The 144,179-nt window shown below is 42.9% G+C and overlaps 3 protein-coding genes across 3 annotated transcripts; all 3 read left to right on the forward strand.

Moving 5' to 3' along the window:
* Window positions 1–5,914: 5,914 nt before the first annotated feature.
* Window positions 5,915–84,536, forward strand: Baz1a (bromodomain adjacent to zinc finger domain 1A). The gene is made up of 27 exons (XM_057782902.1): window positions 5,915–5,972; window positions 6,334–6,476; window positions 18,837–19,115; window positions 32,317–32,460; window positions 38,950–39,051; window positions 43,418–43,505; window positions 46,278–46,412; window positions 49,284–49,383; window positions 49,999–50,165; window positions 50,736–50,831; window positions 51,979–52,117; window positions 53,260–53,406; window positions 58,674–58,769; window positions 58,891–59,115; window positions 59,491–59,656; window positions 59,839–59,946; window positions 62,509–62,642; window positions 63,939–64,538; window positions 66,778–66,941; window positions 68,430–68,581; window positions 69,203–69,339; window positions 75,067–75,314; window positions 75,394–75,611; window positions 77,977–78,443; window positions 80,177–80,319; window positions 83,090–83,177; window positions 83,593–84,536. The coding sequence occupies exons 2-27, from the start codon at window positions 6,364–6,366 to the stop codon at window positions 83,787–83,789; spliced, it is 4,653 nt and encodes a 1,550-aa protein (XP_057638885.1). The 5' UTR covers window positions 5,915–5,972; window positions 6,334–6,363; the 3' UTR covers window positions 83,790–84,536.
* Window positions 84,537–91,811: 7,275 nt separating this feature from the next.
* Window positions 91,812–92,295, forward strand: LOC130883037 (splicing factor 3B subunit 6-like). Its single transcript, XM_057783213.1, has one exon. The coding sequence runs from the start codon at window positions 91,887–91,889 to the stop codon at window positions 92,262–92,264; it is 378 nt and encodes a 125-aa protein (XP_057639196.1). The 5' UTR covers window positions 91,812–91,886; the 3' UTR covers window positions 92,265–92,295.
* A 5,915-nt stretch (window positions 92,296–98,210) lies between these two features.
* Window positions 98,211–102,296, forward strand: Cfl2 (cofilin 2). Its single transcript, XM_057783381.1, has 4 exons — window positions 98,211–98,362; window positions 99,271–99,578; window positions 99,690–99,766; window positions 99,857–102,296. The coding sequence occupies exons 1-4, from the start codon at window positions 98,360–98,362 to the stop codon at window positions 99,967–99,969; spliced, it is 501 nt and encodes a 166-aa protein (XP_057639364.1). The 5' UTR covers window positions 98,211–98,359; the 3' UTR covers window positions 99,970–102,296.
* Window positions 102,297–144,179: the final 41,883 nt, after the last annotated feature.

Genomic DNA, 144,179 nt, shown 5'->3' on the forward strand with positions numbered 1-144,179 from the left:
AACTCCAGCTCCAGGGGACCTGACACCTTCATTCAGACATACATGCAAGCAAAACACCAATGCACATAAAATAAGAATAAATAAATCTTTTTTTTTAAAGAAATACTATTTTAACTCTAAGTCCTTTCAGAAATGTGTTAGAAGACAGTATTCTGCCACGGTGGGTTTGAGTACCTGCTACGTTCCAGGCACTGTGCTGAATATTTTTTATTTAGAACTTCTTAAATAAATAACAAATGAGTAGTAAGACTTTAAATGGCCCCTGCTGGTATGCTGTCGCCTGAGCATAAGGGGAAAATAGAAGAGGAACAGATACATCCTGGTATTTTCTACTCCAGTAGCAAATTAGTGAGCAAATGACATGTCAGAGACCAGTGAAACTTTAGAAAGGTAGTTTTGCCGTTGATAAAAGGGAACCCTGTAATTCATGTTTTAAAACCACTGATTTATTCCGTGTGTGTCTGAGTCTTTAAAAGAACAATAGATGTTCTTTGGCTGAACACGGTCATTTGTCCTATGAGCTAGAATCAGCACGGGCATTCTAGGTGGGTTTGGGATCTGAATTCTATTTCCACATTAAGATGAAAACAGTTGTTCCTCTATTTATATCACTATAATGAAATTAAATTTCTGTTTTGTACACCTGTGTGTCTAACCACTGACCCAACCGACAAATAAGTGTCCGACTCTTGTGCCAGAGAGGTATCTTTCTCCACCTGCATTCCATCTTTCTGTGTGTATTCCTCTCTCTGCACTAAGGCTACCCTGCACCTCTGCTTACCGCCTCTTATCTTCCCGGAGGCACCAGCATGCTTTCTTGAGAATTCTTCCAGATGTATTTTATCTTTTTCAGGTTTATTTTGTGTGTGTGAGTGTTTCGTCTGAGTGTATGTATGTGTATCGTGTGAGCGCCCATGAAGGTCAGAAGAAGACATCAGGTCCCCTGGAACTATAGGTACGGATAGTTGTGGGTCACAATGTGGGTACTGAAGACTGAACCCGAGTCCCCCTCTATAAGAGCAGCAGATGCCGTCTCTCTAGCCCTGAGATATATTTTAATATCAAGCAAATATATAAGACTACTAAGCCACTCCACATACATTTTTACGTACCTTTTGTTCTTTGACTTCCTCGTTTTTCTAGTGTGTGAATACCAGCCATTGTACCGATAGAGCACAATTTATGCAATTGTCGACATTTTCATTGAGTTTAATATGCTATTCCTAACATTACCAAAGTAAATATTCATACTGAGAGGCCTGTGGGGTGTCGTCCTACACACAGAATTTCTGGCATGTGTGTAATCTCTTTGTCTCTCGTCCTCTGTAGAAGCATGCTGGTTTCTCTACAGTCTTATCAACATGGTGGTGAGCTTTGCTAACACGGAAGATGAACACTGCTGGCTCAGTGGAGTCACAACCTGCGTTTAAAAAGTCAGTTGTATTTCTCTTCTGTTTTTCTCAGGCAATTGTGATTAGGAGAATTCTTCATCTATCAGAGAAATTAGTTTTTGTTCACAAGTCGCAAGTATTTTTTTCCAAATTTGACTTTGTGGTAGCTGCTGCCGTGCAGAATTTTGAATTTTACTTTATGGAAATATATTGTGAATTCCGTGCTTTTTGTTTGGCTTTTTTTCATTTTTTTAGATTTATTTTATGTATATATGTTCTTGTCTACATGTACATCTGCACACCAGAAAGAGGGCATTGGATCTCATGACAGTTATGAGATGGTTGTGAGCCACCATGTGGGTGCTGGGAATTGAACTCAGGATCTCTGGAAGAGCAGCCTGTTCTTTTAACCACTGAGCCATCTCTCCAGCCCTTTTTTGTTTTGTTTTGCTTTTAAGACAGGGTTTCTCTGTGTAGCCCTGGGTGTCCTAGAACTCACACTGTGGACCAGGCTGACCTTGAACTCACAGAGCTCTACCTGCCCTTGCTTCCCTAGTGCTGGAACCAAAGGCATGCACCACCATTGGGCTGAATAACAACTCTTAAGTACGCGATAGGAGTAGGGATCGAGGTTTTGGAGTTAAGAACAGAATCGTGGCTTTTATATTTCCAGATTCACATAGTGGTGTCCTGCTTACATAATCCCTCTGTGCCTCATGGCTTCACGGGTAAAATCTAAAAGACAAACTGTACTGAGTTTGAGATGAAAATTGCATGATTCGTTTAAAGCCTACAGGGCAAGCATTCACTAAATGAGAACTATTACTGTGTTGCTGGTGGCTATAGACAGTTCTCCAGCTTTTACTCACATCCCACGCTTCCTAGTTCCAAGCAGAAGGAACTGGGTAACAACAAGGACCAGTATGTCTCATACACCTCACGGGCAGCTCTAACCGGCCTCGGAGGTCTAGAGCCACTGCTCCCACACCAGACCAAGGACCTCAGACCGGAGAAAAGAGCAGTGTGGAGCATGGCATAATCTATGGGTCACGTATTATGAATTTGTCAGAAAGCCATTAAAGCAAGGATGGGGGAGCATCGAGAGGCCAGAGATGGGGAGGAAATCAGCTACAGTGGTGAACGTGTTTCTTATGTTTATGAGGAGCTGTACACCCATGTAACCTTGCTAAGGTAAAGGGCACCATGGTCCTACGTTAGTCAGGGATGTTGATGGACTGTGGAGACAGGACCGAGGCAGCTGTTTATTATTCCACATTGCCTCCTTCTCATAGCTCCATCTGTCTCTTTTTCTGTGTGTGTACTGCGGGGTTGAAATCCTCAATAACTCTCAAAATCAATTATTATTTCTGAAAATCAGCAAGAAAGCTCTATGCATTTTTGTAGTTTTTGTAGTTTAGGGATTTTTGAAGTTCTGAAGATTTGTAACAGTATTTTAAAGGAAGTATAGCTGGGCAGTGGTGATGCATGCCTTTAATCCCAGCACTCAAGAGGCAGAGGTAAAGGAGAATCTTTGTGAGTTCGAGGCCAGCCTGGTCTGGTCTACAGTGCAAGTTCCAGGACAGACAAGGCAAAAAAACAAAACAAAACAAAAAAAGTAGACAAGAAAGTTAGATATTATCATTACCAAATCTCACTGAAAATCTGTGGTTTAAAAAGACTGTCCAGGGCCTAGACCCTACTCCATGAAAATCTGAAGATTCCAATGGGGTTTTTTTTATAGTTAATAAGTTTCTCACAAAACTACTTTTAATTAGATATGACAGTCATCCTAGCTCCAGCTTTTAAAACTTATATTTTTGAAAGTCTTATTTTGTCATAACTTGTCTCAAGCAGCATAGCTTCTCAAAGTTGACGATTTACCAAACTACACCTTGGGAATGTTAGATTAATACATACCGGTGTTACTAGCATATTTATATCTTATACAGTAAGATGGGTAGCTAATGGAGATGGGGGTGGGGAGGGGGGCTGCATCTTGGATAAACTGGAGTATCCAAGTTCTGTGGCCTTTCAAATCACAGCCTACAGATACTTGATGAACAGAGGACCAACTAGATCCTGGCTCTTCCTTCTGCATCTTAATTTTTCTGCTCCTCTTTTTGAATTGCCCTTCTTGTGATTATTAGGACTCACATAATTCTTATTGTTGTGTTTGGATCTCTTCCTCCCAAGATCATACGTACTTTTTGGAGGTTGGAATACACTTGCTTTTCTCTTTTTTTAAAGACTTATTTTTTTTTCATTTTTTTTTATTTTTTATTTGCATTGGTGTTTTGCCTGCATGTATGTCTGTCAGATCTTGTAGTTACACAGACAGCTGTGAGCTGCCATGTGGGTGCTGGGAATTGAACCTGGGTCCTCTGGAAGCGCAGTCAGTGCTCTTAACCCCTGATCCACCTCTCCAGCCCCAAGACTTATTTTATGTGCATCAGTATTTTGCCTATATGTATGTCTGTGTGAGGGTATGAGATCCCTTGAAACTGGAGTTAGCTGGAACAGTTATGAGTTGCCATGTGGGTGCTGAGAACTGAACCCATGTCCTCTGGAAGAGCAGTGTTCTTAGCCTCTGAGCGATCTCTCTAGGCCTGGAAGACTCTTGCCTCTTACATGAGCTAGTATTTTGTCTTGGTATATGAAAGGAGCTTTAAAAATGTATAATTTAAGTATATTTAAAATGGTAATGATTTTAATTGCTTTCTTTTTTCCTGTTATTTTAGCTTTCATAGCTTATTTTACAATATCTATGAAAAATACAAAATCCCATTTCATGGTAATATATTTTGATTTCTGAATATAGTAATGAGCTTCTTACTTTCAAAAGCCAGGAATTAGTAAGTTAAAAAGCAAGGTAGTAGTCATGGTATCAAAATAAATAAATAAGTAATAATAATTAAGTAAGCTTTAGTACTAATTATGTAGAATAACTTTAAGAGAAACATTGAGCTGGGCATAGTGGCATGTGGACATAGTGGTATGTCTTAAGTATGTATTTGCCACTGGGAGCACTTCTAAGCTTCCATGACTTTGTTCATGCATACATATCACTAATTTTTTAAAATTTCTTTTGTTTTTGTTTTATCGAGACTGGGTTTCTCTGTGTAGCCCTGGCTGTGTTGGAGCTTGCTCTGTAGACCATGCTGGCCTCGAACTCAGAGATCGCCTTCCTTATTAATGATTTTTAAGTGCCCAAAGAATACATCTTTCACCAACTTTTGTTTTGCTAGCCGTATAATCAGCTAAAAGTAGCTTAAGAGAAGTTCAAAAGTGGTAACTAGCCTGGTGGTGGTGGCACAAAGTTCGAGGCTAGCCTGATCTATAGAGTGAGTACCAGGACAACCAGGACTACACAGAGCAACCCTGTCTCTAAAAATAAAAAACAAAACAAAAAACCTGGTAAGTAGACTTAAACAGATTATTTTTTCCCTCAAAGTTACAGTTATAGAAATTATAGAAGATCCCAGTTTCTGAAGTAATTTCACAGTATTAGTTAAAAAAAGAAAGTAACATTCTATTGAATAACAATTCTTCAGAACCATTTTGAGACTTCTTCTCACATGCTAATTTGCAAATAAGCAAATAGCAGAGTGGTAGCAAAAAGACTATTAAAGTTGTGAACATTTTGGATGATTTCTAATTTAAAATATTCTTTTCAATTCAAAAGCCCCAAGTCTCATAAACATTAAAATTGTTTGCATAAGTGAAAATTACTGATATGGGAAAATCGTTTTATGAGAGTTTTTCAGTAGTAAATTCAACATCGTTAAGATTCTAATTGAACTAAACATTGATCTCAAATTACTTAGAGGTGTATATATCATTTTTTAAAGTGTGTGTTTAGTTTTAAATATGTGGGGGATCCTGTGTGATGGCATTTCAAACTTTTGCCTTTTTCTGAGCTATCGAAATCTTTGAACTGTTTTAAGTATTAAGACGAACTGGTGTCAAGAAAGGTACTTTCTTCAAGATGAATGTTTACGCATGCAAAATACTTTAAGAGTTTTAGCAATTTCGTTCCTTAATTCTCTTCCTTCGCTTCTCCTCTTCAAAAAGCACTTTAAATCGGAATTGGAATCCCTTTGAAGAGCTGAGCGCTGGTAGCACACTGGCAGAGACGAGGGCTTTACTTTGTCAGCCATGTGTTTCGGGAACGCTGGCGCTTTCCCTAGATCTTCTGGCTGATAATCTCAAACATGGAGGATGCTTCTGATTCTTCACGAGGGGTTGCTCCATTAATTAATAATGTAGCTCTCCCAGGCTCTCCGCCGTCTCTTCCTGTATCAGTGACAGGCTGTAAAAGTCATCCAGTAGCCAATAAAAAGGTAGAAGCGAGAAGCGCAAAGCTCCTCCCCGCGGCTCTTCCTCCTTCGGAGCCGAAAGTAGCTCAGAAACTTCCCAGGAGCGCGGAGAGGCGGGGAAGCGCCGGCGGGACGCGATCCCCCCCGCGCCGAGCCGGCCAGTGGCAGTGCGAGCGGCGGCGGCCGGGAGAGACTCCGGGGCGGGGCGGCGGGGCCCTCGTGGCGTTCCTCGTGGGAAGGTGCGGCGGCGGGCGGGCGCTCGCAGGTGAGGGGCTCGCCGGCCGGAGTCCCGGGGACCCGGGAACAAAGCGCCGCGGCGCCCGGGGAGAATCCGTGGCCGCCCTGCTGCGGGGTCGGCGCGGCGTCTAGCACACTGCGAGTCCCGGTGCGGCGGCGGCGGCCGGGAGCGGCGCTGGGGGAGGGGGCGGCCGCCCCATTGTGAGGCGCCCGCGGGGCGCGCCGGGGCCGCCCGGCTGACTGACTGACTCGGCACCCCGGCGGCGGCCGTGTTGGTGGCGGTGGCGGCGGCTGGGAGGACCGGGGCGCGTCAGTCACACAAAAGGCAGCTCAGCTCACCCCGGCGCTCCCCACCTTACCGGCTTTCCTTTCCCTCCAATTTGCTCTAGGGACGCGGGGCGGACGCGCGCAGCCGGGAGATGCCGCTGCTCCACCGAAAGCCGTTCGTCAGGCAGAAGCCGCCGGGGGACCTGCGGCCGGACGAGGAAGTTTTCTACTGTAAAGTCACCAACGAGATCTTCCGCCACTACGAGTAAGGCCGGCGGCGGTGGCGGGGGCAGCGGGAGCGGGGCGCCGGGGCAGCGGGGACAGCCGCCCCCGCGCCCTTTTGTCTGTCTCCCTTCTCGTCTCTCCCGGGGGCTCGCGACGAGGTGACCGAGCCGCCCCTCCCCCGCGCGCCGTGACCGCGTGGGGCGGCGGGCGGCGGGGCCCGCGGAGGCCCGGGGACCGCTCGCAGTCGCCGCGTTCGCCGGACGGGCGGGCGGAAACTCCCCGGCTCGCCCCTCCCCGCCCGCCGCGCTCGGCCGGCCGCACGCGCTCGCCGGTTCCGGGATCCCCGCCGGGTCAGCCGCGCGCCGCCGCCGTCCCGCGCCGGGAGAGGGAATCCCTGACCCCAGGGCAGGAAACAGCCGGCCCCGGGGACTGGCTACTCGCGGTCGCGCGTGGCTTCTGACGTTTTTTTGGGGGGGGGGAAATGGGGGCTGCCAGGGCGAAGGTGAGGAACCGGGGCCGGAGTGGAGGCTCGCTCCGCTGAGCAGCGAGGGACTCCTCAGACGGCCGGGAGAACCGGGGCTGGGGGCGTTGGGGCCACGGGTGTCCCGAGCGGCGGCCTCGCGTCCCGCGCCGCCTAGGCCTGGGAGTGTGCGACGCGAGCCGCGCTCTGTCACCGCCTCTTCTGGGTGACTAACTCTCGTCCCCGGGGAACTCGGCGTCTCCGCCCCCGGGAGACCGGCGAGGAAGAAGTCGGGCCGAGCGTGGGGGAAAGGAGTCGGAGACAGCTGGGGACCCCGGACGCTCCTCATTTTTTGCTTTCGTGTAGGCGAGCGCGCGGCCGTGGGAGTTGTGAGGGGGGGGGTTAGACAGACAAGTTCAACTCCAGCTCCAGTCTGTCGCCTCTTTACCCCCGCCCCCCCTTCCCCGCGCCTGTGGGCCGCCTGACATGTGCCACTGCTTTTGTTTTGATAAGAACCCGAAGCTGCTGCTTGCAGACGTAGCTTCAGCTCCCGAATTTTCAGTTCGTTGCCGGGTAGAGCCAAGAGCTCCGCTCGCTCAGTGACACGAAGCCGTGAAGAAGTTGGTCTCAGCGATCCGGGTTTAAACAGAGACCCGAATTGATCAGTCACAGGAACAGCCTGATTCCTCCTCCCCCCCTTTTTCTCCTCCCTTATCCTCCACGCAGCCTCTCTTTGTGGCTTAGAAACCGTGTGTTAATAGCAACCAAATACGTGGTGTGTAGGAGGATTTCAGAGTGTGGGGGGCTAGGGGGGAAGGCTTGATCCAGGGAGGTCTTCAGGCAAACCCTGCGGCTGCCTGAGAAAGTAGAGCGATTGGGAAAAGTCAGTTCCAAGTTACACCTCCTCCCTTCAGCTCCCTAGAAGGGGTTACAGGTAAAGGTGTTATCTGGAGGACTAGATGGTACTTTTCACCAAACAGTACCTTAAGTAGGAGTGCACATCTCCCTGGGCTCCTGTACAGACTTGTTTTATTACTTTGAGTGCACTCCTGTAACTTGGTAAGTGGATTTGAGTTGGCTAACTGTACAAGGTTATGTCTTCATATTCTCTTCTAAAGTTTAAGCTAAAGTCCTTAGTAGCATTTCTGATTGTTTTTGAACTTAAGAGTACCGGGAAAACAACTAATAGACTTACATCCCAAACTCTTCTTCCCTCTGATATAAGCAGTCTTTCGAAAAGGCCCTTTATACTGTACTCAGGAGGCTGAACAGAAGGTTTGCAGGTCCAAGGCTAGCTTGGGCCACAGAGTGACTTCTGGGCCAGTCAGTCTGGGTTACAAAATTAGACCCAGACAACAAAAGAGGCTGCCCTCACTGTAGAGCAAGTGCAAGGTAAATTTGACTTTTCTCACCTGTAAATTAAGCCCTCTTGGTGTACTTTTGTTTCCCGAAATGAATTATTCTAATCACGGAGAAATCTGAAATGCTGAAATGAAAATTTTTGGTATCCCAACACAAAAAGTGAGGAATTGTATGTTTTGTAATCTTAGGATATTAAAATATTTAAAGATAGCTTAAAGCAAAGCAAACAAAAACAAAAATCTTTTCTCCTCTAGTGCTGAAGTATTTGAGGCTTTGAGAGTTACAGTTTAAGAGAGATTATTAATTTGGTAGCAGAGATACTTGATCATTTGTCCTAAACAAAATTGCATCATCTCCTTAGATATCTAATCATTATTTTTAAATTGACTGAAATAGAAAGCTGCCGTTGTGTGGTGTATGCCTTTAATCCTAGTACTCAGGAGGCAGAGGCAGGTGGATCTCTATGAGTTTGAGGCCAGCCTGGGCTACAAATCGAGTTCCAGGACAGCCAGGGTTGTTATACAGAGAAACCTAGTCTCGAAAAACCAGGAATATTTTTCAAGAAAAAAAAATCATCTTCTCATACTCTCAAATGGTAAAAAGTCACCTTTCGTGAAATTCATTTAGGTTGGATGGTATATGACCCGGAGAAACTGAAGGAAGCCTGTTTGAACTAACATCTCAGATTAGTTTGTGTGGATTTGAAGATTATCTTTTATAGTTCGAAAAAAAACGTGTATTTGTCTGAATATTTATCTATGCTCACCCAGTTCCTTCAGTTTTCTTCTTATTTCTTGAATGTAAATTTCTGCTGCACTTAGAGAGGTTTTTTTTTTTAAGAGCTTCCAGCCTTTCTCATTTCCTAACAAACGTTTTACTCGTTAGTAGCTTGTCAGAAACTTTTCATTGCTAAATAGTGTTCCACTGGGTTGTTGTAGTCCACTTCCTCTTTTCTTTCCAAACAGCTGTGGTCATCACCTCCTCCTGTATCCTGTGCTTGATTCCTTTAGTCTCCAAGACCCCATGTGTTCTCTAAGACAGACCGTGACCAGGATGGGTCGTTTACAGTATAAATTCCTCTGTTGAAGTGGTTTGAACTGCATGTTTCTGAACTAATTGCTAACTCTTGTTTGACCTGCTTTCTGGAAGCCTATTACAAATAGCACATTAACTGTAGGCAAATATACATGTTAAAGTGCAAAATTTAGTTTCAAGTCAGGTAAAGATTTATACTGTAGTTTTGATGGGAACACAATTTTTGTTTTGTGTTTTTTGTTTTTCGAGACAGGTTTTCTCTGTAGCTTTGGAGCCTGTCCTGGCACTGCTCTGTAGGCCAGGCTGACCTCGAACTCACAGAGATCCACCTGTCTCTGCCTCCCAAGTGCTGGGATTAAAGGCGGAGCCACTACCACCTGGTCAGTTGCTAAAAATAGTGAGACAGTTGAATATTAGAAATTATACATCATATAATTTCCTAATGATTTGTCTTGAACTCTTTTTTTTTGGCTGCTTAGAATTGAAAGTTTACATTTAGAATGTAAAGTTACATTTAGAATTGAAAAGTTTTACATTTAGAATATAAAGTTTACTATTCTTTTCCACCTCAAATTAATAGACAGTTCAGCTTGTTTCAGCCTGTCTTTCCAGTGGAAAGGATTTGATAGCTTATAATACGTTTTGCTTTTATTGTTCATTAATTCTTTGTTGTTAATGCAGCCCTTTTGTAAACGAGGAAAGGTGTCGGAGTATTGATTGCAATTGTAATCACATATTCAGCCACTGATGGCACCAGAATTTTAGTTCGTATTTTATGTGAGGAATTCTTGCTGTTGTCAGGGGCTGTAGACATATGCACAAAGAAGCTAGAATTACAAGCTGTGTTTCTGTAGATGGCACCACTTTCTTGTCTGTTCAGCACTGACCTTTCCTCTGCCCCTCGATTAAGCTCTTGGTAGTAGTGGGCAAATCAGAAGAAAGCTGTCTGTTTATGAATGACAAGCTGGCCAGGAACTTGAGATCCTCTTGCGCTTGTGTGCTGAGAGTACAGGCATGTGCCACCACACCTGGTGCCATCAGTTTACCGTGGGGTAAAATGCTTGTCATACCAGCCAGTTCTCACACTGATGATGGGACACGTGAAATCTAGCTGTAGTCGGTCTGGTGAGCATGCACTTTTCAAGGGAATGTGGATAATCTTTCGAGCCAGTGTCTTTAAATTAGGTGTATTTAACTCCTTTTTAGGAATATGTTGGTTACATGTCGCTGACTGTTGAGTTCACAGGTCCTTTTTTCCTAGGGTACAGCAGAGATTCCTAAATGCTTTATATTTTTTCTTACTTTTTATTTATTTTATTTTTATTTATTTTGGTTTCTCTATGTAACAGGCTTGACTGTCCTGGAACTCTCTTTGTAGACCAGACTTGGCCTCTAAAAACTCACTGAGATCTGTCAGCCTCTGTCTCCTGGAGTGCTGGGATTAAAGGTTTGTCCCACTCCTCCTGGCTCCCTGCCTCCTGGAGTGCTGGGATTAAAGGTTTGTCCCACTCCTCCTGGTTCCTCTGCCTCCTGGGGTGCTGGGATTAAAGGGCAACCCACTACTGTTTTCAGCTTTCTTTCTTATGCTTAACACGTCATGCTTTTTAATGTTAACACAGTTTTCTTCATTCAAAACATGTATATCCGTAGTACCCCAGAGCTTAATGGATTGAAATAATAATCCATTTTGTTGGTCTCACTATTGTATGGATTCTCAGTTTGGTTTTGCTAGCTTCCTTTGGGCTCGTCCACTTAACTCTGTCCAGTTAGAGACAAAACTGATCTTGAATAGAATAAGAAATGAGCGCTGACTGAGCGCTGACACAAAGTATGGTACTCTGAAGAGATGTCTTTTCTCACCTGAAGAGGGTCTTCTGAGCTGCTCCAGAACAGAGAGAGAGAGAGAGACAGACAGACAGACAGACAGACAGACCTGGGAGGAGAGGAGAGGCACTCTCAATATATTCTCTGGCAACTCCTTGAAAGCAAGCACAGGAACAACAGAAATTTTAAAAAGAAAGAGCTTAAATCACTATAGTTAAGACAAGGGCAAGCAATAAAGTATGCCCACAAGTTCTTTAGGATGAATTTTAAAAAGTTTGAGAGTGGCTGGGCTGTGGTGCCCTTTACAGAGGCAGGCGGATCTCTGGGAATTCAAGATCAGCCTGGTCTACAAGAGCTAGTACCAGGACAGACTACGGAGAAAACTTGTCTGGGGTGGGGGAGTGTGTGTGTGTGTGTGTGCGCGCACGCGTGCGCACATGCCAGTGTGTGCTATGTGTGTTGAGTATAAGTACGTGTGATGAAAACAGTGGCCACCCTGGATTCAAGGTCTGATAAAACTTAGACTCCATGTCTAAGAAAATCAGCAGTCAGTGTTGGGGCTGGAGAGATTAGCAGTTAAGAGCATTGGCTCAGGCCGGGCGGTGGTGGCGCACGCCTTTAATCCCAGCACTCGGGAGGCAGAGGCAGGCGGATCTCTGTGAGTTCGAGACCAGCCTGGTCTACAAGAGCTAGTTCCAGGACAGGCTCCAAAACCACAGAGAAACCCTGTCTCAAAAAACCAAAAAAAAAAAAAAAAAAAAAAGAGCATTGGCTCTTCTTCCAGAAGACCTGGGTGCAGTTCCCAGCACTCATGGTTGTCGGGAATCCAGTGCCCACTTTTGGCCTCTGTGAGCACCAGACACATACACAGTGCACCAGCATACATGCAAGCAAAATATCCACACACATCCTAATAAATAAAGTCATATTTCAAAGGAGGCTGAGCACCTTTAGCTTTCTTCGCAAACAAATTGGGTTTAGTATATTTATTATAATCTGATGTTATTAATCAAAATACAGTCAAAATTGGGCCAGTGCGATGGCTCAGTACTTGCAATGCAAACCAGACGACCTGAGTTGAATTTGATCCCCAGAACCCACAGTAGAAAGAACTGACCTCTGCACACACTCACTGTGACACTTGTGTGCTTACACTCTCAACACAACACACACACACACAAACTTTTACCAAAACAGGGTTTCTCCGTAGCTTTGGAATCTGTCCTGCAACTAGTTCTTGTAGACCATGCTGACATTGAACTCCCAGAGATCTGCCTGTCTCTATAAAGGCCTGCGCCACCACTGCCCAGCCACACTCAAACTTTTTGAATTCATCCTAAAGAACTTTATTGCTTGTCTTAACTATAGTGATTTCAGCTTTCTTTTTAAAATTTCTGTTCCTGTGCTTGCCTTCAAGGAGCTGCCAGGAAGAACTTCTTCAGATTCTTAAGCTAGTTAAGTCCCGTTCCTCAGTGCTGAACTTTCTTTAGGTGTTCCTCTGACTCCGTCTTTTTTGCTGTTTTGGTGAACCTCTTAGGACAGAGGTTCTCAACCTGTGGGTCACGATTGGGGTCAAACAACTGTTTCACAGGGGTAGCCTAAGACCACCAGAAAACACAGATATTTACATTACTTTATAGTAGGATTAAAATTATGAAGTTGCAATGCAAATATTTATGATTGGGGTCACTACAACATGAGGAACACATAAAAGGTCACAACATTGGTAAGGTTGAGAACCACTGATTTAGGATCTTCTTTGCACATAATAAGATCTTTGAACAATAAAAAAGTTGGGGCTGAAAGGTGCTTAAGGAAATGTCCAACATCCTTAGTCATCAGAGAAATGCAAATCAAAACAACTCTGAGATTACATCTTACACCTGTAAGAATGACCAGGACCAATAACACTGATGACAACTTATGCTGGAGAGGTTGTGGGGTAAAGGGAACACTTCTGCAATGCTGGTGGGAGTGCAAGCTGGTACAGCCCTTTGGATGTCAGTGTGGCGATTTCTCAGAAAATTAGGAAACAACTTTCCTCAAGACCCAGAAATACCACTTTTGGGTATATATTCAAAGGATGCTCAATCATGCCACAAGGACATGTGCTCAACTATGTTCACAGCAGCATTGTTTGTCATAGCCAGAACCTGGAAACAACCTAAATGTCCCTCGACTGAAGAATGGATAAGGAAAATGTAGTACATTTACACAATGGAGTACTACACAGCAGAAAAAATAGCGACATCTTGAAATTTGCAGGCAAATGGATGGAGCTAGAAAACATTATTTTGAGTGAGGTAACCCAGACCCAGAAAGACAATTATAGTATGTACTTACTCATATAAACAGTTTTTAAACGTAAAGAAAACCAGCCTACCAGTCACAATCCCAAAGAAGTAAGAGAGACATACATGGATCTAATCTACATGGGAAGTAGAAAAAGACAAGATCTCCTGAGTAAATTGGGAGCATGAGGACCATGGGAGAGGGTAGAAAGAGAGGGGAGAGGAGCAGAGAAAAATGTAGAGCTCAATGAAATCAATTAAAAAAAAAGATTGAAATGCACATATCCTATGGGCATTTGTTTAGAATTAGCTCATTTAATTTTTACCCAAACTGTTTATGAAATATACTCTCATTTTATAGAAGAGGAACCAGGTTCAAAGACGGTGTGATTTTACCCAAAGGAAAGTGATAATACTAGGGTTCAGACATCTCTTCCTCTCAAGTACGCATCTTTTCTGCCTAATTGCACATGTAAATGAATGTGGACCATTCACTGAGAGTGTCTACTTGTGACAGTTTTCTTTGGGGAGGCTTTGAAGATGCTGAGACCATTTGTCTCCCTAGTGAGAAGTGTGTAAGTCACACGTGTCTTAGGAAGCCAGCAGAGTGGAAACATCCAAGAGGAGGCTGATAAATGTTTGCTAGGAGATGGGGAAGCCCTCAAGTAGGAGAATATCTAAATTGGAGCCTGAGAGATGAAGCTCACAGGACATGAAGTGGAGCAGAAAGAGATTCTAGATAGAAGATACTGTAAAGAACACGTTTAAAGTGAGGGAAACTATTAAAAATCAACACTGAAGTATGAGTTCTGAGTTTCACTTAAAATTGGTCTTTGGTTTTTTGAGACAGGGTGTCTCTGTGTAGCCCTAGATGTCTTGGAATTAGCTCTCTAGACCAGGCTGGCCTCGAACTCACAGAGATCCGCCTGCCTCTGCCTCCCGAGTGCTGAGATTAAAGGCATATGTCACCACCTGGCTCACATCCATCATTTTAAGTAAGGACTTCGACCTCCAGCACCAGTCCGGGCATGTCTCACCTTTGTCAATTTCTCCTGAAGATTTTGATCTCTGATTTTGAAGCTTGTGGCTATTTCTCAGCCTTTGCATATCATGGTCTATTTCAGGTTAGGAATTCCATTTTTTAGTATATGGCTAATTATTTTTGTTTGGGCAAGGCAATTCTTGAGATCTTTGCTGTTATCCTGGAGCTCACCACATTTTGTATCTGGCTAGAAGACTTTCAGCCCTTAAGTAAAGTGCACTTTGTGTTCATCTGAATTGTATGTGATGTTCCCTAATTTTTAAATCCACCAGGCTTTCCGTTTTCCTAATCCCTAACAAATTAAAAGCCTGTTGCACTTTGTTTCTTAGCACATTCACCAGAGCTGTAGACTTTAGAAACAAATTTTACCTTGTAGCCCAGAATTTCTCCTTATGAAACGACGAAGAAGAAGAAAAAATATGTTTTTGTGTTTGAGCAACCAGATAATGAATATTTTAGACTGTGTTGGTCATGATGTCTCCCACACTCTAGACCAGTGAAGTGAGAAAGCAAGCGAATACCTCGGAGTGAGGATGTGATTGTGTGCCAGTAAAATCAAACCCAAGAGAAGGCTGCATTTGGCTTCTAGGCAGTAATATATCCCTATCCTAAAGAGGATTATTGAAGATTACAGTCATAAACAGATGTAATTTATGTTATACTAAATTATTCATATTAAATAATACTTTGCATTTTCTTTTTGCTCAAACTAGTAAAACATAGATGTTGAAGAGACAGTAACCCACCTTCTTAAATTTGGCATTAACAAACTTCATATTTAAATGTGTATAATGTAGAGTCAAGTATAAGCAGAATGACAAAGTGGGCTGAAGTGAAGCTGTGCTGATGTGGGATTCACCTCTGTATGCTGTGAATACAATTGGTCAGTTAATAAAGAAAACTGGCTTGGCCTGATAGGGCAAAAGAATAGAGGTAGGCAGGGAAAACTAAACTGAATGCTGGGAGAAAGAAGTGTGGAGTCAGGGAGAAGCCTGTAGCCCTACCAAAGACTGACGCCAGAACTTTAGCCGGTAAGCCACAGCCATGTGGCAATACACAGATTAATAGAAATGGGTTAAATTAATATATAAGAGCTAGCCACTAAGAAGCTAAAGCAATGGGCCAACGAGTGATTTAACTAATACAGTTTCTGTATGATTGTTTTGGTTCTGGGCAGCCGGGATGAAGAAGTGGAGAGCAGCCGGGACGACCAAGCGGCCCTCCTCCAACAGTGTGCAGTAGATGGCTCTGTGCTTTTGGGGTGATGGGCTTTTCCTCTCTCGTGATAACTTAGCCACACAAGGCTATCAGTGTAACAAGAACTATCTAGAGACCAAAAGAAATATAAGAACATGAACGTTTTTGCAGGAGATGAGGGGGACCTCATGGGAGGAGCAGGGCAGCTTGCATGGGTTCCTATTCTGTTTTGTCTCATTTTGTAGTTTATATTTCTTTATTGTTGTGTATACACACGAGCTTAGGTACCTCTGAGGAGTTTTATCAGTCACAAGGCAGCTTGTGAATTGAGTCTCTCTGTGCTATGTGGGTTCTGGGGACCAAACTTAGGTTCTCAGGGTGGTGACAGTTTGCTGAACTATCTCACTGGCATATACCCTATTTTTTCCACCTGGTAACTTGCTTGATGGCTACATATGGAACTTGTGCCATTGCTCACTGAACACTTTAGACAGTCTTCAAGTCTAGTGTCTATGGAAACCTGATTTAAACTTAACTGTCACCCTGCAGTGATTTTTACATGCCTTGTGGGCCCCAAGTACCCTGGAACTTAGCTGATATAGAAGCTGTTTCCTGGCCTTGTGAACCATTAAGCAGTTGAAATGATTTTGTGTGGGGAGTAGGCTTAATACAAAAGATTTAACATAAAAATGTAAATTGTTTTAATGTTATTTATATCCATTTTATTCTGTATGCTTGAAAAAATAACTTATCTAAATCCTTGCCTCTTAGTTAATAAATTATTATGACACAAACTTAATTGCTTATTCAAAACAGGTTCCATCCCACCACCCCTACTGGTATTCTTTAACTTTATGCCTTCTTTAAGATCTAACCCTTAATACTACTTGAAAAAAGATATTCTAGTATTTCCTACTCTGTTTTGCCTTCCTCTGAAGTCTCTTGTTTGTCTCTTTTAAAAATAACCCCTCATTGCACCAAAACACACTTCAAAAAAGGCTCTTCATATAGAGCCAGGGTCATCTGACTTGGCATATGTGTTTTCTTTCTTTCTTTTTTTAAGATTTTTATTTTTGGTTTTTTGAAATAGGGTTTCACTGTGTAGCTTGGGCTGTCCTGAAACTTGCTATGTGTAGATCACGCTGGCTTTGAACTCAGATATCCACCCGCCTTTGCCTGCTGAGTGCTGGATGTAAAGGCATGCACCACGCCTGGATTTAAGATTTCTTTTATAAATTATATGTTTGTGGGGAGGGGGTCTATGCAGGTGAGTGCAGGAACCTGAGGCATATGATTCCTGGGAGCTAGAGTTGTGAGCTGCTGACATGGGTCCTGCAAGAACAGTGAGGGCACTTAACCGCTGAGTCAGATTTCCAGCTCCTAGTATTGTCATCATATCCTTATTATTATTATAATAATTTCATTGTATTGTGATTGGTTTCTCTTGGTTTTATAGGTTTCTTTATTCTTTCTTAAAATTTTTGTTGCTCTCTTGATACACGTGCAAATGAAACGATCCTGATAAACATACCCCAAATGATCTTTGAAGATCTAGTGTCTATAGGGATAATCTGTAAGATTGACGGACTAGCCACAGGGAGTAGACACAGGGAGAGCACTTTAACTACTTTGATGGGAGAAGGGTTCAGGAAGGTGTGAGTTAAAAAATGACTTGCTCATAATAGTCACATAATTATTGAAGGTAGACCAGTGTATGTTTTTATTCTACAGAGCACAAAAGTTAACCATAGCCTCCATTTGGGTATCCATTATTAACTTTTTGTCTATTTCTAATATTTTATATTTAGAAAAGCCTCCATGTAAAATGATACATGCATACATGCTTAAATAAAAATTCAAACAATGTGGAAATGTTTTAGAATCATCCACACACAAAGTTTTCCCTTTCTTCCCAGTCTTTTGCTTAGGAACATCTGTTTATAGTATGTCCATAAAGACACATTTTTATGGTTATAATATGTGTTGGGGCTTTTGTGTATTCAGTGAGTTTTTTTCTACCCAATCTCTCTTTGAAGTTTTTCTGTTTCCTAGGTTTCTTGCACTGAAACTAGGTGGACTTTAGAAAGTAAAGATTCATACTAAGAAGTTACTGCAGTTGTAAAAGGCACTGCATTTAGGATGGCCGTTTTATCCCTGAGCCTAGCTGTTACCCTAGGCTGTTTTTTCTGTATAGGACCTCCGGTAGCTAAGGCTAGCCTGGATCCTCCTGTGTTACATTTACAAACGCATGACGGCATTCCTGGCACATTGCTTTATTTTTTAGACAGTTTTAAATTGTAGCTTATACTGAACTGGAACTCACTTGGAGGCCTTGAAATTGTCGGAAATCTCCTCCTTCAGCCTCCTGAGTGCTAGAATGACTCATGAGTGAACCCCGGGCCCGGCTTACAGCCCGATTTCTGGTTAGCATTCCAAAATCTCTGCTTTTGCAAGTTCTCCCCTCCTCGCCCTCTCTCCACCTTCCCTTCCTTTTTTCTGTATTGTTGGTGCTTTCCTTTTTCTATTTTGTTTTTCTGCAAAGGTAAATTCATTAATACTGTAAATAGGAAATAAAGGAAGGCACAGACTTGAAATAAGGTTGTTTGCCCCTATTTTTTTTTTTTTTTTTTTGGTTTTTCGAGACAGGGTTTCTCTGTGGTTTTGGAGCCTGTCCTGGAACTAGCTCTTGTAGACCAGGCTGGTCTCGAACTCACAGAGATCCGCCTGCCTCTGCCTCCCAAGTGCTGGGATTAAAGGCGTGCGCCACCACTGCCCGGCTGCCCCTATTGTTAAGAATTCTTTCACTGCGTATTGACTGACTTTTTAATCACATAATTCTCTTGTTAGGTACCTAGATTTATTAGTATTTCTACTATTAAGATCTATTAAAATATCATGACTAATTAATGTTAGTGTTGTGAGTTCTTTTAAAGAAAAAGCTTGAAAATTAAAAGGAAAAAGAAAAGTTGAATTTGCTTTTAGTTTGGTTCCAAATTTCAGAACTGGTACAGCTTGTCCCTGATAGCACATTTAAGCTGCTGTGTGAACTTAAAGACCTTTTCTTAGTCTTGTATTATTAAGTAAGTTGATGAGGTGGCATAGGGGAAAAGGTCATAATGGTGTCAATTTTAATAATGTAAAGTCTATGAAATGATAAGTAATGGGATTTTGTTTTTGTTTCTTAATCAGTGACTTTTTTGAACGAACCATTCTGTGCAACAGCCTTGTGTGGAGTTGTGCAGTGACGGGCAGACCTGGACTGACCTATCAGGAAGCACTTGAATCAGAAAAAAGAGCAAGACAGAATCTTCAGAGCTTCCCAGAGCCACTAATTATTCCAGTTTTATACTTGACCAACCTTACCCATCGCTCACGCTTACACGAGATTTGTGATGATATCTTTGCATATATCAAGGACCGATATTTTGTTGAAGAAACTGTGGAAGTCATTAGGAATAATGGTACAAGGTAAAGTACTTTTAATTTTTCATATTGATAAGCATAAATTGCTCAAAAGTTAAATTATCACCAGGTGTGATGCTACATGCCTCTAATATCAGCGTTTGGAAAGTTAAGGCAGGAATATTATGGGTCTGAGTTAGCCTGGGCAGCATAACAAGCTTGTCTTAAAAACAACTCACCCCCACAGGTGAAATATGGAAATCTTTCTTTTGCGTTCTTTAGCTACCCTGTTAGCCTATAGATAGATTGTCCTGTGATAGTTACTTTTTACATATCTTTCCATGTGTGTGCCACCAAAAATATGTGTATGTCTATGTATCTGTACAAACATACATAGACACAGTCCTCTTTTAATATAATAGGTAATATTTTTTAGGTTATATTGCTATGTAAACCACCTTCTCTTTAACTTAATATAAAGTAAACCCTATTACATGGACACTCCATATTTAAAAAGCCTAAAATAATGATATCCACCATAATCCGCATACTAAATAATAGTTTAAATATACTTGTATGTTTTGATGGTTTTCAATATTTTATTTAACAAAACTAGAAATGTGTTGTACATACTCCACTTTTTTGTATGTTTCTGTCCCTTAAAAAAAAAAATACAATTTCACATACCTTTATTGAGAACCTAGCACCCACAAAGCCCTTGGTTTGCTCCCCAACACTCCGTAACTATTTGTGGTGGTGTGAGCCTATAATCTCAGCACTCCTGTATCCTGTAAGGTAGAAGCAGGAGGGTTAGAAATCTGAAGACTGGAAAGATGACTTATAGGTTAAGAGCTTCCACGCGTCCTGAGCTCAGTTCCCAGCCACAGTGGTGGCCCACGTGCTAACAGAACACTATACATAATAAATAATTCTTTGGAGAAAACAAAAGTTCAAGGTTATTCTTTGCTAGTTTAAGCTGGAGGAGACCTTATCTCAGTATCTAAGTAGAATAGAGAGAAGCAGAGTCAGGCAGACCTCTGAGTTCAAGGATAGCCCGGATCTATAAAGAGAGTTCCAGGAGAGCCAGGGCTGTTACAAAGAGAAACTCTGTCTCAAATCCTGCTCCCTCAACTACCAAAAAAACAAACAAACAAACAAAAAAACAGGGTTGGGGGAGGCCGAGTGCCGGCCTTACAGGCATGAGGACCTGAGTTCCATCCCTTAGAACCCATGGTGGCATGGGCTTAAAGTCCCAGCCAGAAAGGGGTGTGTAACAAGCAGATTCCTGGCTTGTTGGCCAACCAGTGTAGCCTATTGGACAAGTACCAGGCCAATGGGAGACACTGTCTGAAAAAACAAAGTGGATACCATCTGAGCAATGGCAACTGAAGCTGTCCTTTGGCCTCCATCCTCATGCATGCCCACCTGTGCCCACAGGTGCAGGAGTACATATACATGAGCTTAATAAGGGCTCATGCCTGTAATTCCAGCGCTTGGAAAATGGAGGCTAGGAGGACTGCTGTGAGCCCTAGCCAGCCTGGACTGTGTTGTGAGTTCCGGGTCAGCCTGAACTGCAGACTGACTGCCTCAAAAACAAACAAACAAACAAAAAAACAGCAAAAGAGGCTAGTTGGAGAAGTGATGGAAGTCTTATTTTAACAAGCATTAGGTACGGGTTAAATAGAGAAGGGAATCTTAAGAAGCCAATGGTAGGCATATTTAAATTTTTTAATTACTATTTGTTTTATTTATTGTGCGTATGTGTGTGTATACATGTACACACCAGGTCCAAAGGCAATCTTTTGTGTTGGTTCTCTCCTTTGACTATAATATATGTCTTGAGGTTCAAACTCGGGTCCCCAGGCTTGGCAGCGGGTGCCTTTAGCCACTGAGCCATCTCCCTGTCTCTCTGTTTTTTCTTTTCTAAAAATCAACCATAGTTCTCTATGGGGTGTGAAGTAACTGCTCTACTTTATATGCATGCTGTGCTCTTTCTTTGTGCCAGATGTTGATTTGGGCTATTGATGTAGCAGTGAACAGTTCCCCCATTCACCAGGCAAACGTGTATGTTGCTTCCCGAGGTGCCAGACATGGTCCCTGCCTCGGGGCCTTTGTACTCTTTCAACCTGAAAATTTCCCCATATTATCAAAATGGTGAACTCTTTACTTTTCTCCATGTTTTTCCTCACAATCACTCTCTTATTGGAGTCTTTTCTCTTTCCTCCTGAAATTCAGCAATTCTTTGTTCCAACACTTTAGGATTTGGTCTATTGGATGCTTGCCAAACCAAATGGTAGCTCAGCATTTAACCCAATTGTGTAGATACTTTGCTCCCCCTCTGTCTTTATTTTTCTTCCCTCTCCTCCCCTCCCCTCCCCTCCCCTCCCCTCCCCTCCCCTCCCCTCCCCTCCCCTCTCCTCTCCTCTCCTCTCCTCTCCTCTCCTCTCCTCTCTTATTCTCTCCTCCTCTCTCCTTCTTTCTCTCCCCCTTTCTTTTGTTTGTTATGTTTGGAAGAGATATCTTAATTTCCAGCATGTTAAGTTCTTTGTTATATTGTTGTAAATGTGTTTGTTTCAGGTTTTGTTCATTCTTAAATGAGCCATATGGTTTCTGTCTTCTTTCTTTGAATAGGGCTACTGTTACTGTTCGAACCATTATAACTTGGAATCGGATTCCCTCTTGCATCCCTGAAAGACTTGAAAGCAGATGCTTAACCCCAGTGCAGTGAATCACAAGTCATACTCTCCTATTACTCTAAAAAAGAAAGGAAGAAATATTGTGCATTTAGGGCAGAGTCACAACTTCCTCAAATGAAGTAAAGAATGGCTGCCAGTATGGCGTGATGGGACACACTTGTAATCCCAGCCCTGAAAAGGCTGAGGCAGGATGATCAAAAGGTCAAAGCCATCCTGGGTGACTTAGTGAGTCCCTGTCTAAATAAATGAATGAAGAAATACTATAAAATTTAGACCAAACTGAGGGAAGGTGCCTAGAGTGAGCATGTACCCATGGAAATACTAACTGAAGAACAGATTTATTTAAGAATAAGTTAATAATTCCAGTCTGCTGGAAAATACTTTTTGTGTTTAAGGTAGTACTCTAGAAGAACGGACAGTCCCAATCTTTGGACCACATATGTGAACTTAGAGATAACTGAAAATCCAAGATTGGATAGAAGGTCATTGCTGGTGTTTGTCCATGTGCCTTACCTCTGACTAGAATGTACACACTAGTCAAGAACCATTGACCTAAATCTCCTGCTAAAATGAGAAGATTGGTGTTATGACCCTCTCAAATTAGAGGATCATTTTTATTTTTGGTACATGTGTGTGCACATACACATGTAGAGTTGGCATCAAGTGCTCGCCTTACTTATGTGTGTATGTGCATACTTGGGCAAGTGTGTGCTTGGTTGTATGTGTCGGTGTGAGTGAGCAGAGGTTGATGTTGGGTATCTTTCTGAAGCTTTCTGGATGGTTAGACTGGATAGCCAGGGAACTCTGGGGATTGGTAAGTATCTGCCATCCCCAGCACTAGGATTACAAATACATTGTTTTGTCTTTTCAGTGGGTGCTGAGGATCAAACTGGTAATGACTGAGTTCATTTCCCCAACATACGTTTCTTTGAGACAAGGTCATAACTCAACTGTCTACTCAAACTTGAAATATAGCTGAAGATGACTTTGAAGTTGGAATCATCCTGCCTCATCCTCTGAAGTGCTGAGAATAATAGGCATCCACCCCTCAGGGTTTTTTTGTTTTGCCTTCTTGTTGTTTAGATTTTATATATGCGAGTGTTTGCCTGCATGCATGTCAGTACTCCACTTGCATACCTGGTGCCTTTAGAAGTCAAAGGTGGTTTTGATCCCCTGGGACTGGAGTTAAGGATGGCTGTGAGCCACCATGTGGGTGCTGTGAATGAAACCTGGGTCCTCAGCAAGAGCATCAATGGCTCTTAACCATCTCTCCAACTCCTAGCTTCCAGGCTTTTGTTTGTAGGGTCTTTTTGAAGTAGATTCTTTGGGAGTTTTGTTTATTTGGTTTATAGGTTTGGGGGTATTTGTTTAGGGGTGCAGGGTCAACTTCTAGTGGCTTTTTTCCAAGATGGCCTCACACTGCCCTGCAGCGTCCTGTTAGGCTGGACTGGCTGATTACCAGCCTCCTGATCTGTCTGCAGCACTGGGATTGCGCATGACAGCAGAACTGTTTTTTTTTTTTTTTTTAAATGTTAGCATGGGCTGTGGGTCCTTATGTTTGCATGGCAGATATCCCACTGGCTGAGCTATCTCCCCAGCTCCTGAAGTTATTTTTGGTAACAGGGCTGGGTAGCTTTTGTCAATTTTTACATATAAATATTTGAATGACTGCTACAGTAAGTCTAAAGAAGATACATAAAAATAATTCCTGATTATAAGACTAGGGTTTGTGAATCACTAAAAGATACAAGCTGTTTTAAAAAAGCATGTAGTTAAGGTGTTGTGGAAGCTGAAAGAGTTCAGAGTAGATTAGAAAAAATAGATGGCAGAAGGTATATTAAAGCATGCTGACAACACCGAGAAGGGGCCGTCAGTGAGTGCCATGGGCTCACGTATTCTTCCACTGCATACACTGCCATACGAGCTGAAACTGCATTTTCTTTCAATAATGTCAGACCTTTAGCTGACTGGCAGACTTCCCAACCTGGGTAAAATAAGTAACATAGCAGATTTGGATTTGAACCAGAGTTGGATTGATATCTAGGGGTCTCTTAAATATGATCCCTATACTATTTGAGTTTTTAAGTTTTTAAAGAATTTTAAAGAGATTTTACATACATGTTTTGCTTGCATGTATGTATGTGTACTGTGTGTATGGGCCAGAAGAGAGTCAGATTCCTGGGGACTGGGCAGTTGTGAGCTGCTGTGTGGGTTCTAGGATCTGGCTCCTACATGGGCAGTGTGCACTCTCAGTTGTATCTATGGCCCCAAGGGAGTTAACTTTTAAAACAAATATTATTTAGTAAAAAAAAAAAAAGCATAAGCTGTTATATTTTAATATTGTTTTTCTAATTACCTTTGAAAATAAATAATTGTAGAATCCTTTTAACCTGGTGAGTATACTAAATTTAGTATCAAATGGTGACTTACCAGGCTTCAGTTGGTGTTGCTTGTCTGTAATTTTCATTATTTGAGAGACAGAGGTGAGGGTCACTGCAAGACAGCTTCTAGTGAGTTGTCATACTTCTTGTAGTTGAGCCCTGTCACAAACATGGAGGGACAGCAGAAGGTGAAGAGGCAGTGACGCCTGTGCTGCCTGCTTCACTTGGGCCCTTATCTTCTCTATGGTCCTGAAGACACCAGTAGACTCCACAGCATATGTGGTACCAGCATCACCCCATTTGATGTTGATTGAATCTTATTTCTGGAAGATGGAGATAGCCTTCCCATTGGTGATAGTTTCACTCTCTCAGCCCTGACAGTGCTGCAGATCATGAAGTGATGGCCAGTGAAGGGGGGGGGGGGGGTAGTTGATGGCAGCAGTATCCACGTTGCCAGAATTGAAGCGTGGGTACCCAGTTCTGTCCAGTCAGTTCACCTTGACCTTAATCTTTGTGTCTCAGGGACAAGGCTGACTCTGGAACTGGGAAGAACAGAGAGCCCCCCAATATTGGTTCTGGGGATCAAGCTCAGGTTCCTGAGTTTGTACAAGTACTTTGATAGCCTGAGTTTCTTTTTATATTATTATCTTTAATGCAAATGGTGAGTTGTCATTAAAATGTAGTCACATTGAGGAGTTATTTTGGTTTAAACACATACATGCTTAATGCCTGTTTTTGAGACAGGGTTAACTAGGTCTCAAGGAGCCCAGATTGTCCTGTCTGGGATTACAGATGTATTTACTACTCTCGGTGTTTGCAGGCATGTCTGTTGAGGGTTGTTTTGATTGTTGGTTGATACAGGAAGAAGCAGGCCATGTGGGTGGCACCATCCTGTGGTGGCCTGGGATTCTTGAACAAGACAAGCAAACTAGACCAGAAGAGCTTGCAAGCAAGGGAGGATGTTTTTCTCCTCTTTTGCTCCTGACCGTGGGTCTAATGTGACTGGCTGCCTCTCCAAAACAGTGAGCCTAACTTAAAAATTGTGAGTTAAGTGAGTCCCCTTCTCCACTCAGGTGGATTTTGGTCAGAGTGCCTGTCACAGCAACATGGGTGAACTATAGTAAAACCAACGTGACCAGTTCCTGACAGGAAACGTCCTAAGCAGCACCTAAAATCCTTTCATTCTGTTTCTTGATGACGCTAAGATAATATGCTTTTGTTTGTTTGCCTGCTTTGTTTCCTGGGTTAGACTTGAACTCATGATCCTACTACTTCTTCAGTATCTTGAGTAGCTGGGCTTAGAGGCACGTTAACAGTGCCTTATACAATATGTTTTCATTAAAAAAAAAACTACTCAGGACAGTTGTTAGTTTTTGCACATATGTACTTACTTGGGAGGGGGTATGCCTCATGGAAATCAAAGGATGACCATGGTTCTTTCCTTCCACCATGTAGATTCTGTGCATCAGACTCACATCACCAAGCTTGGTGGCAGGCGCCTGTACCTGCTGAGCCGTCCTACCATATTAGCCTTTGTTTCTGGTTTTGTTTTGTTTTGTTTTGAGATCGATTCTTGTTTATTTTGCTTAGACTGGCCTCAACTTACTTTGCAATGCAGGCAGGCCTTGACTTTGGGGTTATTCAGAAAGTAACATGCATAATGTCCATTATTTTTATCCCTTATTAATTTCTCCTATGTGAAGTAAATACTTGTAATCAGAGTTAATGTTTCTTACATTTACCATTAACATCTTAAAACTGCTGTTTTGAGATAAATACTTCACATACGTTGTAAGATAGTAAAGGTTTTCCCAATGATATTATCTTGCAAAATGCCGATAACAGTATCACATCCAGGATATTGACATTGTACTTTGGATACAGAGCATTTCTGTCCCTGTAAGCACCTGCTCCCATGCTATTCATGAACACTACGTCTGCTTCTCTCGTCCCCAGAGTGAGCAGGCGATAGACAGATCTCTAGAGGTGCAGTTCTTGGGTCATGATTGTTTAGGTAGTTTTCCATTTTCTGAAACAAATACGACTTGAAGTCTATACTGCCAATGATAATTATTTCATGATTCTCTAGCTTTGTTTGTTTGTTTTTCTTTTTTCTAGATGGGGTTTAACTGTGTAGCTCTGACTGTCCTGGCACTGCTCTGTAGACCAGGCTGGCCTCGAACTCACGGAGATCCACCTGCTTCTCTCTGCCTCCTGAGTGCTGGGATTTAGGACATGCAACACCACCACCCACCCTCTAGCTCTTTTTATACCTCAATCTTTGGATTCTTGGGAACCAAGAAATAGTCGCAATAGATTTGAAAGACAGAAGCTAAGTTTCTGAGGAATCTATTAGACTCTGATTTGGCATTTTGAGTAGCTGTCATTGAGCCCAGTGAGGCCTAGCCATGATAAGCTTGGAAAGGAGAGGTGCCTGTGGTTTGGGTGTGACACATAGCTAATAGCAGCATCGATGATGGCTAATGCAGTTGCTATAGTAAATATGTATCGCATTCTAGGCAGTGTCTCGATACTGTACAGGTTTCCTTCCCCCCAGTTACTCTGTAAGGGAATTACTTTCTTTCTTTGGTTTTAAGTAGATGAGTACCTCAAATTCTTGCCATCCATGATTCCTGTTGCAGTCAGACTCTTCCCTCTGACAACTGAAGGTTATTTTTAGACTCTGCACCATATGGACCTCGGGGCTCAGTAGACCTGGCTTTTCCTCTCATGACCATCACCATCAGTAACAGTAATGTGTGGGCTCTGCCAGTACAGAGTGTCACTGTCACAAAGTCCCCAGAAAGCTTCCTGCGTTGCCTTAGAAGACTGGGTAATGTGATTCCTGGGTATGAGATTTAAGTCTGCAAACGCGAGTGAAAGCCGGGCAGTGGTGGTGTACACCTTTAGTCCCAGCACTCAGAGGCAGGGGGATCTCTATGAGTTAGAGACCAGCCTGATCTACAGAGTGTGTTCTATAGACATGATTGTTTCACAGAGAAACCTTGTCACAAAGGGGAAAAAAAAAAGAAAGATCTGGCAATAGCTAGATCCTGCCTAAAAGAGAAAATAAATAAATAAATAAATAAATAAATAAATAAATAAATAAATAAATATCAAACCTATTTGATTACTTTCATGCCTCCAGTTTCCAGAGTCTTATCAGTAGACTACATCTACTAGACTACCTAGAAAGTTTTAATGTGACTTCCTGCAGCTTTTCCTCTTTAGAAACTTTGTCAGACAATGTGAAAATCAGCATATAGACATGAATTTATCTAAATTTAGCATTTAGGTATTTAGACAGCATTTCCATTTGCCAACAGTGTAGGTATGTTCATTGAAGACAATAACACAAGTTTCTTTTTTGTTGTGTAAAACAAACTTTACCATTTTAATCATTTTTGATTGTGAAATCCTGTGGCGTTCACAGTGTTGTATAACTATCATCACTATTTCTAGAACATTTTCATCATTCCAAACAGAAACTCTGTACTCATTAGGCAATAACTTCCCATTCTACCCTCCCCCAGCCCCTGGTAACCTTTATTCGACTTTGTCTGTATAAACTTAACTTATTCTGTATACTTCATAAAAGCAGGATCAAGTCTTTGTCCTTTTGTGACTTATCACACTGAGTATTTTCAGGGTCCATTCATATTGTAGAATTTATTGGAACATCATTCTTTCTATGTTGTAATGTTCTGTTATGTTTATATAACCACAGTTTGTTTATCCATTCATCTGTGAGTGGACATGTTGGTTGATTCCATGTTTGGTCTATTAGAAACATTGGTGTTCAAGTATCTAAATACTTGTTTTTATTTATTTTTTTAGTTTTTGGTTTTTTGAGATAGATTTTCTCAACAGCCCTGACTGTCCTGGAACTCGCTTTGTAGACCAGGCTGGCCTTGAACTCACAGAGATCTGCCTCCCTCTGCCTCCTAAGTGCTGGCATTAAAAGCCTTCGCCACCACTGCCTGGTTTGTTTTTAATTTTTTTGTTAAGAGATTTTTAAGGTGGACTTGATGGGTTATATGATAACCCTATGTTTGACTTGGTGGGGAGATGGAAATGCTGTTTCTGTAGCACTGGTTCTTATTTCTCTACAGCCTTACCAATACTGTTAGTGTCTATGATAAACCCCATCTTCCTGGATATGTCTGTTTACTACGATTTTGATTCTGTGTTTTATAGATGAGACAAGCATCATTTTTTTTTAATATTTATTTATTTATATAGTATCCTGCCTGTAGGCCAGAAGAGGGCACCCGATCTCATTGTAGGTGGTTGTGAGCCACCACATGGTTGCTGGGAATTGAGCTCAGGACCTCTGGAAGAGCAGTGCTCTTAACCGCTGAGCCGTGGTTTTTTTTTGGTTTTTCAAGACAGGGTTTTTCTGTAGTTTTGGAGCCTGTCCTGGAACTTGCTCTGTAGACCAGGCTGACCTTGAACTCAAAGAGATCCACCTGCCTCTGCCGAGTACTGGGATTAAAGTTATGTGACACCACCGCTCTACCCTACCAATACAAGCTCTTTTTATGCTCTTTGCCTTTTATATCTTCTTTGGATAAGTCTTTACTCAGCTCTTCCAGTTTTTAAAAAATGCATTGCTTTTCTTTCAATTGTAGAAATTCTTTATGCATTTACTGTATCTCAGGTTTTATAGAATGAGCTAGGAAGTATTCTCTATTCTTCAGTTTTTTAAAAAGATTTTTATGTTTATGTGTAATTTCCTGCATGTGTGCATACTGCATGCATTAGATACCCCAGGACTGGTGTTAAAAGCTATAGTGTGGGTGCTGGAAACTGAACTCCAATCCTCTGTAGGAGCAAGCAACGGCTCCTAATCATTGGCATTGTTCAGTAATTAAGACTTTAAATATTTTAAAAGAATTATGTGTGGGGTTATGTGCATATGAGTACAGGTGCCCGAGGGGACCAGAGGTGTTGGCTGTCCTTGGAACTGGAATTACTGGCAGCTGTGACCTCCTGATGTGGGTGCTGGAACTGAACTCAGGATCTCTCTGCAAGAGCAATAAGTGTTCTTAATTGCTGAGCCATCTCAGCAATTAAAATATTAAAATTAAATGCAGCAATTAAAATACAGCCATTTAAAAATATTATTTATTTATTTTAGATTTTTTTGTTACATTAAATTATGTGTGTACATGTGGGTTTGTGTACTTGACTGTGGGTGCCTGCAGAGGCCAGATGGGAGTCCACTAGAACTTGAATTACAGGCCCCTGTGAGCCATCTGATGTCAGTGCTGGGGAATGAACTTGGGTCTACCGCAACAGCAGTGTTCAATGTAACTGAACCATCTCTCCCCAAATTTTATTTATTTATTTATTTATTATTATTATTAATTGTTGTTGTTGTTATTATTATTTTGTATGTGTGGTGTTTGTTTTACACTTGTAGAGGTCAGAGGACAACTGAGTGGAATCTTCTAACTACCTTTCTGTAGGTTCCAGAGATCACACTTGGGTTGCACACACAGCAAGCACACCTTTGCTCATGAAGTGCCACGCTCATGAATAGCACAGTATCTAATGTGGGCTCACCGTTTTCTCAGATAAACCTCATTAGTAGGAATTCACATGATCAGGATATTTTAGTAAGGCCTATCTGGATTCCCTGAGTTATAGAAGAATGGTAGATGTAATCTCACCACTGCTTGCTCCTGCTTCTTAAATTACTATGTTCTGCAGGTCTAGTTTACCTGTTATTTTTTTCATTTATTTATTTTATGTGTATGGGTGTTTTGTCTGCATTTCTGTCTTTGTACCATGTTACAGCGGGTTGTGAGCAGACCTGTGTGTGCTGGGAACTGAACCCCTGGCCTTGGGAAGAAGAGTGAGTGCTCTAAACCCAAGTCCCAGCTGTTAGTCTCTTAGTAACTTGAATATATATTTCACTTGTCATAAAGTTAGTTCATTTGAAATGTGTATTGTTGTAATTTTTTTAAAGATTTATTATGTATAGTGTTCTGCCTGCATGTACACCTACTGGCCAGAAGAGGGCATTAGGTCTCATAGGTGGTTGTGAACCACATGTGGTTATTGGAAATTGAACTCAAGTCCTCTGGAAGAGCACTCAGTGCTCTTAACTTCTGAGCCATCTCTCCAGCCCCTTGTTAAATGTTTTTTTTAAATATACTGTTTTACAGCCATCACCACAGTCTAATTTTAGAAAATTTAACACCTAGAATGAAACCTGTACGCATTAGCACTCATTACCCTTTCCACGACAGCCTCCCACCAACTTTTCTGGTATCCACTTTCTCTGTGGGTTTTCTTATTCTGGAAACTAACATACATGGAGTCCTACATTGTGTTGTATTTTATGCCTGGCCTTTTAGCATAATGTTTTCAAGATTTGTCCGTACTGTATACACCAGTGTGCAGTTCCTTTTGAGACAGACTGTATGTATGGAACTCAGACTGGGATTAAACTTAAAGTTTCCTGTGCTTCTGCTTCCTAGTGATGGAATCATGGGCACACGCCTCCATGTCCACTTTGTCCCCCCTCATAATATTCCATTATATTGGATATTTAACAACAAATTTTAGTTGTTTTGCAATTGATGGACATATGAATCATTTCTATTTTTGGATATTATTAATAGTGGACATGTGTGTACAAGTGCTTCTTTTTTATTTCTTTTTTTAAGATTTTATTTATTTATTATGAATACAGTGTTCTCCCTGCAGGTAGACATGCAGGCCAGAAGAGTGCACCAGATCTCATTACAGATGGTTGTGAGCCACCATATGGTTGCTGGGAATTGAACTCAGGACCTCTGGAAGAGCAGCCAGTGCTCTTAACCACTGAGCCAACTCTCCAGCCCCTTTTTTATTTCTCATGACATTGTGTATGTGTCTGTTTATGTCCATGTGTCCATGCCACAGTGCACATGTGGGGATTAATGGACAGCTTCCAGGAGTAGATATTCCATGCTGTGTGCATGCGAGGTTGAATTCAGAAAGGGAGGACATTTCATTGAGTGAAGATATCTGACCACAAGGAAAATGGTTTGTCTTTTCTAATGTGTGTGTGGTTTGGGGCGGGGGTACATAAGTGAGCAGTGGAAAGTAGATTGATTTCAAAACTCGAAGAAATGAATTTGCAGCAAGAGGGATTTTGGAAAAAGCAAGTAAAATTGTTTTCTATCACTGTTAGTTGATACAGTTCTCCAGATGAACAAATAGAATAACTATTGGGAGGGGGCATGGAGCAGGAGGAAGAATATTTAAGAGAGCTGGCTCTCTAGGTTCTGAAGGTGAAGTTCGCGCAAATGGATCACCAGAGATCAGCACCATAGCATTGCTCGGTCCATATCTGAAGGCTTCTGAAACAGGAGCCTGGATGATGGCATAGCGCTCAGTCTTGAGCTGAATGCCTGCCTGAGAACAGTGGAGTGGGTGCTGCAGGTACCCGAACCCAGGAAATCTTTGGAGTTCTCCTCAAGGGAGAGTGGGCATCCCAGGAAGAAGGTGAATTTACCTTCTCCTGCCTTTTCTTGAGTATAATATTCGCAGAAACTAGTTGGGTTTTGCTTCCAGCATGGATGACAAACCTTCCCACCAATCCCACTGGCTCACACTTCTATCTTCTTACCCATCAAATTTAATCCCAGCACTTGGGAGGCAGAGGCAGGCGGATCTTTGTGAGTTTGAGACCAGCCTGGTCTACAAGAGCTAGTTCCAGGACAGGCTCCAAAACCACAGAGAAACCCTGTCTCGAAAAACCAAAAAAAAAAAAAAAAGAAGAAAAAATAAAACAAAAACACACCCAGAAATCATGCTTTTACTTGTTATTTGTAGTTCTGGGGGTTGAGTCCACGGGTTTGTGTATGCTGACAAGCCCTGCACCAGCTGGCCACATCCCCAGCCCAGGAATCTTATCAATTGGATTTCAAAATTAGATGGCAAGTATTGTTTTTAATTAAAATATTTAGTCAAGCCATAGTCTTCAAAAAACAGTCCCTATTGTGGTATATGAATGACATTTGGGTTATATTAATAGTAATATGTATCTCTTTTAGACTTTATTACAACATAAGCACATTACCCATCTGACATGAAATTAAATAAGTAAATACTGAGTTATTCAGAATAGCAGACTTCTGAGTGTTGTGTTATAAAATGTCAAGTGACTTGTATTTTGTGATTGTGTTCTTTTAGGCTGCAGTGTAGAATCTTGGAAGTCCTCCCTCCATTACATCAAAATGGTTTTGCTAATGGGCACATGAGCAGTGTTGATGGAGAGACTATTATCATCAGTGACAGTGATGATTCAGAAACACAAAGCAGCTCTTTTCAACAGGGGTAAGTAGTTTGTGACTTAGTGGTCAGCTTGGTGGTTGTCTGTTGCAATGTTTCTCTTTCCTGCTTCTCCTTTTATAGTCATAACGTGTATGCCATCCATAAATAATACATTTCAACAACAGATGGTAGATGTTAAAATGTAAACCTGGTTAATTCTGCTTAGCTGCTTAAGAACAGTTTACTTGCTGGGTGTGACAGTCCATGCCTTTGGGAGTCCTGGCAGTTGGGAGGCAGAGGTAGGCAGATCTCTGAGTTTGAGACCAACTTGGGCTGTGTAGTGAGTAGTCAGCCAAGGGCTACATAATGAGACCTTGTCTTGGAAAACCAAAACAAACAAAGCAGTTTGTTTCTTGTGCTGGAGATTGAACCTAAATCCTCATGAGTGCAGGCAAGCACTTTACCTACGCCTGAGATGGCTCTTCAGCAGCAGTTTCAAGTAAGCTTCATTCTTCTGTGTTCTGCTCTGTTCCTGCAACTCCAGGCAATCTCTTATTCTTCTATTGGTCCCGTTCTTTTACGCTTTCCAGAATGTCGCCTTTCCGGACTGGCTTCTTTCACTTGAGCATATGCATTCTTAACTATATCTCTTTGATAAGAGCTTGTTTCCTTTTTGCATGGATAATATTGTATTGTCTTAAATTATTAAATTTATTTATTTACTTTTTTCCTGAATTTTATGTATACACCAAAAAAGAAAAAAAAGAAAGAAATCTGATCACCACTACAGATGGTTGTGAGCCACCATGTGGGTGCTGGGAATTGAACTCAAGTCCTCTGGAAGAACAGCCAGTGCTCTTAACCACTAAGCCATCTCTCCAGCCAACATTTATTTATTATGTTTATGTGTCGGTGCCTGTGTGCTACAGCTTGCCTTTGGGGGTCATAGGATATATGGGAGCCAGGTTGTTCCCTTCCACCGTATGGGTTCTGCGTGTGGAACTCAGATCACTAGGACCTTGGGGGGTGCCTTTACCTGAGTCATCGTATCAGCTACTTGTCAGTTACCTGCTGAAGGACGTTTTGTTGCTTCTGTGTGTTGGCAATTTCAAATAAAAACTGATGTGAACATGCATGGCAGGCTTCTGTGTAGATGTAAGCTTTTTGCATATTTGGGTAAATATCAAGGAATATGAATGCTAGACCACATAAGAATGTGTTTAGGGTTTTTGTTACTTTTTTTTTTCTTAATTTTGTTTTGTAGGTACATATGGTATGCATGCATGTGTGTGCAGATGTGTATTCACATGATACTCAGAGGACAGCCCCAGGTCGCATTCCTCCTCACATGCCATCTGCCTTATTTTTGCAGACAGGATTTCTCGTTAGGACTTGGAGCTCATTGGGCTGGTTGGGCAGAAAGCCCTGGAGAGTTGCCCTGTCTTGCCTTTCCAGCACTGTGACTACAGTTGTAGGCCTTTGAGCTTGTACAGCAGCAGCTTACCCACTGAGCTAGCCCCATCTCCTGTATTTAGTTTCAACCATTTTCCAGTGCAGTTGTACCTTTTTCTTTCCACCAGCAGCGAGTGAGGGCGTCTGCTCCTCAGGACTCTCACTGACCTGGGTCCTGACTGTTCTGAAGCTGGGTGGTGGTACCTCAATGCTGTCTCTATTTTCTGTTTCCTAATCACAGCTGATATAGAACATCTTTTCACATTTTCATCTATGTGATTTCTTTTGGAGAGGTATCTGTTCAGATCTTTTGCCCATGTTTTAATTGAGTTGTATATTTTCTTTTCTTTTTTTTTTCTTTTTTTTTTTTTAAATATTTATTTATTATGTATACAATATTCTGTCTGCGTGTATGCCTGAAGGCCAGAAGAGGGCACCAGACCTCATTACAGATGGTTGTGAGCCACCATGTGGTTGCTGGGAATTGAACTCAGGACCTTTGGAAGAGCAGGCAATGCTCTTAACCTCTGAGCCATCTCTCCAGCCCCCGAGTTGTATATTTTCTTGCTGTTGAGTTTTTAAGTTTGTGTATATTTTGGCTTATGTGTCTCTTATAAATATTTTTTTTCTTTCAATACAATGTATTTGCAGTTTTAGAATTTTTTTTTTTTTGAGACAGGGCTCACACTTCTATGAGCCTTCTATGTTTATGTTCTCACTTAGCAGTTTGCAAGTGATTTTGTTGCATGTTTATCAGTCCTTAATATTTTCTCTTCTAAAATTATGCCCATCCATGTAAGTATAAAGCAATACTTGTGGTTTGATTTGAATTTCTTATTATTCTTGTTTTGTTATTTATTTTTTTTTTTTTGAGACAGGGTTTCTCTGTGTAACAGCTCTTACTGTCCTGGAACTAGCTCTTGTAAACCAGACTGGCCTCTAACTCAAAGAGATCCTCCTGCCTCTGCCACCACTGCCTGGCTAATTTGAATTTCTAATGCTGAGGCTATGAGTATCCTCTAGTGTGTTTGTTGGTCACATGCATGTCTTCTTTCTTTGGAGAAGTGTCCATTTATAGCCTCTGCCCATTTATTTACTTATTTATTTTTGTTTTTCCCTTTCCTGACACAGTTTTGGACATCTTCATATTGTTTGACTCTCTTTGTTTGATTTTTAAGACAGGATCTCTCTATGTAAGCCCTGGCTGGACAGGAACTCTCAGAGATCCTCCTGCATCTGCCGGCAAGTGCTGGAATTAAAAGTGTGTGCCTCCATGCACAGCTTATGCCATTATTCTTAAATAGCCCAAAGCTCTTACAGAATGGCTAATTTTTTTGTGCCAGAATTAGATCTTTATATAGAACAAGAAGAAGTCATATTCTTGCTCAGCTTTTGACCTTTAGACATAGCATTTTTTTAAAGACAGGATCTCATAAAATCCAGAGTGGTCTCAAATTCTATATTGAAGTCAAGGATAGCTTTGAATTATAGATCCCCCTGCCTTTACATCTGAAGTGCTGGATTTACAAATAGACATGCACCATTATGCCTAGCTCACAGCCTTTAATCGACTTATAATTAGAACAAGATGGAGATAATACTAGCCTAGGCAAGAGCTAACACCATAGGTTAGAATTATTTAAATCTTAGGTATCTGTGAGCCATTTTTATTAAAGTTAACTTCCTGGTTACTATTTATAGTACTAAATAAACATTTGAACTGTGTTTTAGAAGTGGTGAGACCAGTGTATGTAATTACTTGTTAGGCAGTGGGCCTAACCATTCTGTCAGGAGCCAAATGCTGAAGTTTTCTGTAACCACAAGCTCTCTGAAAACTGAACTAGGGAGACACTCTTGGCTAAGAGTAAGGTGTGTCAAGTATGGATGAGTTTGTTCTGTTGATTTCAAGATAGTGCTTCCTCTGTTATGGGTCACAATAGCAGACTGAGGCTTTCCTCTTCCCAGAATTCTTGTTGCCCTGCGCTTACTTCCTGCCTGGTTGCCCCCCCATACTTCCTGCCTGGCTACTGGCCAATCAGTGTTTATTTAAAATATAAGTGATGGGGTACAAGACCATTGTCCTACAGCATGTAATTTTCTTTTCTTCTCCTCCTTCTCCTCCTCCTCCTCTTGCTATGTTAGCTCAAGCTACCTCAAACTTACTAACCAGTCTGGGTCCAAAGTTGGCATCCTCCTGCCTCTGTCTCTTGAGTACTGGAGTTACAGGTATGATCTACCACACCTAACTTATTTCAAAATTTTACATTCACTGAATTCCTTTTATGTGATATAAATCTAGCTGTCATGGTAACTGGACTGTTAGTTAAGGTGATGAGGTTTTTAGAGAGAGACAGAGGGGTGTGTGTGTAAAATCGGAGGACAATTTCAGGAGTAGATTCTTTCCTTGTTCTCAGGGGCTAAAGTCAGGCTATATGAAAGTTTAATATCTAAGTTGTGGTAAACACTAAATATAATCCGTGTGTGTGTGTGTCACTGTAAGTAGGGATTGTTTATAGGTTCTCACTGCAGCAGGCTTCTAGTGAACCTAGCTTCATCTTTTTTGTTTTGTTTTGTTTTGTTTTTCAAGACAGGGTTTCTCAGTATATAGCCTTGGTTGTCTTTGAATTAGCTCTGTAGACCAGGCTGTCGAACTCACAGAAACCCACTTTTCTCTGCCTCTCTAGTGCTGGGATTAATGGTATACACCACCACTGCCTGGCTAACTTGATGATTTCTTAAAAAACAAGTTTCATATTGAAAATGCAGTACATTATTTCCAGTCTATTGAAATTTTAATTTTTCCTTTATCAACTATAAATAAATTGCTATTTGGTAGAATGTTTGTGTGTGAGAGAGAAACATTTATGCAGCGTATCTTGTTGTGAATAAATACAATAAACTTTCCCCAGTATCTGTGGAAGATTTCTTCCAGGAACTCACTACCACCCTTCTTGGCTGCACATGCTCAGCCAAACTCCTGATAGGAAGTGGCACAGTGTTGCATATACATGTATTCATTTATAGATTTCTTATCGTTTCAAATGCTTTGCAAAGTAGTCATTATGCTGTAGTGTTTGGTACAGATGAGCATCCCCCAAACCCCAAATACTTGGGTCTTTTGAGACAGGGTCTCACTATGCAGCATAGAGCGCCTTAGGTTAGATCAGGCTGACCTCGAACTTACAATGCTCCATCTCAGCCTCCCAAGTACTGGGATTGCAGGAGTGCTCCACCTCTGGCCCCAAATAGTTTGGAGTGGTTTATTGAATCCCCTGATGTAGTGGGCTGGCTAACTGGAGCAGTGATTTAACACCATAGGTATATCTGGTGTGAGTGTGTTACTGCACAAATAGAAACAGATCTGCCCTCATCAGTTCTCAGATGGTTTTCCTTGCTGGTAACGAAGTGGCAGGTCAGCAGCTGTGATGGAGATGAAGTTCAAGGAAATCTCTCCTCGGTGTAGACCTAGGCATGGAGCAGCAAGAGAGGGCAGCAATTAAAATGGACGTTAGCTCTGTATTCTCCCAGTTTGGTAGGTTAGTTCATATAATAGGAATCATTTCTGTTGGGCTTTGGAGATCATACTTCCTTAGAAAGAAGGAAGTTAAAATTTTTACCCCAAAGGAAGTTTTTTGAAAGGGCTGCAGCAAAGCTCCATTAACAATATTGCCACCTTCTCTGACTGAATGAGCTCTTTCTCCTCGTGGTCCTGCTTCTGGTGTTAAATGTGTACACTTTTACCTCAGGCTCTTCAGTTTCTTTCTTCCTCGGTTTCCCAGGAACTTGCTTCATATATACCAGGCTGGCCTCAAAGTCAGATCTGCCTACCTCTGCCTCCCAAGGGCTTAGATTAATGGTGTGGGCCACCACCTCCAGGCATATCTCCTAGCATTTTTATTTTAATAAATACTGACTTTTGTTATTACAATTAATATCTAATTACTGCAGGCTTTCAACTGCTGAGTGAACGGTGAATGAGTAGATACACCTGTAACGTTAGTGAGACATTAGTTGGAGTGAGGATTGGCTGTACTGTTTGCCATTTGTATATGTGTGCTTTAGCTAGACAAGTATTCTACCATTGACCTTTTTACTTTTATTTGGAGACAGGATTTCACTAAATTTCCCAGAATGACTTTGACTCAATTTGTAACCTTGATCGTATGCCTTAGCCTCCTGAATAGCTGGGTTCACAGACTTAAACCACCAGGCCCAAGCTTGCAACTATGAAGAAAGTTAAAAGTGATTTTAAGAAACCTGTTTTTTTCTTTTCTTTTGAAGTACCCAGGCTAGCTTGCAACTTTCTCTAGCTAAGAATGATGTTGAATTTCTGATCCTTATGCCTCCTAGTTCCCGAGTGCTGGGATTACAGACAGTGTGCCCCTATGCCCACTTTCCCTTTATTTTTCTTCATTTCTTCTCCAAGTTTTTTGACATAGAGACTGGGTATAGCTCAGTTGGTAGAATACTTACTTACTAGCATGCATGTTCAATTCCCAACCACATATAAACTGGAAATGGTGGCACATGCCTGTTCTAACACTGGGAAGGTCAAAGCAAGGCCAGGAGTTAAACGTTACTCTCAACTACGGAATGAGCTCAAAGCCAGCCCAAATCATCTGAGACCCTATCTATCTGTGTATGTATATATATATAACATTTTTTAAAAATTGGATAGCATTTCACATTGTATTAGCCAAAACACTACAAGGCATGATTGAATATTAGGTAGGCATTTTAATTATGCATTCAATAAAATTCCCTTGAGTGAATTAAGTAGCTGGAAATTAATAAGTAGTACTTATTATTAGCTAAAACAATGTGAAACGCTATCTAACTTACAAAAATGTTAGTCCAAATAAAACCACATAAGATTGTATTATAGCTGGTGTAGAGTTTATCTCCAGTCACAGTACTTGGAGGCAGAGGCAGCTTGTTCTCTGTGAGTTCAAGACCATCTAGAGTTATAGTGAGACCCTGCTTCAAAAGAAAAAAGAAAAAGAAAGATTCTATTACTACAGTGTACAAAGAAATGAAGTTTTAAGAATCTCATGTTTGGAAATGACTAACTGATTTGGGTCTGTCCCCTCTTCTTTTTAGGAAGAAAAAAGATGCAGTTGATCCCTTATTATTCAGGTACAAGGTGCAGCCCACTAAAAAGGAAATGTATGAGTCTGCTATCGTAAAAGCAACACAAATCAGGTAAAACTCAATGTTTCCTTTATAGGCATCTAAATGAGAAATAAGTAAACAAGTGGAGAATGTTGCAAATAATTGATGCTGTTTTTAAATTAAGTGTACGTTTATTTATTTATTTATTTATTTATTTATTTATTTTGGTTTTTCGAGACAGGGTTTCTCTGTGGCTTTGAAGCCTGTCCTGGAACTAGCTCTGTAGACCAGGCTGGTCTCGAACTCACAGAGATCCGCCTGCCTCTGCCTCCCGAGTGCTGGGATTAAAGGCGTGTGCCACCATCGCCCGGCTTAAGTGTACGTTTATATATTTAAAGCAGTAATAAAATGAACCTGAGCCCCTGGTTTGAAGTAGTAACTAAGTCCGAGTGCTTTCCAAGCTAATGAGTTAAGGACTTTGTTAGTAGGCTGTCTGTTACACGAAGTACGAGTATGCATCATATTCGCTGTGTTCATCTCACTGTTCTCTCTCGCTGCCCACACTGGTCCCCTTCCTCTTCCCAAATAGTCCCCTTCTACTTAAGTGGTTTCAGTAATTCATGTTCCCATCTGTTGGTATTCAGGTGTCTGTATTGGCCCGACCTTGGGGTACACGTCCTCAGCTGGAGCCACTAAGAGCACCTCCTGTGCACATTCACTATGTTTCCTTTTAAAAGGGCCCTGCCCAGCTGCCATCTCTCCCTCTTTCTGTCTGTCTGTCTCTCCCTCTTATGTTCTGCCAGTCCTGTCCTCAGAAGCCGGTCTCCCCTCTCCCCTCCCTCCCTTTTCCCGTTCACTTTTCCCCAATAAAAAGCCGCTCCACCTGAGCTCTGTCGCATGGCATTTTTCTCTCACATGCTGGTTTTTCTAAATTACACCACCGTTGATAGTATATATGGGCCTTTTCCCCCATGTTCACTAGTGTTTGTTTTGTTGGGGGGGTGTGGTGGTCTTTTTGGGTGGGAAACAGGGTCTCACTGTGTAGTTCTGGCAGGCCTGAAACTCCCTATGGAAACCAGCTTGATCTTGCACGCAAACTCGGAGATCTGCCTGCCTGTGCTTAAAGAGTGTAGCACATTCTGTTTTCAAACACTTACTTATAATTATGTGTGTGTGGGGGGTGTGCACATGACTGCGGGTGCTCATGGGTACCAGAGGTGTTAGATCACCCTGAAACTGGAATTACAGGCAGCTATGTGCCACTTGACCTGAGTACTGGGGACCAAACCTTGGCCCCAGCAAGAACAGCACATTTCCTTAACCACTGAACCCTCTCTTCTCCAGCCCATTTTGCTTTGTTTTGCTTTCTTGATGGTAGCAATATTTTCTTGGATGAATAGAACCTTGATGTAGTTTTATTTTTGTTTTTTATTTTATTTATTTATTTATTTATTTATTTATTTATTTTGGTTTTTCAAGACAGGGTTTCTCTGTGGCTTTGGAGCCTCTCCTGGAACTAGCTCTGTAGACCAGGCTGGTCTCAAACTCACAGAGATCCGCCTGCCTCTGCCTCCTGAGTGCTGGGATTAAAGGCGTGCGCCACCACCGCCCGGCTTGATATAGTTTTAATACACATTGTCATGATGGCCAAGGATGTTGGACATTTTTTTTCATGTTTATTGACCATTTGTATTTCTTCAAGAACTGTTTAATTCAGTGACTTGTGTATTGTATATTGTATTTTTTAGTTTGTGTGGGGGTGTGTACTTGTGTGTATGTGGAGGCCAGAAGTCAACTTAGGGTGTCATTCCTCAGAAGCCTTCTCTACTCTTGCTTTTAAGATTGTCATTACAGCATTTCTTCCTTCCCCCTTCTCCCCGCAACATACCTCCCATACACCACTCTCCACTGTCTTCAAATTAATGGTCTCTTTGTTCTACTAATTTTTATTCTACACATATATGTATATACCTATATATTCCTAAATATAACTTTGTTGAATCCATATAATGTTACTTGTATGTATATGTTCAGGGCTGACAATTTGGTGTGTTCTTTTCTGATTTATTCAGCTGTCAGTAGTTCTTTATTACGTGTGTGTGTGTGTGTGTGCGCGCGCGCGCGCTCGTGCTTGCTTGTGTGTGTGCTAAAGTGCTTAGGCACTGAAGACCTGCTTGGGCAGGAGGATTCATGTCCCAAAGAGGACATACGGAGTCAGTGGGGGAAGAGAGGGAGGAGACAGGATGAATTGGGATGTCTGTGAGTAGCTTTAATTGAAAAGAGACTACACTTTTTATACTGTCTAGTTAAATAGGATTAAAAGGGAGACAGACTTGTGAGCTGGTGAGGCTTGAGGTCAGTAGCTGAGGAAGCTGGCCTTGACCTTGACAAAGAAAGGGCCACAAGTTCCTCTTGCTAGAGATGAGTGGAATGACTGCCTTACCAAGCAGGAATTTTCCTCAAGCCTCCAAGGGAATGGTGACACTATCCTACAGTTTCTTAGTCTTACTATATGGACCGCTCCCAAAAGGGAAGGTCCTTATGTCTCGTTCTTTTCCCTTCTGATTTCTGTGTATTTATTAACTGAACTCTTGCCTTTAATGGCCTCAGGCTCTGGGTCTGAATTGTAGGCTTTTCATCCCTGGGATCAGATGCATCTAGTAAATCTCCAACATTCTTGTTCTTGGTGTAATTAGGAGGGTACGATGGAATTTCTGGTTCTGGTTGTTTTTTTCCTCCAAAGAATTATTTTGTTTAGAGAGGCTACCATTGTACACATTTTTTATAACTTATTTTTAATTGCATTGGTGTTTTGACTGCATGTATGTCTGTTTGAGGGTGTCAGATTTTGGAGTTATAGTTGTTAGCTGCCATATGGTCTAGAAGAGCAGTGTGCTCTTAACCCTGAGCCATCTCTCCAGCCCCCTTTGTACACATTTTTATTCATTACCAAAGTCCCCACAAAATTTCCCAAAAGGAAAAGCATTAATATTGAGAATCATTAAAAATGAAAGTGAAAAGGTGCTGGAGAAGTGTGGTCTGTGATGTCGAAATACTGGAACTTGGTCAAGCGGCACTGCTTGCCTGCGGCCTGTGCCATGCGGTTGTGGGGGGTCAGGGAGTGGTTCCTTCTACCACCGTGTTGGTTCTGGGTTGTTATGCTTGGTTTTGAGCGCTTTTACATGATCCAAAGGAAAATTAAAATTGTTTGCTTGAAACTTAATTCTCTTTAATTTTTATCTCTCTAATTATTTGACTGTTGTATGAGATTTAAATACAAAGGGCTTTAAATTTGGTTAGGATCGCTATTCAGTTTTGCTTTATCCATGTGAAATATTGATTAGTTGATGTTATGTCTTAACTAATCATTTTTGTTTTAATTTTTCTGTCAGTTTTAAATTTTTTTGTTTTATTTTTAGAGACAGGGCTTCACTGTAGTTTTGAAGCCTGTTCTGGAACTTACTCTGTAGACCAGGCTGGCCTCCAACTCAGAGATCCACCTGTCTGCCTCCCGAATGCTAGGAGTAAGGGCGTGCGCCACCATCACCCAGCTTCAATTTTATTTATTTTTTTCCTTTTCTTGTTGTTTTTTAAAGCATTTTAGTTTTTGTGCATTGATATTTTGCCTGCATGTGTGTATGAGTGTGCCAGATCCACTGGAACTGAAGTTACAGACAATTGTGTGCTGCTGTGTAGGTATTGGGAATTGAACCTAGAACCTCTGGAAGAGCAGTCAGTGCTCTTACAATCTTAATTTTTAAAATAATAAAAATTTCCTACTTTCCTGTGTTTTTTTATTTTGATTTTTGTTTTGTTTTGTTTATTTTTGGAGATGGTTTCTCTGTAGCTTTGGAGCCTGTCCTGGAACTAGCTCTTGTAGACCAAGCTGGCCTCGAACTTAAGAAATCTGCCTGCCTCTGCTACTCGAGTTCTGGGATTAAAAGCATGCTCCACCACTGCCCGGCCTTATTTGTATTTTTAAACAACAAATACATACAATGTTTTTGTAGTAGGCTTTTTACAATTGATGCGCTCATGTTTTCTAAGTTCTGGCATATTTCCTGTCTGTAGAGTTTCTAATAAGGTCTACTAAGTTCCTTTAGAGGATGAGCATTCTCCCCTGTGTAAGTCCTTTCCCGGGCTTAAACGTCGTGTTTTAACTCGAAGTAAAGATGAGTGGACTTAGGGTGAAGTGTGCGACTCCACAGTCCACACTGCAGCTTTCAGGACAAGGCTGTTCTCTTTTTTTTTTTGGGAGGGTGGGGGAAGAGGTTGCAAAGACAGAGGGCCAGTTTGAGGGACCAGGAGATACATGGGATCATGGGATCGGAATGGACGATGTGAAATCCACAAATAATCAGTAAAGGTTAAAAAAATTTTAAGCCATATTTTAAATTTGTAGTGATTATGGAGTTCTAAATCACGTGTACTAATTCTACCCTTTTTCCTCCATCAGTCGGAGAAAACACCTATTTTCTCGTGATAAACTAAAGCTTTTTCTGAAACAACACTGTGAACCACAAGATGGAATCATTAAAATTAAGGTAATGAAAATAGTGAAATTATTTATCAGGAAGAAATAAAAATAACAATTGTATAGTGCTATAAATTTGTAATATTGCCAAAATGATATTTCAAAGATGGCTAAAATAGCTCTCATTTTATCTGAGGAACTAACTTTTAGTCCCTTTTAAATGTATTTTTGTTGAATTAAGTTTTGTTTTCAGAATTTTTAGGTGGCTCAGTTACTACCACTTTTTAATTATATAGATGATCAACCAAGACAGGTGAAAACAGGTGGAGAACTTGAAAAGTTGCATCATCAGTTAACTGCTTTCTAATGGCGTGAATCTGCCTTACAGAGAAGAAATGAATTCAGAATAATGCTAACTAAATGCTGAAGAGAGCTAACCACAGGCGTCCTAGACCAATAGTAAGCCAGTGTATATTAGATTAGAGGGAAAATAAAGCTGTCTGTAACAGAGACTGGCCTTAGACTTACGACCCTCTAGCCCTCTCCTCCTAAGTGCTGTGTTACAGGTGTGTACCCGTATGTGGAGTGGGGTTTGAATTTAGGGCTTCATGTGAACTGCATCCGAAGCCCTGAAAATCAAGATTTTAGAGACCTTCTGTTGTGCATTAAATAAAAAGTCAAAAATTGTAACATGAAAGGACAGGGCCTGCTTGTTGTTGGGGTTTTTGTTCTCCCACCAGGTACCCCACAACTGGTTAGCCCCAAAGAAAATCACACATAGGTTTCCATAAATTATAAGGTGATTGGCCGGCCCATTAGCTCTAGCCTCTCACTGGCTAAACTCTCACATCTTGATTAACCCATTTTTCTGATCTATGTTAGCCATGTGGCTCACTACCTTTTTTTAGTGGGGCAGATCACATCCTTCTGCTTCGGTGGTCTGGGCAGGAGTGGGTGGTCTGGGCAGGAGTGGGAGGAATCAACTTCTTCCTTCCCAGAATTCTCTTGTTCTCATTACATCATTTCTACTTCCTGTCTGGTTTTCCCGCCTGTATTTCCTGCCTGGCCAATCAGCGTTTATTTATAACATGATTGACAGAATACAGACAATTCTCCCACACCAAAAAATGGTAAAATTGATTTTGTAATGTGAACTATTTAAATCATCCTGAATTCAAGAAGAAACCACTCTGCTGCTCATGTGGAGTCTGTGTTCTCAAAGGCAGGCAGGAGTGTCCTAGTAGAGTCCAGTGTGAAATGTATGGGCTCCTGAGTTATTAGAATGGTCAGAATCAATGGTTTTAGATGCTAAATCTTGTGTTCTAGCAATAAAATATACAAATTGTCTAGTAGAACTCTTCTGGCTTTCTTAATATCAACATTTTTGTCGCTTTGCTTTCCTGAAACTCTGTGAATGGCTATTTTCTTTGAGGTAAAAAAAAATATAATCTGTCCATTAAACCGAATTAAATCAGGCTGGAGAGATGACTCAGGTTTAGAGTTCTGACTACTCTTCCAGAGGTCCTGAGTTCAATTCCCAGCAACCACATGGTGGCTCACAACCCTCTGTAATGAGATCTGGTGCCCTCTTCTGGGGTGCACGCACACATGCAGGCAGAACACTGTATACATAATAAATAAATCTTTAAAAAAAAAAACAGCCTGGTCTACAAAGGGAGTTCCAGGACAAGCTCCAAAGCTACAGAGAAACCCTGTCTCGAAAAACCAAAAAAAAAAACAAAACTTTACACTGGGCAGTGGTGGCGTACGTCTTTAACCCCAGCACTTGGGATGCAGAGACAGAGAACTCGCTGAGTTCGAGACCAGCCTGGTCTACAGAGCAAGTTCCAAGACAGGCTCCAAAGCTACAGAAAACCCTGTCTCAAAAAATCAATACATACATACATGAATAAATAACTTAAGTCATTGTCCAGTCCTGAAAAAATAATCCAAATGTTCAGTAGTTGGAAGATGGCTGAGACAGATTTACTGTGAGCTAGGTGGAAGTAATCCTACTGAGAAGACTGATGTTTTATATGCTAAGGAAAAACAAAATACAGGGGTTTTTTAAATGTCAAGTGTATGACTTGAATATAGCCAGGAATGGTGGTGCATGCCTGTAATTTCAGCACTCGGGAGGGAGAGGCAGGCTAATGCCTGAATTCAAGACCAACCTAGTCTAAATAGCAAGTCAAGGCTAGTTAGAGGTACATAGTGAATAAAAACCAGAAAAACTGAGGCAAAGCAGATTCAAACAAAACAGTGCCCTATAGAGATGGTTCATTGTTAAGAGCTAATTACTGCTCTTGCAGAGGACCTCAGTTTTGTTCCCAGCATGCACACTGGGTATTTACAACTGCCTAACTCCAGCTCCAGGGGGGATCCAGTGAGGTACCTGCCCTAAAAGGTACACTCACACACACACCAGTATTAAAAATTAATATAAAAGCCAGATTATATTGATTATAGTTTTTAGTATTGAAAAATCTGTAGAAACTTTATTGATATTTTCTGGTATGGTGGTTTGGTTTTGTTAGACTAAGTCTCATGTAAGTGAACCTTACTCTCCTCAGCCAGGAATGACCTTGAACTGATCCTCTTGTCCTACCTTGCAAATGCTGGGATTACAGGCATGTGTCACAATATTCAGTTCGTGGTGAACTTTAGTTTCCTTTCTGGTTGGTATCTCTCTGCTGAATTATTTAAAGTAAAAGAGACTACATAAATCAGCTACGTAATGACTTAATTTTTAACAGCATTAATAGTGGTCATATGACATTTGAGCATGCTGCATACAGTCCACTGACGTGTTGTTCCTATACCCTGTGTGTTTTTAATGAAGGCATCATCTCTTTTAACATACAACATAGCAGAGCAAGATTTTTCTTATTTCTTCCCTGATGCTCCACCTACATTTATCTTCAGTCCTGCTAACAGACGAAGAGGAAGACCTCCTAAACGATTATCTCTTGGTCAGGTAGGTGAGAAAAGGCCAAACGACCCTTTAAAAGCAGCACTTACAATCAAGGACATGCTTGGTTCCTGTTACACCTATACTCTGTAAGAATGACTGTTTACTTCCTACGAGAAAATTTGAATGGATGCTTTTTTTTTTTTTTTTTTTTTTTTTTTTTTTGGGTTTTCGAGACAGGGTTTCTCTGTGGCTTTGGAGCCTGTCCAGGAACTAGCTCTTGTAGACCAGGCTGGTCTCGAACTCACAGAGATCTGCCTACCTCTGCCTCCCGAGTGCTGGGATTAAAGGTGTGCACCACCACCACCCGGCTGAATGTATGCTTTCTTTTTTTTTTTTTTTTTTTTTTTTTTTTTGGTTTTTCGAGACAGGGTTTCTCTGTAGCTTTGGAGCTGTCCTGGTACTCCCTTTGTAGACCAGGCTGGTCTCGAGATCCGCTGTATGCTTTCTTGATAACTGCTTAGCATTAAGATTTGTGAAGTTTCCAGTGTGGATTAAACATTCTCAGGAGACAGATTTTATACCAAGGTAGGAACAAGTGTACAGGCAATTACTAGGGGAAAAACAAATGGGATGAAAAACTCAGGAAATAAGCTGTAAGATTGAAGTATCCAGAGCAATTCTGACTAGAGGACTTGAAGAAAGACTTGAAGGACACAGAGGAGTTCTCCATGTGGGGTTTAGAATAAGAATGGCCCCTATAGGCTCATGTATGTGAATGTTTAGTCCTCAGGAAGTGGTGACTAAGGCTTCCAAAGCCCAGGCCAGGTCCAGTGTCTGTGCCTGTGGATCTGGACATAGCTCTCAGCTACTTCTCCAGATTCTGCCTGCTTGCTGCCATGTTTCCTGCCTAGAACAGTGACTAAGACACTCAGCATAGGGCAGAAGGGTGGGAAGGGTACTTGAGGTATGAACACAGTTATGAGAGACTCAGGGCTCTTCATTTGCAGTCTTTGTAGTTCATGTAACATGGCAGTTCTGTAAATACACAGAGAGATAAAATGGGCAGTGAGGCAGAATATGTATTTTTGAGGCTGCAATTTGTAAATAGAATGGTTCTAGTATCCTTTTTATAATAATATCCAGTTTACTTATGTAGTTACTGAAAATAGACTTTAACTAATAAGAGGTAACCTAAATCCAAGCAAATAGCAATTTAGTGCTGTCTCAAGATATGTAATGAGACCTAGAATGCAAGGTACATCTTCTCTAAGAAATTTGAGAGTGGAAAGGGAAGGTCAGTGTAAGATGAAAAATGTGTCAAAATTCTGTGCTGACTTCTCAACTTGCCTTTATTCCTTTCAGCAATAAGAATTTTCCTTTGTCAGATCACTGTCATTTCCCAACCCTGGAAGTGTCTGAGAGCGAGCAAACTAATGTGTGCAGCTCTCAGCAGTGGGAGAAACGCTCTTGGATTCTCTTGGTCCTGGGCTGCTGACTGGAGGCTGTGATGAAGTATGGTTTACCAGCCAGCTTCCGCTGCCTCTGATGCTCGTCTGAGGGACACCCTTGTCACTCTTCCCGTACTTTCTCTTTCCTTGGGGGTGAAAACTTCCTTCAGATAATCTTCAACATAGTGACCAGTTAGTTACTTTTATTTCCCAACTCTGGTTCAGTTGTAATTATCTTTCTCAGCTGTTTGCAATTTCCACTTTGGGATTTAGCCAAATTTTGAGATTTGAAAGGTGTCTCTTAGAATATTGAACTTTAGCTGTTAAAACAGTTCTCGTATTTTACTTCTTAAGATCTGACTTCCTAGATAATATATCTATGAGGAAAGGGACCAGGTCTGTCTTGTTTATCACTGTGATTTAGCACTGGCCTAGTGCATAGCAGGTACTCAAATATTAAAATGAATTGTAGGGCTGGAAAGATGGCTCAGAGGTTAAGAGCACTGGCTGCTCTTCCAGAGATCCTGAGTTCAATTCCCAGCAACCACATGGTGGCTCACAACCGTCTGTACTGAGATCTGGCGCCCTCCTCTGGCGTGCAGGCATACATCAAGGCAGAATGTTGTATACATAATAAATAAATAAATTTAAAAAAATAAAATAAAATAAAATGAATTGTATGTTTTGTTAGATTATAGTATAAAGCAATACATGCATATTAAGGAGATGGGTGTGGTGCAAGGGAGAGAGGCAGGATGATCACAGCAAGTCCAAGGCAGCTCGGCTCGTATAGAAAGTTCCAGGCCAGCAAAGGAGCTACAGAGCAAGAATCCTGTTCCAAAATGAAATAAAAATTTGGTATTGCTTAATATTGACCAATCGTTCTGATATGTCTTTCATATTTGATGTTTGTATCATCTAGTTTATAAAGTAATCTTAAGAATGTTTCTACTATATATATTTTGGCTCTTGAAATATATATTTTCAGTTATTTTTCTAATTCATGTAAGTTTTGGAATTGACTCATGTTGTAGATATTACTACGATTAGAATTATTAAATGTGCATTTATAGCAGATTCAGAACTTATTTTAGTATTTTGAAAAGGTATAACTGGCCAGGTGGTAGCAGCACACACATTTAATCCCAGCACTTGGGAGGTAGAAGCAGGTGAATCTGCGAGTTCCAGGATACTCGGGGTTGTTACACAGAAAAACCCTGTCTCAAAAAAAAAAAAAAGAAAGAAGAAAGAAAAGGTATGTTTTGTTTGTTGCTGTGCTGACCATCAATCCCAGGGTTTGGGTCGCTATGTGTTAGGCAGGACTCTACCACTGTGGTGCACCCCCAAGTCCTGGTACTTACTCTACCACTGTGGTGCACCCCCAAGTCCTGGTACTTACTCTACCACTGTGGTGCACCCCCAAGTCCTGGTGGGGGCTTTTGGGAGAACGTGTGATTTACCACTTGTTTCTTGCTTTATTTTTTAGGAAGACCACATTGTTAGTAAACAGACTATTACAGGTTGTCGGAACAAAGCCACTAAAGAAAGAGACAAGCTTTTGAAACAAGAAGAAATGAAGGCACTAGGTGAGTTTTAGCATTCTTCTAAACCCTATTTAAGGACAAGAAAGAATGTTTATTTCTCTGGGCCCAAGTGAGCAATATTTCTGAATGATATATCTATCTTTTTTTTTTTTTTTTTAGTTTTAGAATTATAAGCCTCCTCCCTCCAGATAACTGCCATTTTTTTTTCTAAATGAGACTTATCATCTCTTCAAATATACCATATTCCCAAGTAGACTGCTTAAAGCTAAGTTGAGCTAAAGTGAGTTCAGGATTTAGAAGCTGCTGGAGGTCATTATATCTGAGTTCCCTATATATAGCCTTTACAAAACTGCCTCCCATGAGAGTTCTAGATGAATCCATTGGGATTGGGAGGGGGTATGGTTCCGTATCCTAACAAGTGAATTATTTGATTGTCATTCTTTGTATGTGTTCTAGTGTCTTTGCTTTCAAAGGCAGGATACGTTTGTTCTGGTGTGGGTAGCTTATTGTTTAATCCATTATCTACTAGCTCTCTAGCTCTTCAAGAACTTGAGTCTCCACTAATTTCATTTAACCTAAAACCTAAATTAGATTAAAAAAAAAAGCCAAATGTCTGTTTTTGTCTGTATACAGTTTTAAATTTGACCTTCCCCACAGCTTTTGAAAAGGCTAAATTAAAGCGAGAAAAAGCAGACGCTTTGGAAGCAAGAAAAAAAGAAAAGGAAGATAAGGAGAAAAAGAGGGAAGAACTGAAGAAAATTGTAGAAGAAGAGCGACTAAAGAAAAAAGAAGAAAAGGAGCGACTTAAAATAGAAAGGGAAAAGGTATTCATTGGCATCTGCATAAGATGTAATTCTTACCTGTAATATAAATTTGCATATTTAAGTGCATGGCTGATTTTTTTAAATTAAATGTTTTTACCATCTTCATTCACATTTCTTCTGAGTCTGTGCATAGAACACTGATTTAAAAAATTGTTTATCTCTCTTTTGCATCAGAAAATGTAATGACTGTTTTAAGGATCACACATTCCTGTCTACTTGGCACTTCACAATCATGGCAGTTCATAAGTCATTCGCAGTCATCTGTATGTAATTACAGTTCCAGAGGATTTTGTTTGCTTGTTTTTGAGACATGTAACCTAGGCTAACCCCACATTTGCTCAGTGCCAGGGACAACCTTGAATTCCTGCCAGTACCCCCAGGTACTGGAATTACAGATATATGCCACCAAGCCTTGTTTTCTGTGGTGTTGAGGATCCAGCCCAGGATGTGTGACTACTGGGCAGCTACTAGAACTACTTCCCAGCTTCACTGTTTATTAGCTGTTCTCGGGTCCTGTTGATACTGACTTATAAATGTCTTCTAATAATTTTTATTAATCTTTTTTGTTAGGAAAGAGAGAAATTACGTGAAGAAAAGAGAAAATATATGGAGTACTTAAAGCAGTGGAGCAAACCCAGAGAAGATATGGAATGTGATGACCTTAAGGTATGAACGTGCAGTGCTGACACAGATTTGTTTAGTTTGTTCTGTGTGGCTTTACTGCCAAAATGCTTGGTTGAGCTGAGCATGGTGATGCATGCATTTAATCCAACAATGGGGAGTCAGAGGCAGTTGGGTGCATTTCTGTGATTTTGGAGCCAGCCTGGTCTACATACTGAAACACTATCTCAGAAAAAAAAATTTATATAATTTTTTAAGATTTATTTATTTATTATGTATACAGAATTCTGCCTACATATATCCTATAGGCCAGAAGAGAGCACCAGATCTCATTACAGATGGTTGTGAGCCACCATGTGGCTGCTGGGAATTAAACTCAGGACCTCTGGAAGAGCAGTCAGTGTTCTTAACCTCTGAGCCACCTCTCCAGCCCCAGAAAAAAAATTTTTGGTGGATTATTTTTTTCTTCAGTGCGATAGGTGTCACTGTGTAGTCCAGGCAGCCTGGGGCTCCCTCCGTCTGTGTCACCCCAGCGTAAGTAGACCCTCAGCTGAGACATACTCTTTCCTCATGTTTAACTGAAGTGAAACAGCCTGTTGTACAGATGCTTACTCTTAGCTTTCCAGGGTTGCTGTTTTTATAGCGTGAGTTCACGGTGGTGGCTGTTCTACTGAAACAACTGGTCAGTCCTCATGATATCTGACATACAATAGCTGCTGTAGCCAGGCATGCATTTAGGTTTATTGGGGGGTAAGAGAATAATAATTATGTTTATTTTCGGAAATAATCTAAAAGTATCTAAAGATTCTCATTCACTTCAGTTTATACAGAAGCATTCTAAGTCAGTGGGTAGTCAGTTGTCCCCTGTATTACAAGGTTCACATTGGCGATACCTGCGCAGTTAGTTTGTCTTCAGAATCTGAGCGAGATGGAAGGAAGATCTTTTTAACAGGAGACTTGGGAGGAGACACTGGCTATTTCTTTAGTAGAGGAAATGCCCTTTCTCCCAGTTCCTTCCTGTGGACTGTGGTTTAGTAAAACCGAGTTCCTAAGTAAGTGTGGTAAACACCGGGGGTGAGGGCCACTAGTGCACGCGGGACAGCTTTACTAGGTCAAGAGTGTGTTAGGCTGTGCACCCCTTTAGCTTTCTTGCACCTGGTTCGAATATTACAAGGACCGTTTAACCTTGCAGGAACTTCCGGAACCAACTCCAGTGAAAACTAGACTACCTCCTGAGATCTTTGGTGATGCGCTGATGGTTCTGGAGTTCCTTCATGCATTTGGGGAACTCTTTGATCTTCAAGATGAGTTTCCTGAGGGAGTATCCTTAGGCAAGTACTCAATCACCTGTTGCCGCACTACAGTTTACCCTGCCGTTTAGAGACTCCCATGTGATCGCAGTGAGAGTGCCTAGAAGTGGGGCCATGAAGGCTTGACTAACTAGTTGTTAAGATGCCTTGTCTGCAGACTTTGTTCATGGACCTCCCACTAGGAAACATAAACCGCTAGCTAGGCTGAGAACCGCTATAGACTGCCTAGAGCTCAAGGGCTGGAGAGTAGACCGCTTCTGAGTAAGGAATGGCATGTGAGAGTTTAAAGACAGATACTGTCTGCTTCTAATTTAGGCCTGATTTACCTGTGTGTTTAAAAGCATTGTATAAACATTTGTAATAGAGTTCAATATAAAAAGGGGGTTGAATCAAATTTTAAATTTTTATCTAATAAATTTTTCTAAGTTACATGTAGAAAGCCTCCAAGATGGAATTGCATTATCATTCTTACTTTAATAAGAGTACATTGACCAATCGGGTTTTCAGATTCTTCAGTTTCTCCTTATGGGCTAAGTTTAAGGCATGAAGCATTATGCCTTATGAATCAAGAGCATTTTAGGTAAAATAAATTAGAGAAGAAACATTTAATACCTACACGATATTAGGATTAAAACAATAATGATAATTACCTCTCCTTGCACTGTTGGGTAAACAACATCCCACATAGCTCTCATGAACAGTGGGACCAATTTGCTTTATTTATTGTTTATTTTGATTTTGAGACAGTATTACTGTATAGCTCTGGCTGGCCCAGAGCTTGCTGTGTACTCGGGTAGAACAATCTGCCTTCATCTGTAGCAGTCCTGCCCCTACCTCCAAACGTTAGCAACATATATCACCACATCCGTCGAAAAGTGTATGTTTTTAAATGTAGTTAAAGTTGTGCGTTGGCTTTAAATTAGATGTTATATTGGTCCATAAAGGCTATTTTGGGTTTCTTAGCACACCGACTTTGACTTATTTTTCTGTGTTGAAATCATAATTTATTTTGGTTTAGATAATAGGTGGATCTACTCTCATAAGCAAACACTTAGGAGAACACTTGCATAGGCTGATGTTGGTTGATTGTTTATTATTTTCCAGTGGAGCTGTTTTTCAGTCATGACAGAACTTTAAATTTCTTTTAAACGTTTTATTCGCAGAAGTGTTAGAGGAAGCTCTTGTAGGAAATGACAGTGAAGGCCCACTGTGTGAATTGCTTTTTTTCTTCCTGACTGCAATCTTCCAGGCCATGGCTGAAGAAGAGGAGGAAGTAGCCAAAGAGCAGATAACTGATGCTGACACCAAAGGTCAGAGTTCAGAATCATTGCTCATTGAACTGGTAGCGTTGTAGTAAAACTGGATTTGATGATTATTAGATCATGATTATTAGGAAATACAGGTATTCAGTTTATCTGATGCTAAGTCATATTATGCTAACAATGTATTATCAGTTGTCTCTAAAACTTAACATTGGTGCAGCCTGCCTCTGACCGCCGTTGAGGCACTTTCCCTGAGTTGTCGTCCTTCTTGCTTCGTCTCCTTCGCATTTCCCCTTGTAATTTTGAGGCATCTCACTGACTGTGTTGAGAAACCTTATACTCTCATTACTACTTTCAACTATAGCACTATTGCTAATTTTATTTATTGTAGATCTGACGCTTTTTCCACTGACATTTGGAGGAAAAGTTTTACCTTGATAGTTTGAATAGAAATTTTGTTCTTTAAACTCTATGCTTTTAAATACCCAAGGTCCATATATAGTATGTTAACATAGCAAAGCTTTCTTGTAGGAAACCTTTGGAAAACATCTAGACATGCTCAGAAGTCGTAAGTACTAGATTGGTCCGGGCTGTCTAGCCCACTTCCATTCTCAGATGCACACTTCCTTTTACTTTCTTAATAAACTGTCTCTATTTCTACCACTTAAACAGTATGTGTGGATACGATTACCTGGTCTCACACCACCTCACAGCGGGCATGGGAGAGCACACCCACAATGCCAGCACTTGGGAGGTAGGGGCAAGAGGATCAGAAGCTGCTCAGGGTCATCCTCAGCAATACACCGAACTCAATACTGATTTGTCTCCCTGAGTAATATTCTGTGGATTCTGCCACACACGAGATTATGGACTAGGAGCTTGGTTAAATAATGCTTCCGCCTGTTTTGCAAACATCTTCGTTAGGAAGTCATCCTGGGAGGTATCTCAACAGCAGAGCGTTGGTGCACAAAGATGAGACTTCCTCTAGTCCGGTAGATTTTTTGTCCCTGGATAGTTTGAGTTCTGTGCCTAGTGAATGAATCAAGAAGATATTGGTAAATACGTACTAATGTCGTCTTTATGGTATGGGTTGAACTGAAATGTATTCTCCAGCTTAAGGCTAATCACCATATGTTCCATATCAAGGTGGTTTTAGCAGTTCCATTTTCATCTTAGGTAATGAAGTCAATCAAATGAAAATAGTCAGATAGCCATTGTGTTGTATTAGCCAGTAACATTTTATAGTTGTTGGTAACACAATACATAAAGCTGTGTTTAGTCCAGCTTTTAAGAGAGCTGTTGTTTTGCCCTTTTGGAAGCTCTAGGGCAAAAATAAAAGTGGGTCTGGCACGATAGCTTAGGTAAGTTTAGCTAGCTAAGATGAGCTTGGTTAGGTGAAAAGACTTGTCGTGCAGGCCTGATGAGCAGCAATGGACTCCTAGGACCCATGGAATAACAGAATCATCATCCAAAGAAGCTTTCCTCTGACCTCTACATGCGTGCCTGCACTCTTACACACACACACACACACTTAATAATAAGTAAATTTTTTTTCAAAAAGGAAGTAGAATGATAAAAAAAATGGTATGGAAAAAAATAGAAAGCTGGTGTTTGTGTTGCCAGTTTTTTCTATTAAGGATTTGCTTGATCTGTTATATATATATTATATGAATAGACAAGAGGGAGGAATTGGGTTAGTTTGTTGTTGTTCTATTTTTATTTTATTTTATTTTATGTGCATTGGTATTTTGCCATAGGTGTCAGGTACCCTCGAACAGGAGTTACAGGCAGTTGTGAGCTGTCATGTGGGTTCTGGGAATTGAATCCTGGTCCTCTGGAAGAGCAACTAGTGCTCTTAACTGTGAGCCGTCTCTCCAACCCCTGATCTATACTTTCCTATAGCTCTCTTCCTATACAGAACAATCTCAGATATAGAAATACAATACAGAGTTGATTTTGGGGCAAATGCTTGATATAAAATAAAGGTTCCATTTGAAAATAAATGTTGGAAATTGGAAAACAGCATGGTATTTCCCCCCATCTTCCCCATTGCTGTTATTACTAGTCAAGATATATGGTTCAGCGATAGCAGCTGTCCCTCCCATCTCGATAACAGAAAAGCTTTCTACAGACTTTCTGAAAACAGTGGAATAGAATTAATTTCTACTTTGACTGATCTTACCAAGAAGGTATTTCCTGCAGGCAATACCTGAAGGTATTTCTGATAAACACGAAATTAAGCAGAAAAAAAAATAGAATCTTATATAGTGGTAAGAAAACTCAAATTCAGTAAGGTTATTTACTGCCAATCACAGATACAGTGGGTGATGCAAGTCATTGTGTTACTTTATACTCAAAGCATTTCCCATGCATGCAAAGAAACAGAGATGTAACTAAAAGACACATGGCTAATAAGGATGTGATGGACAAGTTCAGGCAGTCTGATCTATAACCCCATAATAACTGTATTATATTATCTCAAAACAGATAGCAAAGTTAAAAGACTAATCATTTGTCCTCTTAGTATTTCCCATAGCTAATTTCATTAGCCCTTGGGATCCTTGTTTTTATATCAAATCTCTAAAAATTTGTGCACTAACCATATCAGTTCCTATATCTCTGCTTTTAGTTTTTGTTACTGTTGCTGCTCTTCTGAGATAGAATCTCTTATAATCCATGTTGGTCTTGAACTTGTTATGTAGCCGAGGTTGACCTGCTCCACAGTCTTACGTGCTGGGATCACAGTCATGTTCTACCATGGCCAGTTTTTTGCCTTTGGTTTTATTTACACACACACACACACACACACACACATTCTTTGGAGGACAAGAGCATCCTCATCAAATAGAAAAGTTGTGAGGTTTTATTTTTTCTGGGATATCATTACTACTGAGTGTTGGAATAGTATGTGCCTCTTTCTACTAGACTCTTTCTACAGCTGTCTAATAAGGGGCTGGAGAGATGGCTCAGAGGTTAAGAACATTGACTGGGCCGGGCGTTGGTGGCGCACGCCTTTAATCCCAGCACTTGGGAGGCAGAGGCAGGTGGATCTCTGTGAGTTCGAGACCAGCCTGGTCTACAAGAGCTAGTTCCAGGACAGGCTCCAAAACCACAGAGAAACCCTGTCTCGAAAAACCAAAAAAAAAAAAAAAAAAAAAAAAAAAAGAACATTGACTGTTCTTCCAGAGGTCCTGAGTTCAATTCCCTCCAAGCACATGTTGACTTATAACCGGATGTGATGAAATCTGGTGCCCTCTTCTGGCCTGCAGGCACACATGCCATTAGAACAAGAGCACTATATACTAAATAAATTTTTAAAACATGATCTGGTAAAGCTAGATGTGGTGGCATAAGCCTTAAATCCCAGCTCTTGGGAGGCAAGAGATGGGAGGATCTCTGTGAATTCGAGGTCAGCCTGGTCTACAAAGCTCAGTGCTAGGACTACGTAGACAGACCCTGTCATAAACTGCCATCCGCCCCCCCCCCAATCAAATAAGTATAACTACTTCGTACAGTTATTCTGGATACAGTTCAGCCAGGTGATACTGAAAAAATTCTAAAGAGGTGCTTGGAATTCTCTAGAATGCAGTATAGTAGATCGTACAATTTAAGAGTACATGTTGTTGAGCTGGAAAAGATGGCTCAGCAGCTAAGAGCACTGGCTGCTCTTGCAGAAGACCTTGGTCTGAATCCCATCACCCACATAGAGGCTAACAATTGTCTGTAACTCCAATTCCAGGGGATCTGGCCCCCCTCTTCTGACTTCCTTCAGCACTTGTACATACATGGTACACAGGTGTACACTAAGGTGAACATACGTTCCTAAATTTTTTTAAATGTAAATGCATATTTTTAACATTTTTAATGTAATACATTAAAAACAATCATTCTGTTAATGGTTCATTTCTTAAGGCCTCTGTAGCCTTTGTTCTGATTTCCTCTAGATAAATGGTAGATGTTGGACATGATTAATACCTTCTGAGAAGGAGATCTAGCACACTTGTGTGACTGTCTAGTAGTGTGGGTTATCATAGTGCCTACTAGTGTTAAGTTTGTTGTGGCTATATATATATATGTATATATGTATGTGAAATTCTAGGTCTTGTAGGAAAAATACATTGTCATTTGGGTCTGGTAGGTGTGAGCTGGGCATTTGCAGTAATTTAATCTGGGAACTCTGTGTGGTCCTGTTTATGCTTTGTATCTTAACTTCGCCAGTAACTGTGATCAGATTTGACCCCAGAGTTGCCTTTTTTGGGAAACACTGGCCACTTTTCATTCTCTAATGTTCATTTCATCAATCTTGAAATTTTGCTAAGTGAATCACATGTTAGAATATTCTGGAAGCACAGAGCCAGATTAGCTTTTGTGTCATGGTGGAGTGCAGGAGAGGTGACAGGGTGGGTGGGCAGAGTTCTCACCTCATCTCATTTTAACAAGACTGCTTATGTGGAGCTTCTAATAAATATTTCATTAGAAAACTTAGGAATTGCTTCTCTAGACTCACCCTCAGATTAACTGGCTTGTCTGAAGGATGTACACTGCTTACTGGCAGTGCTCAAACCAGAATATGGCCTGCTGCTTGGAACAGCTTGTGAACACTGTTCAGGAATACAGCAGGCAAGCTGGTTTATTTGGTCTTGTCTCAGGCAAGCATGAGGGGTATAGTTGGCACTGAATTCTTTATCTGTGTACTATAATTGCAAGAATTGTTTATATGATGCTTATATATTTGTACTAGTTCTACTGTAACTTAAGCAGTTTTCAAGGCTAAAGTAATTCTTTAGAGAATACAGAGAAATTGTCCCCATGTTTCTTAGATTGACAGTAAGGAAATTTTAATAAAAAGGATGAATAATCGATAGCAGTGCTGGCTTTTAAAGTTCTTTTGGCAGTTTTTTCTAGGCCTATTTTGTGATGATTACAAGCTATGTTTTGTTATGGTTCAATCTTAAGATGTTTATAAGATTGGGTTTCTTTACTCAACTTTCAAAGTAGACTTTCTAAAGTTACATTGAAAAGGGGGTTTGTTTTAATTCTAAAATACATTTTCCATTTTTGGAATATGAAAGTGCATCTTGTTGGTATTTTGGAAATTGTCTCTGTGTGCTCTCTAAGGAAATGTTAGTGTAAAGTCTGTGTTCCAGGATCTGTTGTGTGTAGGTGGAGCCCGAGAGGACGGGAATGATGCTGTGGTGGGCGTTGGCTCTGCTGAGGTCCCTCAATGTTAAGCTGTTTGCTGTTTCTTTCGTCATTTTAAAGGGCATTCTTCCCAAATATCTTTGCACTAGAATAAAGTATTTATTTCCTTAAAGACTTGTCAGAGGCTCTGGATGAAGATGTAGATCCCACAAAATCTGCACTGTCTGCAGTTGCATCTTTGGCCGCTGCATGGCCACAGTTACACCAGGGTATGTGTGGGCTTTATTTTATTTTATTTTTGTTTGGCATTTTAATTTATAAAGGTATATTTACATTGCTGAATATTCATTGTTTATTTTCTAAATGATTGTTTCATTTTTAACAATATAGGCTGCAGTTTGAAAAGCTTGGATCTTGATAGCTGCACTCTTTCTGAAATCCTCAGACTGCACATCTTAGCTTCAGGTGCTGATGTAACATCAGCAAATGCAAAGTACCGGTATCAGAAACGAGGGGGGTTTGATGCCACAGATGATGCCTGCATGGAGCTGCGACTGAGCAATCCTAGTCTGGTGAAGAAGCTGTCCAGCACTTCCGTGTATGATTTGACACCAGGTAAGCTGCAAGTTGGAATTTTTCTAACATGGTTCCTTCCTACCCAGCTCTTTTATCCAGAGAACTTTCAAGCCAACAAGAAATTCCGGGTATAGACTAGTCATTCAAGAAAATAAGAAAAAACAGTCCATTGTTGGTAGGATCCTTTGGTTTTGGTTTATTTGTTTATTTTGAGGCAGGATCTCACTATGTAGCCCTGGCTGACCTTGAATTCACAAAGATCTACCTGTCTCTGCCTCCCAGATGTTGGCATTAAACAAATGTGCCACCACATCTGCTACTCCTTGTTCTTTATTAGGAGTACAAGTTAGAAATTGTCCAACACTGTTTTTTTTTTCTTCTCATTGATAACACAGCATTTTTCTATTTTGGCAGGAGAAAAAATGAAGATACTTCATGCTCTCTGTGGGAAGCTACTGACCCTAGTTTCTACTAGGGATTTCATTGAAGATTACGTTGATGTATTACGGCAGGCCAAGCAGGAATTCCGAGAGCTCAAGGCAGAACAACACCGCAAAGAGCGAGAAGCCACAGCTGCTCGGTAAGCAGTGCCCACTCACTGGTGTGTTGAGAGCTTGTGGGATATTCTCAGAGCGTGGGGGTAGGTTTCCCCAGCGTAGTTTGTAAAAGCATTTGGAGCACTTTCTATAGCTTAGTAAAGGTACGATGCTAAGTGAAACGTATCTTTGTCAGGTGGACTGTGATCTTTTATTTGACTTTCAGAATACGTAGAAGGAAGGAAGAAAAACTTAAGGAACAAGAACAGAAAATGAAAGAGAAGCAAGAGAAACTGAAGGAGGATGAACAGCGGAATTCAGCTGCAGATCTAGGGTATGGCTTAGTTTCATGCATGTGACTTTATTTATTCACCTCATATACAATAAAAATAAAGAATAAGAATAAAAATCAGACACTTGAAACTCTAAAATGCTTTCAGAGTTTAGAAATTTAATTTTTTGTAATTATGTTAAAAAGCTTATGAAATTTATGTAGAGACTCCTATCAAGAACACATGGGTTAATTTTTTAGCCTAATTTTTGAGAATATAAGAACTCATTTTCTCTTTTCCTTTCTTCTTCTCCTTTCCTCTTCTCTTCAAGGCAGGTGTCTCTGTAGTCCTGGTTGTCCTGGAACTCACTCTGTAGACCAGGCTGCCTCTTGAGTACCAACACCACCTCCACCTGGCACATTTTCTCTTAAAATTAATGTCGTAAATGATAACTTTCTAGAAAACTTTCAGTGGTTATTTTTCTCCCTCCACGGCCACCCCAGCACAGTGCACACTGTTTCACCGTCCTCTGTGACTTAGAGGGATTAGATTGAAAGGTTGATTTCCATCATCCTTTGAAGATATCAAGATAGCCTCCAACATGAATCCCATGCCTCTGCTTCCTAAGTATTAAGATTATAGGCACATGGTTGCCATGGGCAGTCTTTTGGGAAAAGGGAATGGGATATGGCTGTTAATGAATATGAGGTTTTTCTATCAGAATAATTAAAATATTGTAGAATCAGATAGTGTTGGTGATTGTACAATGTCTTAATCACTGTTCCATTGCTGTGAGGAGACGCAATGAGCAAGGTAACTCTTGCTATTTAATTGTAGGCTTGCTTCCAGTTTCAGAAGGTTAACTCGCCATTGTCATGTTGGGAAGCAGGAGACATGGTCCTTGAACAGTACCTGAGAGTTGTGGGTCCTTATTCCCAGGCAGGAGGCTGAGAAACAACTGCACCAGGCTGGTTTTTTGAAACCTCAAAGCTCGCCTAGGATGACACAACAAGGCCACACCTCCTAATCTTTCCCTAAACAATCTATGGACTAGGGGCCTAGACATTCAAATGTATGAGCCTGTGGAGGCCATTCTCATTCAGAACACCACAGGCAATCTTGGAAATATGCTAAAAACATCACTAAGTTGTATCTTTGAAATAGTGATTTTCTTTTCTTTTTTATGAGAAGAGATTTATTTGTTTTATTTATTTATTTGTTTGTTTATTTATTTATTTATTTATTTTGGAGCCTGGTCTTTCTACATAGCCCATGTAGATCAGGGTGCCCTTGAACTCAAGAGATCTGCGTCTCTTCTGCCTTCCAAGTGCTGGAGTTAAAGGCTTGGTTTTTATAGTATGTAAATTGTTTTTGGTTTTGTACTGAGTACTAACCCTAGGCTCTGGCAGGTGTTAAGCATGTGCTCTCCCTCTGATTATATCCTAGACCCCTCTCAGTCTTCTGAAAAAGAAATATTAGAAACAGGCATGGCGGCTTGGAGACTAGAGAAGGACGGCTGCTGTGAACTTAAAAGTCAGTCTGGGCTACACAGCGGGTTACAGGTCATACTGACTCAACAAACAAACAAATGCACTTTCTCCTGTAGTTGTGTTTTGGGCAGGTTTTCATGTGGCCACAGCGGTCCTGGAACTCCTGTTTCAGCTTTGTCAAGTGTTAGAATTACAGGCGTACACTGGCATACCTGACCTCTTCATATTTTAAAGTATTGTGTGTTGCTGGGGAAGGACAGTGGAGTTTGTTTTCTCCTTCCAGCTTTATGTGGATTCTGGGGCTCCAGCTCAGCTCATCGAGCTTACATGGCAAGCATCTTTACCCCTGAGCTATCTTGTCAGCTCCTTTGTTTTCTGTACTCATCCGACCCCCCTTATATGCCGTTTCCCTGTTTCGTCAATGAAAACAAAAGTAAGCCTGCAAAACCTCACTTTGTATATAGAAACAAAAATGATAGCATGTACTTTGAGAGTCTTGCTGTTTACGCTGACTGGCCTGATGCTCCCTGTGGCCCAGGCTGACCTCAGACTCAAGGCAGACTTTCTGCCCCAGCCTCGGGAGTACTAGAATTACAGTATACACCACTGCGTCCAGTTTAAATTGTGGAATTTACTCTGAAGTTCATATATTTTAGTTTAAATTGAGCAACATAATGGAATAAATGGGTTATGTTCATTCCACCCACTTACTGTACCTGCAGTATGGAGCTCCTTCCGCGGGAGTATGGCTCCCTATATTTTCCTACCCTGAGCCATATCGTCACCTAACCAGCCTCCTGAGCGGTTAAAGGGACTTTTCTACATCATCCGCGTTCCCAGCTGCCTCAGCAGCACTAGCCGCTCTTGCAGAGAGGACACAGCTTTCATCCCCAGCAGCCATTTGGTACTGCAGGCAGTCAATACAGTCTGTAACTCCAGTTCCTAGCGATCCAGCCCCCTGTTGGCCTCCACAGGTAGCAGGAGCATACATGGTTGCATGTACACACATGCATGCAGAACACGTGCAACTCTTCACTTTTCTTCACTGCTCTAGGACCAAGCAGGGTTTTTCTCTCCTTTTTCTCATCCATATCTTGAGACACTTTACTTTAAACTCATTCTTTTTCCTTTCAGGGAGGAAGGAAGGGAAGATTTTGACACTAGTACGGAGAGCAAAGAAATAGATGGGAAAGATCTGGACCCTGACGTGGTTACTGAGGATGAAGATGACCCAGGATCACTGAAAAGGAGCAGAAGACATACAGAAGGTCATTTACTGTTTCTTAGCTAGGTCTCAATTCAGCTTACACTCACTGTGTAGCCAGAACTGACCTTGCCTCTAAATGGTGGAATTCTAAGAATATGCTGCATGAATATCTGTGTGGTGTCTAAACATCTGCCTTATAGCTCATGATGAGTCATAAAAATGACCAGTTTGTTATCGAATGTTATAAAAACACTTGTATTTCTAGGATTGTTTTGTTTTGTATTTCATCAAGACATCATAGTACTCCTCACTACATAGTACATAACCCAGACTTGCCTGGAACTTACTTTCTTTTTCTTTTTCTTCTCCTTTTCCTTCAAGACACGGTTTCTCTGTATAGCCCTGGCCATCCCGGAACTTGCTCTGTAGACCAGGCTGGCCTCAAACTCAGAGATTCTCACCTGACTCAACCTCCCAAGTGCAGGGATTGAACCACTATGCCTATCATATATAGATCAGTGTTTCCTAACTTCAAACGTTATTTGAGGGGGTGGTGAGAGTTTAAGATAGGGCCTCACTCTGTAGCTCTGGCTGACTTGGAACTCACTGTAGACTAGGCTAGCCTCACCTGTCTCTGCCTTCTGAGTAACTTTAAATTTTAGTTAGCAAGTTTTATTATCTGGTTTTACTAGTTTTTCTCTATAATATATTAAAGCAATGGGCAGGCCTACACACAAAGATCTCTTGTTGTGTGCACTTAACTTGTTCTGTGCATGCCAGAGAGGAGGAAATGTAGTGTCTTATTCTTAGGACACCAGTTCTGGTCAGTAAGGCCCCAGCTTCAAATACAGCTGAAGTAAGGGGTTGGGCTTCAGTATGTGAATCAGTCCATAGCACACTAAATGGTGGCTTGCTTTGTGTCTTTGTGTTCCATCTTTCTTTTTTTCCTTCTTTCTCTCTTCTTCTTCTTCTTCTTCTTCTTCTTCTTCTTCTTCTTCTTCTTCTTCTTCTTCTTCTTTCTTCTTCTTTCTTCTTTCTTCTTCGTTATTGTTGTTTTGAGATTGGGTTTCTCTGTGTAACCCTGGCTGTCCTGGAATTTACTTTGTAGATCAGACTAACCTTAAATGCAGAGATTCACCTGCCTCTGTCTCCCAAGTGGCTGTTACCCAGCATGTTTCATATTTCTCTAGTGAAAATATGAAATATAATGAGGCAAATGCCTTTAAGAGTTCAAGGCAAGTGGATCTCTGTGAGCTCCATACCAGTGAGGTCTATATAATGGGGCCCTGTCTCAAACAATAATAACAACAAAACCCAAAAAAAATATATAATAATGATGTATTTTATTTCAACACAGGGAAAGTGGGTCAAAATGGCATTAAGCAATGTATGAAGCAGGAAGAGATGAGCTGCCATACAAAGCAGGAGCCTCCTCCTGCTGACGCAGAAGAAGCTGTGCGGCAAGAGCACCAACGGAAAGAGAAGGAACTCCTAGACAAGATCCAGAGTGCCATCGCCTGTACTAATATCTTCCCTTTGGGGCGAGACCGCCTGTACAGGCGATACTGGATTTTCCCTTCTATTCCGGGTTTGTTCATAGAAGAGGATTTTTCAGGTCTTACTGAAGACATGCTGTTGCCTAGACCTTCATCGTTCCGTCATAATGCACAATCTCACGATCCTCAGGTTTCTGTTAAAGCTGAAGAGTCCTTCATGTCCGAATCTACCTCCAACCTTGACCAAGGTTCATTTGATGATTCTGTGCTGTTGCCAAAACCAGTGCATAAGCCAAATCGGTGGTGCTTCTACAGTTCCCGGGAGCAGCTGGACCAGCTTATTGATGCTCTCAACTCCAGAGGACACAGGGAAAGTGCCTTAAAAGACACCCTTCTGCAGGAGAAGAGCAGGATATGTGCTCAGCTGGCCCACTTTTCTGAAGAGAAATTTCACTTTTCAGGTAAATTTTTATTTTGCTTTTTGGGTCAGAGTCTCCCTACATGCCCCAAGCTCTTCTGGAACTTGTAGAATAGCATGACTTTAAGACCCAAGAGATCCTCCTGCCTCTGCCTCCCAAGTGCTGGAATTAACGGTGCGTGCCACCATGCCTGGCTTTCAGGTAAAATTTCAGTGAAAACTATTGTGGGTTTTATTTTTCTTTTTCTCTTCCTCTAATCCTAATCATTGAGGATTAAATCTATTTCAAGCTGTTACATACATATTAGGATAATGTTAGCTTTTTATTTGACCTTCTCCTAGTTTGCAAATGAGTGTGGGCTTATATTTCTTCATATAGCAAAGGCTTACAAAGTGTGTTTGTTGTCTGGTTCATGAGGAACCATCCACAGTGTGAGCAGGTCTTCTCGTTCTCTGTCAGAGACTGACTACTTGGCAGTGCTATGGCAAAATTCTGCACCAATCAACCGGAGGGAAAGCTGCTCCCATCAGCTGCCCCAGGAAGCCTCTCTTCTGACTGGACAAGGCGCTGATCTATGAGTGTAGCAAAGTAACATTAGGAATCATTTCATTGACTTTTTGTCACTCATGTTTAGCTCTGTCCTAGGTCTCTGGGCCATCCAGCTTTTGGTTCCTGACCCTCCAGACAGTGTCAGGCATGGTGATGACCTCTCCTGGAGCCAGGCCATTTTTATATTTTTCAACAGATCAGACACTCACCAATTGAAAGTATACAGTTTAGTGGTTGTCAGTATATTGCACGGGTATGGACAGTCATCCTCACAGGACATCTTAAAACATTTTGTTGCCTCAAACAAGAATCTAGGCCAGGGAGTTATTAGTTCAGCAGCTAAAAGAGCATAGCTTGTAATCCCAGTGGCCTGGGTTCAGTTCCCCGACCCACACTAAAAGCCAGGTGAGTGAGTCTGCTGTACCTCTCCTGTAGCGAGGTGGGGGGCAGGACAGGACCACCAGCCGCTCGTTCACACACACAGTGCAGTGACAGATCACACACACACACACTGTCTAAGTTACCCATTTCTGGATAGGTGTTTTGTTTGTTTCTAGACTGTCTTGGGAAATGCTGCTGTAAATATTTACTTACATGTTTTTGTGGAGATGGGGTTTTCTTTGTGAAGTATATACCTAGGGGTAAATTACTTTCCATGTGCTCCAGGAACTACTAGTTTGTTTCCCAAAGCAGCTACATGTTTATTTTCCCACCCATGGTGTATGAAGGTTCTAGTTTCTCCACTTACCAGTAAATTAACTAGTTTTCTATTTCAGCCTTTGTTCAGGGTGTGAAGTCCCACTGAGGATCCATTTGTATAATTTCCTTAAATGTCTGTGCAAATATTTTGCCCATTTTGTAAATGAATTATTTGTCTTTTTACGTGTATTATATGTCTATATCTACTTGTGTGTATTTTTACGATAAGAGTTCTTTGTTCTGGATACAAAGCTGACTAGTATCAGTTTAGTACAAGCTGGAGTCATCTGGGAAGAAAGCTGTAACTGAGAAAATGCCTCCATGAGATTGGCCTCTAAGGAAGTCTGTAGGGCTTTTGATTGATGATTGATAGATATGGGAGGGCCCATCTCACTGCAGGAGGTGCCATGGCTAAGCAGGGGATCCTGGAGGATTTAAGGAATAGGTTAAGGAAATCACGAGGAGTAAGCCACCAAGCAGCACTCTTCCATGGCTTCTGCTTCAGTTCCTACCTCCAGGTTCCTTCCTTGGGTTCCTGACCTGACTTCCTTCAATGATGAACTGTGATTAAGCTGAAATAAACCCTTTCCTCCCCAAGCTGCTGCTGGCCATGATGTTTTTTGTGGTTGTTGTTTGTTTGTTTGTTTTTCGAGACAGGGTTTCTCTGTGGTTTTGGAGCCTGTCCTGGAACTAGCTCTTGTAAACCAGGCTGGTCTCGAACTCACAGAGATCTGCCTGCCTCTGCCTCCCAAGTGCTGGGATTAAAGGCGTGCGCCACCACCGCCCGGCTGGCCATGATGTTTTATAACAGCAACAGAAACCTCAAGACAAAGACCTTTACCAAATTTATGGTTGTAACTCTTTAGGATTTATAGTGCTTTCATGTTGATTATCTCAAAATCATGTCATGTAATGTGTTTATGGTTGTAACTATTGAGGACTTATGCTTTTTTTATTTCAGTTATCTCAGAATCATGTCATGTTATGTTTTTATGTAGAAAATCTTAATGTAAGAGATATTTGGTTATTTCAGACAAACCTCAAGCTGATAGCAAGCCTGTTTCTTCTCGGGGACGATCTTCCAATGTATGTGACACACCACAGATGTCTGCAGAGAGGCAGCTTGAGCTGAGGCTCAGAGACTTTCTTTTGGACATTGAAGACAGAATCTATCAAGGGACATTAGGAGCAATCAAGGTTTGTCCCTCCTGATGTTTATAGCTTAGCTGGTATGTGTAAATATTTCTGGATGTTTTATATTTTCATCAGATGTTGAAATATATAAGGATATTAACTTCCTTAACCAACTCCTGCCTTCTCTGCTTAATCATATTGGTGGTTGTCCCCTAAACCCCCACTAGCAGGGTCTTGTACATATTAGGTGACCGCTCCAGTAAAGTGCATCTCCAAGTGTTGGTTTCTGTGTCTTTGAGACAAGGCCTAACACTGTGACCTTGATTGCCTGGAACTCTCCAACTGCCGCAACTTGCAGGCTCGCACCATTCTTCCTGTTACATATGCTGTGTTGGTGCCTTTGCCATCATTTGTCATTTTTACTATGGCCAACTTAGTCATTTATAAAGGGCTGGATAGATGGCCCAGCACTGGCTGTTCTTCTAGAGGCCCCAGTTTAACTAGTGGTAGCTCACAGCCTTCTGTAACTCCAGTCCGAGAGGATCTCACTCTCTCCTGGCCACCATGGCCATTGGACACTTAAGTGGTGTGTAGACTTATATGCAGATGGAACATTTGTACATTTTTGGTTTGGCTTTTGTTTTTCGAGACAGAGTTTCTCTGTGTAGCTTTGGAGGGAACCTGCCCTGTAACTCACTCTGTAGACCAGGCTGGCCTCTAACTCAGGATCCGCCTGCCTCTGTCTCCTGAGTGCTTGGGTTAAAGGCGTGTGCACCACTGCCCAGCTTAAATTTAAATTTTTAGGCCGGGCGGTGGTGGCGCATGCCTTTAATCCCAGCACCTGGGAGGCAGAGGCAGGCGGATCTCTGTGAGTTCGAGGCCAGCCTGGTCTAGAAGAGCTAGTTCCAGGACAGGAACCAAAAGCTACAGAGAAAACAAAACAAAATAAATTTTTAGAAATTTGTGTAAAACTGGGTGTAGTAGCAATGGCCTTTAATTCCAGCACTTGGGAGGCTGAGGCAGGTGAATCTTTGTGAGCTTGAGGCCAGCCTGGTCTACAAAGTGAGCTCCAGGACAAACTGGACCTACATGGAGAGAGCCTATTTCAAAAAAACAAAACAAATTTAGCATGATGGCTCACACCTGTAATCCCAGCCCTTTAGAAGTTGAAGCAGGAGGATCACCCTGAGTTCAAAGCCAGCTTGGGCTACATTGTAAGACTGACTCACTTTCTCTCTCTCACACACACACACAATATAATTTTTAAAAATAGACTACTAAAGCTTTCATCTGCAAATTATATTAATTTCATTTCATAATTTAGCAACTTTTTTCATTATTTATTTTAGGTTTTGAGTTTATTCTTGTTATATAATCCTAACTTCCTGCCACAGCCTCCTGAGTGCAGTAACTGTAATTTTTTAGATGCCTTTTGATTCATTGTTTCTAGGATGTACATGAATTAATCTTACTTTTGTACTCTTAAGTGCATACGTCTTAGAGTAATGTATTCCCATATTTCAGGGTTAATAAGTTTGGGTTTCGTTACAGGTTACAGATCGGCACGTCTGGAGATCGGCCTTAGAGAATGGACGGTATGAGCTGTTAAGTGAGGAAAGCAAGGAGAATGGAGTGATTAAAACTGTGAATGAAGATGTCGAGGAGATGGAAATTGAACAAGCAAAGGTCATAGTGAGAGACAGGTACAGAGGCTCCTGAAGTCTTCAGTTCCTGCTCGCCCCTGCAGTCTGCTATTCACTCACTTGTAATAGTTCTTTGAGACTGGGAAAGTTTTCTATTTTTTTGGCTTTTCAAGATAGGGTTTCTCTGTGTAACAGTCCAGGCTGGCCTCAGACTCACTGACATCCACCTGCCTCTGCCTCCCAAGTGCTAGGATTCCATGAGTGTGCTTTACTAATCCCAGTTCTCCCTCCCCTCTTACATAGGTGTTGATAAACTTGTGGGGTCTGGGGAGGTGGCTCAGGAGATAAAGCACTTGCCATACAAGTTAGGACCAGAGTTTTGAACAACAGAATGTATATAGAGCTAGGCACATGCTCCTAGTGCTGTCACTGGCAAAATGGGAGGCAGAGACGGAATTCCTGGGAGTGCATGGCAGCCAGCCTGGCATCTGCAGTGGCAAACAAACCCTGGCTTGAAGGTAGAAGGCAACAACTGACACCTGAGGCTGTCCTCTCCTTCACTTCGGTGAGGGGCGTGAGTGCACACGCGTGCACACACACGCACTTGGGAAGGATGAGGAGGTTCAAGTTTCACCTGATTGTGATTTTCAGTACCATAAACTGTTGTTATTTTAATTGTAGACTTTTGGGGATTAAAACAGAAACTCCAAGTACCAGCAGTACACCGCAGTCAGTGAGCAATGTGGTTCATTATCTGGCTATGGCCCTCTTTCAGATAGAACAGGGCATTGAGCGGCGTTTCCTCAAAGCTCCACTTGGTGAGTATCTTCTTATTACTAGTTACGTAAGAGCTCAAGGGCTGGCATGAAATTGGCATATAATGAACTTGAAACTGTTTTCGCTGTTTAAAAGATGAGCTTTTCAGTAAGATGTATTTTAAATAATGCATAGATACTGCTTTCTGGCTTATTCTAAATAAATATTGTTCTAGTAAACGCTTTTAAAACTATTCCTTTTTGTGTAATGTTTCAAAAAGATTACCAAAATGTATTTTCCAGACTTCAAATAATGTAAATTATATAAAAACAGGGTTTTCTAAGTGACTTAAATTTTATTGATTTAAATCTATATCATTTGAAGATTTGGTTTAAAAATAAGTATTACCCAAGGAATGTCCAGTCAGAAAATATAGTGTTAGGACTATAGATGAGGATTTGTTCTGCCATTTGTACTGTGTGTGTGTGTTTTGCTGGGGATTGTACCCAGGACCTCATGCATGCCAGGAAAACTCTCACTGAGCTGCATTTTGTGTCTAGAATGAAAGAAATAATACTGTCTACCAGTTTTAGCTATTCATGCAATTATGCAATTTTTTTCTTTTTTCTTTTTTTTTTTTTCAAAATTTCTTTTTTTTAAAATATTTATTTATTTATTATGTATACAATATTCTGTCTGTGTGTATGCCTGCTGGCCAGAAGAGGGCACCAGACCCCATTACAGATGGTTGTGAGCCACCATGTGGTTGCTGGGAATTGAACTCAGGACCTTTGGTAGAGCAGGCAATGCTCTTAACCTCTGAGCCATCTCTCCAGCCCCTCTTTTTTTTTTTTTTTTTTTTTTTTTTTTTTGAGACAGGGTTTCTCTGTAGCTTTGGAGCTTGTCCTAGAACTAGCTCTTGTAGACCAGGCTGGTCTCGAACTCACAGAGATCCGCCTGTCTCTGCCTCCCAAGTGCTGGGATTAAAGGCGTGCGCCACCACTGCCTGGTGCAATTACACAATTTAATAGGCTTTTTAGGACCAACCTAAGAACCTAATTATTATGTCTTCAGAAAATATGAATTTTAGATTCATCTTTGTCCGACTTTAATAAATTGTCATGTTAAAAAGATATGATAGCACACGCCTTTAATCTTCGTGCTAGAGAGGCAGGCAGGTGGGTCTCTGAGTTTAAGTCCAGCTTGATCTACACATAGTCAGTTCTAGGCCAGTCAGGGCTGCATAGAGACTTTCTCTTTAATTTATTTTTTTCAAGAAGTTTATATTTCATTGGGATTATAGAGGAGATTTTTAAAAATTCCTTTCTGGTCTCATTGGAAAAAGCAACCTAAATAAACTAAATTTGTTAAATAATCTTAATGTGATAAATGTGAGGAATATTAAAAATGAAATGTCAGAGCTAGAGAGATGGCTCATTGATTAAAAGCACCCAGATTTGGTTCCAGGCACCAACATAGCAGCTCACAGCTGCCTGTAGTTTCATATCCATGGGATCCAGCACCCTCTGCTGGTCCCTGTGGACACCAGGAGTAAATGTGGCACACAGACCGACAGATATATAAAAATAAATAAAAATTTAAATTTCTTTAAATAAGTGATTCCTTCCTAATGCTGCAACCTTTTAATACAGTTCCTCATGTTGTGGTGAAAAACCATAAAATTATTTTTGTTGCTACTTCATAACTATGATTTTGTTACTGTTATGAATTGTAAATATTTGTACTTGCCAATAGTCTTAGGCAACCCCTCTGAAAGGTCATTCGACCCCAAAGAGGCTGCAGCCCACAGGTTGAGAACCATTGCTACAGACAGTACCATCCAATTTCAGAATGTGAATTTGTTCACACAGTGTCCTTAGATCGAAGAATTCATAGCTAATACCTCAGTGTTATAAAGTTATTGATAGTTGTGTTATAACTTAAGAAATCCTATCACACTGACAGTGCAGTTGTAAAGCCTGTCATCTTTTAGCACCTGATGTCACGGCATGCTTGGTTTTGCTGGGGTTTGGTTTGAGGACTGAGTGTTGGGCTCCACACATGCTCCCATGAGCTGTATCTTCTCCAGCCCTCTTCTTTCTGTCTTAAGACAGGGTCTCACTAAGTTGCTCAGGATGATCCTGAACTCTTGTGTAGTGCGGGCAGGCCTTGAACTTAGTGTCCCTCCTGCCTTAATTACCCTCCTCTACACTGGTATTACAGGCCTGTACCATCAGACCAAAAGTTCCTCAAATTCCTTTGAATGGACTGATCAAAAAAGAAAGCTCAGACGCTACCCCAGTGTATTAAGAACACTTGAAAGATGAGGAGATGGACTCTCACTGCTGAACTATATGTTATTGATGGGTTCGGGGACAACTAAAATAATGGCCTTCGGCTGTGTGCCCACCAGGCTCCGGTGGGTTGTTCGAACCCAGTGGTCATACAGATGACCCAAGTTAGATTAAATGGATCACAAAGCCAAGCCAAAAGGTCATGAGCCTGGGAAAGAAACTGGTGGAGGGGAGAGGTGTTGATGGGGATGGAAGGGAGTTAGTTAGTAGGGGTTTGGAGGAAGGTGGGGGCACAGCTGGGTGGTAGACTGCTTGGCCTGTGTGCTCAGAGCTTACTGGCTTTTCTAGTAGGGTCTTAGAAGATAAGAATGCTGAGAGACTGGCAGACAGTGGAGCCTTGGCTGAGGTTTCAGACGGAAGATTGTCTGGACACTGGGATAGGGGTCGTTTGTGTGGCATATTGGACTAAGTCTGTGTGTGCTGATCAACTGAGACTGGAGAGTCAACTGATCAATAGGACACCAGCACCATTGAGGTGAAGATGTCTCCATGCCAGCAGGACAGCAGAATCTCAGAACCGGCACACAGAGGCTGTGTCCAGACAGGCTGTATCTCGAGCTGGCAGCAGAACTCGGCAATGTGTAAAGTCTCATGGTGCTGGTTTTGAAGGCTTGAGGGAGTCAGTGGAGAGTGGCTGAGGCCTAGCATTGTGTGGTAAGGTTGGAGTCCCTGGGGAGGAGCCAGGAGAGATCAGCCTCAGTTGTAGTGGAGACCCCAGATACTGGAGATGGCAGGGCCATGGCATGTCCATCAAGGACAACAGCAGGTGTGGAAAAAGAGGAGTTCAGGAGACTCTCCCCGCCTACCCAGAGATCCCACCCATTGCCTCGGAAGTTGTTAGATTCCTTGTATCCCATAAAAGGTTTTGTCACTCCCTGAACTAAGGATAGAGATTACAGAGAAGCCTCTAATCTTCTTGAGGCTAGCCTTGAAAACCTCCAAGGAAAAAAGTTGCTTATGCGTTCAGAGGAGAAATGAGATCTAGTTGTTTAGTTTACCTGTAGCAATTTCTTGAGTTTATCAAGACCAGCAAAGTAGAAGATAAGAGAAACAAGGCGTATTTTGCCCTTGGTAGCCATGTATCCTAGAGAACCAGTGAGGTGTACTTGGCTTGTTGAAGCTTGTCAAAGCTGGTAAAGAAAGCAAATTTGTGTGCAGCTGTGATCCAGCGCTTACGTGGAGGCTGCCCTAGGGTATGTGGGAGCCTGAGACTCCCATGGGCCACAGGAGGCCCTGTCTCAACAAAGGGCTGGGGCCAGGGTTTGGCTCTCTGGCACTCATGTAAAAGCAGGATAGTGCTGGGCCAACAATCTCATTATGAACGGACATAAATGATCTCAATCTTACGATGTAGCCAAAGGTGACCCTGAGCTTCTGACCCTCCACTTTGTTCCCCTATAACTGGGATTACACTGACAAAACCGGGGGTGGATGGCTCATGCCTCTAAATTTGAGGCCGCCTGAGCTGCCTTATCTTAAAACTTTCACAAATCCATGAATCCTTCACACTGCTTTCCAAGACTAAAAACTTCTCATAATTGACCTTTCTTCCACTCTAACATGTTGGCCATTCGTCAACCTTATTTCTTGCCATTACCAAATAAGGATTTGTGTCCAAATTTGTCCAGAAAGATTTCTTCATGATCTTTTAGCTATCAGTGCTTTTGGGTCCTTCCTTGGAGGTCCTGTTCATTCATACCCAGAGCTTTCCATGAAGTCTTTTAACAGAGTCAAGACAAACACAGAGTGAGCAGACACAGATAAAGCCAGTGTGCTAGTTAGTAAATCACACACTCCAAAGGTAGAGATGAGCTGAAATTGGAATTCAGAATTTAACTAGTTTATATACTATATACTGTCTACAAAGGTACCTTGGGGTATGAGCTAGTTTGGGATTAGTGTAGTTGTGTAGTGTGTGTGAAATCCTTGGTCTAATCTCCAACAACACTAGATACATGGAAAGATGAGGTGGGAAAAGTATCCACTTACATCCTAAATGTATTTGCCCTTAATACCTTCTTCATTATCTCTAGCTCTGAAGACTTGTTTGAAGTTCTCTTTAGTTCTTATTTCTTTGTTTTGGTTATGCTGGGGATCAAACCTCAGATCTGATGCATGGTAAGCACATGCTCTATCACTGAACTGCACACTCGCCAGAACTCTGACTCATGTAAACTGCTCATCTCCTGTTCCAAGTGAGCAGAGCAAATGTAGAAAAATAAGAAAGAACTCGAGTGGCGAGGGTTCTGAGAAAGGAATGCCCAATTTAAACTCTTACATAAAACATATTAAACAGTTTTTCATATTTTATGAAGTTCTGATATTTGGTTTTATTATTAGTCTCATTCTTATAGTTTTCATAATATTTTATTTCCACAATAAAACTGCAAGTTTTTGGTTTGGTGGTGTATGGATGTGTGTTATTGGGGGTGGAAAACCAGGACTGCAGTGCAAAGCAAGCATTCTACTTCGGAGCTGTTCACTCAAACCCTTCGTGGGGTTTGGTTTTCTTTATGTTTAGTTTTGTTTGCTTTAATTAGTATTATTGTTGTGGGGTGCACTTAAACCTGTGTGCTCCCCAGCATAGTATGGAGGTCAAAGGACACTCTCCATTGGTTCTTCCTTCCACTTGGGGTCCCAGGATCCAACTTAGGTCATCAGGCGTCCATGACAGGCACATTTACCTGCTGAGCCCTCTTGCTGGCTTGGATTTTTTTGTTTGTTTGTTTTGTTTCTTTGGTTGATTTAGTTTGGGGCATTTTTGTTTTGTTTTTGAGATAGTACCCCAGAATGGCCTTGAACTTAAAATGTCGCCCAGGCTGTCCTGTAGTTGAACCCTTGCCTCAGTCTCTTATATCAGTGTTGGTGTGGTGAACTCTCGACAGTCTGCACAGTGGTCTTTAATATATTAGAACACACTGAGCCGATACCCTCAATTTCAGAACATAGACCATCAGCTCAAAAGAAACCTCATGTGTTCATACTGAAATTAGAACACATGAGGTTCAATCGTTCTTCTGGCAATGGGAAAGTACATACTTGATCCAAAGGAAGGGTAACTTAATCAGTTTTAAATTAGATCAAGATTCAATACAAAGACTAGATTGGGAACACATTGCCTAAATTCTTTTCTCTTTTAACTATTAAAATCTTCAAGCCTTCAGTTTGGATTTAAGTAATTCCTTATGTCATTAAAAATGTGACTCAGCAGATGGAACATTAGGTGTAGGGAGTTTGAGGGTGAGACAGTCTTGTTCCATTGCAACCCAGCTGACCTGGAACTCATTGTATAGTCCAGACTGGAATCACACAGAATTTTAGTTTTCAATATTAAGCATAATCTTTTTGACAAACATAAACATGAAATTAAAAAAGGAATTCCAGGAGACACTTATGTTTGCCCAGGAACTTCAGTCATGTTTCCTCTCTTTGAAGATGGCAGTGACAGCGGGCGTTCTTATAAAACTGTCCTGGACCGTTGGAGAGAGTCCCTCCTTTCCTCTGCAAGTCTATCCCAAGTCTTTCTTCATTTATCAACCTTGGATCGCAGTGTGATGTGGTCTAAATCTATACTGAACGCGCGTTGCAAGATCTGCCGGAAGAAGGGTGATGCTGAGAACATGGTCCTCTGTGATGGCTGTGACCGCGGCCATCACACCTACTGCGTCCGGCCGAAACTTAAGGTATTTATCTTCCTCTGTTGCCCACATCGGAACTGAGGTCTCGACCAGTAGATGATGGTGATTTCTGTGATTTGTTCAGGCCATTCCTGAAGGAGATTGGTTTTGTCCAGAGTGCCGACCAAAGCAGCGCTCCAGGAGACTTTCCTCTAGGCAGAGACCGTCTCTAGAAAGTGATGAAGAGATGGAAGAGAGCATGGAAGGTGACGACGAAGTTGATGATGAAGAAGGCGAGAGTGAGGAGGAAGAGTATGAGGTAGAACAAGATGAAGAAGACTCCGAAGAGGAGGAAGAACTCAGGTGAGTCCAGTTTGCCACGTGAGGGTGGTCTAGCCTGTGACTCTCAAACCCACACACAATACTTGGGGACATAACTGTTCGAAAAATAACATATCTGAAACTGCTTGTGCTTTTCATGTATTATACATAACTCGGAATATTTCCAAGGTGGGTATTTCTGATCTAAGCAGACCACATTGTGTTCATGTGCTCTTGCCCCATTATCGTTAACAACTCCTTGGAGACAGACTATCACTCGGGCCGCTGCACGGCTTTTGCACTGGACTTCTCCTGCTGTGGAAACTCTGGGGTGGTCTCCCTTTCTCTTTTCCCCTCAAGCAGTCTCACATTGTTGCTCAGGTAGACTCGAACTTGAAGTAATCCTGCCTTGGCCTCCTGAGTGCTCAGATTACAGACATGCACAATCATACCTGCTGCATAGATATAACTAGTAGGCAAATGTTTCTATCCACTGGTTCTCCATCAGTAGTCCTAGATAGAGTCACAAGAGAAAGTCATATTGTATTCTTTGTTCTTGTTCTTAGCTCACTCTCCATTCTAAACATTTGTACCAATCTCATGGAATCAAGAGGCTGAGTATGGCAAGGTGCCCAAGAGCTGTCCAGTTCAGAAAGGCCATTGTCAGAGGAGAATAATTAATAGAATCTTCCCATTTATTGTTATTAAGGTTTTTTCTCTTTCATTATTTGAGAATTTCATACGTATGTGTTCATCAAATCAACTACAATTTTATTTTTTGTTTTTCAAGATAGGATTTTTCTGTAGCTCTGGCTGTCCTGAAATTCGCTCTGTAGATTAGGCTGGCCTCGAACTCACAGAGATCCATCTGCCTCTGTCCCCTGAGTGCTGGGATTAAAAGGTGTGTGCAACCATTGCCTAGCTTGTCTTTTTGTTTTTTTTAAGAGTGTCAGCTAGTAGAGACCGTCTACCATATAAAGCTTTTGAAGGCAATATCATATTAAACTTAGCAATAAAGGATCTGGGGAGCCCGGAAAGATGGCTGTTGTTTGATTTTCTTTTACTCTTAACTCTTTGCTCTTTTGGGGGCTCACAACCCAGCTCCCAAACAAATCATACACATGGAGACTTATTCTTTCTTATAAATTGCCTGGCCTCAGCTTGGCTTGTTTCTAGCCAGGCTTTCTTATCTTAAATTATCCCATCTACCTTTTGCCTCTGAGCTTTTTCTTTTCTTCTATATATCTTGCTTTCTCTCTTCCTCCGTGGCTGGCTGGGTGGCTGGCACCTGACATCCTCCTCTCCTTGTTCTCTTGCTCCTTTTTCTGCTCCCAGATTTCTCCTCCTATTTATTCTGTCTGCCAGCCCCGCCTATCCCTTCTCCTGCCTCCCTATTGGCCGTTCATCTCTTTATCAGACCATCGGGTGTTTCAGGCAGGCAAAGAATGGCAGCTTCACAGAGTTAAACAAATGCAACGTAAACAAAAGCAGCACATCTTTACGTCATTAAACAAATGTTCCACAGCATAAACACATGTAACAACACATCTTAAAATAATCTCCCATAACAGATGGCTTCATAAGTAAACTGGTGACTATGCGAGCATAAGGACCCAAGTTTGGATCCCAACACCCACACAGCAGGGTGCCCTGGGATCGGAGTGTGGAGAAGGAAGGTCCCAGCAGCTTGCTGGCTAGCTAGTCTAGTCTCATTAGCCGGTCCCAGCTTTAGTGAGAGACCCTGTCCAAAACATAAGACACCCAGTGTTGATCTCTGGCCTCTACATGTCCATGCAGGTCTGTGCAGCTGAACTACATATACACACATGAACTACATATGCTCAGAAGATCAGCTGGTCAGTCATTTCGGAAATTCTTACCAATGTTGCAGGTTAAATAGAAGTATGTAAAGAGACCAGTTCAATCTAGTTTTGTATTTGCGGTCAGAATCAGAAAGTAATAAAGAGGTTCTTGGCTTGGTCTTCATGAACCACAGGTTTGAGGCCCTACTTCAGTGTCAGCCACTGGCAGAAGCATCAGCCGCTTCTGTGTTGATGGTGATGACACGGAGGAAAAAGACAATGCAAGTCTTCCATGTTCAAGAGCATTGGCCCGGTCTGTCTGCCAGCATCCTAAGGATGTTATTAGTTTATCACAATTCAGGACTTGATTTTCATGATGATGTCCTAGTTATTTACCTGAAAAATAAATGTCCTCCAGTGTTTCAGAGAAGTACATGGAAGCACAGTTTAGATTTCCATGAAAACTTGTCTGTAAACGGAAGAACTGACTCTAGGATAAGGTTCAGTTATATGCAGAGTAATTTATCTATAGCCCTGAGTACAGGAACCATACACATGCTCATCATAGTCTGTACAATAATCATGTTTTCCAACAATTTTTGTAGCCCACCCAAACGAGGAAGACCACAAGTCAGATTGCCAATTAAAACAAGAGGGAGACTTAGCTCTTCTTTCTCAAGTCGCAGCCAGCGACAAGACCCCGGGCGGTACCCCTCAAGGAGTCAGCAGAGCACACCCAAAACCACTGCTTCTAAGACTGCTGGCAGGAACCTAAGGAAGATCAGATCTGCTCCTCCTACAGAAACTCGTTCGTTAAGAAATGCTAGTCGTTCGACTCGCCAGAGTCCTGGTGCACTGCAAGCGGATATGCTTGTGGAACTGCTGAGTCCTCGTGGGAAACGCAGAGTACGGAAGAGTGCCGATAACACCCCAGAACACAGTCCCAGCATCGCCAACTTCAGAGTCAGCACCTCAAGATCAAGCGGACACTTGATACCTTTAAATACCGACGCAGGACTTTCTCTCCAAGACAGCGACTCTAAGAGAAGAGGCAGGAAGAGACAGTCTACAGGTATGAAGTTCAGCTTACACTCAAGACAGCTGAGTCGTGGTCAGGTTTTAAAAGCTGTTCCTATGATACACAAAGCATCCTGATCTAAAGTGGATGTCATTGAAGAGGCCGCTATTGCTGAGTAAAGGCGAAGCACACTGGTGGTCTCTGCTGGCATGGTGCATTGTATTTACTCAGTTTGAAAAGTGTATGTGGTGTGTGTGTGTGTGTGTGTGTGTAGGTCAGAGGAGGCATAAACCACTATACCTGGCTTTTTATATGAGTGCTTGGGATCAAACTGAGATCCTCATGTTTGCAAGGCAGGCACTTTACTGGAGAGCTCTCTTTAGCCTTTAGTATTTCATAAAAACAAAAATATATACAGGTGCCTGCTGAGGTCAGAGAGTCTTGGAGCCCCTGAAACTGAAATTACAGGCAGTTGTGAGTCATCTGATAACGGGTGTTGAGAACCAGACCCAGGTCCTCTGGAGGGTAGTTAGCGCTCTTAGCCAGCAGGCCATCTCTCTGGTCCTAGGAGTCCTTGGAGGGGAGTTGTTTGTTTTCTTTGTTGAGGCAGGGTTTCTTTGTGTAGCCCTGGCTGTTCTGGAATTAGTTCCATAGTCCAAGTTGGCCTTGAACTCACAGAGATCCACCTGCGTTTGCCTCCCAAGTGCTGGTTTTAAAGGTGTGCAACCACCACCACCTCACCCTAGTATTCTTTTTTAATGGAGGAAATTAGTCAGTTTTTGAACACACAGTATAACCAAACACTTTTCAGAACTAGGGTTATACCCTAGTGGTGAAATGCTTGCCTCATGCATTTCATTTTCTTTTTCCTCCCTCAGAACACAGTAATCACCACTAACCAAGAACATTACATTATTTGATGAGATTACCCTCTGTAGCTGGGCATTGTACAACACACCTTTAATCCCAGCATTCAGGAAGCAGAAGCAGGTGGCTCTCTGAATTTGAGGTCAGCTTGGTCTATATAGTGAGCTCCAGGACACTGAGGGCTACCTAGAGAGACCCTGTCTCACAAAACAGCAAAGATTAGAAATGCTAGACTGTAATGGTGCAGTGGTTTTTCATGAACTGGTCGCTTAGATTTTAATTACAAATTTTGTTTATAGTAATCTTTACATCATCATCTTTTAGCATAGTGTTGGCTGGTTGGTACTAGCCAGGTTCCATCTCCAGTCCCTGTTTGGTTCATTGACTTGTGGGTTGATTGGTTAATTGAGATAATGTTACACTGTGCACGACTGCAAACTCAGTGCTTCCTGAGCCTCCCAGAAGCTGAGAGTACAGCCAAGATGGAGGAGCCATAAGATAACGATTACCAATAGAAACCTTAGACCTAGCCGGGCAGTGGTGGCTCACACCTTTAACCCCAGCACTCAGGATGCAGAGGCAGGAGGATCTCTTTGAGTTCGAGGACAGCCTGGTCTACAAGAGCTAGTTCCAGGACAGGCTCCAAAGCTACAGAGAAACCCTGCCTGTGGGGGAGGGGGGGACTCAGACCTCCAGGCAGCTAGACACATACACATGCACCTGTGCACATACATGCAGGCATGTGCACATACATGCAGGCATGTGTACATACATTTACAACATATACACGTGAAAAGCAAAAATCTCAGTGTAAAATGTCTATTTTCTATTGAAATTTGACTTTTATGTCTGTTAGCAGCTTAACTTACAGTCGCTATTTTGCTTTGATACTGTCTAAATGTCTTGTCTTCCTTACCCAGAGTCGTCTCCTATGCCACTGAACCGAAGAACTTCTGGCCGACAAGGAGGCGTTCATGAGTTGTCCGCCTTTGAACAGCTTGTTGTGGAACTGGTGCGGCATGATGATAGCTGGCCCTTTCTGAAACTTGTTTCTAAAATCCAGGTGACATTACAGCTAGACCTTATAAAATATATTCATATATTACATGATTTACATTTATGTCATATCTTTATGGAAATTTTGAAATTATCAAAACACCTGATCCTTCCCAAAAGTCCACAGCTGGAACGTTGTTTTCAATGCTGAACAAAACTGAGGCTTCAGAGCATTGCCTTTAGCCCTCCTGATCGTGTCACTATTTGGGGCTTTTTAGACAAGGTCTCATAAGGCCAGGCTGGTCTCAGATGCTTATGATTTATGCACTTTTAGTTTTTATGAGTGTTTGTATGCATGTGTACCATGTGTGAGCAATGCCTGAAAAGGCCAGAAGAGGGCATCAGACCCCCTGGAACTTGATTGTGAACAACCACCATGTGGGTGCTGAGAACCTGAACCCAAATCCTCTGCAAGAGCAGTAAATACTCTTAACCACTGAGCCGTCTCTCCAGCCCTGTAGCTCATTCTTTTAATGATGACACTGTCCTAAAATAATTTTTTGCTTTATATAACTATTCATTGAGTGAATCCAATTAAATATCATTAATGGTATTTCTCTTACATGTTAAACATTAGTAACCAGACTACAACATGCTTCAGAATTGTTTTAGAGGGCATATTAAAGCATACCTGAGAGCCAGATATGTGCGCCTTTGATCCCAGTACTGGGGAGGCAGAGGCAGGCAGATCTCTTGAGTTTGAGGCCAGCCCGGTCTACATAGTGAGTTCCAGAACAGCCAGAGGTATATAGTGAGACCCTGTCAAAAAAACAAAAATCAAAATGAAGCCGGGCGGTGGTGGCGCACGCCTTTAATCCCAGCACTTGGGAGGCAGAGGCAGGCGGATCTCTGTGAGTTCGAGACCAGCCTGGTCTACAAGAACTAGTTCCAGGACAGGCTCCAAAACCACAGAGAAACCCTGTCTCGAAAAATAAAAAAAAAAAAAAAAAAAAAAAAAAAAATCAAAATGAAACAAGGAAACATTGGGTCCCACCTCGGATTTTTTTTTTTTTTTTTTTTTTTTTTTTTAACTGAAATGGTCTGGGCTGATTCCTAGATATTGGTTTGCATCTTGACAAGTCCCCAAGGTGAAGGTGTGGCCCTGGTCTGCAGATCACACCGATGTGAAAGGGGGTGGCTGGACTAACTAGGGTGTGAATGAGACGGTCTGTGGACATACAGAAAGAATGTGACAACGGGGTGATGGTACAGTACTCTAGTAGAAATTAGAGTAGCAGAGCCGGAGGGATGGCTCAGCAGGTAAGAGCTCTTCCAGAGGACCCAGGTTCGGTTCCCAGCACCCATATAACAGCCTACAACCATCTGTAACTTCAGTTCCCAGGATCCAACTCCCTCTTTCTGGCCTCCACAGGCACCAGGAATGCACATGGTGTACACACATACACTCACAAGGAAACACACACACATAATATAAAAATAATATCCCGGTGGTGGGGGCGCATGCCTTTAATCCTAGCATAGAGGCAGGTGGATCTCTGAGTTCAAGGACAGCCTAGTCTGTGAGCAAGGTCCAGGACAGCCAGAGCTTCACAGAGAAATCCTGTCGTGGTCGGTGGGAGAAGGGGTGTCCAAATAAATAAACAAACAAACAAATAAATAAATAAATAGACCTTCTTTCCAAAGTCAGAGCTAGAGAGATAGCTAAGCATTTGAGAGTCTTGCTGCTCTTCAGAGAGTGAAAGAACAGCTCCCGGTACCTGTCTAGTGGCTCACAGCGCCTTAACTACAGCCCCAGGGAATCAGTGCCTTCTGACCTCTCGTGCATAAGCATACTCAGGCACACAGGTAGACATAATAAAGTGAAATTCTAAAAGTTTAATAGCATTTTAGAAGCAGGAAAAGAAGGATGTTGGTTGAGCATTTTCAGGGGCAAGAGTAGCTGGAATAAAATATTATATGGGACTGTTATATATTAGGACTTGCCACTGAAAATGACATGATTTCAGTGCAGAGACATGCTCAGTACAAGACTGTACACAGTGAAATTTAATAAGAAGATCCAGAGTGATGCATGCTTGGGATGCTAAGGTGGGACAGTTGGGAGTTGTAGGTCAACCTCAGAAAGAGAAATCACGGGATTTGAGTATGCTCACATTTCCCGATAAAGGGTTTGTAGGTAAGGGCCGAGAGACGACGGTGTGGGGAATGGACAGTGTCATTGAAGTAGAGGTTGGGGCACCATCATATAGTAAAGACTTCTTGTTGCTGTGGAGCAGAGGTTTCTGAATGAAGAAATGATCAGGGGCTGGAGAGGTAGTTCTGAGGTTAAGAGCACCCGCTGTGCAGACGTGAGGGCCAGAGTTCAGATCTCAGTGCCAAGTTGGGCCTTGCACACATGCCTTTATCTCCAGCTCCAAGAAGAGAGAGACAGAGATGAGCCAGGTGCTGGTGGCGCATGCCATTAATCCCAGCACTCAGAGGCACCAGACCTGGACTATAGAGTTCCAGATAGCCGAGGCTGTTATATAGAGAAACCCTGCCTCCCAGGAGAAAAAGAAAGAAAAGAAAATATTATGGGCATTTATTATCAGCTTATAGGGAAAACTATGAGTAAAACTTGTTTCTTTTCATAATAAAGTACATTTATGATGGTATCAAACAAGCTTCTACATCGTTATAATTACTCAAAATTTGACATATCTTTAATGGAATAATAGTATTCATAAATTGAATTGATTGCTTTTTAGGTATCAAATTCATTTAACCATTATGTCCAGTAATCTTTTTATACTGTGAAATACTGAATTGTTTTTCAGGTCCCAGACTACTATGACATCATTAAGAAGCCCATTGCCTTAAATATAATTCGAGAAAAAGTAAATAAATGTGAATATAAATTAGCATGTGAGTAGCTTATATTTGCTTTTATTGTTTTTAAGAGATGATGTCGTTTATTTTGTTTTCTGTGTTGTCCATTAGTATGATTGGGTGGCTGGCGGCCCATGCAGCCCTCGCATGCTTGTTCGTGCACACTGAAATGAGAGGTGGTTGGGCTACGTAGGTAGACATTCATAGAGTCTTATCTTAATGGGAGGACTGGTGTTAGCCAAGAGCTCTGTAAATACATAATGCATATATAAGCTGGAGTTCCCCCAAGACAACTTTAAAATATTTATAACTGAACAGTTTTGAGCCCAAGTTCTGCTACCTTATCTAAGGCTCTTTTCCAGCTTCCGTTGTCTTACTGTTCACTAGCATACAAAGTTTGTTTCTGATGTATGTGGTTTCATTCTAATCTTGTTTGTTTCTCTCTTTCCAGCTGAGTTTATTGATGATATCGAGTTAATGTTTTCGAACTGCTTTGAGTACAACCCTCGGAACACGAGTGAAGCAAAAGCTGGAACTCGGCTTCAAGCATTTTTTCATATTCAAGCTCAAAAGCTTGGACTCCATGTCTCGCCCAGTAATGTGGACCAGGGTAGCACGCCACTAGCTGCAAAAAAGTCACGGGTCTAGTTTTGTCCTTCTAAAGGCTGTATGTGAAGAAAAACAGGAATCGTTTATAAAAATGGAACATTAAATCATGCTCTAAAGCAGATATGTGTTTAAAGCAATAACAGCTGGTCAACCACAACCAGGCATGGCCTGCACTGTCTTCTCAGTTTTAATACTAAGCACTCAGGAGAATGTAGGAAAGATTTCCTTTGCTACAGTTTTTGTTCAGTATCTACTAAGTTTAATAGATGTATTGGATACAGTACTGGTTTACAGAGGTTTTGTACATTTTGAGATCATTCATGTGTTCAGGTAATTTGGAAAATATTTTTTCATCTATGATTTATTTTGTCATTGACCTTTTAAGAGTTACAATTTTAAAGAGGATTTATCTGCACAGATGAGTCTTCCAAGAGCACAGTGTAGAGAAAGTATATGTCTTAAGACTTGTTTAATGAGCACATTGTTTCAACACTACACATGAATGAATCCAATTTTCTATCCCTGACTTGCTGTAGCCAGTGCTGACTGAATTTATTAACTAGATATTTATTTAGCATTCAAAGTCATTTGTGAATTTGTTTTGTATTTATAAAATTTATACTTGGAAAATGTTCTTTAATTTTTTAAAACATTTTACTATGTTTTTGTTTTATCTCTCAAACATTTTTAATGATTTAAAAATAAAAATGTCACCCTCTCTCCTCCCTAGCAGTTCCCCGGTTTTACAGATAAGTTTCTGTGTACAACTTTTCTAAGTGTACAAATAAAATGATACATTTTTTCACATTTTCTGAATTCTGAAGTTTTTTTCAAGTTGAAATCAGACTTTTAGACATTAATAAATACAGATCATAGGAACCATGCATACAGTGTTTTCGTTGTCTGGGTGAAAGATGTCTCCAGCTGGTAGCAGTAATATTCTTGTGCATACTCTCATTAAGAGGAAGGAAGCCTGTTGAATCCTGAGATTGCAGGCACATAGCACTGTGCCTGACTGCAACTAAATTCTCGGTTTCTGTGGTCTGGGTGGCACAGGCTATAATTGTAGTCCTTGCTATGCTGAAGCAAGAGAGGATCATAGTTCAGGGCCAACCTGGGCCACACAGTGAGAACCTGTCTGTGGTCGTTTGAATGCAAATATTCCCATAGTCTCTGTGTTTCAATACTAGGTCCAGTTGGTGGCGCTGTGTGGGGAGGCTTAAGAAAGGGGGCCTTAGCCAGGTGGATGGTGGTGGTGGAAGCCTTTAGTCCCAGATTTAGGAGGCAAAGGCAGTTGAATTTCTGAGTTCAAGGCCACCCTGGTCTATAAAGTGAGTTCAGGACAGCCTGGGCTACACAGAGAAGCCCTGTCTTAAAGAAAAGGAAAGGAGCCGGGCAGTAGTGGCGCATGCCTTTAATCCCAACATTTGGGAGGCAGAGGCAGGCGGATCTCTGTGAGTTCAAGACCAGCCTGGTCTACAAGAGCTAGTTCCAGGACAGGCTCCAAAACCACAGAGAAACCCTGTCTCGAAAAACCAAAAAAAAAAAAAAAAGAAAAGGAAAGGAGAGAAGAGGGGAGGAGAGAAGAAAAGGGGAAAGGAAAGGAAAAGAGAAAATAAAAGAATGTGGCCTTGATGGAGGAAGTATATCATAGCGCTTTGCCTTACTCTGTTCTCTGCTTCACATGCCTGCTGTGAGTGCTCACCTTCCAGTGCCTGTTGCCAAAATTCACAGCCACTGTGTGTCTCTGTGGAACCATAAGTCTAAACAAACTCCCACATAAGTTGCTTTGGCTGTGGTGTTTAATCACAGCAATAGAAAAGAATCACTAGTAAACTTGTCTTTTTAATTGCTTGATTGCAATTGCAAAGAGTGCTGGATGAGAAAGAAGCCCGCACATCCCGCTGTGTGCCTGGCCCCTTAATGTCAAAACGTACAATGTTTGCACCTAACAGCTGCAATGTGCCTTAAATAAACCAATTCTGGAAGACCTTTTTTTTTCAGATGAGGTTAAAATTAAAACTCAGGTCAACTTTTTGTTTTAAGTCAAGAATATGTGACTATACAGGGTTTATTATTTTATGTGTATGGATATTATGCTTGTACACCCTGTCTGTGCATAGTACCTGTGGAGACCAGAGAGGATATCAGGTCCCTTAGAACTTGAGTTACAGACAGTGTGAGCCACTATGTGGATGCTGGAATTGAACCTGGCTCCTCTGGAAGAGCAGAAAGTACTCTTAACCTCTGAGCCATCTCTTCAGCCCTGCAGTTTTGTTTTTGTGGACAGCATAAAAGGTCAATGTGTGTGTGTGTGTGTGTGTGTGTGTGTTTCCACTCACATCAAATAATGAGCTACCACACTTTCTAGAAAGTTACAAAACATATAGTCATGATCTGGTTTTTCATTTTATGCCCTGCTTCTTCAAGCTCTGAAGACTAAGCTTGGGCCTTCCACATGCTAGGCACACAGCACTGAGTTCCAGCCTAGACCGGATACCTAGTGAAGAGGTCTTTTGTAGGGGTGTAGCTGTGTTCTCACATTACTACCATAATGTCTGACTCTCTTCTACCCCACAGGTGATAGGAGTCAAGCTCAGATCGCCAAGCTCAGAGGAAGGTGCCTTTACACGCTGAGCCATCTTGCTGGCCCTTCTTTTTCTGTAAGACTGAATAGTATCCCTGTGTGTGTGTGTGTGTGTGTGTGTGTGTGTGCTTGCGAGCGTGCTCATGCCCTTAGGCATGTGGAGGTCAGAGGTTGACATTAGGGGCTTCTTCATCCTTCACCTTATTTTCCTTTGGATAAGTTCTCACTGACCCTGAAGAGCACCCGTTTGACTAGCCTGAGTGGCCAGTGATCTCCAGGATCTGCCCTGCCGGGCCCTGCTTCCCTACACTGAGATTACAGGTAAACATGGGAGTCCAAACCCAGGTCCAGGTCTTCATGTTAGCACAGCAAGCGTTTTACCAGCTGAGCCCATCTCTCCAGCCCTAGAAATCTTTTAATAAACCCCAAATACTTCCTTTAATATTTCATAAAAGAGAATGGACTCCGTCGTTCAATTTGTGTTAGAAAGAACAATTCCTTGGGGTTAGAGAGACAGCTCAGTGCTTAAGAGCACTTGCTAGAGAAACACTTAATATACATTCAGTTAAAATGGTGTAGGCCTGGCTGGCCTGGGCCTCAAAAGATGCAACTAAGCTGGGCAGTAGTGGCACATGCATTTAATCCCAACACTCAGAAGGCAGAGGCAAGTGGATCTCTGAGTTCAAAGCCAGCCTGGTCTACAGAGTAACTTCCAGGACAGCCAGACAGCCAGAGCTACAACACAGAAACTGCCTGGGGAAAAAGAGAGAGAGAGCTGCCCCTGCCTCCCGAGTGCTGAGAGTAAGGGCATGTACCACCACACCTGCCTTTAAATCTTTAAGAGGAGGAAGAGGAGGGAAAGAAGAAAGTATGATTTCACACAGCTGGCGCAATTTCCTCACCTTGAGAAGGGCTTCCCTAGAACAAAGACGTTCAAAGGATTTGGCCGGTCATGCAAATTTTTTTTAGCGTCCTTATGATAAATCATCAAAAACATTGTTCTTGAGTGAGGCAGTGTCTCACTCTGGAGGCAGAGGGAGGCAGATCTCTGTGAGTTAAAGGCCAGCCTGTTCTACACACACACACACACACACACACACACATACACACACTATATATCTATATATATATGTATATGTGTATATATATACATATATATATGTGTGTGTGTGTGTATATATATATATAGTGTTCCAGGACAACCAAGCAGGGGTTCCAGGTCAGCAAGCACTAAATAATGATACCCTGTCTCAAAATGAACTTCTAACTGTGTTAGCTGAGGTTGTAGAATGAGTGCCTAGGGGCCTAGGCTCAGTCCACCACTGCGATAAAAGTCCATGTCTTGTCAGCCAGGGCGGCTCATACCTCTAACTCTACGACTCAAGAGGCTGAGGCAGGAAGACTGCTGAGAGTTTGAGCCAACCTGGGCTACTGCTGAGTCACAGACTGACCTGGGCTACACTGTGAGATCCTTTCTTTAACTTAATTAATTAAATTTAATGGGTGTTTGTTGTCTTAAGAACCTACTGAGTGCCGGGCACTTCATGACTTCTCAAACCCTAGAACTAGACTGGACAGAGCCATCCTCTCTCCATGTTGGTTTCCCCAAGTGACTTGCCTTTCCTCTCAAGCAAACAGAAAATCATTTGATTTCAAGTGTACAACAGATCAAGTTCCTGTGATGACCAATAGATGTCGCTTGTGTGCTTCCCTTAAAATTTAAAACTGGGGCGGGAGAGCCGGCTCTGGGTTAAAGGCAAGTAAAGCCTTCCTGAGAACCAGAGCTCAGTTTACGCCACCCGCCTAGAACGGCTCACAACACGCGGTCATTTCAGCTCCACGGAATCCAACTCCCTCTCCTGACCTTTGTGACTCCCCGTGTGCATACACATACACATAAGTAAAAATAAAATACAGCTTTAGAAAAGATTTAAACACTCGAAGCACAGGGAACAGCTTAATAAGGGGCCCAAAGCAGCTGCCTGGAACGGGATCCTCCTGCCTCAGCCTGAACATTGCTGGATTACAGGCATGCACCACCACACCCAGCACCCAGTACACTTTTTTTTTCTAATTTGCATTAAAAGGAAGTTAACCTTCAATGCCATGCCCACTCCCGTAATCCCAGCACTCAGGAGGCAGGGGCAGGAGTATCACCTTAAGCATGAGGCCAGTCTGGTCTACAAAGTGAGTTCCAGGCTAGTATGTGCCTGGGAGGTGGAGATAGGAGGATCATAAAGCCAGCCTGTGCGGTGATACTCTTCCAGAAAACAACAGCAGTCGGTGCTGTGGTGCAAGCCTTTAATCTCAGCACTTGGGAAGCAAAAGCAGACGGAGCTCTGTATGTTTGAGGCCAGCCTGGTCTACAGAATGAGTGCCAGGACAGTCAGGACTACCAAAGACACTGTCTTAAAAAAAAAAAAGAAAAGAGCAAAAGCTAAAATCTTTGTGTCACAAAGAACACTATATAGAAAGTTAAAAGCCCACAGAATGAAGGTGTGTGTTTTCAAGCTGTGTCTCTGTACATATTCATAATATATTATACATAATATACATATTATGTATCCATAATATAGGAACAAATCTTATAAATCAATTAAAAGACAACCTAGGGGGCTGGAGAGATGGCTCAAAGGTTAAGAACACTGACTGCTCTTCCGGAGGTCCTGAGTTCAATTCCCAGCAACCACATGGTGGCTCACGACCACCTGTAATGAGATCTGGTGCCCTCTTCTTGCCTGCAGGCATACATGGAGGCTGAACACTGTGTGCATAATAAATAAATAAATAAATCTTAAAAAAAAAAAAAAAGACAACCTAGGGAGCTGGAGAAGCAACTCAACAGTTCAGAGCTCTGGCTGCTCTGGCGGAGGCCACAGTTCTGCTCCCAGCACCCATGTCAGGCGGCTCCCGATGGTAAGCACCAGTTCCACAGGACCCAATGTCCACATCTAAACTTCCCAGGTACCACACACATTCATGTGCATACACACGTGTGCCTACTCATGCACACATACACATACATGAAAACCTTTAAAATGTGCTTAATTTAAAAAAAAAAAAGATAATCCATTTCTAAGACTTTGGATATATTTCTCCAAAGAAAATGCAAAAGGCTGAGTGGTGGCTCATATTTATGACTCCTGAACTCAGGGGGCGGAGAAAGAAGGATCACAAGTTGGCAGCTAGCCTGGGCTACAATGATGTTTCAGACAACCTAGACTACACAAGGAGGTCTTTTTTTTTTTTTTTTGGTTTTTCGAGACAGGGTTTCTCTGTGGCTTTGGAGCTTGTCCTGGAACTAGCTCTTGTAGACCAGGCTGGTCTCGAACTCACAGAGATCCGCCTGCCTCTGCCTCCCGAGTGCTGGGATTAAAGGCATGCGCCACCACCGCCCGGCCACAAGGAGGTCTTATCTCTAGAGAGGGGACTGGCAGGACACAGGAGCTGTGAAGAGGAACTGGAAAGGGGGACTTCCCTTCAGAAGTGAGGAAGGAGGAAAACAGAAGGAAAGGGAGTGGGACAAATAACACTGAGAATGCTCAAAAAGGCCAGAGAGAATCATACTTTATATTTATTTAAAATTATGTATAAATTTAGCCGACGGTGGTGGCATATGCCTTTAATTCCAGCACTAGGGAGGCAGAGGTAGGTGGGTCTCTGTGAGTTCAAGGCCAGCCTGGTCTACAGAGCGAGTTCCAGGAGGAGCTCCAAAGCTACACAGAGAAATCCCGTCTCGAAAAACAAAAAACAAACAAACAAAAATGCATAAATTTAAATGAAGTTAAATTAATATACGTCTAAATGAAGTTATGCCAGTTAGGCTGACAATGCTCCTCCAAGAACCACAGACTAACAAAACCCCAGTTGGGCATGGTATCTCACACCTTAGTCCCAACACTCGGGAGGCAGAGGCAGGATGATCTCTGTGAGTTCAAGGACAGCCTAAACTATATAGCAAGTTCTAGGACAGACATGACTATGTATAAACTGTCTCAAACAATACACACACACACACACACATAGAAAATAGTGTCAGACACAAGAAACTTCGATTTGTATTGTTGGTCAAAGGAGTCCAGAAAGACTCCCCAAACTATAGGCTATTGCTATTGCCTTGGGTGCCTCCCAGAAATTGCAGGTAATATCCTATTGCTGAAGACACTGTGTACTTCAGACAGAGGATTTGCAGGGATCGAGCTGGGCCTGACCCGAAGCCTCCTCCCTGGGGACCAGCTCCCGTACTATCAGAAGGGGCAGCTAAAGGAAGAAAGCAAGCAGCAGTCCTAGCCAGATGTGCTGTAACCACAATCCAGATGTGACACTACCAACAGCAGTGACCAAAATCACAAGCTATCCCAAAAGGCGTGGTAGTGACACTGACATCCTGGGAAATGTGCATGACTGGTGAGGCTCTGGACCCAGGAGAACCAACTACTGCCACTTTCCTACACCAGGATGCTCCCCGACTGCACTTTAAATACTTACCCATATACCCACGGGCAAGGTAGCTCCACCTCTCATTACAGAAGCTTGTTTACATCACACTACACAGAGCCACAACCCGTCACAGTCCAGAGAACAACTGGCTGAGGGGTGCTAATTGATACATTAAACATAAAACCCCTATGCTTGGGAGTTCAAGGCCAGCCTGGTCTACAAGAGCTTGTGCCAGGACAGGCTCCAAAGTTACAGAGAAACCCTGTCTCGAAAAAACAAAAAACCCTATACTTAAGACTGAGGAAGTGTCGATGGAGAACGGGGGAGATTGCAAAAAGTAGAGAACCAGGATTGGATGTCTGCTGTACGACAGTGTCGTCTGTATTTGACATGGAAACTGCACCCAAGAAATCCCAAGAGAGTTGTTAAGCAAGACCCAAAAGATGACAATGCCAGTTGGCATAGCAACATAGATGGGGGGGATTCCCAGTCTCCAGCCCGAGAAAAACTACAGGTTGCTGAGAGGGAGAGTAGCCAACCCCATGAAGTCAGGTGAAATACATATGAGCCTCATGAATGATCTCAGCAGACTGTGCATGGATGGATGGATAGATAGATAGATAGATAGATAGATAGATAGATAGATAGATAGATAGATAGATAGATATACACATGGATATATATGCAATAATTATACTTAAAAAGAAGTCATAGACTTTAGGAGTTGATGAAACACAGGAAAACCTGGAGGGAAGAGAGGAAGGAAAAAACAATACTCATATATGAAATTCTAACAAAGAAGAACGAAAGTGAACAACAAAAAGTAAAACAGGGGCTGGAGAGATGGATCAGTGGTTAAGAACACTGGCTGCTCTTCCAGAGGACCTGGGTTCAATTCCCAGCACCCACAGGACAGACATCTCACAGCTACATAACAGGGGATTTTATACCTTCAAACAAAACACACACACACAAAAAAAATTTAAAGGTGACAGCTTCCGGCGCTGCCTGGCTGTGGACACTATATCTGGCTCCCTGTCACCCTCTACGGCACCGAGCTTTAGAGACACTCAGAGAAATCCCATGGTAACCTCCCACAGCTCGCCAAGATGGCAATGCAAGCGGCCAAGAGGGCGAATATTCGCCTCCCACCTGAAGTAAATCGAATTTTATATATAAGGAATTTGCCATATAAAATCACAGCGGAAGAAATGTATGATATATTTGGGAAATATGGACCTATTCGTCAAATCAGAGTAGGAAATACACCTGAGACCAGAGGAACAGCATATGTGGTCTATGAGGATATCTTTGATGCTAAGTATGCATGTGACCATCTATCGGGATTCAACGTGTGTAACAGATACCTCGTGGTTTTGTACTACAATGCTAACCGGGCATTCCAGAAGATGGACACCAAGAAGAAGGAGGAGCAGCTGAAGCTTCTCAAGGAAAAGTATGGCATCAACACAGATCCCCCAAAATGAACTCGGGAATTTCACTCTGAATATGCCCATGTGTGGCACCCAGTTACCTTTTCTCTTTTTAGTGCATACTGAATATTGTAATTTTTTGTTTGAGACCTAGAATCCGAGAATGACTTGTTTGAAACTTATCTAAGCATTAGAATATATTATTTTAATAAACTAATAGCTTTTGTAAAAAAAAAAAAAGTAAAACAATTAGAGCAGGGTGGTGGTGGCACATGCCTTTAATCCCAGCACTCGGGAGGCAGAGGCAGGCGGAACTTTGGGAGTTCGAGGCCAGTCTGGTCTACAAAAGCTAGTTCCAGGACAGGCTCCAAAGCTACGGAGAAACCCTGTCTTGAAAAACCAGAAAAAACAAACAAACAAAAAACCCAATTAGATACTATATCACAACCACCAGAATGACTAAAAAAGACACCCAGACCATCACGTTGGTAAGGACTGGAGAAATTAGACTCTAATTCTATCTTGTGGGTAGGATTCTAAAATGGTACAAATTTTTACTTTGTTTTAAGACTAATTTTTTAAATTTGTATGTATATGAGTGTCTGCATGGGAGTATATATACTCGAGGTCAGGTGCCTGCAGAATCTAGAAGAGGTTCAGGTCCTCTGGAAGAGCAGTCTATGCTTTTTAACTGCTGAGCCGTCTCTCCCAGCCCTGGCACATGTTTCTCAACGCCTACACTGCCAGAAAACCGTGGAGGAGGTGACATGTGTTTCTACACCAAGGCTGAAGTTACCAGAGCATACACAGCAGACATGGTGTGCTCCACTCGGAGGCTGTGACTCACTCTCTGAGCCACAACACTCACTGTGGGTCTTACACATCTCACTGCTGGGCCTTTCTAATTTGGGAGCATGACCTCACGGCCCAGGAACTCAGCAGTCTGAGTCACATGAAGGCTGACAGAAGTAACACTAGTGGAATCCCGTTCCTGTCGCGTGCGCGTCCTGATTGCGCATGCGCCATCCTGATTGCACTGTGTTCACAGTTGTGTGACACCACCACCAACAGATTTTAGAATATTTTTACCTCCCCAAGGGAGGGAACCCCCATACTTGTTTCGGTCCCTCCACATTCTCTCTTCCCCACCCCAGACAAGCTCTAGGCTCCTCTGCAGGCTTTCTGGTTCTGGATTCATTGTGTAATACGTGGTCTTGGGAACTGGCTTCTTTCACTTTGAATAGCACTTTTAGGTTCATCCAGGTTGCAACAATGTAAGTCTATTGCTCCTCTTACAGCTAATCGTATTCTGTGGCGTGGGGACACCTCCTTCATCCATTTACCAGTCAGGACATTTCAGTTGCTTGTAGTCTGGAGCTGTTATGAATAATGTTTCCGTGAATTTTCACATTCAGGTTTTTGTGTGAACATATGCTTTAATGTCTTTGGGATATGCACTTAGGACTGGATTTACTTGGTTTTATGGAAGCTTAACATTTTTGCAGGGTTTGGTGGTGCATTGCTTTAATTCCAGCATTTAGGAAGCAGAGACAGGAGGAGCTCTGTGAGTTCAAGGGCAGTCTGATGAACACAGCAACTTCCAGGCCAGTCACAGCTACATGGCCAGACTGTTTCAAAAACTTTTTTTTTTTTTTTTTTTTTTTATTTTTCGAGACAGGGTTTCTCCGTAGCTTTTGGGTTCCTGTCCTGGAACTAGCTCTTGTAGACCAGGCTGGCCTTGAACTCATAAAACTTTTTTTTAAACTCAAACTACTTTTCAAAATGGTTTTACCAAAGCTGGGCATTGTCATGCATGGTCCCAGGATGTAGAAGGCAAAGACAAGAAGATCAGGGTGTTTAAGGCCAGTCTCAGCAAACTAGTGAGGACAAGACCAGCCTGAACTACAGGAGACCTTGTCTCAAAAAACAAAAATGAGCCGGGCAGTGGTGGTGCACTGTTTAATCCCAGCACTCAGGAGCCAGAGGCAGTCAGATCTTTGTAAATTCAAGGCCAGCCTGGTCTACATAGTGGGTTCCAGGACAGCCAAGGCTACACAAAGAAACCTGTTTTGAAAAACAAAGACAAAACAAAAATGCTGGGATCATGGGCATAAGTCATCATGCCCAGCTGTCCTCTTTAAAAACAAAACAACTTTTTAGATTTGTGTGTTTCACTTGCATGTACGTAAGTGTGCATCTGTGCCAGTGCCCAAGGTCAGAAGAGGGTGTTACAGATAGTTGTGAATCACCATATGGCTGCTGGGAATTGAACCTGGGTCTGCACGAGCAACAAACGCTCTTATCTGCTGAGCCATCTATCCCACACGTCCCCTACCCCACCATCCTTTTTTTGAAGCAGGGTCTCGTGTAGCTCAGGATAGCCTTAACCTCTCTACAGAGCTGAGGATGACCTTGATCATCAGATGTTCCTGCCTCCCAAAGACTGGGATTGGATTATAAGCCACCCTACTTGGTTCATATGATACTGGGGATCACACCACGCATGGCTTTGTATCTACTAAGCAAGCATTCTAACAAATGAGCTATATCTCCAGCCCTGCCCCAGCTTGCCTGTCCTGGAATTAGCTCTTAAAGACCAGGTTGGCCTCGAACTCGCAGAGATCTGCCTGCCTCTACCTCCTGAGTACCCAGCTTCCCTCTTTATAGCACTGAAATAGTTTAAATTTATTATATTTTGGTTGTGAGCCTAGCCTGTAACGGCTGAGCCATCTCTCCAGCCCATTAGCATCTCCTGGGCATTTACTATGTGCCAGGCTCCAGAAAGTCAAAGATAAGAGAAGGATTAAAATCCGTAAGCAGCTTACAATCAGCAGGGCAGCAGAATCTGTAACAAGTTAGTGTAATGTAAAAGATATGTGGAGTCAAAGATGAAGTCAGGGAGATTAGAATAGTAGAGAAAGAGAGACAGGAACATCTGAGAAGAAGGGAACAGGTTGGCATATGATTAATGTTACAGTAGGAGGGTCACTGATGTCTTTGGAACCCCAGCTTCTGCAGCAGCAGCCCTGGTCTGTCCAGAGCTATTTAAGCCTTCCAGGATAGGACAAAAGGGGAGAGGGGAGGAAGGGCTGAAAACCAGAGACCCACTCAGGTGTGTTGGCACTCATTGTAAATCTGGGAGGCAGAGGCAAGAGGCTCTCTGTGAGTTCAAGGCCAGAGTGAGTTTCAGGACAGCCAGGACTGCTACACAGAGAAACCCTGTCTCAAAAAATCAAAAGGGGGGGGGCACTATTAGAAGGAAGGATGTCATCTTAAAAGAGAAGAGGGGGAAAGAGTGGTAATGGGGAGAGGAAAGAAGACAGCAAAGATAAAAAAGGCAGAGGGGAATGATAACAATGTATGAGATGTATCAAGTGTCATAAAAAAAACTCATCACGTAATAGGCTAACAATTGGTAAAAACAGGACAGATTTATTAACGCCCACCTTTAATCCCAGCACTCAGGAAGCAGAGGCAGGCAGATCTCTGTAGGTTAGCCTGGTCTACAGGGCAAATTCAGGTCAGTCAGTACATATATAGTGAGATCCTGTCTCAAAAAATTAATATGTTTTGGGGGGCTGGAGAGATGGCTCAGCAGTTAAGAGCACAGACAGCTCTTCCAGAGGACCTGAGTTCAGCTCCCAGCACCCATATGCCAGCTCACAGTTGTCTGTAACTCCAAGATCTGACACAGACACGTAGGCAAAGCAGCAATGCACATAAAATTAAAAATAAATAAATTATTTTTAAAAAGTAATATATTTTAAAAGAAGAAGCTGCATTGGGATGGCAATGCAGACTTTGCCAGAATAGGCTGTCGGCGTCTTTTCTAGGTGAGGAAAGAATTTCTGCTCTTTGCTGATTTGATGCCAGCTGTCACACATGGGACTTCGTTATACAATTCCTGAAAGCAAGCACTATTTCTTAAGAAGAACCACAAAAGGGTGTTGTCATGAGTCTTCATTTTCTAGCACCTGCTCCCGTGTGTTATATAAAAAGACCTGGGCGGTGCTGGCAATAGTTGGACTTTCTTTGAACAACCAGCCCCAAATAATGACATGGAGACTTCTTATTATGAACGCTTGACCTTAGCTAAGGCTTGTTCCCAACTAGCTCTGATAACTTAAATTATCCCATTTATAACGATCTATGTTCTGCCACGTGGCTCGTTACCTCTTCTCCATTCTGTATGTCACACTGTCTCTGAGTCTCACTGGCTTGATCCTGTGCACCTCAGATTCTTCCCAAGTTCCTCTCACTCCCAGGAAGTCCCGCCTATCATGCCTGCCCCCGCTATTGGCCATTCGGCTTCTTTATTAAACAAATCAGGAGGTGGTTTAAGCAGAGACACACCTTCACACTGTACAATTATCTCACAACGGGTGGCCGATCTCCGTGAGTTCTAGGTCAGCCTGCTCTACAGAGTGAGTTCCAAGCTAGGCAGAGCTACACAGAAAAAACCCTGTCTTAAAACAAACAAATATAAAAAATTAAAGAAATGCCAGGCGGTGGTGGCGCATGCCTTTAATTCCAGCACTTGGGAGGCAGAGGCAGGCGGATCTCTGTGAGTTCGAGACCAGCCTGGTCTACAAGAGCTAGTTCCAGGACAGGCTCCAAAACCACAGGGAAACCCTGTCTCAAAAAACAAAAAACAAAAAACAAAAAAAAAAAAATTAAAAAAAATTAAAGAAATATATATGGTTTAAAAAATAAAAGGATGGGCTGGAAAGAGCATTCAGCATTTGAGAGTACTTTCTGCTCTAGGGAGAGGACCCAAGTCTGGTTCCAAGCATGTACACCAGGCAGCTCATAACTGTCTGCAACTCTAGTTCCAGGGATCACACTTCTTCTGGCCCCAAAAGGCCCCTGCACACACATGGCAGGACTTCACATACAGACATGCACACAAGTAAAAATAAAAATTAAAAAGTATTTTTTAAATATTTATTTCTATGTGTGTGCGCATGTGTGTGTAGGTATGCACACATGTACAGGTTCTTGCAGAGGCCAGAAGAGGGAGTCAGAGTCCCTGGAGCTGGAGTCACGGGTGATGGTGAGCTGCCTGATATGGGGGTAGGGAACTACCAAGCCTGGCCACTGAGTTCAACTCCCAGGACCCACGTGGTGGAGCAGAAATGCCTCCGGCAGGGTCTTACACACACACGGATTTCAACACAATTCCAAATCAGACACTTAAGGCCTTTCTGCTTTCACAGCTGTAAAACAGGTATTTTTCTAGACCCTTCCATAGACTCCATTTACAGGGGAAGAGAAATATCACCCTAGAAGCTTCTGGTTTTACTCTGATTATGATGCTGTCCAAGGCATCTCCAGGGCATCCGGAAAATGCGGTCTTGGTGTCTCTATGCCTGTCCCTTTTCTCACGGGATTACAGGTGTGAACCAACATTCCTGCTTATCGTTCCCCCTTTGCTTGGTAGTTCAGTAACTACTTTGCTAGGTAGAAGTAATTATTTATAGTGTTTATTCTCATTTCAGTGCGAGGAGGGCTGGTGGTGTGCACCCGTCCCAGCTCTAGCGGGATGGAGGCGTGGCGAGCAGTTCAAGGTCGTCTGCTGCTACCGCCGTAATTCAGGACCGGCCAAGGCTACAAATGAGGTCCTGTCTCAAATCAAAGACCCGAAGAAAAGAAAGCTTTAAACGCGTCACACCAAACTGGGGATCTTCCAAAAAGGACCCGAAATTACAATCCCGTCCCCTCCCATGGAAAACGCAGGTGGAGGAAGCAAAGCGCTCTACCCGACCACCGCACCCCGCTTCCTCACGCCCCAACCCCGGAGCGGCGCCCCGAGTCCGCGAACCGCTCGAGCGGGAGCCTCCTGGACCCGGCCACGGCCCAGGCTGGCCACTGCGACCGTCTCAGCCCGCGCGCGCGGGTTCCCGCCGCCACCGCGCTTTCCGGCTGGCGGCCTTGGCGCTCCGGGGTCAGGCGGAGGACACGGGCGGGCGCGCGGGGGGCGGGGGCGGGGCCGGAGCACGTGACCGCCGCGCCCGCCCTGCGGCCCCCGAGCCCGCTGCTCCCGGCGTGCCCCGCACTCTCGGCTGCCCGCCGCCCGCCCCTCCTTCCTCTCGTCCCAGTGCCACCTAGCCGGAGCCCGAGCCGCCGCCGCAGCCTCAGCCGCGGGCACTATGGTAAGGTGGGCGGGGGAGGCTGGGCGCGGCGGGACCCCCGCGCGGCCGCCATCTTACCCTGCCCGGGGCCTGGGCGGTGGGCGCTCCCGCGCTCTGGTCCCCGCGGCTCGAGGGCCTGTGGCGGGCGAGCGGGCAGGCGGTTCCGGGCCCGCGGCCGCTCGGACTCCTAGGGCGGGCGGGAGGGCCGGGTCTGGCCGGGCGCGAGGAGGGGGTCCCCCGGCCGCAGCCCGCGTGCCGCCTGATGGGTCTCGGGCGCGCGCCGTCGGGGCGGCCGGGAGCCCCGGGGCGAGGGTCGCGGAGGCCGGCCGGGGAGCCGTTGTGTGGAGACGGAGCAGGTGGCAAAGCCGGGTAAGCCGCACTCTCGCCGGACCCGTTACTCCGCCAGCGGCTGCCAATGGGCGGTGGGGCGTTTTGCCGTAGCCGCGGGCGGCTGGAGTTTACGCTTGAATCTCTTTCCTTATGAGGAAGCAGCAGTGGCTAAGATGACTTTAAAGAAAAAAAAAATAGTAGAAGCATTAACTGCAAATCCCGAAGTGTTTTTTTTTTTTTTTTTTTTGAAGGCCCGCAGAGTTGACACAATACAGAAGGTATTTTTGCGGCTGCTCCTGAAACTCTGACATCACCCAGTGAAATAGGAAACATTTCAGGCATGGGTCAACTCGTATTTGTCCCTTCCCACCTTCCGTTTGCCTTTTTCTTCGTGCTCCTTAAAGAAGGATGAATGGGCAGTATGAGTTAGGAATTTCAGCTCTGTCTTCTTCTGATGCGGAAACGGGACAGAGCTAAGAGGATTGCTTACGTTGTTTGGTGCAGTTTTTTATAGTCATGCCAAGCCCTGTTAGTCAAACAATAATTCTGGTTAAAACCCAAGAGCTCGTTCTAAAATCCCGTCGTTGGTTTATTTTCAGGCATCTGGAGTCACAGTGAATGACGAAGTCATCAAAGTCTTTAATGATATGAAAGTAAGAAAGTCTTCTACACAAGAGGAGATCAAAAAGAGAAAGAAAGCGGTTCTCTTCTGCCTGAGCGATGACAAAAGACAGATAATTGTAGAGGAAGCAAAGCAGATCTTGGTGGGTGATATTGGTGAGACTGTAGAGGACCCCTACACATCTTTTGTGAAGTTGCTACCTCTGAATGATTGCCGATATGCTTTGTACGATGCCACATACGAAACAAAAGAGTCTAAGAAAGAAGACCTAGTATTTATATTCTGGTGTGTAAAAACAAAAGAAAAGCGTGCTTTTAAAAATGCAAGGATTATTATTATCATAGTCAGTTTTTGCCTTTGTTTCTCTTTTGAAATTCAACGTTCTCTCCCCTGTAGGGCTCCTGAGAGTGCACCTCTAAAAAGCAAGATGATTTATGCTAGCTCTAAAGATGCCATTAAAAAGAAATTTACAGGTATAAACATTGACTGTATTGTGTGGAAGAAAAGGGGTTCTTTCTTAGTCGAAATAAGGTTAATGGATGTGGCTTTTTTTCTTTTTTTAGGTATTAAACATGAGTGGCAAGTGAATGGCTTGGACGATATTAAGGACCGCTCGACACTGGGAGAGAAACTGGGAGGCAGTGTTGTGGTTTCCCTTGAGGGAAAGCCACTATAAAGCAATAGCCAAGTGCCATTCGATGTTAAGGGGCTTCCATTTCTCCAGCTCAGTCCACTGGAATCGTATTGGGTTTTGGTTTTTGTTTATTCCCTTTGCACTGGGCCCTTTCAACACAGTGAATGAATGAATGAATTTAAGAAGCCTGTCAGTGATTGCCATTAGGCTGTTTAATATGGTTACTTTTATGTAGAACCCAAGGAATGCCTTCCCCGTCTTATTTTAGCCAAAACAACTGGTTCCATGCCTTCCTCGCAGTGAGCACTACAATGGCTGTGTTGTCAATGTGAATAGCGTAGAGTACTACAAAGGGTAAGCTAATCGAATGCCTTGAAAGTATTATCCACTGGTCATATGGCGAACCTTTCTTCAGTATTATTTATAGTTGCACTTGACTACAGTTCCCCGAGGCTGGAGCGTTTGTACCCTCACCTGCCTCAGCCAGCCTATTTCTGTGACCTGGCAGCACAGATTTAACACTATGCGTTAAGAGCACTTTTTTTTAAAAAAAAAAAAAAAATACGTTTAATCCCTTAAAAAGAATGCCAATTAAGTTTCATTACCTGTCATTGATTTGTCCTAATACCTCAGTGTTCATTCCTCTTACCTGCATATTTTCTTCAAAGAAATAGCTGTGTTGATGTCTTTGGTCTCCCATTGAGTATACACTACTGAATAAATGTAGGAGTTTTATGTTTACCGTATGAGTCTTGAAACACTACAGATATTTTAAGTATCAGTCATGATGGCAATTTCTGTATAAAAGAGCCTTAAAATGGAACATTGTTTTGAGATCAAATTCCCTACCCTCACAAAAGTGGCCACGTCGCAATAAAAACTGTGGCATATTACAGAACGTTGCCTTGTTTTCCTTGGAAAATTTTCACATTGTCATGTGAAATTTTAGGGTAAACAGCGATTAAGCTCTGCATTGGTATTTGAGATTTTCTTTTCTTTAATATAACACTCGTGTCTCTTTTTTCCAGATTGTTGAATTTCTTTGGGTCAAAAATTTCTTAAAATCACTTATATACATACAATCATTAAAGAGTGGTACTTTTATAAATATGTTTATTTCTTTATGTTATGGAGATCAGATTTTTTTTTGCACTTTGGCATACTCCAGTATCTTATTTCTCTAGAAAAATGAGGATATTAATTTATAGTTATATTACAAATAAATTTTTTGAGAAGTAGAAATAGGATTTTTTTATTACTTGGTCATAATGAAAATAATTTGTAAAGTGTCATTCAAAGGTTTAGTGATCCTTATGTTAGGAGTGTTTATTTCAGCTATGAGTCCTTCATATCTTTTCCATTTTGAATTGGAAAAAAATTGGTATAGCAGTCTTAAACATTAGTAATGGGATTTGGCTGTGGTCCAGAGCGTTCTCCTTATAGAGAATTTGATCTGCTCCATGTGCGCACTTTGCTATTAGCCAGAGCTATTTATGGCAAACACATGCTTTTGTATCTTGTCATAGTCATCCACAGATGGCAGAACTGGACTGGATTCTACCGGTATGCAGACAGGCGTGCTGGTGAGCAGTCGGTTGTGGCTCTGAACTTTAGTGCTCTTATCAGAATATAGGAAATGAAAATAGCCTTTTTTTGAATGTGTAGAAGTAATTTGAGTATAACTAGATTTTTTTCTACCTTTTTGAAAGTTTTTTTTTTCAGATGAGAAATTTAAAACATAGATGTTAAGTGTCTAGGCTTCCATTTAAACTGTGCGAGTGACTTGGGATCTTCTTAGCACTTAGCAATTTTATTCCAGCCTTCCAGCTGTCCCTGTGAGTTGTTCCAGACCTTTCCGTGGCTTTTTGGTAAGGTTACTAATAAGCCAAGCATGAAAATGGTAATGTGTACTAATTTTATGTTTAATTGATCTTTGCACCAAAGGACTTTTTCACCAAGTTATTTTGTTCTTTCAAAAGTTAAGAGATTTCTTTAAAAGTAAAGGAATGACCTTTTTTTCTTATAGTTGGTTTCTCAGTTTCCTTATATAGTTTCTAAAAATAATTTCAGAGATTAAATATTGCTTTAAACTATGATACTTGGACTTTGTTAGATTGGCAAATATATTAACATAGTTAAATTGATCTTTAAAGTGCACATAAGTGCCTAGAGCCAAAAAAATAACGATTTAATTTAATTAATGATCTTATGTTGGGAATAATTTACATCTTATTCACAATCATTTACAATGAAACAATGTTCCAGTTAGCTTTAAAAGGTATATGGTGCTAATTAGTAAAATATTGAAGGCAATATTTTACTGCTAGCTTGCAAAATTCTAAGTGTTTTAAAAAATAAAATACATGAAAATATTTAAGGCTGTTGAGATGTGTTTACTTCCATTTTATAACTTTGAAAGTTGGAAAATTAAGATTGTAGATTAAAGTGGCAACATCTGCAGCACTTTTCAAGATTTTAGTTAATAAGCTTTCATTTAGAAATCCTGTTTTCAGACCAGAGAGATGGCTTAACAGATAAAACCACTAGCCACTTAAAGGTATAGGAGAACTGACCCTGCACAGTTGTCTTCTGACCCCTCCACACTTACAAGTAGCATATACGCATGCGTGCACACATGTGTAACAGAGACATAATAATAATAACATAACTTTTTAGAAATTCCATTTTCAGAATTAAGCTTAATGACACATATCTGAAATCCCAGAACTCAAGAGGTTTTAGAAACAGAATCAGCACTTCAAGGTCATTTCCAGCTATGTAGTGAATTCAAGCCAGCCTGGGCTACATGACATTTTGACATTTCAAAATGGAAGAAAAAAAAAGGATATCACTGAGTTTTACAGCAATTTTAACATTTTTAGAGAAATAAAACAGTTGGCATTTGTCCTAAGCTGACTTTGAGCTGTTGTTTTCCATCATTAAAACAGTGTGGCCAGCATTATATATTTAATGTGCCTTTTAGCAGCTTACAAAGAGCCTCTTAGGCTTGAGATTCTCTGATACAGGTCCTTTGTAGGAGCTAATTTATGGGTTTTTTTTTTAAAGACATTTTTTATATTTTATGTGTATGGGTGTTTTACTTGCATGTATGTCTGTGTGTCATGTGCCTGGGACCTGCAGAGGTTAGAAGACCACCCCACCGGTCCTGTAGAACTGGAGCTACAAGATAGTTGTTAGCTGCCATGTAAGTGCTGGGTCCCAAGAACAAGCACTCTAAACTGCTGGACCTTTCTAGCCCTATACGATCTTTGTAAAGGGGGTTTTCATTAAGAAGTGATCTCAGCTGTGGTAAACAAATGAGAGATTTCCCTCTTGTAAGATGGTGTATGCCTAATCCCAGCATGGGAACGAGGCTAGCCTCAGTTATGGAAAACAAGTAACAACAACAACAAAAAAAAAAACTTTAGGGCTGCCTAAATTAAATGGCTCAATGGGTAAAGGTCTTGCCACTGAATCTGACATCCTGAACTTGATTTCTGAACTCACATGGTAAGAGAATCAACTCCCAAAGGTGTCATCTGACTTCTACATACACGGTAGGTTAGGTAGGTAGGTAGGTAGGTAGGTAGGTAGGTAGGTAGGTAGGTAGGTAGGTAAATGGGGAGGAGACTTCTTAGGTCCTATCCTTTTTTTCAAATTTAGTAATAGGATATAAAAAAAAATCAGGCAGTGGTAGCGCACACTTTTAATCCCAGCACTTGGGAGGCAGAGGCAGGCGGATCTCTGTGAGTTCGAAGTCAACCTGGTCTACCAGAGCTAGTTCCAGGACAGACTCCAAAGCTACAAAGAAACCCTGTTTTGAAAAACAAAAATGACATGGACATCTACAATGAATATAAAAGCTACTAAAAGACTGGTGTCTGGTGCAAACCTATAATCTCAACATTCATGAGAATCAGTGCGAGTTCCAGGCCAAAACTACAAAACCACCCTGTGAGGACCTCTAAATGCAACTGTTGCTTTTCAGATTACATCTGTTCAAGATTTTTAATTTTGCATTGTTTGTTTGAGATAGTGTCTGCCTATATCACCCTGGCCAACCTGAAACTTACTGTGTAGACCAAGCTGGCCTCAAACTCAGAGCTCTCTGCTTGTCTCTGCTTGGGTGCAGGGATTAAAGATATGCCACATCACACTGGATGAGTTTCAGGTTTTTGAGCCATAATGTAGGGAAAGGTAATATCTACCATATCTGGCATCTGAGGATCAAATGTAGCAATACTTAGGGTTTGCAGTGGTGGGAACCAAACCTGGGTATTGTGCTGTCTGACAGTCCTGGTAAATTTTTTTTTTGTTTTGTTTTTCGAGACAGGGTTTCTCTGTGGTTTTGGAGCCTGTCCTGGAACTAGCTCTTGTAGACCAGGCTGGTCTCGAACTCACAGAGATCCGCCTGCCTCTGCCTCCCAAGTGCTGGGATTAAAGGCGTGCGCCACCTGATAATGTTTTGTAAATGTAAAAGATTTACTTATTATGTATACAGTGTTGTGGCCAGAAGAGGGCACCAAATCTCATTACAGATGGTTGTAAGCCACTATATGGTGGCTGGGAATTGAACTCAAGACCTCTGGAAGAGCAGCCAGTGCTCTTAACCTCTGAATCACCCCTCCAGCCCTAGACCATTTACCTTGAAGGATGTATTTTGATTTTATGTGTCTGAATGTCTGCAGGATGTGTACCATGTGTATGCCCGGTGTCCAGGGAAACAGAGAGCATAGGAGTAATAGGTGGTTGTGAGCCACAATGTGGTGCTGGGAACCGAATCCAAGTCCTCTCTTACAAGATGAGCCATCTCTCCAGCCTCACAACTTGTCTTTAATGGTCAAGCAGATATAAAAGAGACAGGAAGCCTGATGTAGTAGCACACACCTATAATCCCAGCACTCAGTATATGTAGGAAGGTGCCCTTGAATTCCTGATCCTCCTGCCTCTGCCTCATAGATGCTGGAATTATAGGTATGTAGCACCAAATCTGGTTTATTTGTTTTGAGAGACGATCTCTGCATGTAGCTCAGGATATCCTTGAATTAGTCATTTCCCTCAGCTTCCCAAACACTGGGATTACCAGCATGTTCCACTATAGCAGGCTACCCCTACCAGTTTTGAGAAAGGATATTGTAGTTTATAGTACTTGTGCATCTGTTGCCTGGGTTGTTGCATACAGACCTTCAATTTTTTTTGTTCATTGAAACAAAGTCTCACGATGTACCTTTGGCAGGCCTTGGAACTGGACAGCATGAGGCCAGCCTGTGCTACATGAGACTGTATCTTAAATAAATAAATAAAAAAGAAAACAAGATTATCGAAAAATAGATACAATATAATTCTGAATGTGATAGTGTGTACCTGTATTCCCAGCACTTTGATAGGCAGAAGCAAAAGGGTCACCACAAATTTAAGGTCAGTTATGGCTAGTTATGTATTAAGACAGTGTCTTTTTTTTTTTTGTCTTTTTTTTTTTTTCTTTTTGGTTTTTCGAGACAGGGTTTCTCTGTAGTTTTGGAGCCTGTCCTGGAACTAGCTCTTGTAGACCAGGCTGGTCTCGAACTCACAGAGATCCGCCTGCCTCTGCCTCCCAAGTGCTGGGATTAAAGGCGTGCACCACCACTGCCCGATTGATAGAGTACTTGCTTAGCAGGCACAAACCCGTGGACTCCCAATCCATGGATGCATATCCATGATCCCAACACTTAAGAGAGAGGAGTCAGGAAAATCAGAAATTCCAGGCTATCCTGAGGTACATAGTGAATGCCAGGCTAGCCTAGGCTACATAAAAAGTCTTTCAGAACAAAAGGCTAAAATAAGATAGGCTATTCAGTAAAAGAGACCTTTAAAAATTACTTTAAAAACAGATTGCAGCCGGGCGGTGGTGGCGCACGCCTTTAATCCCAGCACTCGGGAGGCAGAGGCAGGCGGATCTCTGTGAGTTCGAGACCAGCCTGGTCTACAAGAGCTAGTTCCAGGACAGGCTCCAAAACCACAGAGAAACCCTGTCTCGAAAAACCAAAAAAAAAAAAAAAAAAAAAAAAACAGATTGCAGTCTCAGCAGGTAGAGGCCCACAGAACAGAACTGACTCCTGCAGGTCGTCCTTTGACTCCATAAATGTCATTGTGACTGAAGGAAAGTGGCTCCCTGCTGCCGCCTGTGGATCCAGATGTAGAACTCTCAGCCACCTCTCCAGCATCATGTCTGCCTGCATGCCATCATGCTTTCCACCATGCCAATAAAGGACTAAACCTCTGAACTGTAAGCCAGACCCAGTTAAACGTTTTCCTTTATAAGAGTTGCCAGGGACTGGGGTATTGCTGTGATAGGCCTGACCATGCTATTGTTTGGAGGAACGTGGACTTTGGGACTTCAGATTAGAAAATTCAGAGTGCTTTAAGTGAGACTTAATGTCCATACTAGCAGGAGCATGGAAGACCGTGCTGCTGAGAGGTTTCGGAGGAGGAGAATAGTACTCTGTGGCCTAGAGACTATTCTTGTGATATTTTGGTGAAGAATGTGGCTGGGTTTGCCCTTGTCTGAAATATGCCTGATGCTAAATTGAAGAGTTCTGGATTAATTGCTTTGGCAGAGGAAGTTTCAAAACGGCCTAATATTGACTCTGCCATGTGGTTATTGGTGTTCACTCTTATGAAGATCTATAATGAAAAGATGGAAGCTGAGTAAGGAAAATGCAAAACCTTCAGTTCAAGGAGAAAAGGGCACCAGGAAACGGAGTGAAACTAAATCCTGCATTCAAGGAGATGGATTAAGAAAGGCTTGTTACTAAGTGGAATAAAAGGAGCAGTGACCTCAGGATGAGACCCCACACAGCTAAATTTCAAATCTGTGAAAAGGAATTACGGAAAAATTTAGGGTTAGGTGTGGTGGTATACATCCTTAATCCCAGCACTCCAGTGGCAGGGCAGGCAGATCTCTAAATTCGAGGCCAATTTGGGTCTACAGATAATTTCAGGACGGCTAAACTTAGGCAGTCTAGGAAATCATTGAGGGAAAAAAAAAGCTGGTGAAAACATATTTGAACAAGGGGCCCATGTTCCAGCCCCAGCAAGTAGCAGCACCTGTCATCTTCAGCCACATGGTTCTGGCTTTAGAGTCAAGGACAGAAGAAAGGGGTTATGGAATCTAATTCTGACACTAAGGAAAGCCACTGAGGCCAGGCTTTGTCAGGGGTTTCCCTACATGGAGGCCTAGAAAGGCCATTGTGTTACCTAACCAAGATGTTGGAGGTCCCAGAACCATGGGATGCCTATCTATATGGAAGCTCTGCCTCAACTCCCACGCCTCCCCTTCCAGACCCCGCCCCTCAGAAAGCCCAACAAGGGTCAGCTCCTCTCCAGAGCTGATGGAGACTACAGGGTGTTTAACGCCTGGTCCCCAGACCTGCAGTGTGATCCCTCTCCTGCCTTTCTGAGAGTCACCTAGGAGTGCTCTGTTTTGTTTGTTTATTAAACCTGGACTTATTAATTTGGTCTGATTTGACTTATTGCATCAGCAAAGGAAACTCAATAGGCAGGGATCCAATGCCTATCAGCTTAGTGCTGAATACCTGCTAACCAGGAATGGAACCAGCCTGAGAGAGAAGTGTGTTGCAGTCAACAAAACTGAAAGGAGCTGGAGACCTGAAGGGTGCTTTGACAACAGTTACGGAGGTGCAGAGTTTGCCTAGCTGGTTTTCAGTCCTGCTTTGGTCCAGTGTCACCTCGCTATGATCCCTTCTGAAGTGGAACTATATCCTGTGCCATTTGTTTATTAGAAATAAGTGGTCTACCTTACATTTTAATGTTACAGGGGATTACAGCTAAGTGAATGCATGAATCTCAGAAGAGACTTTTAACTTTGGACTTTTAAACATTGTTGAATGTGACAGACTATGGGGACCTTTGAAGTTGAACTGAATGCAATTTTGCATTATAAGGTGGTTACCAGCTGTGGCAGCAGGAAGGCAGGCAGGAAGGCCCAGGCCCCACCCCAGCTGACCCACCCATCTACCATCCAGCCCAGATCCAGTTCCTTGAGTCAGTCCATGCCAACATCTGCGCTATGAGCTGCCGGAGCACATGAAAGAGCTGGTCCTGCAGAACCAGAGCCGCAGTATCACCATGACTCTGGGCCACAGCAGGATACCGGAAAGGAATCCTAGTGATGGCCCAGTATCAATGGGGTGTTAGCAACCAGCAGGGCACTGGTGGCACACGGGAAACAGAGGAAGGCGGATCTATGAGTTTGAGGCCAGCCTGGTCTACAGAGTGAGTTGCCGGATAGCTGGGTCTACATAGAGAAACACTGTCTTGAAACCCCCCCGCCCCCCCCCCCAATAAAAACAGCACCAGTGACTTAATGCAGCAAACATTTGCATGTAAAGCTGTTTGGACAAAAAAGAATACTGTGTGACACACTGCAGCTCCCAGTGCCACTGTGATGAACAAACATGATGGAGAGGTGGGACAGATGGAGAAACAGAGCAATGCATGTGTGGTGGAGAGAAATGCAACTAGACGTGCAACAGCTGTGACAGATGCAAGAGAGGACTGCAGCTGATGGGGGAACAATAGGGTCGGCAAGGTGATGCACAGCAGCCTGAGCTTGTGCAGACCAAGCCTCTGAATAAGCTGCCCAGCTACACAATCACCCTGGCTCCGAACAATGACAGGATGCTCAAAATGAAGAATGGTTCATCTGGATTGGACCTCCTCAGAGGCCATGCCGGTCCGTGGTCTTGCTTGGGCAGAGGGCCATGTTGTTATCTGCAGGCAGTACTGCTACCAGAGACCCAGGGGAGGTCCTTGGCACATGCTGATGTTGGAGACCATGTGGATGCTCATGGTCCCTGCTGTTGCCAGAAAACACATAGAAGCCCAGGACCCGTGCTCTGGCTGATGTGTAGTCGAGAAAGGAACACAGACTTCTGTGACAATCTTCGCCTCCATCCCACCCCTCCCCACAAAAGTAACAGTCTAAAAGAGAAGTCATCAAAGAAAATTCTTACTAGCACTATAGACCAGGCTGGCCTCGAACTCAGAGATCCGCCTCTGCCTCCCGAGTGCTGGGATTAAAAGCATGTGCCACCACCACCTGACATCAAAGAGAATTCTTAAAAATTGTGGTAAGAATGCTTAATTGTAGCTCTCCACAATTGACTTCTAGCGGGGGTACCGGTGGAGAAGGACCCAGTTTTCTTCAGGGGCCTGGCCACTGGGAATTTGACCATGTTCCAATGAGTATCTGAACAAAACAAAATGGACTTTTTCTTATTTGGGGGGATGGGAGGCCACAAGAGTCAGGAAGTGGACATGCGAGGACTCATAAATGATTGTGGTCAGGGTGTATGATATGAAATTCCCAAATAATCAAAAAATATATTGAAAAAAATGAAAATGTTGATGTTCAACTTTGATACTACTACATTTTCAATAACGTACCCATTGAGTATTTGCTGCTTTAGAGTTTTCTTTATTATGAAGCTGACTTAGTAGAGTCTCATTCCATGTTTTTGTTTTGGGTTTTTCCTTTTTTGTTGTTGTGTTGCTACAGGGTTGGGGATGGAACCTAGCGCTTCACCCATGGTAAGCAAGCACGCTAGCATCACCTAGAGCTTCACCCACGGTAAGCGAGCACGCTAGCATCACCTAGAGCTTCACCCACGGTAAGCGAGCACTCTAGCATCACCTAGAGCTTCACCCACGGTAAGCAAGCACGCTAGCATCGAGGCACAGGTGCACAGACCCAAAAGTCCTTTATGATGATATACCAAGGTAGTTTTATTCTTTAATAAAAGACTGGGGGGGGGGGCTGGAGAGATGGCTCAGTGGTTAAGATCATTGCCTCGTCTTCCAAAGGTCCTGAGTTCAATTCCCAGCAACCACATGATGGCTCACAACCATCTGTAATGAGATCTGGTGCCCTCTTCTGGCCTTCAGGGATACATGGCAGCAGAACACTGTATACATAATAAATAAATAAATCTTTTAAAATAAAATTTTTAAAAATCCCAGAATATTTTGTCTATAGAATAATATTTTGAGGAGGCAGTGTCTCACTATATAGACTTGGCTGGCCTGGAACTCACTCTGTAGTACCAGCTGGCCTTAAATTCACAGAGATCCACCTGATTCTGCTTTCCCAAGTGCTGGAAATAAAAAACATATACCACCACACCAGATATCTATAGAAATTTTAAATTAAAAAATTACAGATAGTTGGGAGGCAGAGGCAGGTGAATCTCTGTGAGTTCGAGACCAGCCTGGTCTACAAGAGCTAGTTCCAGGACAGGCTCCAAAGCCACAGAGAAACCCTGTCTTGAAAAACCAAAAAAAAAAAAAAAAAAAAAAAAAAAATTACAGATAGTTAAGTAGATAGTAGCAGTGGTAAAAGAAGGCAGGAGTAACTATTAAAATTGAATGCTTTGTGTAGATGTTTTTATTTCTAAGAATTTTTATAATAAAAAATGAATAAAGTAGATGTCAAGAGAAATATTATAATGGTAAGTGAGTGAGTCAATTCATCAGAAAGAAAAGTGACCAGCAGGCCGTGATGACACATGACTTTAGTGCCAGCACTCAGGAGGCAGAGGTAGGCAGATCTCTGGGAGTTTGAGGCCAGCCTGGTCTATCTACTTAGTGAGTTTCAGGCCAGCCAAAGCTACATAATGAGAACCTGTCTCAAGAAAAAAATAACCAAATATTTATCAGCCAAATAAGAATTTCAAATTACTGTAGGGAAGCACAACTAAAGGAAGGGATGATCTCAGTTATAGTCAGAATGCCATAGAACATGAGGTTTAAAACACCAGAGCCAGCAAGACAGTTCAGAGGTAAAGGCACCTGCCACTGAGATAGATGACGTGTGTTTGATCCCCAGAACCTACATGATGGAAGGCGAGGACCATCTTCTGTGTAGATCTGGCCACTCAGGATGGCCTCCAGCTCAGAGATCCTCCTGCCTCTGCCTCCCTAGTTCTGGGATTAAAAGCCACTCCCTCCCGACCCTACAACTGTCAAATTTTTAAAATATTTATTTATTTATTATGTATACAATATTCTGTCTGTGTGTATGTCTGCAGGCCAGAAGAGGGCACCAGACCTCATTACAGATGGTTGTGAGCACCATGTGGTTGCTGGGAATTGAACTCAGGACCTTTGGAAGAGCAGGCAATGCTCTTAACCACTGAGCCATCTCTCCAGCCCCAACTGTCAATTTTTAATGTGTCCTTTTATTTTGTGTGTGTGTGTTCTGGCGGGAGAAGTCTAACCAGAGACAACTTCCCACTTGTTGAGGAAGGGCTCTTGTCTCTGCCTTGCTGCTTACTCTAGACTACCTGGCCCACAAGCTTCCTTGCGAGTCTCCTGTCACCCTCTCCCATCTCCCATCTCACTGCAGGAGTGCTATGGTTACAAATTCTAGTCACAGCTGGCTTTTTGTGGCTTCCAGGGATTTAACTCAAATCCCCAGGTCTCTCTGAGCCATTTTGCTTTCCCAAGCACCAGTTTTGATTCCTGACGTAGCAGGGTTTAGAGAATCCTAGGAGGTGAAATGAGTGTGGTAGAGCCTGGTCTAAATAGCAAACCTTTGTTGTGTGATGTTTTACTCTTTTCAGTGTGTGTGTGTGTGTGTGTGTGTGAGTGTGTGTGTGAGAGAGAGAGAGAGAGGGAGGGAGGGAGGGAGGGAGAGAGAGATTGGTTGACTTTGGTTTCTTGAGACAGGATTTCATATAGCTCAGGCTGTTACCGAACTGGCTATGTCGCCAAGGATGGTCTTGAATCCCTGACCCTCTGCCTCCACTCTCCTAGTAGTAGCGTGGCAGGCTTGTTGCCACCACAAATATTGCCATAAATATCTGAAACCACAATTTTTCCTGTATTTTCGTGCTCCCTACTCTTATAGCATTGGGCAGTGATGATATGCACGAATTGTTTCACAAGATAACTTCCAATGTATTGAGACTCTACGTTCCTTCTCTTATTTTTGTGATTAAATTTAATAGATACTAATTCTTTCTCTAATTAAACCACCTCTATTTTTGTCTTTGCTAAAAAATTGAAGATGAAACAGGATGGCTGTGTTTCGCATTAAGCCGATGCATTCTACAAATGATAGAAAAGTAATTTTTATTATTTTGGCTCAAATACTTCAGGCCTAATCGTAACTTCTTAGTTTTCAGTTAGCATAAGAGAGTGTTTGTTTTTTTTGTGAGCTACTCCAAGAGAGTTTGTTAATCCCCAGGTTTATGGCAATGTAAGGTTTCCGCCGACTGTGGAGAAACTGGATCCCGCTCAGCGGGGGATCACACTGGAAGCCTCGCTTCTCTGCTCCTTAATTACCCGGACCAGTGCGATCAGCAAACACACGTGCCGCTCTTATTCTCAGGATCTTTGAAGTTTTTATGAGTGTGCCTTTTCTTGGTAGGCTGTGCTAGCCCAACGACAGCCTACAACACGACTGAGAAGGAGGGAGTAACTCTGGAACTGGGATGGGCATGGAGGAAGCATTACAGAAGTGGTCCTCCCGCTAGGCTGAGGATGATAGTGTTTGGAGAAGGAAAAGCTGGCTGTGGCACAGCCCTGCCAAGCAGCACAGTCCTGGAGTTAGTGCGAAGCCCTGGGATAAGGGTGGGAGAGGAGGTGTGAGCCAGGTCCTTGAGGCTGGTGTTACAAGGTCAAATGTGGACCCGGAGTAGCTGAAGAGCCTCTTCCTTTCCCAGCAGAGTGGTGGCTCTCTCTGAAGCGCACTGCTGATAATGGTGGGAATGTATGGAAGAAGGCACAGAGGGCACAGAGAACACCAAGGAAACACGGCCTTTGAAACATAGCAAGACCGTTTGCACGTATGAATTCAAAGGGAAGCAGTCACAGGGCCTACACAAGACTGGGTCTGAAGAGGTCCTTGTGCTGAGGGAGGAGGTGGACTCAAGCCCACAGCCCTAACCTGAAAGCTGTCTCCAAGGGATAACCATTTGCAAATGAAAACTTAGTTTTCTCCAATGGAGCCTCGCTGGATACACAAGCTGTTCTTAAGGCCAGGTCCCATGCCTGGCTAGTGCACAGTAGATGGCCAACACAAAACTCACCATATTTTTGGAGGGTTAATGTTGTTGTCTTATAGTGCTTTCCTGAGTATTTTCTTTTTTCTTACCCTACAAGTCTTTTGTTTATATATCATGGTTTCCAATTTTGTGTTTTTATGGGACTTCTGTGTTTATCAGTGTGTGTGGCTCTATGGTTTTTTTGTGTTTTTTCATTGACTCTTTGTTTTTCTATTTGTTTGTTTTGTCCTATTCAGGTTTATTTATTTTTATCTTATTTTATTATTACTTTTTTCTTTTCTTTTTATTTTTTCGAGACAGGGTTTCTCTGTAGCTTTGGAGCCTATCCTGGAACTAGCTCTTGTAGACTAGGTTGGCCTCGAATTCACAGGCCTGCCTCTGCCTCCTGAGTGCTGGAATTAAAGGCGTGAGCCACCTCTGGTTGTAACTTTCAAACTGATGATTTATTTGGGGATGGAGAGATGGCTAAATGCTTAGGAGCACGTACCATTCTCCGTCCCCAGCACCCACATGCGTCAGCTCACAACCACCTCTACATCCTGCTCCAAGAAAATCAAATGACTCTTCATGCACCTGAACTCACTCACTCACACACACACACACACACATTTATACAACTAGGAAGAGTAAATATTTTTATAAAGTTTATTTATGTGTATGAGTGTTTTGCCTGCATGTATGTCTGTATACCACACTCATGCAAAGCCTATGAGTGCCAGAGAAGATGTCAAATCCCTGGGATTAGAGTTACAGACCATCAGGAGCCACCTATGAGGGTGCTGGGAGTTAAACCTGGGTCCTCTAGAAGAGCAGCCGGGATCTTAACCACTGAACCATCTCTCCAGCCCCCAAAGTAAATCTTATTTTAAAATAATGATGAGAAGAAGATAAAGAAATAAAGAAAAGAAAAGAAAAAAAAAGATTATTGGTCTAGTATTTTTAATATTTTTAGAATATATCCATGTGTGTTTGATTAAGTTTCTAAAATTTTTATAGTGTGTAATTTATGTATGTGTATGTGTGTGTATGCATGTGGACTTGTATGCCACACATGTGAATGCCCACAGAGGTCAGACAAAGGGATTAGATCCCCTGGGCTGCAGTCACAGACGGTTGTGAGTTACCTAACGCAGCTGCTAGGACCCAAACTTGGGTCCTCTGCAAGAGACAGACACGCTGCCCACCAGTGCTGGTGCACACCTTTAATCCCAGCACTCAGGAGGCAGAGGCAGGCGGATCTCTGTGAGTTCGAGGACAGCCTGGTCTACAAGAGCTAGTTCCAGGACAGTTCCAAGCTACAGAGAAACCCTGTCTCAAAAAACCAAGAGGTCACTAGAGAAAGCATGCCTCATTCCTTGCTAGTGATAAATAAACCCAGAATTTTCAGGTTATCTGAGCAAATACTCTTAATTTAAAAAGCTTTAAACCCCCATTAGCCAGGCATAGTGATGCACACATTTGATCCCAGCACTCAGGAGGCAGAGGCAGATGGATCTTTGTGAATTCCAGGCTAGCCTGGTCTACAGAGTGAGTTCCAGGACAGCCAGGGATATAGTGAGACCCTGTCTTAAATAAATAAACAAACAAAACTCTTACTAGTAAATCGAAGCTATTTAAACATACTCTCTTAGTTCTTTTGCCAAGAGTATCTAGAGTCAAAGGTCCCTCTTTTTTCCCTCATAATCAAATTTCTTAATTTGTCTTTTATTGGCAAGTAGATGCAGTTTTCTGAAAGGCTTTCCAGTCACCAGGAAGCATTTGTTGAGTGTCTATTTGTAGAACACTATTCAGGCTATCCCAAGAAACTCTCAAGGGCACTTTTATAATCCAGCTAGAGACAAAGTAGACCTGAGAACTGATGAGCATCCAGTGACGAGCAGCTGAATAGCTCATGGGAAGAGGAGAGTGAGCCAACAAAACACTGCCAGAACTGGATTATAACTGTGCTCAGACTGAACACATGTAAACCTGAATGATCCCTCGAAACACACACTATGTGCAGTGAAGTTCTGATAGGCTTGCTCCACACTAAGTACATCTCACCCAGGTCAAGAATAAAAGGGCCAGCCGGGCGGTGGTGGCGCACGCCTTTAATCCCAGCACTCGGGAGGCAGAGGCAGGCGGATCTCTGGGAGTTCGAGGCCAGCCTGGTCTACAAGAGCTAGTTCTGGGATGGGCACTAAAGCTACAGAGAAACCCTGTCTCGAAAAACCAAAAAATATAAAAAATAAAAAAATAAAAGAGCCAGCCAGGCAGTGCTGGTGCATGCCTTTAATCTTAGCGCTGGGGAGGCAGAGGCAGAAGGATCGCTGTGAGTTCCAGGCCAACCTGCTCTACAGAGAAATTCCAGGCCCGTCAGAGCTGTTACACAGAGAAACCCTGTCTAAAAGAAAAAAGAAAGAAAGATGCCAGGTGCTGGCGCCACTTGTCTTTAATCCCAGCACTCGGGAGGCAGAGGCAGGCAAATCAATGTGAGTTCGAGGCCAGCCTTGTCTACAAGAGCTAGTTCCAGGAGAGGCTCCAAGGCTACAGAGAAACCCTTTCTCGGAAAACAAAAAAACAAAAAAACAAAACCTAAAAAGAACAAAACCCAGGCTGTGAACAACTGAATGCTCAGAGTGGATGATCCAGTCAGGCTTTTATTTTGTCCCTTATATCAACATTTGTAAACTTTTATTTGTATAAAAGCAAATATTAAAAAAAAGTTTCTGGGGGATCGAGAGACAATTCAGCTCTTAACGAGCACTGGCTGCTCCAAGAGAGGACTTGGGTTCAGCTTCTAGCACCCACACAGAGGCAAACAACCATATATAATGACAGCTCCAAGGAATGCCCTCTTCTGGATTCCCCAGGCATTAAACACATGTGGTACACAGACATAGAATGTGGGCAAAACACCCATATACATTAAATAAATTTAAAAGATATTTCTTTTTTTTTTTTTTTTTTTTTTTTGGTTTTTCGAGACAGGGTTTCTCTGTGGCTTTTGAGCCTGTCCTGGAACTAGCTCTGTAGACTAGGCTGGTCTCGAACTCACAGAGATTCCCCTGCTTCTGCCTCCCGAGTGCTGGGATTAAAGGCGTGTGCCATAAAAGATATTTCTTTATGATCTTAGTGATGCAAGCCTTCTATCTCAACCCAGAGGATGAGAAAGGAGAGCTGCCACAAGGTCAAGGCCAGTCTGGTTTACAAAGAGAGTATACACAAATACACCCCCTCTCTATGATGTGGGATTTCCCTCTCTATGCTGTGATTACCATTAATGAATAAAGAAACTGCTTTGGATGTATAGCAGGGTAGAACTTAGCTAGGCCGGGAAAACTAGAGATTTAAATCACTGCTTGGCCCATTATTTCTAGCTTCTTATTGGCCAACTCTTACATCTTAATTTAACCCATCTTCATTAATCTGCATCACCATGAGGCCATGGCCTACCAGCAAAGTTTCAGTGTGTGTCTCTCTGGTGGTGGCTCCTTGGCTTCTCTTTGACTCCACCCTTCTTTCTCCCAGCATTCAGTTTAGTTTTCCCCTCCTAGCTAAGTTTTTGTGTGATTATTTCGGGGCTAAGCAGCCAGGTACCAACAAGCGGCCTCCTCCAACACCCCCCCCAAAAAAAACCACACACATTCTGGGGATGAATACATAATTTTTAAAATAACTTTTTTTGAGACAGGGTCTCACAGTGCAGGCTAGACTAGCCTGGAACTCAGGCAACCCTAACCTCTCAAGTCCTGGGATTATAGATGTGACCTGCCCTGTCAAGCTTTGAAAATAATCATATGAAAAGGATAACTCTCCACCTACCTGGCTCTTATAACTGTAGACTGATTTCTTTTGTAAATGTTCTAAGCACATTTATAACCCCGAGAAGAGCATTTGGGAAATAACAGCATGTAGCTGAAGTCAAGGGACAACAGAGGGTGAGGGAAGGATGGACCATCAGCAATAGAAGCCTCAAAAGACAGGATTGTCACCGAGGTGGAAGAGCACAGTCTGCGCTTCTTCCAGAGAGAACAGACGCGGCAGACGTGCCACACATGAGGACAAAATAGAATCTAAATTTGGCCCTAAGATCAGGAGGCTTTCCTGTGGCATTTCAGCAGAGAATAGATGCCAGCTTCAAACGGCTTAAAGGCTGAGCAAGAAATAGAGGCTAGGGATGTGGTTTAGTGGTAGTGGCTGTCTAGTTCTTGGGACTTGGGACTAATTCGAAAGACCATACACAGAGTATAGTACCTCTCAAACATCCGTGACGCAGCCCTTAGTCTCCAGCGTGTCATAAACTGACAACAGGAAGGGCTTGGTGGCACCTGCCAGTAATTCCAGCGCTTGAGAAGTGGAAACATGGGAAGTTAGAGCTCAGGTTCATCCTCTGCTGCTTGAGACCCAAAGTAATTAAAAATAAGGACTGAGGGTTGGGTGGCGGTGGTGGTGCACGCCTTTAATCCCAGTACTCGGGAGGCATGAAGCAGGCGGATCTCTGTGAGTTCGAGGCCAGCCTGGTCTACAAATGCTAGTTCCAGGACAGGCTTCAAAGCAACAGAGAAATCCTGCCTCGAAAAACCAAATAAGTAAAATAAGGACTGAGGATGTAGTTGGTAGAGCGCTTTCCTGGCATTTGGGACTCGTCCCTAGTACTGAACTGGGCTTGGTGAAGCGTGCCTGTATCCCGGCGCTCGGCACTAGTGAGGTGGTTACAGTAATGTCAGAAGTTCAAGGTCATCCTCACCAGCTAGTTCAAAACTAACTTGGACTCCCTAAGACAGACTGACAACAGGGTGGTCCTCCACATTACCAGTTCCCAGCTTTAGCCATGTGTCACCCACCCTGAGAGCTGGGAAACGATCGCTAGCCACCCAGATCCGCGGGTGCTGGGTTTGGATGCCAGGTAGCTAAAGCTTCCCCATGCTTAGGCTTCGTTTCATACGGAAGGAAGGGGCCTGGAGGCTGGAGACAAGAGTCCAGTTACTGTCTCTTCCAGCCTAATCCTCTGAATACCTCCTAGTACTTTTCTTGTTTATTTCCCTCTTTGTTGGGAGCTCTGAACCCCCCAGATCCTGAATTTCTGGTAAACAACTTGTAATGCTTGCAGGTGCTCTGAGCACGAGACCCTCAGGAGTTCCTGATGGAAGGAGAGTGGTTTCTGGTGGGTTTGGCTGGGGTGTGGCTATCAGCTAAGGATCCCTATATAAGTGGCTCTGGTACACAAGAAGGGGGCATTCCTGACTCAAGGATTTGGCATAAAGGATTACCTTTGTCTCTGTCTGTGAGCCTTTGTCTGTTTCAATCTCCAGCTCCTTGCCCGGTTCACTAACTGTATAAAACTCTGGTTGTCCTGGAACTCGCTCTGTAGACGAGAGATCCCACGAACTCACAGGGATCCATCTGCCTCTGCCTCCTGAGTGCTGGGATTGAAGGTGTGCTCCACCACCCAACTGGTTGAGAAGAATTTTTTGTTTGTTTGTTTGTTTGTTTTTTGTTTTGTTTTGTTTTGTTTCGAGACAGGGTTTCTCTGTGGTTTTGGAGCCTGTCCTGGAACTAGCTCTTGTAGACCAGGCTGGTCTCGAACTCACAGAGATCAGTTGAGAAGAATTCTAACCAAAGGGAGAAAGCACATTTGCCTAGATGAGGCCAGTCCACAGGGAGAATCGGCAGCGGATGTGTGAAGACAGAAGTGACTGTGGCCTTCCCTGCCAGGTGCAAATGTTGGCAATCTTCCCTTACAGTCCGATTTTAACTGTTAGCTAGGGTGCCAAGCGGACACCTTGACCATAGGGCTCCACTGACGAGGGGCAGAAGGGTCCAGAACAATCTGGCCTTGATGCCAGTCGTCCGCAGAGTCCAGACAGCTGCCTACTGGAGATAAAGACAAGATGTAGTATCATATTTACTACTAAACCCAAATCAATCCAAATTAAAGCTAAGCATATGCCTATAACCAATCTTCCCACAACCACCCTTTTTTTCCTTTTATTTTCTTTTTGCAGAGAAAGTTACTTTATTTAGTGGGTTATGGAGGGGAAGGGGGGGAGAGGGAGGAAAAAAGAGGCGCATAGATAGAGGCATAAAGAGGGGGAGAAGAGAGAGCAGAAGTTACCTCTTCAGGAGAGATATGGAAAGAGAGCCTTTTTTTTTTTTTTTTTTTTAAGACAGGGTCTCACTTTGTCCCTGGCTGGCCTGAAACTCACTCTGTAGGCCAGAATGACCTTGAGTTCAGAGATCCACCTTCCTCTGGCTCCTGAATGTTGGGATTACAGGCGTGGGCCACATACCCAGCACCAGTCCCATCCTTATGACGGTTTCGTGCAATGGTTCAGTCACAAAGCTCCATCAACAAGGCAAACCCTTAGTTCTGAGATGGGGCCTCTGCACCACTCTTCCTGTTCCTGTCTACCCATCCCCAAGGCAATCCAGACTCACCAAAGAGATAGGGCTTCTGTCATCTCATAGAAATGGTTCTGTGACTCAGCACTTGGGAGGCAGAGGCAGGTGGATCTCTGTGAGTTTGAGGCCAGCCTGGTCAACAGCAGACATTACAGGACAGGCTCCAAAGTGACAGAGAAACCCTGTCTCGAAAGACCAAAAAAAAAAAAAAAATTACAACAAAATCCCCACTCGACCCCCTCCCATCACCTAGTATCTACCAGCTGATATTCTGTTACTAGAGTAGAAACAGGCTTTAATCAAAACCACAGAGAAACCCTGTCTCGAAAAACCAAAAAAAAAAGAAAAAAAAAAAAAAGAAACAGGCTTTAACAAAACCCTAATGCGCAACGAACTGTGATTAATAGCCTGGCGAATACTAAAAGCAACGCATTCAGGAGGCTGCTAAGCAGAGGGTGTGTCCTTACTTGAGTGGGTGGATGCTGAGGAGTAACCGAGCTGTGACTTCCCTTGATCTGAGAAGCAAACTCTTTGCGGTTCTACGCTGGTGGTAGATTTGCTTTTACTCTCAAGTCTATGGTGGACCTGCTCTGGATTAGGAGTGATCAGCAGAGCAGCACATGCAGTAAAGCTGGAACTGTTCAGAGAAGATTCTCATGCCTTTGCTCAAGAATGGCAGGCAAAGCCGGGCGGTGGTGGCGCACGCCTTTAATCCCAGCACTCGGGAGGCAGAGGCAGGTGGATCTCTGTGAGTTCGAGACCAGCCTGGTCTACAAGAGGTAGTTCCAGGACAGGAACCAAAAGCTACGGAGAAACCCTGTATCGGGGGGGAAAAAAAAAGAATGGCAGGCAAACCCATCGAGTGGTCCTCAGTTTTTCTAGATGGTGCCTTCGAAAGCCTAGAATAGAGAGCCTAACGACCCCCAGGAGCCACGTGTCTCTTCCCATCTCTCATGACAGCCCACGGGGCAAACGGGCTGTTTCTGTGGGGAGAGGCGGAGCCCACCTCCGCTATGAAGTGTTGGTCCATCCAGCAGACAGTGCTCTGGGCAAGCGGCTGAGGTTGTCCGAGAGGCTTGCCCTTAGCAAGCGACATCACTAACCAGCCGGTCCACTATCCAACTGTTCATGGAGCTTTCAAATAGACACTGATCTCATTGGCTTCCCTGGATGGTTACACCTTCGAGGCTTCTAAATATAAAACAATACACTCTACTCATCGGAGAATGAGTGTGCGCGTGCGCACACTTGGTTCCGAGTCGGTCGTTCTCCCCAGTGTCACAGCCTTTCTGCAACTGTTCACTCTAAAATTTTTCAATTATGTAAAAAACATTAGCCAGGCGGTGGTGGCGCTCACCTTTAATCCCAGCACTCGGTAGGCAGAGGCAGGAGGATCTCTGTGAGTTTGAGGCCAGCCTGGTCTACAAGAGCGAGTTCCAGAACAGGCTCCAAAGCTACAGAGAAACCCTGTCTTGGAAAAAAAAATATTTTTTTTTTTTTTTGGTTTTTCGAGACAGGGTTTCTCAGGAGCCATTCCTAGAACTCACTTTGTACACCAGGCTGGCCTTGAACTCACAGAGATCTGCCTGCCTCTGCCTCCCGAGTGCTAGGATTAAAGGTGGGCATGACCATCATCTGGGGAGACTGTGTCACTCTTACAGAGAACCAGAATTCAGTCCCTGGTACCCACACAGGCTTGCCCTTTAAACCTAGCTCCAGAGGATCTAATTCCACTCTTCTGGCTTCCATGGTCACCTGGAGTAAGTGTATACCCCCTATGCACATAATTTAAAATAATATATTTTTATGGTTTTTATTGCTATACATTTTTCTCTGCTCCTGTTCTTTCCTCCGCCTCCCCTTCTACCCTCTCCCATGACCCCCACGCTCCCAATTTACTTAGGAGATCTTGTCTTTTTCTCCTTCCTATGTAGAACCAAGCATATCTCTCTTAGGGTCCTCTTTGTTATCCAGACTGAAAAATAATATATTTTAAGAAAGAATTAACAAATATTTGACAGGCATGGTGGCACTTGCTGTAATCCCAGTACTCAGGTGGGACACTGTGGGTTTAAGATCAGTCTTGTCAATACAGTGACTTCTAGGACATCCAGGGCCACATAGAAACCTGGTCCAAAAAAGTTTTTTGGAATTGATTCTCTCTTTTGACCTTTATGCAGATTCCTGGGATCAAACTCAATTTATCAGGTTTATATCATCAAGCAGCAAACACCTTTACTCAGTGAGCCATCTTTTTTGTTTTTCCCATTTTAGATTTATTTTATGAGTGTGAGTATAAATCTATTTTTTTGTTTGTTTGTTTTTGTTTTTTGAGACAGGGTTTAGCGGTAGCTATCTACAAGGTATCTAGCTCTTGTAGACCAGGCTGGCCTCGAACTCACAGGGATCTGCCTGCCTCTGCCTCCCGAGTGCTGGGATTAAAGGGATGCGCCACCACTGCCCAGCGAGTATAAATCTATTTTATATGTGTATTTTGCCTGAGTACATGTATGTATATATGGATGGATGGATGGATGGATGGATGGATGGATGGATGGATATGCTTTGTTGCTCATGCAATGCCTATAGAGGCCAGCAGAAGGCATTGGAGCTCCTGGAACTGAGTTACAATTGTGCGCTTGCTCTGTGGATTGCTAGGAACCAAACCTGGGTCTTCTAGAATAGCCAGTGCTCTTAACTTCCAAGTCATCTCTGTAGGCCCCCAATTGAGCCATTTTATCAGCTCCTAAAAGATTGGTTTTTAGCTGGGAGATGGTAGCTCACACTTTTGATCCCAACACAGAGGCTTGAGGAGGGGGAATCTCTGTGAGTTCAAAGCCCGTCTGGTCTATAGAGCAAGTTCCAGGACAGCTAAGGTTGTTACACGAGAAACCCTGTCTCAAAAAACAAAACAACAACAACAAAAAGGATTTACTAATAGATTTGCTTAGGCGACTTTAAATCACACATAGAGTTGAACTAAGGGAGTGCTGCTTCCAAAATACTACAAAGATAAGCAGTATGCTAATCGGGCCTGTCAGAACCAAGGGAAATTCAGGACTCTAGGATGTAAATGTCTGCTCAGCAGGATGGGCAGGCTTAAGCTCTGTTCCCAAAACAAAAGAGACAACCCTGCTTTACAACCCATTTCTCTATCCGAGAATTTACCTCTGTGAGCAATTTAAGGCAGCAGGGCACAGAGACAGCCATTAAGTCTCGGCCTACAATAAAGACCCCCCTCCAGTGTTTTCCTTAAGAAAAGCATAATTTGGGAGCTAGAAAGATGGCTCAGCAGTTAAGAGCTCCGGTTGCTCTTCCAGAAGAGCTGGGTTCGGTTCCCAGTACCCGGTGACTCACAACCCCCTGTAGCTCCAGTTCTAGGGGAATCAGACTCCTGTTCTGCCCTCTGTGGGTACAAGGCACACCTAGTGCACAGACACACATGCAAGCAAAACACTCACATATATGAAAAATAAAATAATTTTTAAAAACAAAAAATAAAAAAAGCTTAATTCTGTCAGGTGGGTAACAGCTATTCAAAGTACAACAAACAACATTGTGTACTTAAAATAATTCTAGGAACATGTAATACGTGTGCTGTATAAATCTCCCGTCTGAGCCGGGCGATGGTGGCGCACGCCTTTAATCCCAGCACTCGGGAGGCAGAGGCAGGCGGATCTCTGGGAGTTCGAGACCAGCCTGGTCTACAAGAGCTAGTTCCGAGACAGGCTCCAAAACCACAGAGAAACCCTGTCTCGAAAAACCAAAAAAAAAAAAAAAATCTCCCGTCTGCCAAAGCAGCCAGACTAGCAATTTCCTGTCTCTGTTTAAATTGTTCAAAGATTGAGCCCGGTGGTGGTGGATGCCTTTAATCCCAGCAGAGACAGGCAGATCTCTGTGAGTTCAAGGCCAGCCTGGTTTATAGAGCGAGTTCCAAGACAAGTTCCAAAGCCACAGAAACAAATGAACAAACAAAAAGTGGTTCAAAGTGTGACCTGGAGTCAGGATTCAAAAGAAACTTTAAGATGACAATGTTTGTGGAATGCATAGAGGCAAAGCACTCATAAGATAGTAGAATCTAGAATCTATTCATGGCTGGCTCCTCCGTGAGAGTTAGCCAAAGCTGGATGTGCACTACAAAGCTTTTCCCTCTACCGAGCTTCCAAGGTGAGGCGTGATTTCTCACCTGGATGGCATAGTCGTAATAATCCTAGAACAACCGGAGGCTCACTGGCCAGCCAATCTAGCTGAATAAGCGAGCGATCCTGACTCAAAACATAAGGTAGAGGGGCCAGTGAGCCGGCTCAGGAGACAAGAGCACCTGCCACCAGGACTCAGGTCCCGGGACCCTCAAGGTGGAAGGAGAGAGTGGATTCTCACAAGTTGTTCTCTGACCCTTCACCCCGCGAGGGGTCCACAGCCATGGTGTCTGCAGTGAGCTCTTCTCATCAGGGTGAGATAATTCACGACTAAGAAACCAATACCTGGCCCTGCACTGTGGCTTCAATTCCTCATGGAAACGGGGCGCGCTACGGCTAAGGAAAAGGGAACGAGGAGTGCGTCTCAGCCTCCGACTGATGGGAGAGAGCTGTTCACTGGAAGCATTTTATTTAAAGTAGAATGAACTGCTCCGGTTCCTCCAGGCCCTGGCTTTCCAGTGGGGGTGGGGTGGAGATTTGAACAGCTGCACATTGCCAACATAGTATTCCCTACATGGTGTCAAGTGGCTGGGAATGGAGTTCCAGCCACTCGGGAAGACTTACTCAGCCCTTTAGTCACCAGCTGGCCAGAGGCAACAATGAGAAGCTTTTGTTTGTGTCTCTGTGTGGAGGGTACCAGGGACAAGGAGCAACAGAGACCCGTATACTGCCATGCTGCTCCTCATTTTTCCTCTCAAAAGCATCCATATAAATATATATGAACGCCTTTTTTACTTAAATTATTTTTTACTTAAAATTTTCTTTTCATAATTAACCCTTTTCAAAACAAATTATACAAGACAGAGCAGCTGGTTGTGGGTTGTTATTATTGCCATTGTCTTTTTTCACATTTTTTTCTTAAAAAACTTTTCATAAAATATATTTTGATCATATTTACCTTCTCTCAGTTCCTCTCAGATTCTCCCTACCTCCCTACCCATCCAACAGTATGTTCTCTCTCTCTCTCTCTCTGTCTCTCTCTCTCTGTCTCTCTCTCTCTCTCTCTCTCCATATATATATATATATGTGTGTGTGTGTGTGTATATATATATATTCTTGTTTGGGCAGTGGTGGTGCACACCTTAAATCCCAGCACTTGGGAGGTAGAGACAGGTGGATCTCTATGAGTTCGAGGCCAGCCTCTACAAGAGCTAGTTCTAGGACAGGTCCCAAAGCTACAGAGAAATCCTGTCTCGAAACTCCAAAAAAAAAAAAAAAAGTCTCACATGGATTAATTCTAACTGTAAAATATTTTAAATTACAAAACTTTACACAGCCAGTCTTCCATTACTGCCCTCATTCAACCTCCCTCTCCCATGACTCTTTCCTACATAAATAAAACCCCACCGCCACCCTGGCTTTGGCGCTTTGGACAGAAGGCAGATGAGTCACTGTGAAGCCCGTGTGGACACAGCCCTGGGCAGTGCTGAGGAACAGGGGCAGAGAGTCTGAATATAGATGAGGATGGTTCCCGGTAATCCCTGAGATTGCTTCTCCCTGCCCTTGCCACAGGCCAGCTGCTCTCCCTCAGACAACGCCAGTCTCCCCAGACGTAAGTAAGCACAGGGCCAGAGCCGTGACGTGAGACCGAATGTGTGGAACACGAGCACGCCACCTTGGGACTCCAGCCGCTATTAGCTCCCCATCCTCCTCCATGTGGGCTTTGCTGCAGCAGAAGCAAGTGCAGATTTATTCCTAAAGAAGCTCCAACTAAACCGGGCTGTGGTGGCCCGCGCCTTAATACCAGGACTTGGAGGCAGCGGCAGGTGGATCTCTGAGTTCGAGGATAGCCTGGTCCACAGAGGGAGTTCCACGACAGCTAGGGCTACACAGAGAAACCCTGGGGGTGGGGAGAAATTCTATTTCTCTATTATGTTTGCAGAGGAAATGATAATCCCACAATACCCTGCTATAAAAGGTAAAAAGGGGTGTGCTCAGAGCATGACAGGACACAATTTAGTAGTAGCTTAACTAGAGGAACAGGGGAAATAAATAGATGTATGAAGAATTTCTGTTCGGAAAGGAGTATTAAGACTTCAGAAGCCGGGCGGTGGTGGCGCACGCCTTTAATCCCAGCACTTGGGAGGCAGAGGCAGGTGGATCTCTGTGAGTTCGAGACCAGCCTGGTCTACAGAGCTAGTTCCAGGACAGGCTCCAAAACCACAGAGAAACCCTATCTCGAAAAACCAAAAAAAAAAAAAAAAAAAAAAGACTTCAGAAATCCTGTTAATTGTGCTTACGTTATTGCCTGGAAACCTGCACAGCTAAGTAACTAATTTAAAGAACATGCTACATTACTGAGGGATGCTTTTTCCTCAGGAGAATTGCATTTTTAAGAAACTAGATTTTTTTTGAGATAGGATCTTTCTATGTAGCCCTTACTGTCTCAGAAGCCCTGGGAACCTGCTTCATAAACAAAACTGGCCTCTAACTCACAGATATCCTCTTGCCTCTGCCTTCTGAGGACTGGATTAAAGGTATGTGCCACCATGCTCAGTGTTAAAAAGTAGATCTTTTTTTTTGTTGTTTTTGTTTTTGTTTTTCAAGACAGGGTTTCTCTGTAGCTTTGGAGCCTGTGCTGGAACTAGCTCTTGTGGACCAGGCTGTCCTCAATCTCACAGAGATCCCCCTACCTCTGCCTCCCAAGTGCTGAGATTAAAGGTGTGCACCACCACCACCTGGCATTAAAAAAGTAGATTTTTTAGACTGCACTTTTAGGTTGATGGCAATACCGAGCTGTGGGAACAGAGACACCTCATATAGCCCTACCCCACACAGCAACATCCTACACCACACTGGAGCAGTGTTCCATTCTGCGGATCTACACTGGTGGGTCCCTGTCACTCAACACCCAGAGCTCACATTGGAGATCATCTTTACTAGTGCAATCTTAACTTTGAAAAATATGTCACCATTATATGTGATAGGACATAATCCCAGCACTCAGGATGCAGGGGCAGGTGGAGGGCTTGGGTTATAGAGTGAGACCTTGTCTCAAAAGGAGAGAGAGAGACAGACAGACAGACTGTCTGCTGGTTGTTTTCAAATAAACCATTCAAGTTTTTCTCCTCAAATTGTACTTGATGGATAGATAGAGACAGACAGATCTGCCCTTGGCTCTGTCTTCTCGCCATCACCCCCTTCTGAAGCCCTGGCAATTCCAATCTTGTCTACTAGCTCCACAGCTTTCCCATTTCCTAAGGTGTAGTTGGAATCATGGAGCCTGTAGCCTTGCCTTCTTTTATTAATAGATATTTCGGGTGCCTTTCATCTCTTTATGGCTTCATATCGCATCTCTTTTTAGTGCTGAATTAATATTCCACTGTCTGGACATACTGCGGTTTATGCCCTCAACTGTGAAGGTCACTTGGTAGGGTGTCTTTGAGACAGGGTGCCCACGATGACCTCAGACTCCTAATAAATACTCTAGCCTCCGGCTCCCGAGGGCAGGGTTGATTGCAGGGGTGTGTCACCACACCTGGCAAGACCTATCTGTCTTGGTGTGTGTGAATGTATGTGCATGTGTGTGTGTGTGTGTGGATGTGTGTGAGTGTGAGTGAGGTGTGAGTGTGTGTGGTGTATAAACACGTGTGAGAATGCACCTGCCTTATTCTTTTAAGACAGTGTTTCTCACCAGGTGGTGGTGGTGCAAACCTTTAATGCCAGCACTTGGGAGGCAGAGGCGGGCAGATCTCTGTGAGTTCAAGGCCAGCTTGGTCTACGGAGTGAGTTCCAGGACAGTCAGGGCTGTTACACAGAGAAACCCTGTCTTGAAAAAAGACAGTGTTTCTCATTGAATCTGGAGTTAGGCTGACGGTGGCCAGCAAGGCCCACTAATCCTGTCTCTACTCATTCTCTGGAAACTACTTTGACTGATTTGTTTAATGTTAATTAGCACACCCAAATCCACTCTATAGGTCAATAGGCAAGCGCAAGCGCATATAGTAAGGCCAAAGGATCTTGCTGAGTGTAAAGCTGATCTCTCGAGCCCGGAGGAATCCCTGGCTGTTCGCTCGGTGTATAAGGTCAAGAGTGCCCTCTAGCGGTTACCTCAGCAAAGCCAAGCACCACTAAGCCAAGCTTTAGACTGCAACGTTTTGGATAATTACAGTTCTCTATATCCGGTAGAAGGCATAGCCTATAAAAAAATAGAAAAATTAATTTTTTTAGTGTCAAATTTATTCTTTAATCAGAAGTATGCCTGAGCTACTTTTCTTTTTTTTTTTTTTTTTGATACAGGGTTTCTCTGTATAGTCCTGGCTCCTGGAATTTACTCTGTGGACCAGGCTGGCCTTGAACTCAGTGATCCAACTGCCTCTGCCTCCCAAGTGGAATTAAAGGTGTGTGCTACCACTGCCCAGCTTTTTTAATATTTGAATTTTTTAAATATTATTTTAATTTTTTTTTAAAAATTAGTATTTTATTGAGTATTTTTGCAGAGCTATCTCTCCAACCCCAGATTTTACATCTTGAAAATAAACTTTTTTTCCTTCTCAGGTGTAGTAGCACAGGCCTATAATCCCAGCAACCCAGGAGACTGACGCAGGAGAATCAAAAGTTCATGTCTTTCAAAATATATCATCTACAAATTTTTTTCTTTTTTTTAAATATTTATTTATTTATTATGCATACAATATTCTGTCTGCATGTATGAGGGCACCAGACTTCATCACAGATGGTTGTGAGCCATCATGTGGTCGCTGGGAATTGAACTCAGGACCTTTGGAAGAATAGGCAATGCTCTTAACCACTGAGCTATCTCTGCAGCCCCTACAAATTTTTTTCAATAAAAAAAAGTTGCCGGGCAGTGGTGGTGCATGCCTTTAATCCTGGTCTACAAGAGCTAGTTCCAGGACAGGCTCCAAAACAATAAAGAAACCCTGTCTCAAGAAACAAACAAACAAACAAACAAACAAAATACCCAGGTGGTGGTGGCACACTTTTAATCCCAGCACTTGGGCGGCAGAAGCAGGTGAATTTCTGAGTTTGAGGCCAGCCTGGTCTACAGAGCAAATTCCAGGAGCCAGGAATACACAGAGAAACCCTGTCTCAAAAAACAAAACCACCACCAACAACAACAACAAAGTTTAAGGCCTATGTGGGCATATTAGCAAGACTTTGTCTCCAAACAAAAAAGTCAAGAGCACTAGGGGTGTAGGTCAGTGTAGAAAACCTGTTGCAGGGGGCTGGAGAGATGGCTCAGAGGTTAAGAGCATTGCCTGCTCTTCCAAAGGTCCTGAGTTCAATTCCCAGCAACCACATGGTGGCTCACAACCATCTGTAAAGAGATCTGGCGCCCTCTTCTGGCCTTCAGGCATATATGCAGACAGAATATTGTATACATAATAAATAAATAAATATTAAAAAAAAAAAAAAGAAAGAAAACCTGTTGCATTCAACAGGCCCTGGGGTCAATCCCCAGCACTGCAAAAAAAGATGTACTTTTTATGGAATAATATGCAGGATCTTGTTGTACAACTTTCTCTGAATCTATGATCATCTCAAATGAAGTGACGTGGGCTGGGCCCAGAGATCCATATCTATCCCAATTCAATGCTTTCCTCCATAAGAGTTGCTGAGGTCATGGCGGCTCCTCAAGAAAACAATAGAACAGTGACTAAGACATCTTATCTCTTTTCTCTTTTCTGCATCTCTTCCCTCCCGTGGTAGGGGCCACTGGAGTATCACTGAGGAACCACTGAGCTTAGGGGTACACTTTGAAAGACACTGATTGTAGCTGGACCTGGCTTTACGCTTGGAATGCCAACTATTTAGAAGACCGAGGCCATCAGTTCAGGCGCTCAAGGTCAGTTTAGACCACAGAGCACAGTTCAGACAAACCTTGGTTTTGAAACTTTTAGGTTTCAAAGAGAAAAGAAGGAAGAGCAAGTCACTGATGTCCTTAAACTCTTCATTATAGGTGAGAAAAACTGTGTCCCCGATCTTACAAGTTGCTGATCTGGCCCTAGGCTGGGAGTGTGGAGCTCCAAGTGCTGACTCCTGCAGTTCCTGTTTCTTCTCTCTCAGCACAGGATCCGACCCAGGCCCTTTTACAGCCACCGGGCAGGACCCTACCAGTGAGCTCCACCCCCAGCTGCCTAAGATTTCTGTGAAGGTATGTTTGTTCTCTGTCCTGTCCCCTTGAGCCCAGCCAAGGGTCATTAATCCTTGACAGCAGTTTCATAAACTAATTTGTAATTGGATGTTTGTGGACAAGCTTAGCTTGATAAATTGCTCCGGTCAAGATGTATCTGTCAAAGTCCCGGGAGGAAACAGGTGGCAGACTCAATTAGGAGAACTCAAGGGAGAGCCAGTGAAGACGCGGTTTCCACGAGTGTACACTGCTATCTGGGAAACAGGGAGACTTTTAGCGCTAGAGGCTGGGGGAAGGGAGGGAGTTGAGAGGCTCCCACTAGCCCTAGCTGAGCTTTTGAGGATGAAGATGGGCATTAACCCCATCCAACCTGACCTCTCTCTGATCTCCAAGGAAAATTTCTTTGGCCGAACTCAAGTGGATCTCTTACTTTACGCTGTAAGAGATCGGAATCAACTCAGGACCTCCAAGACCAAGTTCTCAGAACAAAGGAGATTTATTTGTCACAGAAGGGGAGGGAGCAGAGAAAGGGTCGGGGTATATTTATCCTGGAGGAACAAAGGACTGTCTCTGGGTAGCAAGGAGACAGATGTAGCACATGGGAAAATGGCCGTTTATAAAGGTACAATGGGAAACCCATGTTAGGATGAGGTGTTAAATTTTATTTTTCTTTTTTTTTTTAAATAATTTTGAAGATTTATTTATTTATTATGTCTACAGTATTTGGGCTGGAGAGATGGCTCAGTGGTTAAGAGCACTGCCTGCTCTTCCGAAGGTCCTGAGTTCAATTCCCAGCAACCACATAGTGGCTCACAACCATCTGATGCCCTCTTCTGGCCTAATTTTAACCAGGCATGCAAATTAGGTGAGCTGGATGGGGCTTTTGATTGCTGGACTTCCGTACTTTGGATAGCTAGACCTTGGTAGTCAGCCTCAAGAGAAAGAAGTGGCCAAACAAGGGAACAGACCCTGGTGGCTAGCTTTGGGAATGCAGTCTAATGGGTTTTAGCAAGGCAGAGGAATCAGGGAGAAGGCATGGCCTGCCAGAGCCCACCTGCCATGCTTAAGCTGGCTAGAGTCCCTTCAGACCCTGAGCTGCTCTACGCAGGTCAAGGGCTCTGCAGAAGGGAAGGAAAATGGAGAACAGCACCCAGGCGAACGGAAGGTGTAAAGCCATGCTGCCCTAGTTAGGACTCCGTGGCCAGAATCAACTTGGAAGGAAAGGGTTTTTATTTGGCTTAAACTTCTACACTACAATGCATCAAGGGCTCACTTGGGAGACAGAGGCAGGCAGATCTCTGTGAGTTCGAGCCCAGCCTGGTCTACAGAGTAAGTTCCAGGACAGCCAGGGCTATACAGAGAAACTCTGTCTTTAAAAAAACAAACCAAAAAAAAAAAAGGAAAACAAGACAAGTAGACAATGAGGAAATGAGGTAACACCACATCCTTGTGGCAATACACAGATGAATAGAAATGGCTTAATTCAAGACATAAAAGCTAGCTGGGATCTGTGAGTTCGAGACCAGCCTGGTCTACAGAGCTAGTTCCAGGACAGGCTCCAAAGCCACAGAGAAACCCTGGCTCGAAAAACCAAAAAAAAAAAAAAAAAAAAAAAAAGCTAGCTGGGAATATACTTGAGTCATTGGCCAGTGTTGTAATTAATAGTTTCTGTGTGATTATTTGGGTCTGGGCATCTGGGAAATGAATGAGCAGTCCGGGTTTACAACCACAGAGAACTGCCTCTCCCATCAGTCATAGCCAAGAAAATGTCCTACAGCCTTTCGTACACACTGGTCTGCTGGGAGTGGGGGTATTTTCTCAACTAAGGTTCCCTCCTCCCAGATCACCCTAGTTTGCGGCAAGTTACAAGACCGTAACCAGTACACATGTGTGATTTAGAAAGCCCCCTGGAGTCCTCTGATGGCGACTCACGCCACTGGATAGCAGGCTCAGTGGAAACATCAGGAAAGCAGGCCTTTGAGGGATACTTTTTCAAGTCACCAGCTCACAGCCCATGGCCACCCCAGGGTGATTCTTCCTGTGACCTGGGCTCTCTGTCTCTCTGACACAGTTCACGTACAGGGATTTAAAGGTTCAATGGCCATCAGACTCCGCCAAGCAAAGGGAACACATCGAACACTACGACGGGGTACTAGAACCTGTGTCTCCTGAAGTTCCAGCAGAGATCTTGAGGTAAAGCTGAAAGAATTTCAAGAAATACTTCTTCCAGGCAAGTGATAGCAGCTCCCAAAAGGTGGTGCTCGGGTTAAAAAGCAAGTGAAAACAAATCAAAGCCGAAGTGAATTTTAACTGATGTTTTCAGGTTGTTGTTTCAGCCAGTTTGAGGCCAGCCTGAGCATTAAACAAGACCCAGCCTCAAATCAGACATAATAAGAGAGTAAAAATTAATAAAGTTATTCTTTTTCTGGTTTTTTTTCTTTTTTTTGAGACAAAACCTCATTCAATAGCCCAGGCCAGATTAGCCTCAAATTTATGGCAATCTTCTTGCCTCAGCCTCCTATGCGAACTACCATGCCAGAATCTGGCTAATTATTATTATTTTTTTTTTTTTTTGGTTTTTCGAGACAGGGTTTCTCTGTAGCTTTGGAGCCTGTCCTGGAACTAGCTCTTGTAGACCAGGCTGGCCTCGAACTCACAGAGATCCGCCTGCCTCTGCCTCCCGAGTGCTGGGATTAAAGGCGTGCGCCACCACCGCCCGGCTATGGCTAATTATTTTTAAGGTTAAAAAAAAAATCTTCAGGGGCTGGAGAGATGGCTCAGTGGTTAAGAGCATTGCCTGCTCTTCCAAAGGTCCTGAGTTCAAGCAACCACATGGTGGCTCACAATCATCTGTAATGATCTGGTGCCCTCTTCTGGCCTGCAGACATACACACAGACAGAATATTGTATATATATCTTTTTTTTTTTTTTTTGGTTTTTCAAGACAGGGTTTCTCTGTGGTTTTGGAGCCTGTTCTGGAACTAGCTCTTGTAGACCAGGCTGGTCTCGAACTCACAGAGATCCACCTGCCTCTGCCTCCCAAGTGCTGGGATTAAAGGCGTGCGCCACCACCGCCCGGCAGAATATTGTATAATAAATAAATAAATATTAAAAAAAATCTTCAATAAGGAAATGAAGATGAGCCGGGCGGTGGTGGTGCATGCCGTTAATCCTAGCACTTGAGAGGCAGAGGCAAGTGGATCTCAGTGAGTTCAAAGCCAACCTGGTCTACAGAGTAAGTTTCAGGACAGCCAGGGCTCTTACACAGTGAAACCTGTCTAGAAAAACAAAAAAAGGAAGAAAAAAAAAGGAAAAAAATCCTTCAACTCTGTGTAGCATTTTTGTATTCTCTATCACGATCACAAAGCTGTCCTAAAACTGGGCACTTTAAAATAAGGAAGCAGGTTCCTGAGCACCTGACCTCCAACTGTGCTGGTAGTTCCTATCAGCCTGACACAGCTAGGGTCATCTGGAAGAGGGGGCTGATCCCCGTCAGATGAGCCTATACGTAAATCAGTAGCATATTTTTGTTTGTTTGTTTTCCAAGACAGGGTTTCCCTGTGTAGCCCTAGTTGTCCTGGAACTTGCTCTATAGACCAGGCTGGCCTCGAACTCACAGAGATTCCACCTGCCTCTGCCTCCTGTTGGGATTAAAGATGTGTGCCACCACCGTCCGCCCAGCCTATATTTTTTAATTAGTGATTGATGTGTGTAGGACACAGCCCATTGCGGCAGTGCCACCCTGGGCAAGAAGCCCTGGGGTATATAAGAAAGCAGGGTGGGCAGGCCAGGAGGAGGAAGCCAGTAAGCAGCATTCCATTATGGCATCTACAGCTCCTGCCTCCAGGTTCCTGCCGTTTGAATCCCTGTCCTGACCTCCTTCAGTGATGGACAATGATGTAGATCTGTAAACTGAAAGAAACCCTTTCCTCCCAAGTTGCTTTTGGTCATGATGTTTTCTTTGTTTTGTTTTGTTTTCAAGCACTTGAGAAGCAGAGGCAGGCAGATTTCTGTGGGTTCGAGGCCAGCCTGGTCTACAAAGTGAGTTCCAGGACAGCCAGAGCTGTTGCCTCAATCGCTCTTAACCTCTGAGCCATCTTTCCAACCCCAAGGGGTAATTCTTAATTACTTCATATATTCCTAAATTCCAGTAACTACAGGTAAGGGATGAATTCCATTCTGCTCTTTATTTTAATTCTTCTTGTTGTCCAATATAAGGCTACATTATAGCAAAGCCTGGCTTCAAACTCATAGCAATCCTCCTGTTTCAGCCTCATGAGTGTTGGGATTAACAGGTTTTAGTTACCATGCCTAACTGCTTTAATTTTCTTAAAAAAGAAAGGGCGTGAGCCAAGTGTGGTAGCCCATGACCGTAATCCCAGCATTTCAGGAGTTTGAGGCAGGAAGATCCAAACTTTAAGGAGTTCAAAGTCAATCTGGGCTATAATGAGTTCTAAGCCAGCTTGGGCTATATAAGACCCTGTCTTAAAAAGAGGAGGACAGCCGGGTGGTGGTGGCGCACGCCTTTAATCCCAGCACTCGGGAGGCAGAGACAGGCGGATCTCTGTGAGTTCGAGACCAGCCTGGTCTACAAGAGCTAGTTCCAGGATAGGCTCCAAAACCACAGAGAAACCCTGTCTCAAAAAACCAAAAAAAAAAAAAAAAAAAAAAAAAAAGAGGAGGACACTGGGCCGTGGTGGTGCCCACCTTTAATCCCAGCACTTAGGAAGCAGAGACATATGAATCTCTATGAGTTCAAGGCCAGCCTGTTGTACAGAGAAAGCTAAAGGACAGCTAGGGCTACAAGAAACCCTCTCTGGGAAAAAGAGAGGGAGAGAGAGGAGGAGGAAGAAGAAAGGGCTAGAGCTACTGAAAACAGCAACATTTTGTTCTTAGCATTCTTTAGGTCATCTACATAAACCATTATACATTAAACAAGTATATCAGAACAACACAACATACTTAATACAGACTTCAATATAGTTAATAATTTCGTTGTAACAATGATTCATTAAACCTAAACTCAGTTAATAAAAATTAAATTAGCCCATTCTTTTTATATTCTCTCTCCCTGTCTGGAGGCAACAGGGAAGAACCAGGGTCTTCTGCATGCTAAGCCAGTGCTCTTCCAAACCCTTCTCTCCCTAAATCAGGACAAGGCTCTTTATTCTTCCAGCCTAGCTCGCAGCCTACCGCTCAGCATAAAGTTCTCTGTGGAAGTGGACTGGATAATGCTTGCATAAATGCACCCCTGGCTTCTCTCTGCAGTTGCTTTTTGGTTGCTGCAGAGTAATAGACTCTGTCAGGTTTCAGGCACTCTGCTGGGTGCTTCATCATTATTCCTACATTTCGTCATCATCACCAGTTTTATGGGATGAGACATTATTTTACCCAATGCATAGAAGGAGTAAACTGAGGCTTGGGCTGAGAGTTGACACAGCAGTGCTGAGTGCTCACCACTCTGGCAGGGTAAATGAGTTCGGTTCCCAGCACTTACACTACGCGGTTCACATCCACCTCGAACTCTAGCTGTAAGGAGCTTGACACCGTGTTCTGATCTCTCCGGGCACTGAATTCACCTGCATAAACCCACACAGACACAGACTAATGAGAAATAAAAGAGAGTCCAGCATGTGGCGCACGCCTTTAATCCCAACACTTGGGAGACAAAGGCAGATGGATCTTTGAGTTCGAGGCCAACCTGGTCTATAAAGGAAGTTCCAGGATGGTCAGGGCTACACAGAGAAACTATGTCTTGGAAAATAAGAAAGAAAAAAACAAAACAAAAAAAAACCCACAAAAATCTACCATGAGTTCATTTAATCCCAATATAGTTGAATATATATATATATATATATATACACACACACACACACACACACACACAAATACACACACACATATATGTATAAATATCTATGAGAATGCATGTAGAGTATGGAAGCAGCAACTCCTACTGCACTCTCTGATTCCAAGACACCATTTCCTTCGTCTTATTTCAGTCTGAAATCAGAATGTGGCTACAGTTGGCGCGGACGCTGACACGTCTCCATCTTCCTCAGGCACTGTCAGCACTTATTCAAACTGCAGCATAATCTGTGCCAAATGGCGCCCGTGTCCTTTTCCTTCGTGGCCACAGGGAGAATGTGATGACTCCAGTAATATATGTGCTCCGTAAAGCGAGACTCACATCCTCCCGCCTTCCAGGAACCTGCTGCCATCCTGCCCTGTGCGCACATTTACAGAAGCCATCTGCCAAGTTAAGCATTTTTTATTTTAAAAGCTAAAGTGTTTAGAGACACTAGCTTACATTTCACAGTGAGCAGCAATATCTCTGATGTGTCAAATCAAAGGCCATGTGTTTTCTTGGGGGGAAAAAGTCACTTTTTCTTCACATAAAAACATATTCACTTGAGAGCAGTTGTCTCTGCAGGGCAAGGCCATCCCAACTAACCCCGGTATTAGAATTCTAGACAATTAGGAGTACATGCTCCCAATTTACTCAGGAGATCTTGTCTTTTTCTACTTTCTACTTCCCATGTAGATTAGATCTATGTAAGTCTTTCTTAGTGTCCTCATTGTTGTCTAAGTTTTCTGGGATTCTGTTTTGTAGGCTGGCTTTCTTTGCTTTATGTTTAAAAGCCACCTATGAGTGAGTACATATGATATCTGTCTTTCTGTGTCTAGGTTACCTCACTCAAAATAATGTTTTCTAGTTCCATCCATTTTCCTGCAAAATTCAAGATGTCATTATTTTTTTTCTGCTGTGTATTACTCCATTGTGTAAATGTACCACATTTTTCTTATCCATTCTTCGATCGAGGGGCATTTAGGTTGTTTCCAGGTTCTGGCTATGACAAACAAAGCTGCTACGAACATAGCTGAGCACCAGACCTAGCTCATCATTTCTATATTTCCCCTTTTCTTTTTAGAAAGAGATCCTTGAGGGGCTGGAGAGATGGCTCAGAGGTTAAGAGCATTGCCTGCTCTTCCAAAGGTCCTGAGTTCAATTCCCGGCAACCACATGGTGGCTCACAACCATCTGTAATGAGGTCTGGTGCCCTCTTCTGGCCTTCAGGCATACACACAGACAGAATATTGTATACATAATAAATAAATAAATATAAAAAAAATTAAAAAAAAAAAAGAAAGAGATCCTTGAACCTAATCTCCTTTGTTCGGCTTTTTTTTTCCTGGCCACGTCCATTACCAATCCATAGTCTGGTCACCTGCCTGTACTTCCTGCCTAGCTACTGGCCAATCAGCTTTCCATTAACAGTGAGAGCAGCATACTTTCCACGTGCACAGGATATTCCATGGCAGACCATGGGTTTGAAGTTCAGACTCACTACATTCTAATCTGGGTTCCCTGACCCCAGCTTTCTGTGATTCCCCGAATGTCTGCCTTCAATCATATCTGCTCGTGTCTACTAGTGAAGAGTGGGGCTTCGGAGAGGACACAGGCCATGTTACAAGGGGTTTAGTCTGCTTTTCTCTGCTGCAATAACAGCATGACCAAAAGCAACTTGGGAGGAAAGAGTTTGTTTTGGAAAAAAAAAAAAAAAACATCATGACCCCAGTTCCAGATAAGTGGTACACATATACACATGTAGGCAAACGTTTGTATGCATAAAATAAAATAAATAAATGTTACTTTATATTGTAAGTATTTTCCAGCTTGTTTGTGAGTAACACATGTGTGCCTGGTTCCTTCAAAGGCCAGAAAGAATGACATCAGGAACTGCAGTCACAGATGGTTGTGAGCCACCATTGAGGATACTGAGAGCCAAATCCAGATCCTCTCCAAGAACAGCACATGCTCTTAACTGCTGAGCCATCTGTCCTGGCTGGTTTGTGTCAACTTGACACAAGCTAGAGCCACCATCAGAGAGGAGGGAGCCTCAGTTGAGACACCGCCTCCATGAGCTCCAGCTGTGAAGCATCTTCTAAACTAGCGCTTGATGGAGGAGGGCCCGGCGCATGTGGGTGGGTCTATCCTTGGACTGGTGGTCCTGAGTTTTATAAAAGAGGATGAGTCAGGCGGTGGCGGCACATGCCTTTAACTCCAGCACTCGGGAGGCAGAGACAGGCGGGTCTCTGTAGTTCGAGGCCAGCCTGGTCTACGAGAGCTAGTTCCAGGACAGCTAGAAACCTTGTTTCGATAGATAGATAGATAGATAGATAGATAGATAGATAGATAGATGGATGGATGGATGGATGGATGGATGGATGGATGGATGGATGGATGGATAGATAGATAGATAGATAGATAGATAGATAGATAGATAGATAGATAGATAGATAGATAGAGCAAATCAGCAGTAAGATCAGCCCTCCATGGCCTCTGCATCAGTTCCTGCCTTCAGGTTCTGGCCCTGTTTGAGTTTCTGTCCTGACTTCCTTCAGTGATGAACTATGATGTGGAGGTGCAAGCCAAATAAACTCTTTCCTCCCCAAGTTGCTTTGGTCATTCATGGTGTTTCATCATAGCAATAGAAACCCTAACTAAGTAAGGTAGGGCCATTGGTGGTACATGGCTTTAATCCCAGCACTCAGGAGGCAGAGGCAGTTAGATCTCTGAGTTTGAAGCCAGCCTGGTCTACAGAGTGAGTTCCAGGACAACCAGAGGGAGCTACACAGAGTAACCCTGCCTCGAAGAAACCAAACAAAAGAAACTCTAACAAGATGCCATCCTACTAGCCCCCAAAACTGAGCAAGGTTTTAAACTATTGTTTGATCTTCAAAGGATTTGGGAAGATCTATGAAGCTGCTTTGTGCACTGTACATTTGTAGATATGCTCTGAGATCACTGAGGAAGTCATATCTAGGAGAGAAACTAACTTGTTCAGGGAAAAAGTCCTGCCTTTGTCATTGGAATGTTGCTCTGACTTCCGCTTTCTGCAGGTTGAGTAACAGGAAGTAAATTTGCTACAGAGCTTTCATTTTTTTTTTTAAAGGAAGAAAAAAGTTTTGAAGGAAGAGTTTAGATGTTACCCGCCAGTTGTCTTTGAAAGGTGGTAAAAGCTGGGGCCTCAGCCTCCAGAGGGCTGGAGTTAGAGATGTCGCTGCCACACCCAGTTGGCTTCAACTGCGAGAGGGAACACTGCAAAGAAGTAGGTAGAGTTCAGCAGATTTATTTTATTTCTCAAGATCTGAACATTTTTCTCTAATGAGGAGCACTGTTTAATGACACAGGAATCTTGGCAAACTGAGTTGCGCAAGAGCGAAACCCAACTCAAACTAGCTTCAGTGAAAAGAGGGCAGCAGAGGGGATTGAGCTCCACACAGTTTAGAGAAGAAGCAGGCACATTACTTTGCTGCTGGGGTTGTGCCAAATCTCTCTAAACTTGGAACTGGGGGTGTTGCTCAGTCTGCCTGTCTAGCAAGCCTGGCAGAGCCCTGGGGTGCTCTCTGGCTCTGTGTAGAGTGAAACAAGCCTGGAATCCCAGCACTGGAGGTGCGGAAGCTGGAGAATCAAAATCAAGGTCGTGCCTGGCGATGGTGGCGCACGCCTTTAATCCCAGCACTCGGGAGGCAGAGGCAGGTGGATCTCTGTGAGTTCGAGACCAGCCTGGTCTACAGAGCTAGTTCCAGGACAGGCTCCAAAGCCACAGAGAAACCCTGTCTCGAAAAACCAAAAAAAAAAAAAAAAAAAAAAAAAAAAAAATCAAGGTCGTGCTCACCTGCCTAGTGAGTACCCAGGACGGCCTGGACCAATAGGACCCAGTTTTAAAACAAAACCAAGCATGGTGTGGTAGCACACACTTTTAATCCCAGCATAGGGAGATAAGGCAGATGGATCTCTGCCCTGGCCTATCTAGTCTCAGGTACTTGGTCACCCTGTTTGTTTTAGTTTGAGAAAGGATCTTACTCTATGAAGCTGTTCTAGAACTCACTATGTATACCAGGCCGGCCTTGAACTCATAGAGATACACCTGTCTCTACCTCCCAAGTGCTGGAACAACCACACTTGGCAGCAGCACTCAAATTTTTGGCCTGCTAAGATTGTATTCTGTTGTAAGGAAGGCCGCTTATTGGTTCCTGGCTGCTCAGCCCTGAAGTAACCACACAGAAATTGTATTAATTAAATCACTGCTTCTTCCATTAGCTCTAGCTTCTTGTTGATGAACTCTTACATCTTAATTTAACCCATTTCTATGTATCTGATCTGTGTATTGACACGTGGCTGTGGCTTACTGGGTAAAGTTCTGTCAGCATCTGTCTCTAATAGGGCTACAAGGCTTCTTCCTCACTCCACCTTCTTCCTTCCAGCATTCGGTTTAGTTTTCCCCACCTAGTTCTGTTCTACCCTATCAGGCCCAGCCAGTTTTCTTTATTCATTAATGATAATCACAGCATACAGAGGGGAGGGAATCCCACATCAGTATTCTTCTTCTTCTTCTTCTTTTTTTTTTTTTTTTTGAGACAGCATGCAGCACCATCCCTAGCTGGATTGTAGTCTTTTTTCCTTTTTTTTTTTTTTTTTTGAGAGAAGGTCTCTAGCCCAAGCTGTTCTCAAACTTCCTATGTAACTAAGTATGGCTTTGAATTCCTGGTCCTCAGTCCTCTACTTCCCAAGTGCTGGCCTTGCAAGCATATTCCTCCGTGCCTAGGTTATTTACATGACCTCGCTATAGTAACAGAAAAAAGAATACCCTATGAAGTTACCAAATACACCAGTGGGGGCATGAGGTATATGGGTTACAACGAGGACAGAATTCTGTAGGTGTCAGGGGCCACCAGATGACATTTTTAGCTTTAAGATTGGTGGAAACTACAGGTCAGTTAAGTTAATACAATCTAAAGATTTTACTTGAGGGTCTAGAGCAGCATTTCTCAACCTGTGGGTCTCAACCCCTTTGGGGTCAAATGACTCTTTCACAGAGGGTCACATATCAGATATGCTGCATATCAGATATTCACATTACTATTCATAACAGTGGCAAAATTACAGTTACGAAGTAGCAACAAAATAATTTTATGGCTGGGCTTCACCACAACATGAGGAACCATATTTTTTTTTTCTGATATATATGGGTGGATGGGTGGCACTCATGCGCAGACAGACAGACACAGACACACACACAGACACAGACACAGCCGGGATCCGAACCAGCCACCTCCCGCACTCGGGGCGGCGCCCCTAGCCTCTCAGCCAGCCCGCAGACAGTTGAGGAACCATATTGAAGGGTCTCAGCATTAGGAAGGTCGAGAGCCGCTGGTCTAAAGGATGCTAAGGCAGACAAGGGGATGGCAGTAAACCACTTCTAAGGAGAAGAAGGATTCCCCAACCGGCTCTGGGTCTGTTGACTCCAGCCTCCACAATTGTCACATTCCATCAGTGTGCAGAGTGACGCTTTTACAGGGAACTTCAGTTCGAAGGGCAGTCTGACAGCTGGAAACTCTCTCTCCAAAGTTATCTGATGTTTGACTTTCCAGTCTCAAGACCAGTCTACCCGGTCAGCACTGGCTCAGGTGCTTGTCATGTGACAGGTCTTGCATTCCATCTCAAGCTCTGTCTTTACCTTTGGTTTGCTTATATCTGCTGCGTTTGGCCTCCACTTCCTTCCACACAGGCACCTTCAGTCTGTCAACAGAGGACGAGCTGCTCCATCAGAGGAAGATTCCCAGTCTCCACGCTGGCCACAGTGTTCCCAGCATCCTCGTTCACTGACCTAACTCCTGTTTTATTTTGTTTGTTTGTTGGTTGGTTGGTTTTTCGAGACAGGGTTTCTCTTTGTAGCTTTGGAGCTTGTCCTGATATTCACTCTGTAGAGCTCTCAAGAGATTCGCCTGCCTCTGCCTCCCGAGTGCTGGGATTAAAGGTGTGCACCCAGCTCTAACTCCTGTTTTATGGGAATCATATTTGTCAGCGTTAATCCCACCGGGTGAGAATAAGACCTACTACCACAATTTTTGTTTTTTGTTTTGCTTTTTTTTTGTTTGTTTGTTTTTGTTTTTCGAGACAGGGTTTCTCTGTGGCTTTGGAGCCTGTCCTGGAACTAGTTCTTGTAGACCAGGCTGGTCTCGAACTCACAGAGATCCGCCTGCCTCTGCCTCCCAAGTGCTGGAATTAAAGGCATGCGCCACCACTGCCTGGCTTTGTTTTGCTTTGTTTTGTTTTTTGAGACAGGGATTTCTCTGCACCTATGGCGCCTGTCCTGGGAATTTGCTCTCTAGACCAGCCTGGCCTTGAACTCACAGAGATATCCCCGTTTTTGCTTCCAAAGTGCTAGGCTTAAAGGCTTGCACCACCACTGCCTGGCCCACTACCACAATTTTAAGCCAAATCTGAAGCAAGCTTTAATTAAACACTGGTCAGGATGATGGTCTCTGGCCAAGTCCACTCCAGGGTTCCTAGGAAATGGCTACGTGTCACATTTTGCTGAGGCTAATAAAGGCTACGTATTTCTGATTAAGTCCAGTCAGAGACATATTTCCTGCCCACGTACCTCCCATTCATGCATGCCGAGCACATCCGGTGCAGACGGACCAAACAAATATAGGACAGAAAGGAACTTATTCTTAACTGACTTAATTGCAAACAGAGCCCTTAGCCTGCAAGCGATATTTTTCCCTGCTTTAGGCTCATATCAGGTCTGTGGGGGCCCACAGAAGTGGGTCACCAAAGGTCAGAGAGTTCAAGTCTATTCCTGCTCCTTTAAGGATTTGACTGGAGGTTTGACCCAGGGAGTGGCTGCCTATAGGAGGCTTGGCCAAAGGTGTGGTCACTGCACCTTCTGCCTAAACAAGAGAATGCTTAACTCAGTGTATAGTTGCTTGTTGCTTCTGATATTGAAGAGGTTAATTGCTCTGTTCTTTTATGTTAAAGCAGTCTTTTGCCTTCTCCCCCACCCCCCTTCTCGACTGGGGTATATAAGCATATGGAAAATAAACATGGCGAATCAGAATCCACTGGTTTGCCCTCCTGGATCTATTCCACGTCTCTGTCTATTTCTTTTGTCTATGTGTTCTGTCTGCCTGGCCTTTCTAATCCTTATGCCCCTATCCTGGAACGTGTGAACCCTGTCGAGACCTTTGTCAGGGTCCAGAAGAAACTCAGGACAAATGGCTGACTGTGGGGTCTGTTTAACACACCAGAGCGCATGCTGGTGCCTGGCTCTCTCAGTACCACAAGCACTTGTAATAGAGTCCTGGCTCCTCTCAACACTTTTCATCCCTGCCCTCTCCCTGCTGAGGAAGCTGCCAGATGCCATTTTAAAGGTACGAGTCATTATGCCGTATTTTTAAAAATAATTTTCTATTTACTGTGAGAGTTGCATAGCTGTTTCCTGGAACCTGACCTTCCCAAACCCGACCTCGATTTGTTTTTGAGAATAACCTGGCCTTCCCTTCCCCTCCCTGACCTTTCCCTGACCCCTCCTAATCATATGGTGAGTGATCACATGATGTTTAAAGTGTTTTTTTGTTGTTTACTTTTTTTTGGCTCTTTTCTGTAAAACTACTCATGATTTTACCCCTTAAGAGAAGCCCAAGAGGTGGATTTGGGACTGCATAACCCCAATAAAAATCAAGCTTGTTTCAAAATCAGATCCAATTGTGGTAGTGGTCTTATTCTCGCCATTGGGATTAATGCTGTCTCCAGCCCTAAGCTTTGCTTTCCTTTTCCCCCACCTTCTGACTCGGATAAAAACCTTCCATTTCACAGGCCTTTAATCCCAGCACTTGGGAGGCAGAGGCAGGCAAATCTCTGTGAGTTCAAGGCCAGCCTGGTCTACAAGAGCTAGTTCCAGGACAGCTAGGACTGTTACACAGGGAAACCCTGTCTTTTTTTTTTTTTTTTTTTTTTTTTGGTTTTTCGAGACAGGGTTTCTCTGTGGTTTTGGAGCCTGTCCTGGAACTGGCTCTTGTAGACCAGGCTGGTCTCGAACTCACAGAGATCCGCCTGCCTCTGCCTCCCGAGTGCTGGGATTAAAGGCGTGCGCCACCACCGCCCGGCGAAACCCTGTCTTGAAAAACAAAACAAAACCCTACCACCACCACCACCACCACCACCAAAAACCAAACCAAAATCTTCCCTTCCTTCCATTTCAGCCATAGTCCTCTTTGTCTTCCTCTCTTGGCTCCTGCTTCCCTCTCTCGTTCCTTTTCTCTCTCATTGTCCTCTCCCCTCTCATGTGGCCATGTCATGTTCAGTCTAGATTCTTCCGGATGTCTCTGGCTGTTCTCTCCTTCATATATACAATAAAAACCTTCTCCTCGGCAGGGCAGTGGAGACACACACTTTTATTCCCAGCATTCAGGAGGCAGAAGCAGGGATCTCTGTGAGTTTGAGGCCAGCCTGGTCTGCAGGGTGAGTTCCAGGATAACCAGGGCTACACAGTGGGAGAAAACCTGTCTCAGAAAGAAAGAAAGAAAGAAAGAGAGAGAGAGAGAGAGAGAGAGAGAGAGAGAGAGAGAGAAAGGAAGAAAGGAAGGAAGAAAAAACCTCAGTCCTAGGGAGGTATACTAGCACCTGCATGTAGTCTCTGCACTTGGAAGACTGAG

Source organism: Chionomys nivalis, chromosome 10, assembly GCF_950005125.1.
Source record: "Chionomys nivalis chromosome 10, mChiNiv1.1, whole genome shotgun sequence".
NCBI classification, from domain to species: Eukaryota; Metazoa; Chordata; class Mammalia; order Rodentia; family Cricetidae; genus Chionomys; species Chionomys nivalis.

Coding starts and splice junctions, on each gene's coding strand:
- Cfl2 (XM_057783381.1), top strand. Junction 99,579..99,689: donor GACCTAGTATTTATATTCTG/GTGTGTAAAAAC, acceptor TCTCCCCTGTAG/GGCTCCTGAGAGTGCACCTC. Junction 99,767..99,856: donor CATTAAAAAGAAATTTACAG/GTATAAACATTG, acceptor TTCTTTTTTTAG/GTATTAAACATGAGTGGCAA.
- LOC130883037 (XM_057783213.1), top strand. CDS start 91,887: ATGGCAATGCAAGCGGCCAAGAGGGCGAATATTCGCCTCCCACCTGAA.
- Baz1a (XM_057782902.1), top strand. CDS start 6,364: ATGCCGCTGCTCCACCGAAAGCCGTTCGTCAGGCAGAAGCCGCCGGGG. Junction 59,947..62,508: donor AATTCAGCTGCAGATCTAGG/GTATGGCTTAGT, acceptor TTTTCCTTTCAG/GGAGGAAGGAAGGGAAGATT. Junction 66,942..68,429: donor GGACATTAGGAGCAATCAAG/GTTTGTCCCTCC, acceptor GTTTCGTTACAG/GTTACAGATCGGCACGTCTG.